The sequence below is a fragment of the Pyrus communis genome, chromosome 9 (genome assembly GCF_041283825.1).
Source record: "Pyrus communis isolate YQ-2024b chromosome 9, ASM4128382v1, whole genome shotgun sequence".
Taxonomy (NCBI): domain Eukaryota; kingdom Viridiplantae; phylum Streptophyta; class Magnoliopsida; order Rosales; family Rosaceae; genus Pyrus; species Pyrus communis.
This window is the reverse complement of record NC_142573.1, coordinates 13,547,682-13,684,388: the sequence shown is the minus strand read 5'-3', so window position 1 is coordinate 13,684,388 and position 136,707 is coordinate 13,547,682. Positions and strand designations below refer to the sequence as shown.

At 36.4% G+C, this 136,707-nt stretch overlaps 9 protein-coding genes, 2 long non-coding RNA genes and 1 pseudogene across 23 annotated transcripts; 7 read left to right on the top strand and 5 right to left on the bottom strand.

Annotated features, from left to right (window-relative positions):
* The first annotated feature begins 20,755 nt into the window (after positions 1 to 20,755).
* Positions 20,756 to 23,307, top strand: LOC137739886 (small ribosomal subunit protein uS9m). The gene is made up of 4 exons (XM_068479620.2): positions 20,756 to 21,258; positions 21,669 to 22,109; positions 22,733 to 22,813; positions 22,937 to 23,307. Exons 1-4 carry the CDS (start codon positions 20,796 to 20,798, stop codon positions 23,026 to 23,028), a joined length of 1,077 nt encoding a protein of 358 aa, XP_068335721.2. The 5' UTR covers positions 20,756 to 20,795; the 3' UTR covers positions 23,029 to 23,307.
* A 160-nt stretch (positions 23,308 to 23,467) lies between these two features.
* On the bottom strand, positions 23,468 to 26,039 carry ABO5 (ABA Overly-Sensitive 5). Its single transcript, XM_068479619.2, has 2 exons — positions 25,184 to 26,039; positions 23,468 to 25,066 (listed from the first exon to the last, which is right to left on the bottom strand). Exons 1-2 carry the CDS (start codon positions 25,958 to 25,960, stop codon positions 23,861 to 23,863), a joined length of 1,983 nt encoding a protein of 660 aa, XP_068335720.2. The 5' UTR covers positions 25,961 to 26,039; the 3' UTR covers positions 23,468 to 23,860.
* Positions 26,040 to 35,032: 8,993 nt separating this feature from the next.
* LOC137739653 (mitochondrial-processing peptidase subunit alpha) lies at positions 35,033 to 39,352 on the bottom strand. Its single transcript, XM_068479304.2, has 13 exons — positions 39,175 to 39,352; positions 38,429 to 38,662; positions 38,027 to 38,323; positions 37,379 to 37,546; positions 37,008 to 37,175; positions 36,784 to 36,864; positions 36,573 to 36,639; positions 36,351 to 36,448; positions 35,869 to 35,941; positions 35,713 to 35,783; positions 35,537 to 35,586; positions 35,330 to 35,442; positions 35,033 to 35,233 (listed from the first exon to the last, which is right to left on the bottom strand). The coding sequence occupies exons 1-13, from the start codon at positions 39,208 to 39,210 to the stop codon at positions 35,181 to 35,183; spliced, it is 1,509 nt and encodes a 502-aa protein (XP_068335405.2). The 5' UTR covers positions 39,211 to 39,352; the 3' UTR covers positions 35,033 to 35,180.
* A 6,086-nt stretch (positions 39,353 to 45,438) lies between these two features.
* On the top strand, positions 45,439 to 50,802 carry LOC137739490 (ATP-dependent 6-phosphofructokinase 6). Of its 2 annotated transcripts, XM_068479077.2 has the most exons (13): positions 45,439 to 45,739; positions 46,723 to 46,769; positions 46,880 to 46,919; positions 47,030 to 47,092; positions 47,179 to 47,316; positions 47,581 to 47,739; positions 47,847 to 47,900; positions 48,068 to 48,136; positions 48,243 to 48,372; positions 48,639 to 48,895; positions 49,760 to 49,808; positions 49,943 to 50,097; positions 50,367 to 50,802. In XM_068479077.2, the coding sequence occupies exons 1-13, from the start codon at positions 45,479 to 45,481 to the stop codon at positions 50,553 to 50,555; spliced, it is 1,611 nt and encodes a 536-aa protein (XP_068335178.2). In that variant the 5' UTR covers positions 45,439 to 45,478; the 3' UTR covers positions 50,556 to 50,802. The 2 variants fall into 2 exon arrangements, 1 of the variants encoding a protein (XP_068335178.2); XR_015966350.1 differs by lacking the exon at positions 49,760 to 49,808 and having other exon boundaries at positions 45,454 to 45,739.
* Positions 50,803 to 58,318: 7,516 nt separating this feature from the next.
* AR791 (actin binding protein family) lies at positions 58,319 to 62,405 on the top strand. Its single transcript, XM_068479645.2, has 5 exons — positions 58,319 to 58,808; positions 59,295 to 59,527; positions 59,648 to 59,745; positions 60,478 to 61,248; positions 61,336 to 62,405. The coding sequence occupies exons 2-5, from the start codon at positions 59,374 to 59,376 to the stop codon at positions 62,209 to 62,211; spliced, it is 1,899 nt and encodes a 632-aa protein (XP_068335746.2). The 5' UTR covers positions 58,319 to 58,808; positions 59,295 to 59,373; the 3' UTR covers positions 62,212 to 62,405.
* A 681-nt stretch (positions 62,406 to 63,086) lies between these two features.
* LOC137739517 (polyadenylate-binding protein 6-like) lies at positions 63,087 to 66,618 on the top strand. Its single transcript, XM_088700218.1, has 8 exons — positions 63,087 to 63,457; positions 63,995 to 64,304; positions 64,685 to 64,944; positions 65,041 to 65,334; positions 65,428 to 65,669; positions 65,773 to 65,832; positions 65,944 to 66,174; positions 66,273 to 66,618. Exons 1-8 carry the CDS (start codon positions 63,181 to 63,183, stop codon positions 66,420 to 66,422), a joined length of 1,824 nt encoding a protein of 607 aa, XP_088556344.1. The 5' UTR covers positions 63,087 to 63,180; the 3' UTR covers positions 66,423 to 66,618.
* A 64-nt stretch (positions 66,619 to 66,682) lies between these two features.
* LOC137739518 (GDSL esterase/lipase APG) lies at positions 66,683 to 69,297 on the bottom strand. The gene is made up of 5 exons (XM_068479112.2): positions 68,766 to 69,297; positions 68,133 to 68,263; positions 67,715 to 67,948; positions 67,152 to 67,407; positions 66,683 to 67,044 (listed from the first exon to the last, which is right to left on the bottom strand). The coding sequence occupies exons 1-5, from the start codon at positions 69,022 to 69,024 to the stop codon at positions 66,848 to 66,850; spliced, it is 1,077 nt and encodes a 358-aa protein (XP_068335213.2). The 5' UTR covers positions 69,025 to 69,297; the 3' UTR covers positions 66,683 to 66,847.
* Positions 69,298 to 75,424: 6,127 nt separating this feature from the next.
* On the top strand, positions 75,425 to 79,277 carry LOC148694293 (uncharacterized). 5 transcript variants are annotated; one of them, XR_015966214.1, is made up of 4 exons: positions 75,425 to 75,748; positions 77,926 to 78,079; positions 78,156 to 78,203; positions 78,310 to 79,277. It is a non-coding gene; the product is annotated as an uncharacterized LOC148694293 (long non-coding RNA). The 5 variants fall into 5 exon arrangements; XR_015966216.1 differs by having other exon boundaries at positions 75,425 to 78,079; positions 78,310 to 78,390; positions 78,964 to 79,277; XR_015966213.1 differs by having other exon boundaries at positions 75,425 to 78,079.
* A 4,609-nt stretch (positions 79,278 to 83,886) lies between these two features.
* Positions 83,887 to 92,209, bottom strand: LOC148694292 (uncharacterized). Of its 5 annotated transcripts, XR_015966176.1 has the most exons (5): positions 91,737 to 92,209; positions 91,390 to 91,404; positions 90,576 to 90,681; positions 90,346 to 90,436; positions 83,887 to 84,092 (listed from the first exon to the last, which is right to left on the bottom strand). XR_015966176.1 is itself a non-coding variant. In XM_088699431.1 (3 exons), the coding sequence occupies exon 3, from the start codon at positions 88,572 to 88,574 to the stop codon at positions 87,543 to 87,545; it is 1,032 nt and encodes a 343-aa protein (XP_088555557.1). In that variant the 5' UTR covers positions 88,575 to 89,381; positions 90,346 to 90,436; positions 90,576 to 91,380; the 3' UTR covers positions 85,408 to 87,542. The 5 variants fall into 5 exon arrangements, 1 of the variants encoding a protein (XP_088555557.1); XR_015966177.1 differs by lacking the exon at positions 91,390 to 91,404 and having other exon boundaries at positions 91,737 to 92,207; XR_015966175.1 differs by lacking the exon at positions 91,737 to 92,209 and having other exon boundaries at positions 91,390 to 91,711.
* A 3,460-nt stretch (positions 92,210 to 95,669) lies between these two features.
* Positions 95,670 to 105,041, bottom strand: LOC137739723 (LRR receptor-like serine/threonine-protein kinase IOS1). 3 transcript variants are annotated; one of them, XM_088699981.1, is made up of 13 exons: positions 104,757 to 105,041; positions 103,368 to 103,806; positions 102,681 to 103,162; positions 102,432 to 102,570; positions 102,271 to 102,342; positions 102,038 to 102,109; positions 98,273 to 98,353; positions 97,558 to 97,730; positions 97,231 to 97,454; positions 97,006 to 97,132; positions 96,787 to 96,849; positions 96,379 to 96,568; positions 95,670 to 96,207 (listed from the first exon to the last, which is right to left on the bottom strand). In XM_088699981.1, exons 1-13 carry the CDS (start codon positions 104,890 to 104,892, stop codon positions 95,820 to 95,822), a joined length of 2,586 nt encoding a protein of 861 aa, XP_088556107.1. In that variant the 5' UTR covers positions 104,893 to 105,041; the 3' UTR covers positions 95,670 to 95,819. The 3 variants fall into 3 exon arrangements, with proteins under 3 accessions (XP_088556107.1, XP_088556108.1, XP_068335506.2); XM_088699982.1 differs by having other exon boundaries at positions 103,368 to 103,824; positions 104,757 to 105,000; XM_068479405.2 differs by having other exon boundaries at positions 103,368 to 103,884; positions 104,757 to 104,995.
* On the top strand, positions 99,230 to 101,281 carry LOC137720602 (uncharacterized). 2 transcript variants are annotated; one of them, XR_015966514.1, is made up of 4 exons: positions 99,230 to 99,366; positions 100,710 to 100,793; positions 100,940 to 101,003; positions 101,260 to 101,281. It is a non-coding gene; the product is annotated as an uncharacterized LOC137720602 (long non-coding RNA). The 2 variants fall into 2 exon arrangements; XR_015966513.1 differs by lacking the exon at positions 101,260 to 101,281 and having other exon boundaries at positions 100,940 to 101,071.
* A 15,863-nt stretch (positions 105,042 to 120,904) lies between the features above and the next one.
* LOC137738947 (putative disease resistance protein At5g63020 pseudogene) lies at positions 120,905 to 124,114 on the top strand (annotated as a pseudogene).
* The last annotated feature ends 12,593 nt before the right edge of the window (positions 124,115 to 136,707 follow it).

Here is a 136,707-nt window from a genome sequence, read left to right as displayed (position 1 = left end):
ACTGATTTGGCTTTCCTCAAATTAAAAGAAGGTATATCACAGCACAAGTCCCACATCGCATTTCTTCTATATTGAAGCTGCATATAAGTGTCTGGTGAAGCCGTGAAGGAAGGCTGCTGGAAGTAAGGAAATCGAACGGAAGTGAAAATTGAAATGGGGATCTAACCTAAAAACAAATGAACGGCACAGATTAAATCTAAAACAATGAACGGTTGAAATAATTCTCTTATAATGAAAAAATAATATATATATATATATATAATATTTATTTCAATTCGGTATGGGAATACCGAAAAAATGGAGATGCAATACCGAATCCCATACCGAAAATTTCGGTTTGGTTCGGGATGACATACCGAAAATTTCGGGAATTTTGGTTTGGGATTTTTTTGGTTTGGGATCGGGATTTTTTCGGTTTGGTTTGGGATTTTTGGGATTTTTTTCCAGCCCTATGTACAATACAGAGTCTTCTATGACTCCACTTGTACTTGTTCTCTTATCCTATCTTATCCAACTTTATCTTATCTTATCTCCAGCTGCAAGGAGGAATCCTAATCACAATTCAACACTCTCTACCTGATTCTTAGAGTCCTAAAATAATTCAAAACACCATAACATTTTCCTCCTTGGATTCAGCCATTCCCTCCCTCTATATATATATAATTCCTGCATTTTTTAGAGTGTGCCATGCCCTACCATTCATCCATTGAAGTTGCTGGAATTTTCAGAGTTATTTCTATCTTTGTTTTAAGTTTCAATATTTATTTTAGATTGTTTTCCAATTATGATGAACATGTGTAGCTAAGTTTCTTGTATGTTTATTAAGGATGCATACTTAGTTTGCATGCAAGGATTTGATGCTAGAATATAAGGGAATTTCACCTAATCGTTATGAACTTATATTTGTAAGTAGTAAAAGTCACTAGTCATGATTGAGTTAAATAAATTCTTAGTAGGAGTATCATGCTTTCAATAGTTACGAATGCTTTGCTTTGTCAATGCTTATGATTTTCACATAACTTAATGATCTTTGAGATGTATCTCTATCATGCTTTTCATAGTTAGGGAACTTGAGAAGAATAATTTGGTTGCGTCGCTGAGTCTAATTCAATGAACTTAGGAAAATCTGAGAATTAATTAGTTTTGTTCACAGTTAATTTGCGGCATTGTCATTCATGGTTTACAGGAAGAATAACTGGAAATCGATATGTATGCATATGTTTCATGTGTGGAGAAGAATCCTTTAGCTATCCTTTCATCCATATTTCGTTCACAACTTAATTTACTTGCTGCCATTTACTTTTGTTTTAATTAAATTCGTCCAAAATCTCCCCAGTCATTGTTTTGTTGTTACTTTAACTTAGTTTTCAGTTTTATAAGTTTAATTTATGTTGATTAGCATCCCTTCTAATCACCGAAATAGAACAATCCCTACTTACTTGTACTACGATTGCATAATTTATAGGGTTTAATTTGTGTGTTAGTTTTTACCACATCAGAGTTGGCAAGTGCAGCCGCCAAATGAGCTGCTCAATTGGAGGACCTTGCTATCCAAGTCCAAGTTACTAATGAAAAATGAGAAGCCAATCGTCGAATCTCAGCGATAATAGGGTAAAATCTCCATATTTTGGTGTGAGAAGGACAATTAATGGCTTCTATGACCACCATAGAATCATTCTCAATCATAACATGCTGGAAGTTTTTTTGTTAAAGCTAGTTTCATCCCTGTTAATACTGCTTCAGCTTCAAACTCTTCAACCGAAGCTCTCTTCAAGAAATTGGACTCACCGCAAATGAGTTCACTGCTAGAATTTCGAATAACAACTCCACTCCAGCTTCCATTGTGGAAGAGTTCCAAACCTTTACATTCGGGTCCACTAGAAGGATCCACCTATGAATAGAATTCTTGACTCACAATTGATGGGAGCCTGGTGTGTATATTTGTTATGTCATTGTACATACTGTTACATCTTGCTAAGACAGAGATGGGTTTGGGACCGACCTTTATGAAAACTGCATGACATTGTTCTTTCCATATCTCCCAACATATCACCCCAATATATAACCAGATAGTATCCCTTAAAGACGCAGATCCCATCGTAGCCATGCATAGAAGCCAGAGATCAAAAAAGGTAATTGCTTGATTATTGGGGTGATAACTTAAGCAAGAGCCGTACCACACATAGTGCACCCACGAGCACTTGAGAACAATATGTTCTAAGGTTTCATCCTCCGTACCACAAAATGAGCATCTAGGATCCATGCCAATTGTCAAGAGAAAAGGTTGTGTTTTGTAAGAATGGCATTTGAAATAGCTCTCCATAGAAAGTTGTTGATTTTTGGTATTGCCTTCATACTCCATATTAACTTCCATAGTTTCGGATCCACATGGTGGGATTGGTGAATATTAATACAAGGAGGGTCGCTAGCATGCTTGGACATTGCCCAATGATAACCACTTCAAACCGAATATTGCCCATTTCGATTCCAAGGCCATACCAACCTATCAGGTTCACTAATATTATGCAAGGGTATGGTCAAAATAAGTTCAATATCACGAGTTGATAGAATATGCACAATCTCCTTTCTCTTCTCTTTGTTAATCAACGACTCCATCATGGTTGGAATAGTCCAGGGACAATCATGGAGGGAGTAGGGCATGATTGCTCCAAACGAGTTAGCCAGTTGTCTTGCCATATTCTTATCTTAGTGCCATCACCTGTTGGAAATGTGCCCTAAAACCAATCATATGATGATACTTTACGGACATTTCAAACTAATGTAGTTTAAATGAAAAGGGCAAAGATTATTGTTTGAGCCGTCTCATATAAATGTTATATGCTTAAACGATAAGTCCAAGGAATATGTGATTGGAAGAATGCGATCTAAAGAAGTTAGATTCATGAGACCATTCTTTCGTTGACACATCCTAAACGTTCCTGATCATAGGATTGTCAATTGGGCATTGACAGTCCGTTAAGATCAGTACGTGCTATGTCTTCTCTCAGGGAGAGTGACTAGTCTCGAGTCATTGGTGTGTGTGACATCAAGACAAGTACGTAGGTGCTCAATAGAGAATGAGTTCACTGAACACGATCAACGAAGAGTTCTCATATTCATGTCACATGAGAACTCATGGTTGGGATAATGCAAATTAGTCTTTTGACCTGAGGCATCACAGTTGTCTTGTGGTTAGGTCCTTAATCTTTGATTATGGCAAAGTCACTCCATCAGGAGGGTGTCCACGGCATCGTTGGGGTTAAGCCACTTAGCCATGGAGACAAGTGAATGTGCAACAAGGGATCTCTAACCTTCAAACTGTTTGAGGGAGAATACTCTATGATATGATTTAGAATCTCTGGCCAGAGTATGAATGAGATTTAGGAATGTGTTCCAAATCACATTCAAGGTAATCATATAAGCACAAGACTCACATTGGATAGTAGACATGAATAAACTATCAAACCAAACAATGTGGTCAAGAGTATTGTATTAGAGAAAGACCGTATTGCATTTGTAATCCTAAAACTGAATAGGTTCTCCACCTCTTCTGATTAGCTTGGGTAACCATGACATGCTGCTAGGCGTCAACCATGGTTTGTGGAAACCCTAAAAGTGTATTATCACTAACGGGAGAATTGAAAGTAAGTTTCAATTCACAATCGATTTGAAAGAGTTTGAATCGCCCACTGCCTCGCTAAAAGGAACCTAATAGATCGTACACCGTGTAAGGTAGAGATTGAAGATTCAACGGAGATGAGTAAGAATAATTAAATGGTTTAATTATTTATGGCAAGGATTAATTAATATGATTATTAATCAAACGAATAAGTTCGTTAAAAGACCACGGGATAGTTTTGGACCTTAAGGCCCAATGGGCTTCGAACGTCAAGTCCATTGACTTAAGTTGTGTGACAACTTAATGAATAATGATTCACAAAGGCCCAAATAACCCAATAAATCTCATGTTAAATAAGGAGTGTTTTTGGACTTATTTACAAGTTTGCCACTCAAATGAATTAAGGAATAAGTATGACTTTATAGCCAAAATTCATTAAGGGTAATTTTTGGGGAAAGGATGAGAACACAAGCTCTCCTTTCTCTCTAAAATTTCAGCCACCTTGGAGGGATCATCTAGCAATCAAACTCCTCCAAGGTCACTCATTTCTTCTACAATATGCCTTGGTGTGGAGACTTAGAGGTTTTCAATTTTGGGAACTTGGAGAAACCTTTTCATCCATCCAAATCCATGGATCTAAGATGCAAGGAATGAAGGCCCTCTCTTTGGGTGATTAGCCTTTGCTTATGCAAAGAGGAATCTACAAAGGTATTGATTTCTCAACTCACCTTGTTTTGAGTTGAGTCTTGGTTCACCTATCTACTAGGCTTTGAAGTTCATGGGTTAAGTTTTGTTTTTGAGTGCATATAAACATGATTCCGCCTTTTAATTGTTAATTGCATGTTGTTGATGTTGCTCAAATGAACTTGTTTTTCACAAATCTTCCTTCATCACCCACCTGCCATTTGGAGCCACCATGCTATATCTCTCAACCATGTAACAAGCTGATACACGCCCATAAGGGTCGTGCTCCTCTAGTAGCCAAAAGAAAATCCCTATTAGGAAAATAATGGGCTTTCAAAACCCGAACCCATAAAGCATTAGGATTTTCCCACAACCTCCAGCATTGCTTGGCAAGAAGAGCATTGTTGAAATGTTCCAAGTCTCTAAAACCCATGCCCCTTTTATCCTTGGCCACACAAAGATCCTTCCAAGCTTTTCGATGCATTTTATTCCCTGTTTCGGATTCACCCCACCAAAAGTTGCTCAAAGCTCCATTCAAAAAGTTGCAAATGACCACAGGGAACTTAAAACATGACATAGGATACGTAGGAATCATTAGTGCTACAGATTTTAGTATGACTTATCTTTCTGCCATTGTTAAAGTCTTAGCTTTCCACCCTTGTATTTTGCTAAAGACCCTATCCTGGACATAGATTAGTGCACCGCGTTTAGACCTCCCCCATATTGATGGGATGCCAAGGTAACGCCCAGGGTCCTCGGAATAAGCAATTTTGAACAAAGAGCAGACCAATGAGGTAACTTCAGAAGAGCAATTTTGGCTGAGGAAGATGGAAGATTTTGTGTAATTAATTCTTTGCCCCGATGCATGACAATAATTCTCCAAAAAGTTCATAAGAATCCTGCAGTTCAGCTCATTTGCTCGGATGAAAAAGAAAGAGTCATCGGCAAACAATAAGTGGGAAATAATTGGTCCGCTACAACTAATCTTGACTCCCTGCAATAAACCACGATTAGTAGCACAAACAATGTTTTGGGACAATACTTCATTCATAAGGAGGAAAAGGTAGGGTGATAAAGGGTCTTCTTGCCTAAGACCTCTTGTAGGAACAAAATAATTCCCTGGTTTCCCATTGATCACCACCAAGAAAAAGATAGTAGTCACACAACCCATGATTAACCGAATCCACACCCCATTAAAACTCATCCTCACCATTGTTTCCTCCAAAAAATCCCGCTCCACCTAGTCATACGCTTTGTAGATATCAAGTTTAAGGCCCAGTTCATGCTTTCCTCCCTTCCTCTTTAACTTCAGGTAGTGAAAAACCTCATGGGCTATTAACAAATTATCTTGTATTTGACGCTTAAGGACAAAGGCATTTTGGTGATAAGACACAAGATCAAGGAGGATGGTTTTCAATCTATTTGAAAGTATCTTGGATAAAATCTTGTAAGAGTTATTGCAAATGCTAATGGGGCGATACTGGCTAGTATTTTTAGGATTAGGAACTTTGGGAATAAGGGCAATATGTGTTTTATTAATATGGTCCAGCATGATAGAACCCCTGGAGAAGTCAACCGCTATGCTAACAATGGTGTCATTAATAGTTTCCCAAAAACTATTAATATTAGTGCTTGAACTTTTCCACTTAATTGGTGTCATCTAAAAGGAATATTGCTTTAGATTGTGACAACTTTATAATTCAATACTTATAAATTTCTTGTTTTGGGATCAAACTCCAATTTGAATAAAATTCAGGAATCACAATGGTTAAGATGTAACATCCCACGTCACCCAGGGGAGTGGATCTTGTAAGCCTTATATGTATATTCCCATCTCTACCTAGCACGAGGCCTTTTGGGAACTCACTGGCTTCAGGTTCCATCAGAACTCCAAAGTTACGCGAGAAAGGGGCCAAAACATTCCCAGGATGGGTGACCCACTGGGAAGTTTTGCTTGCGTGAGTTCCCAGAAACAAAACCGTGAGGGTGTGGTCGAGGCCCAAAGCGGACAATATCATGCTACGGTGGAGTCGAGCCCGAGATGTGATGGGGGTTCGGGTGGGGATGTGACATAAGATGCACAAGACCGTAAGTTGTTTTTGAAATTAATTATAAGGATCGTTTTTTTTTTAATTATTTTTTTATGATGTAAAGATATATTTACACTAAAAGATGGGAGAATAAATTAGTATTAAACACGCTATTTATGAAATTTGAACTTAAATATTTTACTTACAAGTGAAGAGAATACTACTAATTGTATTATCTATGAAAGGGTTTTGATCACAAATGGTCCCTGAAATTGACCATCACCATCAAGATGGTCCCTGAAATTGAAAATCAATCAATGTAATACCTGAAAATAGGTGTGGCAAATCAATGTAGCCCTTCCGTTAAAATTCTATTAAAAAATTATGTTAAGTGCTGATGTGGCACATAAATGGGTCTCATATGTCCTATTTTCTCACAAATGATCCTTGAAATTGACCCGTAACAACAAAATGGTCCCTGAATTTGACCTATGACATCAAAGTGGTCCCTGAATTTGAAAATCAATCAATGTAGTCCCTCAAATAAGTGTCCCAAATCAATGTAGTCATTCCGTCACAATTCTGTCAAAAATTCTGTTATGTGCTGATGTGACACATAATTGGATCACACAAGCCTAATTAAATTTAAAAAAATTACAAATAGGTTTAATAATTTAATTGTTAATAAAAAATTGTAAGCCCAAAAGCCCAATCCTACAATCACCTCTAATCACAGTCCACATTCCTCTACCTCATTTGATGTCTATTCTCTAAAATAAAATCTCAATACATCTAACTTTACACACTTTACCACCCTCCACCGAATTGAACCTGGATAGAGATCAACTTTGGTGATGACTTGGCTGATTGGCAACAACTTCTTGGACATGACCGTTACCATTTAAGGGATCAACATCCTCACAACTTTAATCTTGGAGAGCTTATTCGGCACTTCCCTGTAGTTTGGTGACTCAAAGAACGGGGATTTTTGCATTGAGATAATGAGGTTATAACCGAGGTGCGTCTATTGTTGGTTGAAAACTTTTTCAAACCTCATCTTAGGCCTTGGTTAAGCCTTCTCTTCGGAGTAGGTCCTATTATAAAAAAAAATTCTATTGTGTAAAAAGTATTTAGACAACTTTTTTAATTACTTGTTATACGCATCAGCACATAACAAAAATTTTACAGAATTGTGGTGGAAGGATCATATTGATTTGCAACACTTACTTTCAAGGACTACATTCGTCAATTTCAATTTTAGGGACCATCTTGATGGTGTGGGTCAATTCCAGGGACCATCTTGATGGTGTGAGTCAATTTTAGGAACCATTTGTGATAAAACCCATAAATCTTATAGGACCCGTTTATAGGCCATATCAACACTTAACGAATTTTTTAACAGAATTGTGACAAAAGGACCACATTGATTTGCAACACTTGTTTTCAGAGACTTTATTGATTGATTTTCAATTTCAGGGACCATCTTAATAGTGAGGGTCAATTACAGGGACCATTTGTGATAAAAACCCATCTATGAAATATGAATACTACATCAAGGGGTAGATCTTGATATAATATTAATGATGATATGGGGGCTTTGGGTTGAGCATAATAGGTTGGTTTGGGAGGGGAAATTTGATGAGCTTTTGGAGGTACCTCTGCCAAGTTCCTCTTTCTAGGAGGATTTTATCAAAAAAATGTCATAAGTTGCTTTTGAGTTCGATTTTCATTATTATGAATCTTTTTTGTTCGATTCTGTCTCTGCTCCCTCACTCACAGAATCACAACCGAATTCTAACTCCTTGCTTCCCATTCTCTTGGCTACGACACAACCGGCACTGCGTTAGCTTCAGGAGTTCTAGGAGGCTAACTGCAGCCCTAGCCATGTTAAGGAGCTACAACCACATAGGTGGATGACACTTAGTGAAGGGTGGTTTAAATTAAATGTAGATGGTGTGGCAAAGTTAGAGGTCAAGGATGGTGGCATAGGAGAAGTACTTCGTGGTGATGGAGGCTTGTTTTGAGCAACGGTTGTGTGGAGGTTCCAAGGGATATGCTTTGTGAAATAGGTGGAGCTATTGGCGATAAGAGCTAGGTTGCAGTTTTCTATTCACGCTAGATGTAGTTTGGTCCAGTTTGAAACGAACTCGGTGAAAGTAGTTGAAGCTTGCAAATGAGGAACTGTAGATTACTCAAGTCTTGGTTTTATTACTTTTGATATTAGGGAGTTGATGACTAAGTTTGTTAAGTGCTCAATAGCGTATATTCCTCGTCATGGTAATTGTGTGGCACACTACCTTGCCAATTGACGGAATTTTGTTATAATTACCATAAACTTAAAATGTGCGGGTGATGTGCTCTTTTTTTTTAATATTTTTCAAATGTGCTCGTGGTCATGGACGCTGGCCTTTATAGGCGCACGTGGTCCTAGGGAGTTGGGCCCTATGTTTTTCAAATTTGTGAAGATAAATGCTAATGAGCTAGTTGTCACATAGTACTATGGTCTAGTGGTATTCCTCTTCACTTGTAAGTGAGAGATCTTAGATTCGATTCTCACCAAAGGTGAATTTGAACTACATTGTTGCCAGCCCATTATGAGGCTAAGCCCACCTCCTATCCCCCTTAATGTAGATAATATTGTTTGTTAAAAAAGTGCCAATGAGCCTTTTCAAAAGTAGGACTCTCTATGAACTATTTGCTATCTGATGTTTTTTGCACAATGTTTTATAACGTTCACACGATATTTGATGGTAAATTATGAGGTGACAGAGAGTCATAGAGAGTCTCATTTTGAAAGAGTCTTCTTAGAATTTATCTTTTGTTAGTCTTTTTTTCATTCCCATTGCCACATTTCACATTTTTCACATCAATGTTAGAACATTATCGGCGTTTTTTGTTTGCCACTTAGTACAACGGTTTAGTGGTATTCCTCTTCACTTGTAAGTGAGAGGTCTTAAGTTTGATTTTCGCCAAAGACGAGTTTGAACCACATTATTGTTAGCCCATTATGAAACTAAGCTCATCTCTTCGCTCTTAATGTAGATAATATTATTTGTTAAAATAAATACAGTTTTATGTTTTATTTGACCTACTCGTGCAAGAAAAGTTGAAATCAACCAAACAGAAAACTCCAAAAGGCCAATGGACTTATAAGTATATGTTGTTGTTTACTTACCCAAGAAAGATATCACTGTCGGTTGGCATATGCTTTTTGGAAAATAATAATTGGTTGGCATATGCTTTTTTGAAAATAATAATTCGTAAATTATTTAATTCCCCAAATGCCATTACATTTTTGCTATCACCCCAAACTTTAGTGTATGCTTATCATACGTCTAATTATTTGTTAATTGTTCTTTCATTTAACCTTAGTAAATTTTTTTAAAAACTTTTAAAAGTAACATTTAATGTGAAAACTATAAAGAGGTAAAATATCACATGATAAATTATTAGATGTATAGTGATCATACACTATAGTTATAGTGATGAGCAAAAATGCTCCCAAAAAAAGTGGCAAGAGTTGCATGGTTGTAAAAGATTTAGTAGAAAATTAATAAAAATATTGCATATATTTTCAGAATACAAAGAAAGAATTGGCATACAATAAGATACATCATCACAAAGAAAAACTAAAGTAAAATAAAAATGAAGAGGGAATTACTTCCAAATAAATATAGATGTAGGAATTTACTAATTTCAATTCTTTTCATTGTAATAGAAAGATTGGAAGTTGAATATTCTTAACACAACTATGGTGGCTATGATCTTTCTCTTCAATCCATTGCATTTCATGTTCAAAATCTTCCCCTCCTCGTAGTATAAATTAGTGTAAACTATCATTTGTATTTATATAGATCACATCAATACCCTCTCCCACTTCTCATAAAAAGTTATGTATTACATAATTGAAAGGTAATGATAAGAGCTTATTAAAGCCTAAAATTAAAGCATCTTTTATATCACAGAATGAAGGGTATCGATGCACAACAATAGAATTCCATCACACAATGAAGGTAATTTTCACACCTTTTTTTTTAGGTTCTCACATACACTTTTTTATTGATGATCATCAAATTGTATAAGTCAAACGAAATCAATAGTCTAAATTAAACAAAGTTGTGTGGAAGGCTAAACAAGTGTTTAAAAAGTATTTCCCCTATTAAAAAGCTTAAAATGGAAGGGAGAGACGTCAAAAGAGATGATATTATCTGCATAATTATATAACATGCATGCATAACAAGCCGCATATAAAAAGATAAGGTTCTCTATCTGTATATATTATATATACACGACACGCCTATCACGTTCCCATATTTAGTCTTACATTAATCCTTTTTCTTTGTCGAATTTAGTTTTATATTAATCGAGTTGAATATATTTCTAGTAATTGGTATCTCTCTTAATTCTTAATTCTTTCAAGGATTAACATTAAGCATATCTTTTGCTAATTCATAGATATTTACGATCGCTTGAACAGTTGAACCTGTAATCATCATTCAAACGTGCCCGTAATATTTAATGATTGCATGAAAAATAAAGGAATTCCCACATTGAATTGAACTAATTATGCAGCAAACATTGGATGCCTGTGGACAAAGGGTATTTGGATTTATCCATTTGCCGACATTTTTCCCCAAAAAAATTCATTTCAAGGATCTCCCATACGTGGCTGGGAATTGTTACATTGTATTCGGTCTTTTTCTGATTTGTTTTAGCATTATTGTACGTCAGAGAAACTTTTATAGATACTGAAAACATAAATCACATGATAAATTATTCTATGTGGTATAAGTTATAATAAGGATCAATTATCAACATAGTTGATGATAGATTTCAATTTAAAACATATATATGAATAAAAGCAAATTGTGTTTCAGAAATTTTTAAAATTTGTTTTATCCTTGTTTTATTTTTCGTATCCTGCCTAATGCACCATGCAGATAAAGAGATTTTTCAATGTGACCAGTACACGGAGTAGTACATCACGTGTCATTAAAATAAAACAAAAACAAAACAAAAAAAAATGCAAGAACGCACAAAAACAAAACAAAAATATGAGGACATCTTTAACAAGAAGAGATTATAATTAAATAAGCGCGATCCTATCTACAATCTCATTTTATCCCGCACACTTTTTTTTGTTAATTTTATTTTATTTATTTCATTCGATCAGATTGTCAGGTATGTAATAAATAAAAATGAGTGTTTAAATAGCATCATCCTTAAAAAAATGGAGTTTTAATGAAACTAATACTTTCGGTACGATTCATTTTAACAAAAAAACCATATTTTTACTCTAAAAGGTCAATCTTCATGTTATTCACTTATAACACATTTTTATCATTTTCCTTAAAACTCAAAATTTTCAAGTTTTTTTCATTAGTTTTTCTTGAAAACAACCTTAAGAGACTTCTTAATTAACACAAGTCAATTATTGGATCATGCAACAAGACACAGTGATTTTCAACAACCACACACAGTAGTAGCAATCTACATCGACAATTTTAACCACGTTTTTCTTGATATATTATTTTTGTTGTTTTTGGAATGAGAATATGATATGGACATATTCAAATTGTAGCCTCACACACTAAGTTTGTAATTATACATGCATAAGTAACAGGTATATATGAGGTTGATATATTATGAAACACAAAATATGACAATCAAATAAGTACAACTATTAATAAAAAAAACATAACAATTCATCCACTCCAGTGTTTTACTTCAATTTCATTTTATTCAACGCACTGTATCCCGATCGGGTTCAAACCTTATTATTAATGTAAATTAGTATAAAATATTGTTTGTAATTATTTATAAATAAATAAAAAAAAATATAAAAAATAAATAAAAAATAAAAAAACCACTATTGGAATAGAAAGGGAGTGTATATATATGGTACTGTTAGCTAGATCTGGCATTTGTGTCATGTTTTTCGTGTTCATGTCATTTCGTGACATAGCCAATATAGGTCATGTCGTGTAACACCCATTAAAGTAAACGGGTAATATGATCCGACCTGAAATCTACCCCGATAATATTATCAGGTAATATTAACCGTTATCCGTTAAAGAAAATATATTTTAAATCAATAAAAATAATAAAATTTGAAAAAATAAAATTTGATGAATAGAATAAAGCATAAATAACAATCGATGGTTAAATTTAAATCTAAGGTTTATGGAGGGTTTTAAAAATCTAAACGACCATGGAACTATTGTCTAAGCATAGAGGATATGCAATCATAAACGTTTATATATGTTTTCACTTTTTTCAAACTTGTGCATTAATGATTATGAATTTTATTTATTTTGAACTCCTTTAAAATATTATTCATGAGGGTTTGTATGGTTTTAGAAATTCAAACAACGATGTATGCATCCTCAAAGCATAGAGGATGCAATCACGAGCATTTGCATATTTTTTTCACACTTGTAAATTAATTATTATAATTTTTTAATGTGTTTGGTATTTTTAAGTTATTGATATTTTTGTTTTTAACGTGATTTTGTTGCAGTCCTATTAGATTAGGAATGTGATTGTGTAAATCCTAACATATCTAAGATATCTTTATGGGATTCTACCATATCTCTTAGATTGGATATTATCATATTAGAGTTGTAATCCTATTAGAGTAAGGAATTAACCTTCCTTACTACTATAAATAAAGGCATAATGAGGTGGAATAGAACAACACCTCACAATTACACAACTCTCTCTTTCTCTCTACTATTTCCGCATCCCCTCTCTCTTTCTCTCTACTATTGCCGCACCCCTCTCTCTGTCATTTATACGATTCAGTAAATTAGGCCTACAACATGTTATTAGCACACTCTTGACGCTGTGTTAAAGAGAGTTTGTTCTTCGATCATGTGAGTATTACACTTTAATCATTCTTTTATGATTAATTTATTATTTTTAATTAATCTACATACTATCGATTCAATTTAATTTTTGTTTTTTGTTGAATGTGATACAACACATTGGATATGCAATTCAGGCTTTCCGATAAGGATCTTCTACAAATTCAAAGGCTTACTTGTTTTCTATCAATCAGGTTCTTTTAAAATAAATTGAGATATTTGAAACAACCATGAAGCATGAAAAATTTCCCCTTGATGCATGAACCCCCTACATTTATATTTTCCTTCCGATGTATATTGTATATGTTCACATATTTGTCAATATATGCATTTGTTCATGCATAATGCAATTATAAATTCGTTATGTGAAATTTACGAGTCAAAGAATCTAAATAAAATAGAAGCATGATTTTTTAATTATTTTTTGGGGTTTTGAAAACCCTAAATAATAAAAATCTGGAAAAAGAAAAAAAAGGGAAAAGTATTGTTGAGCAGCGGCCTGAAGCAGCGCCATTTGTACCAAGCCGCAGGGCGAAGCCTGCAGTGCTTAGCAACAAGCCTCAAGAACGAAGACTACAAAATTGGGCCGCCGTCTGCAAAGCCCAAAGTCCAATCACACCACTATCTGCACCGTTTTGCAGACCATCGACGGCCTGCAGCCGTCATCTTCGGTGATGTCAGTCGCCTTCGACGACAAAATCTCGAGATTCCAGTTGTGAACTCGTTGGAAATTTTGAAGATTCAATTTGAATCTTCGAGTTCTTGGACACCCTTAGCGCTATCGCTATGACCTTTGCTGCTAGCTGTCTTCCTCTGCGACACCGGCCTCCACTGACAGCTGTCATAGCCATATCTACCATGTTTTCCGGCTAAATCCCCTAGCCTTGTCGGGGATTGTTTTCAGAACAGGCCTACATGAGTTGGGCCCTATCACAGGCCAACCAGCCGACCTTTTCTTTTTCTCTTTTGGGCCTAATGTTCGTTCGGTCCACATCCAGCTACGGCTGGGATGTTTTTTTGCTTTTTTTTTTTCACAGACCAAACGCACTAAGGCTTCCTTTTGTTTTGGCCCGCATACCAGCCCGCCATGGGTTACACAGCCAGCAGCCTAATGTTGCTAGGCTACTCATTTTCTCGACCCGTAACATTACAGCTAGCATGGAGCTTGCTTTGCATATTATTGGGCTGCTAATTATAGCCTACCCGAGCCCAATTTAGGCCTGACTTCTTGTGTGGCCTGCAGCCAACATTAAATAATAAATGAGCCTAGAAAAATATTATTTTTGCTTCTATGATCGAGCCTGTATGGTCAAATCTATTGAGTTAATTAAAGTGACTAGCAGTCCATTAATCTGACAAGACATCCAAAATTATTGGCCTGAAGTCCACTTTTGGACATTTTTATTTCTTTTCTTTGAACCACTGACTCCCTTTCGTAGTCCCGAAGCACTCACACTTGAGTTCCTGAAGCAACCCAAATCCACCACACTTAGTTTTATATATCGTAAATTGTGTTCTTACAGGTACCTCATTTTATGAACCGGAAGTTCATAACTAAACTCAAACCTGTAGTTTCGAATTTAGTGCCTTTGAAACCCGAAGTTTTCATAAAACAATACATCTATGAAAAACCGATTTTTTCATGTAAACCATGTCTTAGAACCTGAATGTTCTAACTTTGATGCTTATGGATATTTTATTTTCTATAGCACCAATCATATTCTTGTTCCCTCTATTTAGTGGATTGTTGAAGCGTAACAAGTTCGATTTCACTGATTTGGACGTTTCTTGACCGAAACCACTTTACGTAGGTACAAGACGTGAATCTCCACTTGACTATCAAGAAGCTGAGTAATCATTGAAGACAACAATGGCATGGAATAGCTGAATAAGCCTCCGTCATGATCTTCATTCGAATACTTATACTCGAAGCATTACGAACGGAAATACCTCTTAAATGAGGATTCAATGGCTCTTTAGCTCGCTCCAACGGACCATCTAATCATGAAAAATATTGCTTGAAGTACACCATGATTATGTCCATGAATGAGTACAATTCTGAAGTTTATAAATCCTATCAAATTTTGACTGGAGAATACTTTTCCCGTCCTTCCATGTTTCAAACTCGCTCCTGAGGCAGCAGTGTAGAGAGTGGAAGTTTACCAAATTCTCGGATCAGATTACTATCACAAACGAGAGAGAAATGTATAAAGCCAGCTTCGGCTGGAGTTTACCAAATGGTATAGACCTAGTTTAGCTGCATTCTACTAAATGGCACAACCCAGTTCGGTTAAAGCCTATCGAACGGTGATTCCCTGCTTTGGTAGAGATGCATCGAAAAACATGCTCTACTTCGGCAAAGATGCACTGAACGGTATTGTTCTACTTCGGCAAAGGCCTACCGAACAGGCCTCTCCAGTTTCGGCTAGAACCTACCAAACCTAATTCTGGGTATGTCTTTCTCACAATCCAATTTCGAGTTTATTTTTACAACATATGCTAGAATCAGGGCCTACCAAGGTACGGCATTATGCCTGATGCCATATGTGTTCATAAAGAAATCACATTCCGGATTTGTGATCGTTATAGTTTATGTCGACGACATGAACCTCATCGGATCTCCCGCAAAGCTTGAGGAAATTGATGTTCACTTGAAATTGGAATTTGAGATGAAAGATCTTGGGAAAACTCGATATTGTCTCAGCCTGAACATCGAGCATTGTTCAGATGGAATCCTAGTACATCAATCGAACTACACCCAAAAGGTGTTGCGACGTTTTAATGGGGATCCTATGGCCATTCAGACTCTAGATGTTATACGAGATCCCTTCTGTTCTAAGGAAGATGAGGAAGAGATTTTGGAGCTTGAAGTTCCATACCTAAGTGTAATTGGTGCTTTATTGTACTTGGCTCATTGCACTAAACCTAACATATCCTTCGTTGTTAAACTTTTGGCCAGATACAGCAATGCATCCACACGCAAACACTGGAATGATGTTAAAGACATTTTTCGATACCTCAAGGGTACGACGGATTTGGGCTTGTTCTACACCCACGAATCCTCGAGGGGAGTTGCCGCCCCCTTTGGTTCTCAAGTTGATTCCCGCATTGTTGGTTACGCAGATGCTAGATATATTTCTGACCCACATAGGGCATGTTCTCAAACGTGCAATGTATTTACCGTTAGAGACACTGCTATATCTTGGAGGTCTACCAAGCAAACGCTAGTTGCGACTTCTTCAAACCATGCTAAGATCTTCGCCTTGCATGAAACATCGTGTGAATGCTTTTGGTTGAGAGCATTCATGAAACATATTCGAAGCACTAGTGGTCTTACTACCGTCTTTGACCTTCCTACGACAATCTTTGACGAAAATGCAACATGTATCGAGCAATTAAAGAAAGAATACATCAAAGGAAACAACACCAAGCACATAGCCGAAATTTTTTATTCTCACCAGCAACAATAGCATTAGAGCATTAAAGTCAAGCAAATCCGTTCCCAGGACAACCTGGTCAACCTCTTTACCAAGTCATTGCCTAGAAGCTTGTCCAAGGAATTGGTATGCCTAAATTGTTTGAGTTGAATTGCTTATAGTTCTCTTATTTGGAAGTTATGTCTAACTCAGGGGGGAGTATCTTGAAGCATAATCGAGCAGTTAAAGAAGACATCAAAGGAAACAACACCAATCACATAGCGTTGAAATTCTTTTATTCTCACCAACAACAACAACATCAGAACATTGAAGTCAAGCAAATCCGTTCCCAGGACAACCTGGCCGATCTCTTTACCAAGTCATTGCCCAAGTCTACTTTTTAGAAGCTCGTCCAAGGAATCGGTATGCCTAAATTATTTAAGTTGAATTGCTTATAGTTGTCTTATTTGGAAGTTATGTCTAACTCAACAGGGAGTATCCTGAAGCATACTCCTTTGATCTTAATGTACTCTTTTTGATGAGGCACCCATCCTGGGATGATCATACTCTGTTAAGTTCACTATTTTCATCCAATTTGATATTTGTTTCAGACATTATGCATACGTCTCATTTTTCTCCTTAGTCTATGGGTTTTCACTTACCTTAGGTTTTACTATAGCGAAGTTTTGTGAGTTTTACTACCAGTGCATACTTTCTTTAAATTTGAGACTCGCATTCGCCCGTTGTGCCACTGACTTCATTAACTGTTCTACCTTATCTGCTGAAGATCTGGTTCGATGTTTTGTTTGAGTATTTACACACTTAAGGGGGAATGTTGCAGTCACATTTAGAGTAGGAATGTGATTGTGTAAATCCTAGTATATCTAGGGATATCTTTGAATATTATCTTTAGTAGTTGATATCCTATTAGAGTTGTAATTCTAAAAGAGTAAGGATTTAACCTATCTTATTACTATAAATAATGGGATGATACAACACACATCTCACAATTAAATCTCTCTCTTCTCTCTCTTGTTGCCGGCCTTTTTCCCTCTCTAGTCCTAAATACAGTTCTATCAAACAAGCCTACAATAGAATCCATATATTAAATCTTTTTTGTGCCTATATTTTTTAAACTTTTATTTGTATTTGTACCCATTTTTTATTTTGCTAACTGTACCCATGCTAATTATATGTATTTATTTTATGTTTTAAAATATATCCATAGTTATTTTTTCAAATATGTTAATAATTATGTGGGTACATTATTATTTTTTCTATAATTTTTGTGAAGAACAATGTTTCTCTAAATTTGATTTTTAAGTATTTATTATATTTTAAAAATATTATTTGAATTTTTTAAATTTCATAATTTGTGGAACATTAAATGCATAAATGCATGAGTGATATCTCTTAATTGATGCTAAGAATCTCGATCAAAATATTTAAACAAACAAGATTTCAGTCTAATAATTAGGTTGATTAGGGACTGGAACCAAAATGACCCATAAATAAAACCTTAATAATTTATGAGTTCGAAAGAAGGAGCTTGAACACAAGACCTCAAGTGCATAGTTAATCCTTCTTTTTACCATATATCTGTTTTTTATTCATATAGACGGAATGTTATATATTTGATTTTTAAATTTTAAAAGGATAAAATATATATATATATATATATATATATATATATATATATATTTTACAAGCTATATTACTACTCTAAGTTATATTAAGAAGAAGAAGAAGAAGAATGCTTGAACATGAGACGCAATGAGTTGAGGACAAAAGTGTTATCCAATAGGGCGGTTCACCAGTTGTAGAATGGCAAAGTTGGTATTTAAGGAAAAAATATTTAGCTCAGTCAATTTCAGCCATTAGATGTAGTAATAAAAGGAAAGTTATTTTCACACACCATTTTCTCCTAAAAATTAAATTGAACAAACCAATAATAAGAATTTAATGTTGAATGCACAAATCAAATCAAACTAATGAATTTACATAGGCTTTTCTCCTAACCTTAGCTAAGAGATTAGTTCTCTATAAAAGGAAAGTTATTTTCACATACCATTTTCTCCTAAAAATTTAATTGAACAAACCAATAATAAGAATTTAATGTTGAACGCACAAATCGAATCAAACTAATGAATTTACATAGGCTTTTCTCGTAACCTTAGCTAAGAGATTAGTTCTCTATAAAAGAATAAATAAATAAAGCCTTAATAATATACTAGTCTTTCTGCATACGCCTTGCTCGTGTGAAAGGCTTTTTTTTTTTTTACATCACGGCGCGTTACGCGCGACATACAAAGATTCTTTTAGCTCTTCTACATTTGTGCTTGCATAAAGACATCTATACTACAAAAAACATTTCGTACGTGTTTTAATCCATATTTTGTGAAAGATAACATGAGAAAAAAAAATTAATATGACAGTTAAAGTAACACATGAAAATGATCTTAATACTGAAATTCGTGTCAAATACGAATTATACATTTTCCCTCAACATATGTTTTGGAGAAACTGACAGAACTAACCCTTTGTTCTATATGTGCCAAAAAATGTAGTCTTTTTCTTTTCGAAAGCCGCATTGATAGTTACATGCACAGCTTCTGTAATTGAACCACCTTTTGGGAAAAGAAAAATAAAGAGCAAAAACAAAATTTTTAAGAAGCTACCGAATACTATCACCACAAAATTTGCAAGCTTGAAATGATATTCGTATATCTGCAAAGAAACAAAGAGTACCTGTAAAGCAATAATGGAAGTCATTCAAGAAGTCAACAATTTGCAGAGGAGTTGTTGAAAGAAAAAACATACCTGTAAAGAATGGAGATTAGACAAGTTATTAAAAGAAAAGGTAAAGAAACCCAACTAGATACAAGAAAGAATGAAGCTCTGAAAAATTGATTACCAAAAAAACCCAAATTAGACAATTGAAAAGGGGGAAATCCCAATCAACTCTCCAGTGCTTAGGAGCGTTATCAAATTCATCTTTGAAAATAACTTGTTGTACCAAAAGTCCGAATGTTTGAAGGCATTGTTTTTTGACATAAAGATCAGTAGAAGATGAACCACAAAGAGTAATCTCACTAACTCTAATTATAGATAGTAAACTGAAAACATCCTGCACTCGTCTCCACTCGTCGTCCAGATCTACTCGTAGTGAGTGATCGAGGGCCCGATGAACCTTTAGAAAACGGAAGAAGGTGAAAACGAAAAGGAAATTGATGAACTTTTTTTTCTTCCAAACCTATCTAAGTAGAAGGAACAGCAAAGAAAGATTTCCCTACTTCTCATAATCTTCAGTGTTCAACGTGGAGTTGTGGTTCATGGCAGTTTTCTTTTCCATCAGTTCGTGCTTTTCTCTAGAGTCCCACGACATCAAAGTTTTGCACGTTTCTTTTTTCTTCTTTTCCTTTTTTTTTTAATCTTTTATTTGTTATGCTTTTCTTACAAAATTACCCATGCTGTGTTTGATGTGTTAATTTGGATTAGTTTTGGATTTTTCTGTTTTAGGGGTGTTTTTGTCCTAAAATTTGTGGTGAAGCTTAAGACATCAAAATTGACTGCTAACTTTCTAATATTAGAGATTAGAGATTAGTTCAAAAGAACGAGCTTGAACACAAGACCTCAAGTGCAGAGTTAATCCTTTTTTTTTTACAATCGATATTACTACTCTACGTTGGATTAAAAAGAAGGAGTAGATTTGAATATGAGACGCAGTGAGTTGAAGATGACAGTCTTATCCAATAGGGCAATTTACTAATAGTAGAACGGTAAAGTTGGTAATTTGGGGAAATAATTTAGTTGAGTCAATTTCAGTTGATAGATGTAGTATTAAAAGTAAAGTTACTTTCACACCATTTTCTCCTGCTATACACTCATGTCTATTTCTGTTTTTCGGATTGAAAAATCAAAATAAAATAATGTACGGAAATCACTTCTTGTATTAAAATCAACCTATCCACAAGACAAAAAATATAAATAAATAAATAAATAAATAATACTGAAGAAAAAAAATGTACTTGTCGTGGCTTGATCAGCCCATAACTGATCGGGCTTAACCCAAAAGGAAAAACAAACAGGAAAAGAAATTTGGCCCAAATAATATATATCAACTTGTTCTGATTATATATCAAAATTCTAAAATACGTTTTCAAGCCTCTGCTTCGTCACCATGCTCTCTCGGCTTCTACCCAAACCCTCACATTTCTCTCGCCTAACCCTAATCTCCCCAAAGTTCCATCCCTTCCCCCAACCCCAAAACCCCCTTTTCACTACTTTCACTCCAAGGTTCTTCTCCGGTGACGATGGTCAGGGTCCCTCCCAATCAGATGTTTGGAGGCTTTCTCAGGAAACCCATGGAAAGTTCGACCCTTTATTCGGCGAGAGCTCCGGGGACGTTTCCGGGATTGCAGAAGTTGAGTCCAGCGAGGCCGATTCCGATTGGTTGAAGGGGAGAGCAGGCGAGGAGCTGTGGGGCTTGGGAGAGGAGGAGAAGAGTGACTTGTTCGATATTGGAGAGGGTGTACAAACTGTTACCGCCATTGACAGTGAGACAAGTAGAGAGGAGATTGAGAAGGCTGAACAGGCTAAGAGGCTTGAGAAAGAGGAGCGGGAGCTTACTGCTGTTCTCAAAGGTTACTTCGTTTTCGTAAATTTCTGGATAACATTGATATGCGTGAAAGTGTATAGCTTAGTGGAACAACTTGTACTGTACTAAATCCTTTTGGGTTGATTTGGGCACCAACCAATTGTATGTTTCGTTGTTGGGAGGTCTGCAAGTTAATTAAAATATTGGCGTGTCTATTGTTCTGCTTTTGATTTTGGGAACTACACTACTACTTATTGATTAATGGGAGGAGGAGTTAAAATTATGAGATATCTTGTTAGGTTTAGCTGCAAGCACTCTACATGGGATAAGATTATTTCTTCGGCTGTCTCGAAGTTTTATAGTTCAAATAGTACTTTGTTTTGAATGCAGTTGCTGATTCATTTATCGGCTAGGTGACTCTTTAGGTGTTATACTGATTCAGTATGGTAACTGCAGGTCCGAATCGTGCCTTTGGTGACCTTATTGCTGCATCTGGAATCACAGATGAAATGCTTGACACTTTGATTGCATTGAAGGATTTTCAAGGGATAAAGGGATTGCCCCCTCTATCAGAGATTGAAGACATTCGTTATGAGAAAAATACCAGAAAATCCTCGAGAGCTGAAATAGAGCGCCAGAAACAGGAGGAAGTTGCCAAAGCAAGAGTGAGAACAGTAGACGACAAGGGGAGAGCCTATGGAACAGGAAGAAGGAAATGCAGTGTAGCACGTGTCTGGATTCAACCTGGTCATGGTAAATTCACAATTAATGATAAACAATTTGACGCCTATTTTCCAATGCTTGATCATCGTGCTGCTCTCCTCCGACCTTTCTCTGAGACAAAAACATTGGGCCTTTGGGACATCGCTTGTACTGTTCAAGGAGGCGGCACCACAGGTAAGCCTAAGTTTGTTGCTACGCACTTTATTTTGATTCATATGTTAACTGTTTTCCTTGATATTGACTTGTTTGAGATTCAATTCAACTGCTGTTTCCCTCCGTTATCCTTGAACTTGCAATTCTATAGCTTTATATGCCAGAAAACCACAAAATTTGTCTCACTACTTACTACCTACACTGCCAAACTCTCATGGAAAACAAATTTCTGTCCAGTTCCATATGTTAGTAAAGCTTTTCTTCCCCTGCTCTCATGAAGTCAAATGAATGCGAGTGATTTCTTCCTAGGTTGTTAGGGTGAATTAATTGTTCTTAGATTTTCATTTCACATCAAATAATTAAACTGAAACAGAGCAGAGGAAAAGAGAAGACAATCGAAGCCAACATCTCGACAGAATTAAATACGAATTGATTGTAATTTCTAAAGATTGTTTCGTGCTTTTTGATGCTGGCTCTTCTTCCTATATAGTAGTTGGGTACAAAAATACTGTTTGTGCAAATTGTTACTCTTAACAGTAACTCCTTTTTAAAGAACAACGTTTTATATGTTTGGTACGTTGATTCTTTGCATAAACGTTTTTGTTTGTGTTAAATATGGAAAATTAAAAAGGTGTTTTTTCCAGGTCAAGTTGGAGCAATTCAATTAGGAGTGAGCAGGGCCTTGCAAAATTGGGAACCCGACTTGCGTCCTGCTCTCAAAGAATGTAAATATTTCTCTTCCCCTTTGTCCGCTGGTTATTTCTGGCTTATAAGGAGAAACAGATCTTAACCTTGCAATGTGTATCTGCCCCGTTCTCGCTAACCCAGCAACTTGTTTGTGTTTCCAGCTGGTTTCTTGACAAGGGACTCGCGTGTGGTGGAAAGGAAAAAACCCGGAAAAGCAAAAGCAAGGAAGAGCTTCCAGTGGGTCAAGCGTTGATCAAGTACGCCGAGCTTGGTTTTCTGCGCAGTTTTGTTTGGAACTTAAAAGTATGATTTACTGCAATAACTTATTGAGATCAACTCGTATGGCATTTCAAGTGTAGCTTGTGATAGACGATGAGTGGTAGAAGAATTTTGTAGATGTTGTGGTGTGAGAAAACATCCGGAGCTATTTGATTTGTTTCTGATCCTTCCTTGCTTCCAGTCGACATTTTGTACTAGTAACTTTTACTGGATTTATTTGCGAACTTAGGTAATATTTGAGTTGTCTTATGAAGTGATTACCGTCCAACTTAGTAACCCATTTCAGCACGTAAACGCGTTTAGTAGTACACGCTGTAGTTTTCTTCTTTGCATCCAAAGCATCGTTGAGACACGAGTTGAATTTCAGAGAGTTCATTTAAAATTGAGACGGCTTCTGAAATAAGAGGACTACGGAAGGCAACGATACAAGTTGATTGTTCACGTAAAGTTCAATTCTGAAAGACAGTGAGACATCAAATCTGAAATACAAGACATGCTTCCACATCATTATTGAGTTTTTCAACAACACTTGTAAATCTGTGACTAAATTTGTAATGTTCCACAAGTGAGAATCATTTTTCGTTGAAAACTCGAGTGAGGCAGTTTCTATCTCACAGGAATGAGCATGAATTTTCATGCCCAAGTAACTCATTCCGCGAACGAAACGGGTCCTGGTCGTGATGGCTCCGTGGTAAGCAAGTTTCTTGAGTAGTCGCAGCAGCAGCCGCATGCTTCGGCCTTGGGAGGAACTGGAAACTGGCTCCAAAGAAGCAATAATGCAAAATTTGGTATATCTACACCATTCATCACCTTAAAGGGCTCACAACCCAACCTGTGATCGGACTCTGCCTACGAACCCTAACTCTCCTATGTGAACCGCTCTGCAACCGTTCAAGCACTGCGTATGTAATCCAATCCGGTGACAACCCTTGCTGCTTAAGTTTCGCATATAGATCCACTGCCTCAGCAGTCCTCCCACACCTCTCAAGACAATCAAGCAAGATGTTGTATGTCACTATATTCGGATAGCAGCCTTGAGCAAGCATGTCGTCGAACAGCCTGCATGCCATTTCAACCCTATCCGTCTTGCCAAAGCACTCGATCAGAGTGCTGTAGGTGACAACATCAGGGCTAAAACCCTTCTCTTGCATCTCCTTAAACCTCATGTGGGCTTCATCCACATCACCATTTTTCCCAAGGCAATTGATCAACGAATTGTAAGAGATAATATCCGGTTTACAATCACTATTCTCGAGATGTTCGAATATCGTCACAGCCTCATGAACCTTCCCAGCTCTACCAAAGCTCGAAATCATAATGTTGTAGGTAAATATGTCCGGTTCAGGCCCATCAAGTTTCATCTTTTCGTACAGTTCGTGAAGATGGGGTATCTGCTTCAACTTTCCAAGAGCTGCCAAAACTGTGTTGTACATGATAGTATCAGTAGTTATCCCTTTCTCATGAATGTTACTTAGCATGTCAACCGCCTCTGCAGTTTTACCTGCACTGCACAAACTCTCCAACATTGAAGTATATGCATCCCGATCCCCCATGTCATGGAAGCTCCACATGTTGCAGAACAACCTGTGAGCTTCCCCGGCATGACCCAATTTACTCAATGTCCTCACAAGATATGCATATATCGACTTCGTCATGTACTTCTTCGACATCCCCACCACCTCATCAAACCTACCCAGCTGCCCTTCTGCAACCAAAAGATTCAAAACCACACTGTACGTAAATTCATTAGGCCGGCAATTGTTCTGTACCATTTTCGAGAACACAATGAGGGCCTCGTCAACCATCTTGCTCCGAGCAAGAGCCTGAATCATAGTATTATAAAACATCATATTCGGAGCGCAACCCTTGTTCACCATCTCCTGAAACAACCCGAGACACTCATCGCCCTTACCCAATTTCCCAACCATTCTGATCATAATCGTGTACGTAAACTCATCCGGCTCGCAATGCTTCTTCTTCATATCATCAAACACCTTGCGTGCATCCTCAACCTGCCAAATTTCTGCTGCACATCAGAAAATCAGAAACCCACAAAAACCCACATCGAATTCGCACATGTGAGCGCAACCACAATGTCACATTGCATTCAATTCAATCAAAATTCAAACCTTTTCGTCTTTCGCCAATGCATCCATCAGCATGTTGTAGGCAAAAATGTCGAGCTTGTAACCCCGCCGCCGCATGTCGATGTAAGTATCGAAAGCTTTGCCGGAATCGCGAGAGCGCAGGAAGGCCTGAAGCAAGCACTTGTAAGTGTAGCTGTTCATGTTGAGATTCCATTTCTTCACCAACCCAATACAGGTTTCCAAGTCTTCGGTGCTGCCGAACAGGCCGACAAGGATGTTGACGGTGGAGATGTTGCCACGTATGCTGGAGCGGTCCATGTCGCGGAGGATCGACCGGACTAGGTCGAACCGGGCGGGGGAGGTAGACTTGGAGAGGATGAGGAGGATTCGATTGCAGGTGAAGGCGTCGTGGTGGAAATTAGATGAGAGCGAGGGGCAAAATCGGAAGAATTTCACGGCGAGGTCGGGGCAGGTTACCGATTTCAGGATTTCGGAGGCTTCGGACGGGGTGATGTGGAGGGAGAGGGAGGTGAGGTAGTCGGAGAGGTCGGAGAAGGGGTCTGATAACATGGCGGATGGGGATTGGCGGCCGAGGAGGATTTGGGTGGCTTTACAGACGAGGTCGCGCCGCGGGAGAGCGTAGCCGCGGATGTCGGTGGGGAGGGGCGGCGGCGGGGTTACCTCGGCCGAGACCGAAAGGCCGGTTGGGGAGGTTGAGGTTATTTTGGCGGTGTACTTTGTGGCATAGTGGCGGCACGTGGTGGTTGAGGGCGTGGGTTTGGTGAGGCGGAGGAGTCTCAGGTGGTGGCGGGGTTTCATGGTGGCGGCAGTGGCGGGGGTGGTTAGTGTTAATTTGGTATTCGAATGTTATCGTTAGAAAGAGACCTGGACTGGGTTTGTACTGGTTAAACTGTGTTTTGTAAATAAGCAAACGACGTCGTACACAGAGAGGTTTTTCTGCATTCCACAGCATTGTTTTAATCAAGTTGTAGCGCAGATTCGTATAATATTTTTTTACGCTAAATTTACTTTTTATACCTTATTATTTTTAATTAAGCTATCAATATCTTTTTAAACCTAAATTTACAACTTAAGGATCTGTTTGGTATTATATTTGAAAATTTTTATCATTTCTCAAAACATTTCTTAAGAACATTTCTTGAAAACAATTTTCTTTAAGACTCAAAAACTTGATTGGTTTGCAATTTAAAATTTTTAAATCTTAAACTAGACAAAAAAATCTAAAAAAAAGGGGTTGCAGGAGAGGGAGAAAGAAGAGAGGATGAAAGAAATTAAGAGATGATTGAAAGAAAGAGAGAGAAGAGAGATAGGTAGAGATGAAGAAGAGTGAGAGAAAGAACTTATAGAGTGAAAAGAGAGGATTGGAGAAGAGATGGAAAAAGGTGAAAAAAAAAAAAAAAGAGGAGAGAGAAAGAAGAAAAGAGAGATAGATTTGGAGTGAGAGGGGAGGAGGGAGAGAAAAGAAAGGAGTAAGTTTAAGTTTAAAAACTCATTTTTTATGTTTTTAGAGAATAAACTATATTTTTTTAGTTAGTCTTGAGTTCAGTTTTTTAAAATAGTCCTATCAAACAAGTTTTTAAGGCCTACAACTTGAAATTTTTTCTTGAGTTTAAAAAGTTGAATTCAAGTAGAGTACCAAACAGGCCATTAAGATTGTGGCCCCTATGTGGAAACTCAAAATTGTTTTTGAGTTTTAACAGAGCTAGCTATAAATTACTCTTGGAGACCCAATTCAATATATAAATCTATTTTTACACCCATTCAAAAGTAAAAACTCAAAATCAATGTTCTACAACTCATTCAAGGTGTAAAGAGAGCAATATGTCTCACATATTTGTCTCATGCTTAATGGAGTTCAAATCTTTTGCACTCATAAGGATTGTGGCCCCTCTGTGGCTTTTCTAATGTTGTAACACAACTTAACATTGTTAAGTCTTCTGATATCTTCTACTTGCAATAACAATCTTAATTGCAAAATGAGTAACTTAATAACTATCAAACTCATTGTATCCTATTGCAAAAACAATCTTAATTGTAGAAAGAGTACACTGCAATTACCTCATAGCCACACCCAAAAATCACCACCTGCAAAAGAAACCCAAATAAGAATTAAAACCCAATAATCAAAGTGATCCTAAGACACATTGTTTATACAAAATCAATTCTAACCTTAATCCCAATTTTGTTGAATCGATAATTAACCTCAGAATCAGATGCTTGAATCAAAAGGAAACATGAATTTCCTCATGTTCTTCGGTCTTTCCCATCGAAATCCAATCTATGATCCATTTGTACTCATTGGATATGATGCAGTACTCGTCACTCTGATATACAATTGAGTCGAGTTTAAATATTTGTGTTGCTAATATTCGATACTTGCTCCTGCATTTGTCAAGTTCAAGCTTAATTTTAATTAGAGCTAGCTATAAATTGCCCAACTCCTTATTAGAGGATTATTGTTGAGATTATATCGATTCATCTTTTAATTGGAGGACTCAAAACTTTAAAATCACCACCATCGTTCAAAAAGAGATTGTTTTACTCTATGAAAGCGTGTTAGTATTTTAGCTAGAATGAATGTAGGATAAAGACTGTGTGATGGAAGTTTGATATGATGATGGGGTTTGATTATTAAGTGGGTTGACTGATAAATTTCAATTTTATTGTTAATTTTATTTTGTACTTGATGGTAATTATGCAATAAGGTAAAAAAGATAATTTACTTTAAATTTGAAATTGGGTGTAGAGAGAGGTTATGTGGGTTCAAATAAAATTTCCTTATCGGTATAATGAAAAATCACTTTATTGTGTTTTTTTTTTTTTTTTTTGGTTCAGCACTTTATTGTTATAATAAAGATAAATGAGAGAGAAATAACCTTTGTTAGAGATAGAAGTGGAACGGATGCAATGTATCACACTGTTTATTTTCGTAACTGTATGTATCACAAAAATGATATAGGCAAAAAGAGGGGAGGAATATAAATATTAGTATTCTTACTTTTGCTCATGATCTTGTAGGATGCAGGTAAAGAAAGAGGAGGGATACTGGTATTATTACTTTCACTTTTGATCTTGTGTATTGTTATGAGGTTACAAACATCTCCCTATATATAGACGTTTTGATCCAACACAGCTTTACATGCATGAAGAAAAATCTTCTCTCCCTAAGACTTTTAAAGATTGCCACCAAAGTCTAATTTGGTTTGCTTCCTCATATAATTACACATATGGCATTCACACTAAATTTCACAACATTTATCTCTATCTTAGGTCTACCTTAAATTCTATGAACCAATTCCTTTCGATCATAAACACCAAACAAAAAGCCCAAATTAAATAACTCATAAAAAACATAACATGTTTACATATTTGAAATGGATGCAGCAAGAAGCTCGATTTAAGTATCATGAAAAAAAACACATCCCTGTTATAAATAGGCAAAAATTAGAGAGGTAACCTTTGCTAGGAACAGGAGCAAAGCGGGTGCAATTTATCACACTGTTTAGTTTCATAACTGTAGCACAAAAGGATTGCAAGTAAAGAGAGGAAGAGAAGGATACTGATATTATTGTTTTCACTTCTTTTCTTTTTGCTGTGTGTTGTGATCACACACGAAGTGCTCTTTAAATAGAGCCACACCTGTGAAAACTTACAAAGGTGAAATGAGTGCTCTTTGAAAAACCTCATACAACAACAACATGGTCACTATTCTAAAGTCTTCCTCATCTTTAGCTAAAAACATGAGGGCATTCACTCCCACAACGTTTACAACACTCCCCATTGGATGCCACATATCAACATCAGTTGCCTCGTTAAAACCTTACTCTGAAAAACCCAGTGGGAAAAAAAATCGTAGCGAAGGAAAAATAGTACAACTTTGGTTAGATTGTTGATGTAATATTAAGTATGTTTATGTCGCCTCGTTGAAACCTTGATAGGAAAACCCCAGTGGGAAAAATCCTAATCGAAGGAAAAAGAGTACAACATACATATATCATGGATGCCCCCTTAATTCTGCATTCTTCAAATTTAACTGATTGGTAAGCTGACGTAATCCAATACCAGCACTAGCTTCTAAAACGTGCACTTTGGTAGAGATTTGGTGAATAAGTCTGCCATATTTTCATTAGAGCGGATTTGTATGACTTCAATAACCTTAGCCTTTTGAAACTCATGTCCATTGAAAAACATTGGAGATATGTGTTTAGTCTTATTGTCCTTGATGAATCATTCCTTCATTTGGGCAACACATGCATCTTCATGAATGAAGGTTTGAGTGTCTGTCTTTGAAGGTAGATCACATGAATTCCGGATGTGGTGGATCACTGATCTTAACTAAGAACATTCACGACTTGCTTCATGTAGAGAAAGTATTTCCGAGTGATTGGACGATGTAGCAACTAATGTTTGCTTCGTTGAGCACCATGAAATTGATGTATTCCCATAATTAACACATATTCAGTTTATGAGCGGGCCTTATGCGGATCAGAGAGGAAACCAGCATCTACATATCCAACAAGACTCTGGTCATTTGTGGATTTCTCGGAGCAGAAGAGACTCATGTATGTTGTCCCACGAAGGTATCGTAAAACATCTTTGGCTTCCTTCCAATGACGAATTGTTCGAGCAGAGTTATACCTTGCTAACAAGGTGACTGAAGGTCTAGTACATTGTGCTAAATACAATAAAGCACCTATTGCACTCAAATATGGTACTTCTGGACCAAAGACCATTTCATCATCTTCTTCTTGACGAAATTGATATTTCTTAATGTCTAGATAACGAACGACCATTGGTGTGCTAAATGGATAAGCCTTGTACATGCCAAATCGCTTTAAGATTTTTTCAATGTAAGCTGATTGATGGACCAAAATTTCATTAGCACAATGCTCAATCTGCAAGCCAAGGTAATATTTTTTTTCCCAAGGTCTTTCATTTCAAATTCGCTTTTCAGATATTCAACAGTTTTATTGAGCTCTTCAGCGGTTCCAACTAAGATCATATCATTGACATATATTGCCACTATAGCAAGTCTAGAATTTGATTTCTTAATGAACACACAAGGGCAAATGACATTGTTGATATATCCTTTTTTGATTAAATACTCACTAAGACTATTATACCACATTCGTCCATATTGTTTCAGCCCATATCGCCTTAATTTGATTGAGAACATACCTCATGGTTTGTTTGTCGTTTCAGGCAACTTAAGTCCTTTTGAAACCTTTATATTTGTCAATATCTAATTCTCCATATAGATACGCGGCGATGACATCCATAAGTCGCATGTCAATTTTTTATGAAACCACCAAACTTATTAAGTAACAGAACATAATTGTGTCCATTACAGGAGAGTATGTCTCCTCATAATCAATTTCATGTCTTTTGAAAAACCTTGTGCAACAAGTCGAGCTTTATATCTTGCAATCTCGTTTTTCTCATTTCGCTTTCTTGTGAATACCCATTTGTAACCCACGAGGTTTAAACCAGGCGGGGTTTAGACTACCGGTCCGGTCCAAAAACACTTCGCATTTCCAAGGAATTTAATTCTGCCTAGATTGCATCTTTCCACTTAGGCCAATCTTATCTCTATTTGCATTCATCAACAGAGCGAGGCTCAATATCATTGCCTAATATGATTTCAGTGGCTACTGCAAATGCAAACATGTCATCGATGATTATTTCATTTCGATACCACAATTCATTAGTACTTGTATAAGTTATTAAGATTTCTTTGCTTTCATGTACTTCTGTCTCTTCAGGGACATGTGTCTCATCAAGGACATTTATGTGTCTCATGAATTGTGGATTTGTCATTCATTTTCTTTTCCTGAATGATTTCATTTGGATTCAGTTGTGCCCTCATCTTTCTCTTTTGAGGGGCTGACTCTTTTGAAACTGGGGGTTTACCACGCTTCAGGCGTGTACAAGATGAATCATTTGTTGTCATATGTGATTTTATCACTTTTGTAGCATCATTAAATGCATCTAGTATTTGATTAGCAATACTTTGAAAATGAACGATCATTTTCACTTCATCTTCACATTGAATGCTTCGTGGATCAAAATGAGATAAGATGGGTACAACCCATATCAGTTCTTGTCGTTCTTCTAGAACAGTTTTTTCTCCCCCTAACGACGAGAAGACTGTCTCGTCAAAGTGACAATTCACAAAATGAGCTATAAAATATCATTTATCAAAGGTTCTAAATATCTAATGATAGATGGTGAATCAAAACCCACATAAATTTTCAATATGCGTTGAGGTCTCATTTTAGTGCGTTGTGGCAGTGCAATAGGCACATAAACAGAATAACCAAAAACTCGTAAATGTAAAATGTTTGGTTGATGCCTAAACATGAGTTATACTAAGAAGTATTGGTGGTTGGCTATAAGTCTTAATCGAACCAATGATGCAGTATGTAAGATGGCATGTCCCTGTGCAGAAATTGGCAATTTTGCTTTCATGAGCAGAGTGCAACCTATTAATTTGAGCCGCTTGATAAATGTTTTTGCTAAACCATTTTGAGTATGGACATGAGGAACAGGGTGTTCAACATCGATGCCTAGTGTCATGCAGTAATCATCAAAGGTTTGAGACATAAATTCACCAGCGTTATCAAGTCGGATTAACTTGATAGGGTAATCTGGGAACTGTGCTAGCAACTTAATTATCTGAGCAAGAAGTCTCGCAAAAGATACATTTCGGTAGACAAAGGGTAAACATGTGACCATGGGGTAGATGCATCAACCAAAACCATAAAATATCGAAATAGTCCACAAGGTGGTTTAATAGGCCCATAAATATCCCCTTGAATTCTTTGCAAGAATGATGGGGATTCAGCATCAATCTTTAATTTTGATGGTCTAATTACCAACTTTCCTTGAAAACAAGCCTTGTAAGGGTTATCATTCGATATAGCAATGTGTATGCTCAATAATAGATGCCCATTAGAGTGGTAATGATTCTACGCATCATGGTGGATCCTATATGACCCACATGGTCATGCCAAAGCATGTAAATTTTTTGGTCAATGAACTTTTAGTTCATGACAGTATGTGCTTCAATTGTCTGTATGTATGTATAATACAATCTACTTGGTAAACCATGCAACTTCTCCAATGTACGCTTTTGGGTATCATTGGAGGTAATGCATAGATATTCCACATTTTCTGAAGTTTTAGTTTTAATGTGGTATCCATTTAAACGTATGTCTTTAAAACTCAACAAATTTTGAGTAGATTGAGTAACGTACAAAACATTTTGTATGGACAATATTGTTCTATTTGGCAACATGATCTAGGGCTTTCCCGAACCTTCAATTACATCTGATTGGCTTGATATTGTTGTTACCTTTACTTTTGTAAGCATTAAGCTTGAGAAATATTTTCGATCTCGAAGTATTGTATGCATGGTTGTGCTATTTGCAAGACAAATATCTCCGCCATTACTCTTGTTTTGAGAATAATCATAGTTTTTATCCATGCTCTCTAAGTAAGGGAATCATAGTTAAAAACAATTTATTCATAATAAAAGGAAATTGAAATGTCACTTTTATTGCGAGCTTTAAACAACAAGTTCAGATAATAAGAGTACATCAAACAGAAATGATTCAATCGGACCGATACATTTCATTCCCTCTTTCCACGATGAAGTTTGAGACATCTAGGTGGATTATGTTTAATTGCACTAATAAATCGAACACTGGATCAGGTATATCTATTTGTTTAGCCTAGTCGAGGAAATTGGTTTCGACATCTTTCTCCTTAAGGAATGCTTAATACAGGTCCACCAGATGTTTTGGGGTACAACAGGTACGCACTCAGTGTCCATTGTCACCACACCTATGGCAAACTTCTTCAGAATTTCTAGGAGTGTTATTTCATACGAGCCTTACCCTTGTGGCGATTTACAATTTTGAAGTTCGGGCCTGAATTATGCTTGGACCCTGGTTGTAAGACTGGACACCATGATTCTTGCCTTTCCTATTCCACCGGCATCGCATGTGGTCACATCCTTGTTTGTAATTATTGCCACAAGAGGATGTGGTGTTCACTTCAAGGGAAACAACATTCACTTATGGGAATGGTGCCGATCCAGTAGGTCGAGATTGATGATTTTTCATCAAGAGCTCATTATTTTGTTCAGCCATAAGGAGCACCGATATCAGCTGGTTGTACTCAATAAAACCTCATTCTCTATACTGCTGCAGCAAGAGCACGGTGGAGGCATGAAAGGTGTTAAAAGTCTTTTCCAGCATATCTTTCTCAGTGATGGTCTCCCCACAAAGCTTCATCTGTAAGCTAATTTTGAACATTGCAGAGTTGTACTCAGCAACCGACTTGAAATTATGGATCCTTAGGTGTGTCCACTCATAACGAGCCATTGGAAGAATCACCATTTTCTGGTGATTGTATCTATTTATCAATGGCTTCCAGAGGGTTAATGGATCTTCAACCGTTAGGTACTCGTTTTTTTGTCCTTCGTCAAGGTGGCGAAGGATAATGATTATGGCCTTCGCCCGATCTTGAGAGGACGCATTGTTTCCCTCCTTGATGGTTTCTCCAAGTCTCCATGCCTCCAGATGGATTTTGGTATCCACCACCTAGGTAAGGTAGTTATTCCTAGTAATATCCAGGGCAACAAAATTAAGTTTTGCCAAGTTTGCCATTTTCTTTTTTTGAAAGAAAAATGAGATGTAAGAACTTGCAATAATATGTATTCTGGAGAAATGTATTGTTAGAACTTTTGGTTCTTACAAAATTTTCATTTTGATCTTCAGGCTAAAATGATAAGCACTCGAAGCTTCAAGCTTGAGATTTACATAATTAATGAGGAAGGTGATTGTACTGCACCACTCTCATTGAAACAATATAATGTAGGATAGGCACTTATACCGCACTACTCAAGCAGCAGGAAAATTAAACATGCAGAGTAAGGTGGGCGATTATACCGCACCATCTAAAATTGCAGTAAAATTAAATCTGTAGTTCAAGATGGGTGATTGTACCGCACCATCTTTGATCACAGTAAAATTAACCAAATAAACACTGGGTTAGTAATCAGGAGCTACACCAAACAAGAAATAAAAAAATATAAGTAATTGTTATATTTGGAACTAGGAGTAGACATGGTGCTAGTAGATCTTGGCAAAGGTACATCAAGCAATTGAGGCAGAGGAGGAAGAATAACAATAAGATCCTTGAAGGAAGCATTTTTCAACGAGGGGAATGAGAACTGGTTAGGGTTAGAGACTCATGTTGATAACGTGTTATGAATATGCAAAAGTTAGAGAAGTAACCCTTGCTAGGAACAGAAGCGAAGCGGGTGCAATTTATCACTGTTTAGTTTTGTAACTCTAACACAAAAGAATTGTAGGTAAAGAGAGGAAGATAAAAATACTGATATTATTGTTTTCACTTTTTGTTTTTTTATGTGTGTTGTGATCACACATGAAATGCTCTTTAAATAGAGCCACACCCATGAAAACCTACAAAAGAGAAATGAGTGCTCTTTGAAAAACCTCATACAACAACAACATGATCACTATTCTAAAGTCTTCCTCACCTTCAACTAAAAACATGTAGGCATTCACTCCCACAACTTTTACAACAGTCCCTTAAATTCCTTCCATTTTTGTGAGCGAAATGAAGTTCTGTTCTTGTTGTTAGATTGCTTTTTGGAGGGTGCAGAACCCCCTGTTCACCCAAAAGTTAACTCATGCGCAGTATCCAATGCAAATGTAACTTTTACGTTCAATCCCTTCCTGATGAGGCTTATTTGTCCCCCATAATTAAATGACTAAATGACTCCGGTACTCCTGTTGTGCACAAACTTACACCCCAAAACAGCTTAGAAAAGAAATAATATTTGCCAAAACAAATGCTGGTATATGTAATTTGGATCAAATTAATTGTTTCAAAATTTTATTTCGACAATTGCCAACAACGGCGAATAGCTCAGAAGCCGTGAGTAGTCATGCGATTCAAAAAATTACAGCCAGCTAGAGGCATCCTCTCATTTTGCTTGGAACCTGCTGCTAATTGAGTCGTAACCGGGTACATGTACAACTGCCACAAAAACACGAGGGCTTAATTTCTCACCCTTTAATCAATGTAACACCGGACGAGATATATGAGATCAATGTGTAAGCAATTGGAAATTACCATTGCCATATGTTGCCAGTGTTAGCGGTGAAGAAATAATCTTCTGCGCAATTGTAATAATATCTTTCAAGCTCACTTCTTCTACCGTCTTCAAGAAGTGCTCCACAGGTTTCCTGCAATGGTAATCAGTAACATACGTCTTAGCAAGTCGCAACAAATGCTGTAAAAGCCTACCAAATAGATAAAATGGAACAGATATTGAATTACCTCTCTCCGTATGTCAAAACCTGCCTTCCTATATCCTCTGATGCAATCATCTGCAAAATGGAAAACGAAAACCCATTAAGAATGACCAACCTCAACAACAAATACTAAAATAACGACAAACTAGTGCATTGGAGAACCACTGCACCATAATCATGTGTGTACGAGAGAGGTCATACTCTAGATTCTAGATTCATTAAAACTGCCGCCTTTGTGGACTCCTTGGCACGTTTAAGCTGTACATCCGTAACTGCGAGCAAAGAAGAAATAAAGGCACCATGAGAATCATAAGTCCTTCATTCAGAAACAAGAAGTGAGAAATACGAAGAGCAAACCTTGTCCAGGTGTTGCAATTGTAAGTAATTCTTGTGCTGCTATATCAACTGCTTTTGACGCAAATTCAGAGCCCTACATTCAAAAGTAGCGCCAAAAGAAATCATTTTTCAAATAATAAGATTCATACTTTAATTATTTACCAAACAGACTCATCAAGCCAACTGATGATTCATATTCAATAAAGGCATACACAAAAGCCATCCTGATATATGTGTTGTGCACTAGAGAGACCATCTTCATAAAACTAGTTCCAATTACCAAAATTGAAATTATAAACTCAAGTTAAATGCACAAGAAAACGGAACGCGTTGTTCCAACAGAAAATATAAATCGCCAGACTTCATATTAAAATATGAAATCAGGCAGAAGCCATATCAAGAAATCTATCTTCTGTCCTGGTCATACAAACCAACATGCAGAGATGCTCACCCCGGAAATCAACATTAACTACAATAATAGAAAACTCAAGGTTGAGCCTTACAGTGCTTGCATAAATACCAAACAACCCAGAATCATTAAAGATGCTGTTGAATGCAGAAAAAGATTGGATCTGTGGATACTGATTCAAGACGCGGAGATCTGTCGTCAAATGAACATAATGATTGTTATATAAAAAGTTTAAAAAAATATGTCCAACCAAACAAGAATAATGGTCAAGCACTCTAGTAATTAGCAACAAACTAGAAACCTAGGCAAAACTTACATAGCCTTGAGTGCATCCCCTTTCCAGGGCCCCCAGCGGAGAAAGATCCACCACCTCCCATAAGCAACTGCAAATACAGAATTGTTCTCGTCACTCATCTAAACATGACATTTTGAGTGTTTATTATGATGACCTACCAATAAGTAATACCTAGATGATTCTACAAATTTCTGTAATATTATGTTAAGCATTCCAAGAGTAAATGTGGAACCTGGAGAACTGTCAAAAGAATGGCTTGCTTCTCCTCACGCCAGCCACCAGGAACCTCAAAAGCAAGAGCTACATGTGTTTCCTGGACGATAAGGAGTATAGCAGATAGCATGTTAGTAACAAAATTAAATAATTTACGTGAAAATTTCCTACATTTTTGTATCAGACAATGAGGAGAATACGAAGGAAAGGAGAAACAACTTTTGAATGGACAAAACTACGAACCGGTGTATCAGCTTGATAACGGAACTCTCCTCCAACATATTTGGATAGTGGCTCCTCATAGCGAGGCACACTCGGTAGGTCAGAGAGAAGAGGTTCTGCAATGGATACAATCTCCTGATGATCAACCCCAGATGCTGCAAGAACTATACGAGGAGCAGTATAATTTTCCTGAAATTCCCATGTCACTACCAGTCAGTAGCCACACCAGACCAGACATTAATAGGAAATAAGGATAGAACAAGGTTAAAAGATAGTAAACAAAAAAACCAAGTTATTCATTTGAATAAATAACAACTACGCTGCATGCAGTATTGAATTTTAGGATAAGGGATAAGCATGAGTGCGCAGTATTTATAGGTTTATGATCTTACAGCAATGAACTGCTCCAAGATGCTGCCATTCAATCTGTTCAGTGATGATTCAGAAGCCAAAAGAGGATTAGCCAATGCACCAGAATAACCAGCAGAATGAATTGCCTCCAACAGTAAGCCCTGGGGATTCTTAGAGAGTTCTCCAATCTCTGCCCGCACTTTTTTGAGCTGTATAAAAATTAAGTGAACTGAAATAAGAACGACGGAACAATTACAGAAATTGACAACAAATCGCCATGTATGAATACCCAAACTACAAAACTTCTTTGATCGCATTTGCAGACATAAATAGACATGTAAAGACAATTACTTTTAAGAAGTTCATCAATAATTTCAATGTGAGCTGAAACTTTTCATCTGCAAAACCTCCCAAATTCAATCAAACTTATCTCTTTCAAGTGCACAAACTTATTCTCAGCAAAGACTATGTCAAAAAGTCCTGTTCTTTTTATTTTATTTTTACAAACTGGAAATACTAAATTAAACAGAAGACAACCTTCTACCACCCCAACTCCTCCCATCTTACCAAAGAGGGAGATTTATAACAAACTATAGAAAGGTATATGAATGCAACAGATTTTTTGCCCAAAGAATCCTAAATGGATGTCCAGTAACTTTGACAGAATATTTAAGAAACAGAAATTTTACCACTTCATTGACTTCCCATTCCAAGAAGGCAGGATTCCTCACAGAGTCAACAAGTAGTTCCACCATCTGGGGAACATAGGTCTTGATAGCATCAAAAGTATATCCCATTTGCTCCCTAGAGGCACTGGCTCCTATGTGACCACCGATTGCTTCCACTTCTCTCACAATGCGTAAGTGGCTCCGGTTGGTTGTACTCTTAAAAGCCAATCGTTCTAGCAAGTGTGAGGCACCACTGGATACTGGTGTCTCATATATGGAACCAGAATCCACATATATTCCAATGGACGCTGCAGGACTCTGAATACTCAACACAAAAAGAACCAAAATTAATCAACAAGACTGAGCGGTAAAATGAGAAGGCTGTACAAGAAAAGAAAAGTATAGCTACGCTGTATTACATACCGTTGAAGTTTCTGAAGCTATTTTAACACCATTAGAAAGAGTTGTAATCTGAGTTTTGCTTGGTTCAACATAATCAGGTACTGGAGGAGGGAGGTTAACACCTGGGAGCTGGGTTTCCAACGGAGGAAGAGCACTTGAGCTCTCCCCAGTCAGCCAGCTAAAGAGACCGCCTGAGGATGGCTTCGATACAGCTGCACTTGTTGCAAACCGGGTGGCCCCCAAATTTCCACGGCCCTACTCGGACATATTCACATCAGGGAACAGTCAACGACACTATCACTACGTATAAAAATTAAGAACAACGGCATTTCGCATCCAGCAACAACCATAAATTGCTCCTTACAAATTTTACTGAGAAAATCTAACTCTACGATATTTATCAATCAAATTAAAAATAGACAGTATCATATATGCCCAACAAAAACCAAATACTAGAAACTCAATTCCTCATTTTAATCAAGAAAAATACACATAAATCACGAGGACCATATTTTCCATTTTATTCCTCCAATTAAAAATAAAAATCCTCACTCGTAGTTACAAATCTAAATACACAAAAATGCTATAAATTCGCACCAATCAATAAAATAATACCCAAATTTCGTCATACAATCGATAAAAAATCCAGGAAACAAAAACCTAGAAAAGATAAACGCAGATCTCACAGCACAAATCCCATTTGGTTTACAATGCATAGGAAACGGAGCAGAACTTTAGGGTTTGGGAGGCGGCAGGTTGGGACTGACCTTGAGGGACCTGAGTCGAGAGGCAGCCTTGTACATGGCGATGGAGCTCAAGATTGAATGAAGCCCTAGAAAATAAATTGGGGATTTTTGCAGCCTCTGTTCCTCTTAAAGGTCTGAGTTTTTTCTGAGCGAACAACAAGAGAGAGAGAGAGAGAGTGGCTATTGAAATAAAACGGTTAAAAGAGATGTAGTTTCGGAGACTTGAACTTGTCTACAGTTAGTGTTGGGCTTCAGTTACTGGGCCTTTGAAGGCCCAAAAGTATTATGCGGTGACATAACTGTTTGGACCTTTCAAGTTCCAAACCCAAGTTGTGGGTCTTTTCAAAGTCAAAGACATAAGGCCCTCAAGTGGTTTTGGACCTTCAAGATAGGGCTAAAAGTGGTAATGAAAATAAAAAATAGGGTAAATCTCAGTTTATTATCTTCAAATTTTATGGTTTTCAATATTTGGTATATAAAGTTTTTTTCGTCCCAGAGTTATACCTAAAGTATTAATTTCGGGACAGTATCATACATCCGTTAGTCTGACTGTTAAGTCTCCCGTTAACTGATGATGTGGTGCTCATGTGGACAATGATTGGACACCACATGTCATTAAGGATTCAAGTGGAATTTACAAAAATTAAAAAAAAATTAAAAATTAAAAAAATAGAAAAAGGTGGGGATAATTGTTTCCTCTCCCCCGTCCCCTTTTTCTCTCTTCAGCAATTAGTTCTTCTACGGATCTGGGTGCGACTTTGGTGGTTCGGGCAGGTTGCAAAAGGTGGTTAGGCAGGTGCGAGCTTGCGACAAGTCGAGCATTAACAGGTGCGAGTCCTGGTGGTTCAGCCTGAAAAGAAACGGTTGGGATCTGGGCTGGTGAGTCTGGCGTGCCTTCGGCTTTGCCTAACTCTATTGCGGCTTGGATTAAGGAAGAAGAGATGAAAACCCAATGAGTGAGATTTGGGCATGGAGTGAAGAGATGAGCGGGATTTCTCTGGCCTTCACCTTCATTTCCAAATTTCTACAATTTTTTTGAAGGGCAAGGGAAAATGCACTATGGAAATTGGATTTGGAAAAAATTTAATGGGCAAACTCCATGGACAAAGAATTCTAATTCTTCGGAGCAAATTGGATAGATAGGGCTTATCATTGGGCATGCTTTATTTTCCCTTTCAATTCCTCCGTTGATGGTCAAATCAATCTCTACCCACCCATTGCCAGTGGCAGCAAGACGAAGGGCGATGGTTACGAGGTTCGAAAACTTCTGCTGAGGTTTACGAGGTCGCAAAGGAAAGGGTTGCTAGGGATCTAAGATTTAAGGGAGCGAAGGAAAAGAAAGATAGCAGCATACTGCATCATTACTCATTTTTTATTTTTTATTTTTTTAAAGTTTCTTAATTTTTTAATATTCACGTGGACCCCTTAATGACATGTGATGCCCAGTCATTGTCCACATGGGTGCCACGTCATCAGTTAACAAGAGACTTAACAGGCAGACTAACTGATATATGAGACTATCCCAAAATTAACATTTTAGGTATGACTCTATGTCACATCCCCGCCCGGGCCCCTACCACATCCTGGGCCCGAGTCTACCGTATCAGGATATTGTCCGCTTTGGGCCCCGACCACGCCCTCACGGTTTTGTTTATGGGAACTCACATGAGAACTTCCTAGTGGGTTGCCCATCCTAGGATTGCTCTCTCGCAAACTCGCTTAACTCCGAAGTTCCTACGGAACCCGAAGCCAGTGAACTCCCAAAAGGCCTTGTGCTAGGTAGAGATGGGAATATACATATAAGGCTTACAAGATCCACTCCCCTGGGTGATGTGGGATGTCACAATGTACCCCCTTTAGGGGCCTGATGTCCTCATCAGCACACATCCGCCAGGGATTGGCTCTGATACCAAATTGTCACATCCCCGCCCGGGCCCCCATCACATCCCGGGCCCGACTTCACCATAGTATGATATTGTCTACTTTGGGGCCCGACCACACCTTCACGGTTTTGTTTCTGGGTACTCACACGAGTACTTCATAGTGGGTCACCCATCCTGAGATTGCTCTCGCGCGAACTCGCTTAACTTTAGAGTTTCTACAAAACCCAAAGTCAGTGAGCTCCCAAAAGGCTTCGTGCTAGGTAGAGATGAGAATATACATATAAGGCTTACATGATCTACTACCCTGGGCGATGTGGGATGTCACACTCTGTAATGAAAAAAATTTTATGTACCAAATGTTGAAAACCACGAAACTTAAGGGTAATAAACTGAGATTTACCCTAATTTTGCCGTTTGATAGAAAAACTTAAAAAAGTTTATGAGTTGTAGAAGTGCTTTTTAAAGCATTGCCAACCGACATGAAACTACCAAGGCAATTGAGCAATTATTGCCAAAAAAGGGAAAATCTTACTCTAGCTCATAACAAAAATTTGAGCAATTGATGGGCCTATAGTTATCGAACGCCTCAACCAGGCAATCTTTGTGTGACCCTACGCTCGAGTGTGGTATAACGTCAACAATGTTAAATTTTTTTCTTTTTTGCAAGGGGATCATTATTGGAGAGATGAAGCAATCAGAAGGGGAGATGTCGATGACAGGAGGAGAGAATGAGGCGATGAGCTTGGGTGAAGTGAAGAACTTGACTTGTCTGACCTTAGGATTACTGACTGTGCGGGGAGTCCAGTGAGGGACAGTTGGTAATTTTGGGGTGTGCGTGTGAGTGTGGGGGGGGGGGGGGTGGGGGGGTTTGGGGTGCAGAGAGAAAGTTTGGGGGGTTTGAATCGTTAGATTTCATCAGTGAGGTGTGGGAGAAGACGGGAAGCAACAGAGAAAGGAGAAGGAGAAGGAGAAAAAGAAAGGGAGGGAGGAGGAGATAGAAATAATATTATTTTTTTATCAATTTTTTAATAGTAATTGTCTGGCAACTTATTTTACAAGATGAAGGTGTACTGGAGCAGTTACTATTCACTAACGCAATAATTGCCTATTGTCCAATTTCCTTGAGGGGTGAAAATGATCTTGGAGAAGCACTGGAACGTTTAGTAAAAAAAATTATACATGTTTATAATGAGCTAATTTTACCAAAATAAGTGCTTTTACGAGTGGAAAAGTGCATTATACACAAGTGTTCACAAACAAGGTTTTTTTTTTTTTTGGGCAAGGAGAATGCATTTCATTAACTCAATGGGCCCAAATACAAATAGCAAAAAGAAAGAACATGGGACCAAAACCTAAGTTGAAGCTCAAAATACATAAAACCCAAACATAAAACCTTACAGCTAAACAACCGTTATCGTTGCTGCAAAAAAACCACTATCGTAGAAACAAGTCAAAAGGCAAGGAAACGAGTGGTCATGCAAAAATGAGAACATTGTCACACATAAGCAATTGACCAAGTCGATACAATATCATCCTAAGTTCCGAACTAAAGTGCAAATGGTTAAAACAAGAGAACCAAAATCACTACCCAAAATAAAACTGCAAATATTTGTTTTCGAACAGTAGTAATTGGTTCGAACATTCAAATATTAAAAATATTAGGAGACTGAAAAAATAAGATAATACTTAACTTTGCATGGTTGATTGGATTGGAATATAAATATTTCTTTTTCCCTTGCTTGTTCTTCTAATAGCCTTCGTGCACGCACTCACCCACGTGCAAAAGACATTTTTTTAATCACTGCATTCTAAGCGTGACTTACCCATTTTAAATGTATATGCGTGAATTGACAAAAGGAAAGTCAGATATTTAAAGTAAATGAATAATATTAGATCATGTTAACAAAAACCTCTCACAAACCAATCAAAGTAGCTGAATTCACATAATAAAAATCAGTCTTTCAATTTCCATCTACATTATATTAAATTTACATTAAGAATAGAGAAAATAATATTTAATAAACAACTAATTAAATCACATTATTTCTAACCCATTGTGAGGCTAAGCTCACCCCCTCCCTCTTAGTGTAGATAATATCATTTGTTAAAAAAAACAATCATTTGATAAATAATTTAATCGCATTATTATGAGCGTGCGGAAGGCTTTTTTTATAATTGGCATTACAGTCTCTTAAGATGTTTTGAACGTGATTAAAAATAGAGAAAATAATATTTAATGAACAACGGATTAAATCACATTATTGCTAGCCTATTGTGAGGTACGAATTAAAAAAACTGTACAAAAAGAATTAATTATTAAAAAACACTATTAAAATGACAAAAATACCCCTGTATTATTTTGGGTTACTTTTGAATATTTTTTTTTGTTTTGGAAGCATTTTTGTTAAAAAAATTTTAATGAAGCTTGTGACTTCAAAAGAGTTGTTGGTTTTATAAAAATGGTGACATCTAAGGTCAACTTAAACCCATGCTCGCTCCAACAACGTCATACATCAATAATTTGCATCCCCGACTTCTTTAGTGACCTTCACTGGTTTGTTTATTTGATATAAAAAATCAAATTGAAAAGTCATTTAATATTATAATTTAATGGTAATTTTCGTCATTTTTAAATGAGAGATTTTAAATTTAATTATCGTAAAATATGAATTTGAACCACATAATTGCTCATCCATTTTCAAGCGTAAACTCATTTTTACATTCTTAATATAGATGATATCGTTTGTTCTTTAAAAAAAAAAAAAAAAAAATCCAAATCGAAAGGCGTGACTCATGAAGCGGCGGACGAACCCACAGCCATCAGGCATGCATCTCGACGTCACCAGTTAGCACTATATCAGCGTGAATAATGAATGAAGGCATCAAAACTGTTTAGAATTTGACATTATTGATTTTGATAAACAATGGATAAAATGCACTAAGGCCATGTTTACTTACATAAAGATACGAAGGAAGGAGGGATTTAAAAAAAGATAAATTATTTTTAAGGAAAACTAATGAAAATGATTTGAAAATTTTGAATTCTTAACTATAAAGACAAAATAAAGGGTAAAGTGAATAGTACTATGATTGACTTTTTAATGTAAAAATGTAGTTTTTCGTTAAAGTGAACAATACCGGGAGTTTTTCGTTAAAATTCTCTTATTTTTATACACTTTCTTTATATAAATATATCATAATTAAACATGACGTGTTTAAAACATCTCCAAATGAGATATTAGTTTATTTTTTTAAACTAAAAGCTACTCTTTTTTTTTTTCCTAAATTTGGTGTTCAGTTTTTTGTTTTCAGTTAAAATTGAAAACTAAAAGTAAGTATCAAACAAATTTTCAAGCATATGATGTTTTACCACAGTGTCGAAAAAAAATAATGTCTATGCACTCTAATGTCGATTTGATTCCATTGATCCTGCTTCCTCCTTATATTGGACAATTTAACCCAATAACGCTGTCGTTTACAAAAAAAATATGAATACTAAAACAAAAAAATTATTCTTCTAAAAAAAAAAAATAGTTATTAAATAGCCTATAAATATTTCAATCTGAAGAGCCAAAATTTCCACGGTTTATTACATGCCAAAAATGATAATTAGGCAGATGAGCTGCAACCACATGCATGTAATTTCGTAACCTCATAATCCAGAAAATTAATTTATTATTCAAACGTGAGTTATATATTGGCCAAGTGTTGTGTTAACTTCACCACCTTATTTTATTTTTCTGACATAATTGGCAATCTTATTCTTTCAAACTTAATAGTTTTAAAAAATAAGAGTCAATCATCATTCGATTTTAATTTAACGGTGAGATTATTATTATTATTATTATTATTTTCATCGTTGGATTAAGATCAACAGTGAGTGACGAAAATTTCTACTTTTCCTTTCACCGTTGGATTAATATCAATCAATGAGTGACGAAAATTTTTTAGATCATAGAGTTTAGCAGAATGGGACTCTTAGTATTAGTTCTTGAATTTCATTGTGTATGAATTGAATTTCAAGAACTATTTTATTGAAATTATCAGATAAAAACAATTTTAAGACTAACCGCAGTATAACCGAGTACATAAATAATTTCAATAAAAGATACTAAGAAAGAAAGTGGCTGACTTGGGTGGAACGCGTTTAACACCACCATGACGTATCAAAAAAATAACATAATTTTTAAATATAATACCGTCACCACAAAGATGTGAATTGACAAACCCATCCTTGTACGTATAAATAATTCAATACATTCTCAAAACATCTTTGAAACTGTTCTAAATTCTCGCCCAAGAAATTCACATTTAAAAAATGAAATCAGAAAAGTAAATTTTCCAAGTCAATACGTGGGAGCTGTCCGATTAATCGTCATCAACGGCTATAAATACGCGGTGCAGTATCTTGCCTTTTTAGTACTAGTCCCGAATCTCGAGATATGGCCAGCACCGCTTCCATTTCTAGGCCCAGGTTCCGCTGCTTCGACCCTACTAACTCTTACACTGCGACTCCCGATCACCCTCGCTACTTCTCGGCTTCCCCTCCCACCTCCAGCCCCTCCTCCACTCCCCGAGTGAACAGCCGCTCCAGTGGCAGCATGGCAATTTCCGACAACTCGGAGCCCAAAATCGCCACCGGCCCCGGTGGCTACGTCCTCGAAGATGTTCCTCACTTAGTTGATTATATCCCCGATCTCCCCGTAACTCTCTCTCTCTCTCTCTCTCTCTCTCTCTCTCTCTCCCCCCTACTTCTCTCTTTCCTAAGGCTTTGTTTGGCTGATCAGAAAAAAGTTAATCGGATTATCAGTGTCACATGCTACTTACTTGCAGACTTGGATTGCTATTTTTTTTTTTTTTTAATTCGAAAAAAAAAAATTTAATAATTGTAGCTGCTAAAAACATGCGATCTTCTTCTGGTTGGTGTTTCGCATGTTCGGTGTTGTAGTGGCGGTTGCTTTTAGGCGGTGAGTGAAACGCAGCGTTTTGGCATGACTGGATCGATGGCAAAAAAGCTTTCGATTTGTTCTTTTGTTGTTTCTGGGACTTGTTTAAGTTGCATTTTAAGTTATAAGTAATCTGATTTCCATATAATTAGGTTCTTGAGCTTTTAGTTGTTTCTTCAGTAACCAGAATTGTGGCGACTTTTCTTTTAATTTTTTAATTGTTTTTGGTATTTTGTGCCCGGTGGATATTGCTAAATTGTTATGACTAACATTATTTGTTTTAGATTTGATTCAATGAAAAAAAGTGATGACATTTAGGGCTTGTTTGGAGTGCCTCTGGAAGAGTTAGAAGCGGTTTCTGCCAATTAGAAGTGCTTCTGATTACGTATGGAGAAAAACTTTCAAGTGTTTATGGGTTGTAGAAATGCTTTTTGGAGAAGCGGCTTTTCGTCAAGCACTTCCAACTGCTATTTGAGGAAGCGCTTGGATCTGGAATGAATATTTCTGCGTGTTTTTAATAAAAGAAGATCAAGTAAAAGGGAGCAGAAGAGTCCTAAACAGGCCGTTAATTATCCACGGAAAACAAATTCTATAATTTTTGTGTTTCTAACATTTGTGCTTGCTAAGTGTTCTTTGAGGGGTGAATTAGTTCTCTGTATGAGAATTCTAACTGGATTGTTTTGCTGCAAGGGGAAACGAAATCTAACACGCAGTTTTATATGTTTTATGGCATCTCGCAGACATATCCCAATCCATTACAAGACAATCCGTCCTATTCGGTTGTTAAGTAAGTTTGACTCTTTCAGCTCCTTTGCTTTACATTCACTGCAATTGTGTTTCGTTCAACTCATTTTGTTGTGATCTTATAATTCACAAAAATGATCTTGCTTTGGCCAGGCAGTATTTCGTTAATGCAGATGATACCGTTGCTCAAAAGGTGCTCTACTAATAATGTATTTGTTTTTTGCTCAAATTCGTTCTGATATGAACATTTCTATATGTTACAACTTCAGGTTCTCTAATTCTATAATGTTTTGCTTTGTATAGATTGTTGTTCATAAGGATAGTCCAAGGGGGACACACTTTCGACGCTCTGGACCACGTCAGAAGGTTTTACATTCCTAATTTTTTCCCTGTATTTATCGTCCTTGTGTTATGTATTCCAGACAAATCACATGCAATTGGATATTTCTCAGGTGTATTTCGAGTCAAATGATGTGGATGCGTGCATTGTGACATGTGGTGGTCTATGTCCAGGACTGAATACAGTTATTAGGGAAATAGTATGCGGTCTGTACCACATGTATGGTGTCAAAAGAATTCTTGGAATAGAGGTAAGGCATATTTGACGTATACTCAAAGACATTTTAAATCTCCCATCTTCATATTGCAAAATAGGAGAATAAATTGTGTAAATGTGCATGAATAAAAAGTTAACCGAACCTTTTGGTTCCCTTGGTCTCATTCTACATGAGGTAAATATAACAGACTATAATTTTAGGCCTGTTGGTGGATAATTTGGCCTTCAATTCAATGATAATCTTTGATCATACGGTTGAACAATGTCATGAACTAAGGAAGTAATTTTCTCCATGAAGGGTGGATATAGAGGGTTTTATGCCAGAAATACAATCCCCTTAACACCGAAGGTTGTGAATGACATCCATAAACGAGGTGGCACCATCCTTGGAACCTCGCGAGGTGGGCATGTTACCTCAAAGATTGTGGACAGCATCCAGGACAGAGGAATTAATCAGGTTGATCTTGTCTTATGTTACTCTAGATTTTCAGATTTCATTTTATGCTGCCTTTTCTTTCTTCAAACAAATTCTGTGCATAGACTAACTATGTTTGTGCACGTCAGGTTTATGTAATTGGAGGAGATGGAACTCAGAAAGGAGCTTCGGTGATTTTTGAGGTAATTCCATTTGATATGGCCATACTAGCATTCATCTCCATTGCTACCCAGGCACGAAGAATTTGGAAGATTCAACAATCTTGAGAGTGTTGGGCAACAATATGGGATGAAATTATAAGTAAGTTGAGCCCAATAATTTGTTATTTACCTGCCATTATTCAATGCAGGAAATCAGGAGGCGTGGCCTCAAAGTAGTGGTGGCAGGAATTCCCAAAACCATCGATAATGACATTCCGGTACTCCCTTATTCCATGCATCACTTGTCTGATGTATTTGATCTAAATCTAGCATTCGGTCTTGGAAGCAGTCTTAATTTTGGGTTCCATAATTGCTTTTATTTAGGTTATAGACAGGTCTTTTGGTTTCGACACTGCTGTTGAGGAGGCTCAACGAGCCATTAATGCAGCCCATGTTGAAGCAGAAAGCGTTGAGAATGGTATTGGCTTCGTCAAGTTAATGGGCCGCTACAGTGGTAAAGTGTCATTCCTCTATAATCTTAGGAAGATAATGTGAAAATAGGCTTCTGATGTGATGTTATTATGTCACTTGATACTATCTTATTTCTCCAATTGATATGATTCTCCCTGACCATGTGTAATAATTGTGCCCTCTGCATATTGACTAGATATCCCTTAGTATATATTGGGTTGTTGACTATGTGCATCCATTGACGAGACTAACTGTGGGGTAACAGTCACTGTTATGTAGTTCTTATTCTGATACTCTCTTGTCACGCAGGATTCATAGCAATGTATGCTACTCTTGCTAGCCGAGACGTCGACTGTTGTCTGATTCCAGAATCGCCTTTTTATCTGGAAGGACCAGGTGGACTTTATGAATACATTGAAAGAAGACTGAAGGAGGATGGTCACCTGGTTATAGTAATGGCTGAAGGTGCAGGACAAGAACTTCTTGCTGAAAGCATGAACCAGCAGGATGCTTCCGGAAATAAGCTTCTCCAAGATGTTGGTCTGTGGTTATCGCAAAATATTAGGGTAAGATGCCAGCGTTATTTCTATGCCTGATGTTAGAAATGTTGTTAGCCCTGCCTCATCAGTGTGGTTGTCTTTTATACACTTTTTTGCTGGTGTAAGCATGTCCATTCTGGAATAAGGTAGGGATGCACAGTAGCCTTTTTTTCCTTTTGATATTCAAGGTTCTAAAAGACGGGCGGCGGGCAGCGGGCGGAGCGCGTAGGCAGACTTAAGTAAATCTGTTATATTTTGTGTAAGTAAGTGTCTATTTATACTTAAAATATAAATAATTACATCATAAATTACAAAATATAATGACATATATATATTATGAAGTATTGAAAATTTGAAACATAATGAAAACATGGGGACACAAGCATATAATGTGTGTTCATTTAAGTATTCAACAAGTCTCTTACAATTTATTAAAAAAGAATAATGCAAAATGATAGTTATCTATTTTCTATCTAAGTGAGTCGCAACCTAGGCGGATGTCTAGGTGAGTTTGTGCAGGCTAGGCGGTCTAGGCGGGTGCCTCAGCAGGTCTAGGCGTCATTTCTAAATTTTCAAATGCCTAGGCATTAATCGGGGCCGTGGCCAACCGCCTAGTGCCTTGGCAGGGCCTAGGCGGCACTAGGCAGGGATTTTTAGAAGACTGTTGATATTACCCCCCATTAGAAAACGGGGCGGGGGACTCAAGAAGACTTTGTTAAGCAGCCAAACGCTTTTAATCTTAAACAAACAATGTAGCCACAAGCAGTGTAGCCTACTTGTTTGATGACGTTGACATCATATGCTATTGTTTATCCCTAACATTTTTAAGTGACTTAACCGTGGGTATGCCACTTCTTACCATTTGTATTGGTTTTGATTATGTTCTTGTAGGACCACTTCTCGAAACAGAGAAATATCACTATAAATCTCAAATATATAGGTTTGTTACACTGAAACATTGCCTCTTTTCGGATTTTGAAGTATTACCCTTTTATTGTCTGATTCTACGGATGTTGTCGTAAAGTCTGGTGGAACAACTTACATAACCTAACAACTGTCATTCATTTCTTGCAGATCCTACTTACATGATCCGTGCAATTCCAAGCAATGCATCTGATAATGTATATTGCACCCTCCTTGCTCACAGTGCCATTCATGGTGCGATGGCTGGATACACGGGCTTCACTGTCGGCCCTGTTAACGGGAGGCATGCTTACATTCCGTTCCGTGTAAGTTGAAAGTTACTCTTGGTTTAATTAGCTATCTCAGTAAAAGAAGGGAAGCACATATGATTCAGAAGTGGGGAAACTCTAGCACGTTACATTCCCCTTCAAAAGCTAATAGGCAATATGATGAAGCGAGTGATACAAGAACATAGGCAAAAAATCGATTTTACATTATTCGGGATACAAGAGCACTCTCATTTTTGGATACTGCCATGAATTGTCATTCTTGTGATTGAGTTGTATGCTCAAGTTGATTGTTCTTTCATGCGCAGTGGGTGACCGAGAAGCAGAACAAGGTTGTGATCACTGACAGAATGTGGGCACGGTTACTGTCGTCAACCAATCAGCCAAGCTTCTTGGACCTCAAGGAGGTTGAAGCAATTAAGAAAGAGGAAAAGGAAGAGGAAACAAAAGCCCAACTGATAGTTGGGGAAAACCATACTGAAGTAACTTCAGCGTAGGAATAGGAAAGGGTTCAACTAGAAGCATGTTTCCGAAATCAAAGATTGTTGTGTTCATGGCGCTCTTATTCGTTTTCGCTCCATCTGTCTTCATGTGTGATGTAATTCTTTAGAAGAGCACCCTAAATCTGTCGCTGTTTTGTGTTTTCGTATCGATATCTTTAAAAGGAGTCATTGCATACTTATGAAACAAATGAGAAGTTATGAGTTGTGGGCAGATATGATTCCTCTCCACTCTTTTTCCCAACTAAGCTTTCCCTTCTCTTTTCAGAATGATTTATAATTAGAGGATTGGGCTCATTTATGCACTGTCCACCTGATAACTATGAACGAAATTTTGGATGCATTGTGGAGTAGTATGACGGTGGGAAGGTAATTGACTATCTATAAAAATTCAGGATGGTAGTTCGATGAAACAAAAGTTAAAGGTGGAAATGGAAATTGTTCACAAGTTCGGGGCATATATCGGAGAAACTACTTACAATAATCGCTTAGTAAAACTATGCATGCTAGTCAGAGTGCATGCTAGTGATGCCTTTGGCTACAGGGCTCTCGCCATCTAGGGTGCGGCACTCTATTGCTTCGCCTAGCAACACAACGTATATGTTGCTCTCCCACAATTCCGTTTTCACGGTTTAGGTTGCACCCATTTTGCTTGCCGCTACTACAGAAATCGCTTTTGCTTTCTTTTCCTTTGGCTACTAAGATGTTTCAATTTGCCAAGTTGTCTCTTGCCTGTTCATGGATTAAGCAGTAGTTCGAAAGGTTAACCTATTCAGGAATCTCCAAATCTACACTTATTTTCAACTCCTCGAAACATTTCGTCACTTACTTTTTTCCCGTCTCTGGTGCCTAGGTATCCACCGTAAGCCTTCCCCGTTTGAACCTCGCCTTTAACTTTATTTAAGGCCATGCCATCCCCTAAGGTGGTGCTAAATGTGCTTTCCTTGTTGTGGAATGAGAAACCTTCGTATCTTAATATATTAATTTATTTGGAGCTATTAGAGCAGGTTCCACTTTTTGGGGAATATGAGTCGAAGCAATAACAAGAATATTTCTAGTGAACATCTTTCCACAATCCCTAGAGAGATAGTTCACTAATAGGCTGAGGGATAAGTAATTCAACTCTTACAACTTTGTAGAGAACTGTGATTTTGGTAAACAGTCGCAAGGACCTGGTCACTGCGACCCCCTTTGTGAGGGGGCACCCCTTCACCTGAACTTACGGGGCTATTTTGCCAAGTTCCTTAGAGAGAGTTGTCTCACGCCCCTAGGTAATCTCTACTTACCACCTGTGTCAGTTTCGAGTACATGTACCCTTTTGTTGAAGGTCGTTCAAGCTTTTCCTAGGAGCATGGCATGGGTTACTTCAGCGCCGTGGCGCCTAATACTCAAAAATTGGCTCGAGGCATTTTTCCTACCCCTTCTTACCTTGAAAAATCAGAGGCACCCTGCGTCCTTGAACTAATAACCATCTTTTGACTAATCTAGCCTCCTCTGTCCCAAGTTTTAGCTTTTATGACCCAATGACCCCTGTCATTCTCCTTAGTTTCTAACCTAGCGCAATTGTGGGACATCAAAAATGGGAAGTTGATTATTAGTTTTTATTCCTCGCTAGTTGACTTGCCTGTGCTTTTTTCTTGAACTCTAAAATCGGAATTAAGGAATTTGCTTTAAAGCATCAAGTAATGGGAGATTTATTTGGACTTTGTTAAACATCTCCATGATTTCATTGTAACAAGTGCCTTTCTTGGGCACAACCAATCCTATACGGTTTATCATTTTATCATTTATTCCCTAGCAGGATGTGACATATTACTTTTTGATTTACCAGAAGCAGAAGAGGAGTTAGTATACTCGGGTATAAAATTTGGGTTATTTTATGTTTGCTTTCTATCTAAATTTATTGGTTTCTTCATTAATTGTAACAGTTCTTGGGAGGTTGGAATATATCTATCCTGGACATGTATGTTTATAAGCTATTTGAAATAAATGAAACGTGGAGTTTTGGAGCGATAATTGGTATCTTTATTACATTAGCTAAAACTTATTTGTTCTTGTTCATTCCTATCACAAGAAGATGGACTTTACCGAGGCTAAAAATGGACCTACTATTGAATTGATTATCGGGCAGTAAATATTGTAAAGGACATACTAGATGCTATTCTTATAATATGCTTGCCTCCAGGAGAGTTATTCTGCGGAAATGCTAGTGTAGGACGATCCACTTTGACTAGTTTTTATAGTTCACACACTTTTGTATTACCTCTTCTTAACACACTTTTGTGTTGCCTCTTCTTACCGCCATGTTTATCTTAATGCACTTTCCAATGATATGTAAGCAAGGTATTTTTGGTCCTTTATAAAGAATATATACAAGATTACATTCATTGTAAAAGAGAATTGTTGAACAAATACATGTGTTCTTATCGATATAGAGCTAAACCACTGAAGGTCTTCTATAATATGTTAAAAATACATATTAAAAACGTAAATTCTATATGCATTATTGAAAAATGTGTGAGAATAATGTGTATTAAACGTGAAAATTTTCACATTTAAAGTTAAGTTGGAGTTTTTAAAAAACGTGCAATTTAATGAATCGTTAAGAAGTGTATAAAAACATAGATATTTTAAAAAGTACGTACATACGTGTTTAATGTACAAATTATACAATAATTTAAGACGTGTACGAAAAACATAAGTATTTTAAAAAGTACATATGTACATGTTTCCTAAGCATATTGTACGCTAATTTAAGATGAGTACAGAAAACAAAAGTATTTTTTAAAAGTATGTATGTATGTATGTGTTTTAATATGCATATTATACGCGAATTTACTAACTATTGGAGATACCATACTTCTTAGACCATATTTTGTAAATTACATAATATAGTAATTGATAGTGGAATTCATTTCTTAAGGATTTAAATAAGGATTCCAATCATCAATCACCACACTATGTAGTCAATAAAATATCGTCTAAAAATGTGGTATCTCTAGCATCACTATATAAATAAAAGGCAAAATCATATTGGTTTTATTGTTTTTGAAAATACTTGGGAGATCACATTTTGTAAACCATACCTAAACCCTCTCTTTAATAGACGTAGGGTCCACAATATAAGTAAGTCTCACCTCTATTAGAGAGGTGATCTAGATGTGGTTTACAAAATATTGTCTCTCTTGAATCACCCTTTTTTTTTAAATAACGAATTTGAGTATATCTCCGATTTTCCTCCTTAACTTGCATTTACTGCCAATTCTCACGTTGAACTTTTATTTTGACAAATATTATTCATATTCTATCTAATTATCCATCTACAAAAGTCACATGGGTCATTAAGGATTATATTTAAAAAAATGTTAAGGAAATCATTTTAAAAGTAGAACTCTTTATGAATTTTCTGTCATCTCATATTTTTAACATAACATTTTATAATACTATTTTCCTTAACTTTGGATTACTCGACTACACCTAATTCTTTGTCTTTTCGTTTTTTGTAATCATTAAGCACACATGAGTTATGACTGCATTAAGTGCTAAATTTATATCGATGTCTACTGGTGGAACATAATTCAAAGATGGCAATTAGCTACTCAACGTGTTCAAGTTCAAGCCATGCACCATTTGATGATCGTGTTCAAGATTCTGAACACTCACGAGTGTCATTAGTACATGGCAAGATTGTTGTATTGAAAGGTCGCTAGAGAGAAATACGTGGTGGATTATCTTCATGGACAAGGATTTCGGTCTATTGTCTTGAATTTAAACTATTCATCTCTATGTAGTTTAAGATAATTAGTGTAAATGATTTTATCATCTCTTTAAAAAAAAAAATATAGTGATATATACACGTGCACGCGCGCACACACACACTAGCCTTTTTTCATACGCGTTGATTCTTTTGGTTTTTTATTTGAAGAAACAAAAAGCGGAAAACAAAATAATAATTTATTTTAAAAAATAATAAAATTAGTTAGTAATCACTTTGTGGGTTTTTTTGGTTTGTGATTTTCTTATTTTATTTGAAAATTTAATGAGAGAGGGCAATTTTGAAATTATGAATGTTTCACCATTTTTCGCATTCTCTCTTTATATATTGTAACTTTTCATTGCTCCTAAAGTGTAACATCCTATATCGTCCAGGGAAGTGGATCATGTAATCCTTATATGCATATTTCCATCTTTATATAGCACAAGACATTTTGGGAGCTCACTGGCTTCGGAGTTCAACGGAACTCCAAAGTTAAGCAAGTTTACGCAAGAGCAATCCCAGGATGGGTGACCTACTGGGAAGTTCTCGTGTGAGTTCCCAGAAACAAAAACATAAGGGTGTGGTCGGGGCCCAAAGCGGATAATATCGTGCTATGATGGAGTCGGACCCAGTATGTAATGGGGGCTTGGGCCGGAATATGACATAAAGGCTATAGCCTATTAATTGTTCATGACTCAAACTTTAAAAGGCAATTAGTTGGAATGATTACTTTTTGATATTTGGTTATAAAAATAATCAATTTTTACCATATCATTATTATCGTTGTGCATATGGTCGTTATGTCATAGTTGTGTTATTGATCGATATATAATCAATATATTGTTACTAAAAATTAATCATTTCTGAAACCAAATGTCCAAAAATGATAATTCCAAGTAATTGTCCAACTTCAAACAATTGCGTGTGTTGAATTAATAATTGTCTATTACATGCACGTCTTCAACATTCCATTTTGTAAAGCATATCCCATATATGATTCTTACTAATGTATCGCGACAAAAAAATTGACACACTTATTCACAATCATGCAAATTTCACACGAATAACCTGAATAATTAATAAAGCATAAAAAAGATAATCGTAAATTGTGACATGATGTCACATGAGCCTAACGAAAACCTAAACACGAAACCTAAAGAAGGAAAATTTTGAGTTGTAGAGATTTTCCTAGTTACAACAACGGGAGGAAAATGAACTAAGGAGGGGTAACATCAACATCAATCTTTAAGAAAGAAATTAGAGCAATTAGCAGAAATAATTACTTTTTGACATTATGCAGAGATGATTTGGTGTTATGTGATTGTTATGTCTTCTACGGTAATAAAAAAATGATACCAAATGTCAAAAAAGATTGTTCATGTTAATTGCCCAAGAAATTAATGATCTTAGTGAATGATTGTGACATCCCACATCGCCCAGGGAAGTGATCCTTAAATGTATATTCCATCCCTACCTAGCACGAGGCCTTTTGGGAGCTCACTGGCTTCGGGTTCATGGGAACTCCGAAGTTAAGCGAGTAGTGCGCGAGAACATTCCCAGGATGGGTGACCCATCGGGAAGTTCTCGTGTGAGTTCCCAAAAACAAAACCGTGAGGGTGCGCTGGGGGCCCAAAGCGGACAATATCGTGCTACGGTGGTGGAGCGGGCCCGGGAAGTGATCCGCCCCGGGCCGGAATGTGACAAATTGGTATCAGGGCCTATCCCTGGCCGGAAATGTGCCGACGAGGACGTCGGGCCCCTAAGGGGGGTGGATTGTGACATCCCACATCGCCCATGAGAGTGATCCTTAAATGTACATTCCATCCCTACCTAGCACGAGGCCTTTTGGGAGCTTACTGGCTTCGGGTTCCGTAGGAACTCCGAAGTTAAGCGAGAAGGGAGCTAGAGCAATCCCATGATGGGTGACCCACTGGGAAGTTGCTCGTGAGTTCCCAAAAACAAAACCGTGAGGGAATGATAAGCCCAAAGCGGACAATATCGTGCTACGGTGGTGGAGCAGGCCCGGGAAGTGGTCCCACCCGGGCCGGGATGTGACAATGATGCCTTAAAAAAAAGTTATATTAAAAAGTCAAAACATATGATGATTCGTGTTAAGTTTGAGATACAACTACCTTGACGCTCTTGTTGTGTATGTGTCTCTCAAAATTGGCTACAATAGAAGGTCATAGTTAATTATGTGCATATATGCATTTAACACAATTACCGTTAAAGAGTGCACATTCCTCAGTTTATTGTTCAAAACGCATATCTAGTCCATTTGATTGATGGATGATTTGGACTTGTTTTATTTATTTTATGGGTCAATGATGTTTTAGAATTTGGTTCGGTGGCATGCATGCGTTTCAGGCTTCCAATTAACATCACATATTAAAATTTAAGGAATTTTAACGAAAAACTTATAGTACTGTTTATTTTAACAAAAAAAAAAAATCATATTTTAAACTAAAAAGTCAATCTTGGTACTATTCACTTTACCTTTATTTTGTCATTATCGTTAAAACTCAAAATTTTCAAATTATTTACATTAATTTTTCTTAAAATTTATTCAATGAAGCAAGATATATATCGCTGGAAGTTTCCAATAATTTGTTCAAACTAATTATTAATTTAATTTTTTGACATTATAAAAGTATTAATTTATTTTCCATTCCCAGGCACATGGGAACTGAAATCTACAGTAGGTAAGGAATCAATGCAAACTTGCAAACTTGAGTCTCTTGTCAATTGTCTCTCTCCTCCATCTGCACGCAATACAAACGAGAAATTTCTTATTGTGATCAGAACATGAGTAGTATATTATATGTTTTTATATAAATAGTAAATTTTTTTATTTTTTAAGTTATTAAAATTTTAATATACAAATCCCACTATTTATATCGTGACACGTGATGTACTTCCCTGCAATCCGGTCACACTAAATTATCTCTCCAAGACAATTATAGGTGTTAACTAAGAAACTAATTCATCACCTTTTATCTAGCAATATATAGCAAGAAATATTTGTAACATTATATGGAAAATCATACATTTGTTTGAGAGACACTTGACCAGTAATTATGAATGATTTAAAGGAAGCTTCTTTTAGTTTACTGAAAGATGTAACAAGAGCTTATCCTTTTAATAAATTGATAGTTATCAGTACATTAAAAAGTAGTAGGATTCTCTTCCCTTTTTTTTCCTCTCCTTCCTTCCCATTTTTTTGAACCGTCACAGTTAAGCCACGTCAACATTTATATTAATTTTTTTATAGAAAGAGAAAGACAAAATAGAGAATATAAGATGTGGGGATGAAAGGAGATGGAAAGAAGATGGAAGATAATCGTAGTTCCTTTAAAAACCCATTTACACACCGCCCCTAGTTTCTCCTTCAATCTTTTACCAAGAAGGAATTTATGAAACTTTATGTTAATAACAATTATCTCCAAAAAATAATACAGAACATAAAAAAGAAATCTAATAACAGAAACCAATAATATTGAGGGCAAAAAAATAAAAATAAAATTGAGAGTCATGAATCTTAATAACAGTATTCATAGTGAAATCTTAATAATTAAAATCTAGAGATTTTATGAAGTAAATAATATGTTTGCTTTTTGAAACTCAATAATTTATTTTTCGGATATATGGACTGACTAGTTGGCTACTGTTTTATGCCTGCAAATTAAGTACTTTATGTATAAACTTTCAATAATTTCATCCACATATATTGATATTTAGTACTACCTAAGTACGTGTTGATCAATTGAAAACATGTTTGGTAATAATAATAAAAGTAAGAATTACGTTACATAACAATTAGCGATCATCTGTTACTGAATGGTTGTAGGTTCAAATTCTACTTAAGAAGATTGGATTCTTTCGGAACGAAAGGGTTCGCTTTGACCATTAAAAGTAAATAACCCCCATAATTAATACAATTCCAACTTTCCCCACCTTCTCACCCACCCAATATATAGTTTGCAAATGGAGGGAAAAGAAAAAAACTGCAAAAAGAACAGGAGAAAAACAGAGGCAGCTTAAATATAGCCCATCCACCACTTTCCATGTCCAAAACCTTCCTGAATTATTAGATTAACCCTCTAATTATCTTCTCCTTTTCCATTCAAAGGGCTCAAACCTCTTCACTTTCCCTTTTCGTTTGCCCACCTGGAACCAGAATCTCAATCCCCTCTCTCTCTCCTCTCCTTCTCTATCCCTCTCTAACCATTTTCTTGCACATCACATCGAACATGACATAGGACAAACATTAGTGGGAACATTTGTATTAAAAAAGTATTTCATGTAAGATTTTGTTTTATATTACTAACTGTTTCATCATCCCAGGAAAGACAGGAGAGAGAGGAGAGAGATACAATCACAAACAAACAAATCCTCAACTGCAACATAAATCAAAGACCAAATCAAAACTTTTATACCGTCCTCTTGATCCTTGCTGATTCGTTGCCTCCAAGAAAAAGCTCCATTAAATACTAGTAAGTTTCTCGCTTCATTTTTTTAATCAGCATAAATTCAAAAGGTGCTTGCTTGTTTTTGCTAATCTGAGTTTTTGTTGCTAATCTGACATGGGTTTTATGGAAGTTTCTCTTTCTGGGTTATGTATAAACTTATAAATTGAGCTGGGTTTTGCTTATCTTATTTTATTTTTATCATTTGTGGCTTTTTTCTGTAGTCATGTGATTCTTTCTGTTTTTTGGCATGAACTTTGATCAAATCAGACTTTTAGATTTAGCTGGGTTTTGCTTATTTTTTTCATTTTTTGTGACCCTTTTGGCTTAATCTGTAATGGGTTATGTGATTATTTCTTTTTCTGGGCCATAAAATTTGATCAAAATCATTTTTTTTCCTTCATTTTTTGATAACTAAGTTCATGTTTATTGTTTTGGGAAACGTTTAGTTGGTGTTTTAATTATTACCAATTTCTCCTGTGTGGATTAATCTGACATGGGGTGGTGATGTAGATGGAAGATGAAGCAGAAGTGGACCCATAAATATGTTTCTAAATTATGTGGGTTAATGATTCGCAATTAGGGTTTTTTAATGATGGTTGGGGGAAAGAACAGGGACATTAAGCCCCTTTTGTTGAAAGTTGGGGTGGCTTTTGCTCTCTCATTTGCTGGATTTCTCTTTTCTCGTCTCAAAACCAGAAAGATGAAGCCCTCCCTGCCTTCACCACGCTCTTCGTGCTCCTCGGGTTCGTCTTCTCACTTTAGATTGATCTCCTTCATTTGTGTTTTTTATTTTTTTTTTCATTTTGTTGTTGTCGTACTTAATTGTTGATTTCGTCATTGTTTTGATCATTTTATGTATGCAGATAAAGAAAGTGAAGTTGATTTGGCAGTGAGGCCTCGGCGGAAGGATGACCTTAATGCCGCAAGGAAATCACACAGTTCATGCAATTCGGAAAAATATGTATGTTTAGCTGGATCATAAAGTCTTAGTTATATGCTATGGAATCTCTGCTTGTGCTTTCGATTGATCTCAAAACTTTATAGCAAGTTAATTACAACAATGGTATTGCTGGATCATAAAGTCTTGGTTATATGAGCAGATGAATTTTACATGCCGACGTAGTTTCACTGTGAAAAATAAAGTAGGAAAAACCAGTTTGGAATGATTTATTCGCGTTTGTAGCATTTCATCCTAGTTATAATGGAAGAGAGCAGCACAGGAAACCTGTGTATTTTTGTTTATGATTATCCATATAATCCTCTCACTTGAATGATTAAGGATTACTTTTTCCAATTACGGAAACTAAAGACAGGATTATGGAATTTCTCAGTTCATTATTTCCCCTTATTTTCCCTTTTTATGTGCGGCAACTAAACATAGAAGGTTTACTGCTTGGACGGAACTTGATCATGCATTAATTTGTCAACTGTCCGCTTGTCTAGCGATTGCTCGTGTTCTGTGTTTTTCATTTTCCGGCCATGAAGGGGAATATATCTGTATTAAATTCTGGTCACCTTTTCTATGTCCAGATAACAATTAGTTACGAGCCGATATAGGAATTATCTGTTGCCAATATAGGAAGAGGCATTTGGTTATGAGGTTCCCATTAATTAAGACGAACCCAACGAGTGGCTTTGTTCTTGTTAAATTTTATTTCAGCGAAGTAAGCATGTTTCTGTATTTTTTTAACAGGACGAGATGCACATGCCAAAGGTCTGTAATGTTAATTGCACGTCCAGTGTTTCTCCATGCAGCAAACACGGTGGAGGCAAAGATGGGTTACTCTTACCAGTGTTCAATGAGCTTGTGGAGGAATTTGACTTTGGTGCTGCAAATTCTGGGTTTTCTCCAAGGAAGAATGTCGAAACTCCTAGGTCAGATGCAGACACTCCCAAAGCATATCGATCAGATATGGATGAATATGAGCAAGAAATCAGACACCTCAGAAACACAGTTAGATCGCTTCGAGAGAGGGAGCGGAGTCTTGAAGTCCAGTTGCTCGAGTACTATGGCCTTAAGGAGCAGGAGACTGCTGTTATGGAGCTCCAAAACCAGTTGAAGATAAACGGTATGGAGGCTAAGCTTTTCTCTCTCAAGATTCAGTCCTTAGAGGCAGATAACCGAAGACTGGAGTCACAAGTGGCCGATCATGCAAAAGTGGTGGCTGAGCTTGAGGCTACTAGGGCAAAAATTAAGATTCTAAAGAAGAAACTCAGATTTGAAGCTGAACAGAACAAAGAACAGATATTAGCTCTGAAGAAAAGAGTAGAGAAGTTTCACGATAGCGAAGCTGCTGATAGTAATTCAGATATTCAATTGAAGTTGAGAAGGATAAAAGATTTGGAGGATGAAGCTGAAGAGTTGAAAAAGTCTAATTTGAAATTGCAACTCGAAAATTCTGAATTGGCACGGAGCCTAGAGTCCACACAAATCCTTGCAAATTCTATCTTGGAAGATCCGGAGGTAACTAGCTGATCATAGTTTTCAATTGTTATCGTGTCTTCCCTTGATCATTATTCTTTAGAATTTACGTTTTACACTTTGTTGCAGGCAGAAGCATTGAAGGAAATGAGTAAGCGTTTAAGACAAGAAAATGACGACTTGACAAAGGAAATTCAGCAACTCCATGTTGATCGGTGTTCTGATGTTGAAGAATTAGTTTACCTCCGGTGGATAAATGCTTGCTTACGCTACGAACTGCGGAATTATCAGCCCCAATCTGGTAAAACAGTGGCAAGGGACTTAAGTAAATCATTAAGCCCAAGATCAGAGAAGAAAGCCAAGCAGCTAATAGTTGAATATGCAAACACTGAAGGATTCGGGGATAAGAGCATTGATTTTGATTCTGAACAATGGTCATCCTCCCAAGCTTCATTTTTCACAGATTCCCCTGAGTTTGATGACTTTTCTGTCGACAATTCATCTGCTACAAAAACCAACATGTCGAGTAAAACCAAATTGTTTAGCAAGCTTAGGAGACTCATACAGGGAAAAGACACTCCTTACCACAACCAGGCTGTGTCAACAGAGAAAACTGGATATGCAGAAGATAACGAGTCTCCATCTCCATTTTTCAGTTCAAGTAAATCACTAGCAGCTTATGGTGGACAAGAGGGTCAAAGTAACATATTTGCAACTTCGTTTCATAGTTCATCAAAAGCTTCTTTAGACCTTCCCAGATGGAGGAGTCCGAAGGAACAGGATCCCAAGGATGTACGCAGGGCTCAAAGGCATAGTGACGTGGGAACCCCCTCCGGGTATAAGACCTTCAGCAGGGAAGGTTCTGCGGATTTCCCGCTCAAAGATCGATCAGACCAAGGCTCAGACTCTACTGAGAAAGCCGAGTTGGTGAAGTATGCAGAAGCTTTGGTAAACTCTCGTGGCGCTACCCCGACTGTACACAGAAAATCAGCATCAGCATCGTAGATGATCAACCGGTTTATATACATACACATACATGTGAATCTTATAGTTAAGAAAATAGCAAAAGAGCCAGTTTTTACCATATTTTTACAGTTGAAGCTAGTTAAGAACTAATTGTGTAAAAATAGGAAAGAATTTCAATTGGTAAGAGGAGTGTGCTTTTGGTTTACATTTTATGAACGAATAATCCCTATCTACCTTTTTAATCTAATGTGAATAATTGATAATTAACGAGGGACATTCTGGTGGAAGTTTAAAATTGCTACATTTGGAAATGAATCGAATATTGTGTATGAGTGAATGATCTTGATTACTCGAGTGACAGAATATTGTGTATGGAATCTCTTCATTTTTTTATTCTTCGCATGAGGGTTGAATATGGCAATCTATCTTTTATATTGTCCAGTGATTGTTGACATGCGAAAAATACGAGTCTCTTTTTACGGAAAAATCTTGAACATACTAGTTGATAAACGACCAGTTACACGGTAGAATTTCCTACTTCGCACATTTTGGATAAGCTTTATTTTTCTTCCAATAATGTCTCTTATTACAATATATATCATTTATGTGCGTTAAATATAAAAAAAAGTGCATAATATCTGTGAGGTAAAAGAAACTAGTGAATTAGTGCACTAAGCCTTCCTCTTTTCTTGCATGGTTAAATGTAACCATTCAGTTAGGTTTATTGTTTTTTATAACTTGGGCAAGCACAATCACAACCGTCCAAATTAGATTAAATCAAACCTCTCAACGGCTGTGGATTGGATGCCAACTGTATCGTATACGAACTTAAAACGCCTCATCAAAACGATGTCGTACAGAAATTTCCCGCCTTCGCAATCGCTTTTTATACCCGTACAGTATCACACACCTCCCTCTCCGTTGTAACAAACAGACAAATCTCTCTCTCTCTCTCCCCCCTCAATTTCTCTCTCTTCTCTGAGCTGCAATTCTTGAACTGCAAGGAAAATGGCGGCAGAGCTCTCAGACCCCAAAACCCCAGTGCCCCCACCACCACCAGCCCCTCCACTACCGCCGACAGTAACAGTGCGACCGCAGGCGCCGGCCGATCCTGAGAATAATTTCTCGCTGTATGTTGGCGATCTGGACCCACACGTCACCGACGACGACATCCTCGCTACTTTTCGCTTCATCGGTCCCATCGCCTCCGTCCGTGTCTGCCGTGACTCTCACTCCGGCGAGTCCCTCCGCTACGGCTATGTCAACTTCTACTCACACTCTCACGGTAACCAAAAACCCCACCCTCTCTCATCTTTTCTTTCAACAATGGTGGCTCTGCTTCTCTGTACATCTCTCTGTTTCTCTCTCTGAAATTCTTTGTGTGAATATCTAAATCTTGGTTACGTTTTCGTTTTCTTGTTCATGGATGAACCTGTGAAATGGGTTTCTTTTAATAGGTTTTTTTCTTGGAGTTTTATTCTAGTTCTGATGCCCCTAGGGTTCGTTAATCTAGCTATTTGATTAGGGTTTTGGGGAATTCTTGCTAATGGAGAACCGAATTTCAATTTCCATAAATGGGTTTCCAATGGTTCTGTTTCTTGTGCTTAAAGAATGTCTTTCTTGAAATGGGTTCCCAAATTTTTTTTATTAGGGTTTAATTTTGGGATTTTCCTGTTCCATTTTTCTGAAATGGGTTTTCGGCGTCCTTAATTTCTTCTCCTCTGTTATCGTGTATGATTTTTTGGTTAATTTCTTCTCCTCTGTTATCGTGTATGATTTTTTGGTTAGATTTCTTGACAAGCTTTCGGTCTGTTTTGGTCAGCATCCAAGGCTATGGCTTGTCTGAACCACACTGAGCTGAAAGGGAAAACCATGAGAATAATGTGGTGTCAGAGGGATCCCGTTCCAAGGAAAACTGGTCTTGGAAATGTCTTTGTGAAGAACCTTGACCCTGAAATCACCAGCACCCACTTGCAGGACATGTTCGGGGAGTTTGGGACTATACACTCTTGCAAGGTAGCCGAAATAAATGGGAAGAGCAAGGGTTTTGGGTTTGTCCAGTTTGAAAAAGAGGAATCGGCTATGGCTGCTGTCAATGCTCTCAATGATACAATCATTAAGGGGAAGAAGTTGTAAGCCGTCTGTTTCCTTTTGTCTTGTCTATTCTTTCATTTTGTTTGTTTTTGTGATGTTTGATTGTTTATAGATGGTTTTGTCAAATGTGTTGAGATCCCTTTCATACATGGTATTGATAAATTGGTTAATGGTTACATGTTTATCGATAAATTAGTTTTGCATTTGTTGTTAATTATTGGTTAATGGTTACATGTTTATCGATAAGCTAGTTTTGCATTTGTTGTTAATTATAATTGATATAAAGAACTCTCTTGTTGTTTCTGCATTTACATGTGTTGTTTCTAGTTTCTGCATTTACATGTGTTGTTTATAGTTTCTGCATTTAGTGATATTATTATTTGTTCGTCAATAATTTTGTTCCCTCATTTTTCATTAGATACGTATCGAAATTTGTGAAGAAAAGTGAGAGGATACCAGCCCAGGATGAATCCAAATTTACGAATCTGTTTGTGAAAAATCTGGATGAACATGTAACTGAGGATCTGCTTCGAGAGATGTTCTCTCAGTACGGAAGTGTTCATAGTCTTGTCATCATGAAGGATGAGAAAGGGAAGTCAAAAGGTTTCGGGTTTGTTAACTTTGAGTCACCAGAAGAGGCTAAGAAGGCTGTTGAGGGAATGAATGGTGTACTGCTGGGTAAACCTGTAACTTAATCATGTTGTAGCGTTTTTTGTTGATAGTATAAATGTGTCTGCAACTTTCTCTAATAAACAAACTCAAAATGTGTATCAGGATCAAAACATTTGTTTGTAGGAAGGGCTCAAAAGAAAGCTGAGAGGGAAAAGCTTTTAAAATGTAAAAAGGAAATGCTGAACAGTCAGATTGAGAACCTTGAGTCTACGAATCTCTATGTTAAGAATCTAGCTGAATCTGTTGATGATAGCAAATTAGGAGAACATTTCAGTGCCCTTGGGAAGATTCTATCGGCGAAGGTGATGCGTGATGGCAACGGGATGAGCAGAGGTTTTGGTTTTGTTTGCTTCTCAACTCTTCAAGAAGCTGCAAAAGCTCTCAGTAATCTTAACGGTAAACAAGATCTTGTTGTGTCTTTTCCTGCTTTTGCATCTGTTAAGCCTATATTTGGTTTATGCCTGTCTGATTTGAGTTTGTTTTTCTCAGGAGCTATGTTTGAAGGAAGAAAACTTTATGTGTCTGTAGCTCAACGAAAGGAAGATCGCTGCAAGGCTTTGCAAGATTACTATACTCTTCAGCTGCCACAAAGATCTTTGCAATCTCCAAACTGGCCTGCCCTGCACCCGGTCCAGTACAGCGTTTCCCCAAGGCCTCCTACGGCTCCTCTACTATGCCCGCCAATCATGCATCAAAGTTTTGGTACTAATGTTGATGCGCATTACCCTTTTGTAAGTAATCCTTCTTATTTCCTAATCAGCCTCATCGTTTGTGTGTGTTTCTGCATGTGTGTATTTAGTGTTAGTTATTCTTACTTGATTCATGATGTCACAGGTTCTAAGCAGACAACCACAGTGGGGTAGCAGCACTAGGAATGAGAATTTCCAGAAGAATGTAGGTTCAGTTTTCGTTACTTGTACGACAAGGAAAGTGTCTCAAGTTATAATGCTGGCTTTTGTTGTGGCTTGAACTGATTGTTTTGTTACTTTCGCCTGTTTTTAACAGTCCAGGACATATGCTAACTCAAATGTTCATACCAACTCTTGGAATCATGGAGGTTATGAAGCTACAGGATACCAGAAGAAGGTTTACAAACAGAGTGGAGCCGCTGCAGGAAGTTCAAGATCAGCAACTACAGGAGGCAGAGCTCCTCTCACAGAAGCATCAATCACTGGGAGCTCCAACTTGAAGACAACTCTAAGGGATCGACGCCGCTTGTTTGTTGAGAACCTTGAGGTCTCTGAGTAATCATGTTTTTTCGATTCAGAGGATTTTTTTGTTTCATTGACAAGTGACTCTATAACATTGTTGTTATCTGCTGTGTCTCTCTCCAGCCTGGGCGTGCAGCACAGGTAACAGGAACATCGGGAATGCTGTGGGAGTTGAACAGTTCTGAGAAAGCAGCAGCTCAAGTTTTGAAGGTGGCAAATGGTACCAGGACCAGCAAAGATCGTCCATGTTCGCTAAGGGTGGCTGCTACTTGAGCTAAAAATCGGTGTCATTTTGCCTTTTGCCATACAGCTTTTTACTGCTACAGTTCCTATCAAAGCATTTGATGCTCTCTTTTGGTAAATTTGCAAATCACTGCAAAAGATTTGCTAAACGTTTAGCTTAAATCTGACTAATTGGATCTGTAAATCTCTTCAATAGTAATCAATTAGAACATGATGTTTAGCTAAATGTTGCTCTCTCTCTCTCTCTCTCTCTCTCTCTCTCTCTCTCTCTCTCTCTCTCTCTCTCACAATTAACAAAACAAGACAGTTTATAAACCATTTGATAACTTAACAAATTGCATACAACTTATTAAGCTTTTGAGTCGCCATCTTTGCAAACATTAGCAGTATCTAAAAGCAAGTAGTAGCAGTCTTTAAACATTTTTTTGAGATATAGAAAGATCCATATAATCCCCTTATCCAATGAGGGAGATGCCTTGGAGGATCAATGCATCGGCTAGAACTTGGTTAGCGGCTTCAGACGGATGGACGCTGTCCCAAAACACGTATTGAGTCGCATTAGAACAAGTTCCGATCGACTTGGGATTGCACAGCAGTGATGTTGTCTCTACAATTCCCGTTCCACAGCAACCTCTCCTCGCTTCGGTGAATCCTGTAAGATTACAAGAGAAAATAATAGGTTCTTATCCGTATGCATATATTGTTTCTCAAGTAGATATATTTTGTCGTTAGGCTACAGGTTGAGACGTAGTTCAGTACCGTAATTTGCTGGGGCTTTAATGGCATCATAGAGCGGCTTGTAAATGTCGAAGATGACGATTTTAAGACCGGAAAGTTGTTTTTGGAGATTTCCTGCTGCGGAGTTTATCTTCTTGTTAAACCCTTGGGCATCAGAGTTGATTCTAGCGACGCATCCTTGCTCATGGTTTCCAAATAAGGTGATTGCAGCCGGAAGGCAACCCAATGGAGGGAGTGAGGTCACACCGATCTTCCTGGCTCCCAAGTGATACAAATCCTAGTTTTCAAGGAAGCGTAGCAAAACCTTAGGATCCATTCGGACGAAATGTTTGAAAAAAAGGACTCGCGGATTTAATCACAAGGTAAATTAGTTTTGAATCAAACCATCTCCTCAAACGAGCCATTAGTTTCACAATCAGAAATCTAAAATAGAAATTTAACCAAAATTCCATTACTTAATTAACGTAGTCCGCGTGACAAGTGATATATTAATGTTAGTGAGATTCACTTAAATGAGGCAATAACTGAATTATCGTTTTATTACGATTAGAACTATTTAAGAGGAGCAGTGAGAAGATATACACCTTAACGAAGCCTTGGAAGACACCAACAAGGATGGAGCCATACTGGTCAGGAGTGTAGACTTTGTTAACAAAAGGGTTGACATAGTAATTCTGAAGAAAGTCACTGTTTCCGGCACTCAGTAAATAGAGAGCATCCTTGATGATCGATGCCGCTTTCTTGCTGCCTGCTACCTTGGCAAGCTTTTTCTGGTATTCCTTGTAATATTGCAGCTGCTGGGACAATGGGATTGCATGCTGCATTCCACACAAGTTCAATTGTATCAAAGTTACGACATTAACATATATATAACAGCATTTATCCTTGCACCTGAGATCCTGTATTCAAAAGCCCCTCCCCGGTATCATTTGTATATAAAAACATAATACATATATAAGTTCATAGCATAGATTACTGTTATAAATAAGATTGGAATTTTACGTTTAAGGTTGCTGCCTTTTCATCGTAACCGGATGCAGCTGAAGCGAAGTTGGCTCCGATCAGAAGGTTTTTCCCTGATGCTTGTGGGCTAAGATACGCCGGCGGATAAGTAGTGAACCCCAGAGTGTCAGCTGCATATATAAAGACAAAGATTAGATTTTTACCAGTCAGTTAAATTTCCTTATGATCACGAAGAATAATGCAAGAAAAATCGTATTCTCTAACCACATTAGAGACCTACGAGGCAGTTGATGCGCACTTATTACATCAAATCATGTGTCAATTACTACCGACAACTGTTAATTAACACATCAACTACCATATCATATCATCAGTTAGCATGCTCCCTCTAACAAATTTAATCGCAAATGCAGCTAAAGTGACCATATTATTAATCTAAAGCACTCAAAATTCTGAGCTGCAAAAGACAAAAAGAAGCAAAACAGTCGAACTGGCTCTGCAATCAAACAGTCATTAATTTCACTAACAATTTAAACTTTCAGTTCTGTTAACTAAAAATCTTATGCAGATCAACATTAAGTTGCCCATTATGCTAATTAAGAAGCAATTAATTACTGTTTAATATTGTTAATAACAAAAGAACTTTCGTTGGAAGCTAAATTTTCAACTTACCAGTGATGTCAGTTGCCAGTTTGCCATTACAAAACCTCCCAGTAGGCTGATGGCTCACAAAGTCCCTTCCATAAGGAGGGTAATTAGCCTTGAAAATGGTAGGGAGGTAGTCATTGTTGCCCACATCAACTGCAGAGTCTCCAAACGTCATGATTGCCGGAACAAGTGTGGTTGACTCTTGTGCATAATTTCCTCCAATCACAAACGAAAAAGCCAAAACCAAACCAAAAGCTGCTGCTCTCAAGAAAAGGCTTTCCATGTTGTGAAAAACAGAAGTGCTTTGTGTTGTGTAAATAGAACTTATAAAGTGATTTTGAAAATGGCCCTGTAGAAGTTTCCTCTTGCAGAGGGAAGGTGGAGTCTGTGTTTAGGCATTGAATGATAGATCAACTGGTTTTATGGATTTAATTACCCATGCACTAAAAATTAGGAAATGAGAATCACACAGGTTATGTCCGTTATATTGTTTGATTTATTCAATCTAATGCCCAAACTTAATAAATTACTGACCCTTTTGGTCTTGCTTTACTTTAAGTTCTTGTGATAATTTGAAGACAAAACGTAGTTTTTTTTTTTTTTGGGTATTAAATATGGAGTTGCATAGGGTGGTTGAGAGGATAGCAGGTAGAGGCATTATTAGTTAAAAGGCATATCAAAGCTGCATGTGATGGAGTTATTTTGGTTGTTCTGAAAAATCTTCTGGCCTAGCACAACTGGTTGGACAAATAAAGCATGGAAATAGGTGGCTTTACTAAGCCAACTAAAACTAATAAAATTAACATGTTGCAAATGCATTAGGTCAATTGGTTAAGGCATGGTGTCGTTCAAGTTCATTCACTTTTCCGCGTTAAAGATACATTGTTTAGAATATTTTAAAGGAAAAAAAAAATTGAATTGTGGGTTAGATTCAATTGTCAGAAATTGAAATAAAAACTTTGCACTTAAATGGGTTCCTGAGCATGGTATCACTCTAATAGACCTGGGCGGTAGAATTGGAAATGAAATGAGCGCGATTAGCCTATTTTGAAGTTTACACTAAATTCATACTGCTCTAACAACCTTGGTTAAGTTTATAACCGTAATTATAATTGCTTTGTTTTGATAAAACAATATAAATACATATAATTAATTTTGATTAACTAACCTTGAATTAATCTTAAACCTAACCCAAGGACGATCAAAATACACTAAAACGTGCATCGAGTCCTACGGACATTGTGAGTCACAAATGGATGAGGTCTCTTAATGTTTTAGAAATAATTGGTTGGAACCGTTCTTTATAATTATTGATGATTTCGGACCTGGCATTTGAAGTGAGGTCCCACATTTGCCACAATCTACGGTCAAGATCTGCAACAAATCAAAGTGGATACTCGTTGCCATCAAGCTTTGCCAGCTTCAACGTTGCGACGCGTTCTGTGCTTGTTTGATGTTTCTGGAAATTAAATGAGACTCAGACTTAAATCTTTTTCGAGAAGAAATATAGTAGTGACAACCTATATACATAAATGGCTTTGAAAAATTACATGTACTTGCTTGATCAAAATACTAGCAACCTCCAAACTTTGGTGGTTCGACCAAAACATATTATATGCAATAAAAAAGGCCTGCATGCGATCAACCATATATTATTATGTAATTATAATAGGTATAAGCGTAAACTACCAGCATAAAAATGCTATCCAAATTAATATTAACTCTTATCATGTGCACATTACGTGATTTCATTTGAGAATAAAAGCGTCAATTCGCTAGACTTTCAGACACAAAAACTATAGAATTATACATATTTGCATAGGTCGACATTTTACAAATCTAGGGTTTTTAATTATTTTAAAGAATGAAGCAACCAGACTACCTTACATGTTGTGCACATGCTTCCATTTAACATAAATTTGGATGGAATGAATGAAAAACTAACAGTAGGAGGAAATTGGTTGAGTTCTTAATTTTCCAACTAAAAAGTTCAGGGGGAAAATAAAAAATTAAGTGAAAGTTCAAGAGATAAATTAGCCGTTTACTCTACATATAATTTGGAATTTGGAAAACTGTTGGAATTCGAAGCAATCATCACCATTATTTAAATTTCATACTTGAATTCTATGAAAAATATTATATAAATTCTATAGTACTTCAACTCCATGTTTAGATCCCACTGCAAAATACAGTAAATACTTACATAATAGCACGATATATATATATATATATATATATATATATATATGCTTCTCCAAATTCCTATATGATTATAGGATTGATACACGATTTATAGCTATTTTTTATTAATATGTCCAAATTCGTGCCATAAGATCATTAAGAAATAATCTTGTTTAAAACAGAATAATTATACAACCTGATCATAATAAACAATTTACACTGATATAAACAGCATGGTGGTGTTGCCAAGCATATGCAATCACAACTTGGATTAAACATGCAGTTCATGTATATAATCCAACGTTAAACCTAATAGGTTTTAATCATATATATAATTAATGGCTCTAATACCAACTGTTACTATATGGTTATACAATAAAACACAAATGAAAGAGCTGACTTGCCTGATCATGAAGCGGTAGCCATTAAAGACCAAATAGAGAGGGTCACTACTACAGTATTAGCTTTAGGTGTCAGATGATGGTGGCGGTTTAATAAGCCATTATATCGGATAAAAGATATCTGACACATTATTCAGTTAGTGTCGGATAACAATGAAGTCCTGTCGGTTATATTCGACATAAATTCCTAGCAGATATTTAGTGGCGGATACAACTGCCATAAAAGTATTATAACTGCCAATATTTTTGAATTTTTTTTTATAAATATTTTTAACATATTCTGATGGTTTTGAAGTTAATGGTGGCGGTTATAACCGACAGAAATTGACTATATTATTATTTTAGTTTCTGGCGGTTATTATTTTAGTTTTCTGGCGGTTATAACTGACAGAAATTAACTATTTTATTATTTTTACACCAAAAGTTTTTCAATTTGTTGTTCATTCAGATTTCTTCCTCTTGCTCTTCGGATTTCTTCATCTTCAATCTTTTTCTTCTCTTCATCTTCAATCTTTATTTATTTAGAGATTTTAATTTAATTAGTAAGATAAATTAGGAATAATTGTGTTCCATTAGTTTATTTTATTCACTTAAATTGTTATGAAGAAATTCGATAAATATTATTTGTAAATATTTATGTTAAATTGACAATATTTAATATACCATAAATTGGTAATATTTAGTAATATAGGTATATATTATGTTAATTAATTAAATATTTCACTCTAATTGCTATGAGGATATACAAAACTTGAATTTAATAAATAATCAAGAGTGTAGATAAACATATTTTTGTTAACCTTTTATTGTTTTTTAATTTGTTTTACTATGATAGGTGTTGGAAATTAAATTGCAATTGTGATAGTTCGAGGTTGAAAGATAGGGATTGAAATTTCTAATAGTTATGTCTACATGATAGGGATTGAAAGATTGTAGACATCTTAATTTCAACGTAATATTTGCTCTCGTATTGGTTGACAATACCACGTAGTGTGTATAAACAAGTTTAATGGTCAAATCATTGAAAAAAGTTTCGTATAATGTGTATTGTGTCAAAATGGTAGATTAAATAAACACTTAAGAGTTAATGTTATACTTCCATTAAGTATTAAATAAGATTTCACTACAATATATCAGCTCATCGCGATAATTTTATCACAGGCTTTGTAAGCCCGTTATAAAAAGTACAAATTCACCACAGGCATAATAAGCATGTGATGAATAATGACTTTTTATCACAGGCAAATTTTAGTCCGCTATAAAATAATAGTAAATGACCACGGACAATACTGCACGTTGTAAATATAGCAAGTCACCATGAACAATACTCGTGATCAATATTGTTAATTTCCACATCATTTTTCTTACATCTACCACAGGTAATACTTGTGATCAATATTATTTATATCCACAACGCTTTTCTTTCGTCTACCACGGACATTATGTGTGAGAATCATTTATACTTGCTTGAAATTAAACATTTAGAGAAGGCGGCAAACCAAAATTTTGAACATCTTTAAAATTGAAATTTTCACACAACCACCGCACAGTTCCCAAAGTATAAAGGAAGTGAAACGGTTAATCTCATCAATCAAACACTCTTCTCTCCAGTTTGAAGAAGAATCGAGGTCGACCAGATTGTTGTCTCCCTCCTGTCCTTCTTAGTTTGAAGAAGAACCAAGGTCGAGCTTCACATTTCGGAGAACTCTCTCAACACTCTCTTTTTCTTTTAGATCTTACTTTTTAAAATCCTGCAGGTAAAGGTGAGCAAAAGATTGAGCGATTTCATCACTTTTGCAACAGAAAAAAGAGAGGAAAAGGTGATGATTTCAATCCTAAATACCCTCCTTATGTCACGTTGCTATCTTCAATTTATGTTTTTGTTTTCTTTGCGGTTGCATGTTGCTCTCTTCATAAAATATGCAGACATGAACACATCTAGAACATTGGTTGAACGAATTGGGATTTTTCATATTTCAAAATTTTGTTTTATGGAGAAAGGGATACAAGCCGGACATCCACATTCTTTCGGCGTACTCCATTATGGGTGTAATGGAGGCATGAACTCTCTTTCCAGAAGAGGGATTAGTAGTAAAAGTTTTCCCAAAAGATTAGGAAAATAAATAACTCCTGCCCAGGTTTGAATCTCTTTGTTGTTGTGGGTGCTTACTCATTTTCAATGCCAACAATTGTGTAATTTTACTTTTTTTTTTGTTTCAATTGTTCATAAGGTAACAAAACACGGTTAGAGTATTTCACTTCAAAGGACTTCGTTTGGATGTGTTCAAGAAAAAGTGAAGTCTTTCAGGTGATGATTTTCTTGTTATTAGTGGCCCATCTGATGCTTCATGTGTAGTGTAGTATTTTGTAGTATAATCAGTGGTGGTTTAAGCTTTGTACGTCTTGTAATACATTTTGAGTATATGATTATTCATGAAATATTGTATTATAGTAAATGTGCAAATTTGTTGATCTTTTATATATTTAAATTATTATTTTTTTAATTTTGAATTTTTTTTTATAACAGGCATTCACCGTGGTCAATTAGTAAACCACAACGGTCATAACGCGTGGTGTTAGATTTTGAGTTACCACGAGCTTGGTCCGTGATTAGTATCTAATTAACAACGCTCTTTGCCCGTGGTATAAATTAAGACTTTTCATCACGTCTTGATACCTAACGGGCGCAATCTCCGTGGTGGATTGCAATCTACCACGGGCATCCACCGTGATAGATGAACTGTTATCTTCTAGTGTCTAGTGTAAATATCTTAAATTGAAAATCGAATTCGCTCAATGCATTCTTATAGGGTCGAGGAGTGTAGCTATAAAAAGATCATTAAAATCGGAGCTAAAATAACCGTTAAATTGTGATTTTTCGTTTATAACCATCGAAAACTTTTGTTCAATTACCTAATCTCTGAATGTTTGTTTTTTGCGATTTTTTACGTATGCGATCTCAGAGTGTGTACAAACAAGTTTAACGGTTGGATCGTTGAAAAACGTTTCATAGAATGCGTATCACATCAAAACGGTAGATTAAACAAACACATAGAGTTAATGTTATACTTCCCCATCAAGTATAAAATAAGATTTTGTGGTATCCACTAGTGTAAATATTTGAAATTGAAGATCAAATTCATTCAATACATTCTTATAGGGTTGAGGAGTGTAGCTGTAAAAAAATCATCAAAATCAGAGCTAAAATAACTGTTAAATTGTGATTTTTCGTTTATAACCGTTGAAAACTTTTGTTCTGTTACCTAATCTCTGAATGTTTGTTTGTTGAGATTTTTTATGTATGCGATCTCGGAGTGTGTACAAACAAGTTTGACGGTTAGATCATTGAAAAAAGTTTCGTAGAATGTGTATCGTGTCAAAACAATAGATTAATTAAACACTTAAGAGTTAATGTTATACTTCTATTAAGTATAAAATAAGATTTTGTGGTATCCACTAGTGTAAATATTTTAAATAGAAGATCAAATTTATTCATTGCATTCTTATAGGGTAAAGGAGTGTAGCTATAAAAAAATCATTAAAATCGGAGCTAAAATAATTGTTAAATTGTGATTTTTCGTTTGTAACCGTAAAAAACTTTTGTTTCCGTTACCTAATCTCTTAATGTTTTGTTTTTTTGCGATTTTTTATGTATGCGATCTTGTATTATCTACAAACAAGTTTGACGGTTAGATCATGGAAACTAGTTTCGTAGAATGCATATCTTCGTTAAATTTGCCTAAATTTTGAAGTGGGAAAAGTAATTTGTGCTAAATTTTTATTTAGGTTTCTCAAGTATTGATTAGACAATATTTAGTTTGTGTGATGACATTTTCATTGTACAATTATCTTTTTGTTTCTTTATCGCATATTTTACATTAGTTATTATCTATTAAACCAAACAATTATTTATTTAATTTTTAAAACGTATTCTATTTAAATACATATTATTTAATTATTTATTAAACCAAAAAATTATTATTTTATTTTTTAAAATCGTAACAAATTTTTGGAGGGATTTTTGCCGCCATTTTCTTTTTTGTCGGTTTTTATTTAAAAAAAAAAATGTTTCTATTGGTTTTAATCGACAGTAATGAAAATTTTCCTTCCTTCCCCCTTTTCTCCTCTGCTCATTTCCTTCTCCTTTTTATATTTTTTGTTGAGCATACAACTCCAGAGTCGTCCAACCCACCGCATACAAACACCGTACACGCACATTTCTTCTTCCCTGTTACATGGTTTTTGGATTTTTGCTTTCTCTGTTTCTCTGTGCCATTGCTTCATCTGCTCTTTCTCCTCTCTTTTGCTCCTCAAAGTCCAATCGAAGCCCGTTACAGAGCACCGAAGAGAAAGACGAGCGAGCCTCTCTTTTTCTTCATTGCTTTTCTCGTTCTTCTATTAATGGTGGTCGTTTCCGTTGATTGTGTAAGTGTTTGATGTTTGAATGTTGTGTGTGATTTGGGATCTCCATTATTTTCTCTTCCACTCTCTCTCCTTCATTGAAGCACCTCCGTACCCATGTATCCTTATCTTCTCTCAGTAGTTATTTATTTATTTAATTATTTGAAAGTTTGAGCTTCTGTGTGAAATTTTTGAGCTTTCGATTTCCTGCAGATTTCAGTTTTGTACGATTTTAGGGTTTTTGGATAATTTCATGATTTAGCGATTTAGGGTTTAGTTGTTCTGTAAAAGGCGTTAAATATATATAAAGTTGTGGAATTTATTTCTTGTTGTTCTTGAAAACTCATATTTCAATTTGCAGCTTAAATCCTTTAACGCTGTATACTGTTTTCTATTTTCTTAATTGGAAAAGTGAAAGAGTGGTTATTTTTCAATCTCATTGGAATCTAGATTCGTCTTAGTGAAATTCAAACACCCAAAAATTGCGAATGTGTGATTACAGAACATCGAAATTAAGTAAATCAAGCATACAACATATGGTAATTTTGCTCATTGTGGATGGTTATATACGTGTCATCCTCTCTAGTATCACAATCGAGAAAGTTTTCGTGAATTATATGCATTATACTTGTGTTGAATCTTTCAGCACCACTATAGGCGTAATCACTAACGGTGTGATGTCATTTATGGTAGGGATTTGAGTAACGGGTGGTGGAAATTGGTGAGCTGTTGGTTTTTAAGTCTCTTTTGAAGTTTTCATTTGTATAAGATAATGGCTAGAAGATATAGTAGTGATTCGAGTGATGATGATGCAAGAGGTGAATATTGTCATCGTAGAAGTAGAACTAAGCGACATGATGAGCATCATAAAGATGTAGGGAAAAGTCCACTAAAAGGGATCCTAGAGGCAGAGAAAGTTCTGATGAAGAAGGGGAGTTGATAGAGAGAGACAGGGGCAGCCAGAGGAATGAAAGAAAGCTTGAGAATGGGTGTAGAGAACAGGAAAAAGGTAATTACCGGGATGAAAGGGATAAACCACATAGGCATGAGAATGAACATTAGAACGGAAAAATGATAAAAGGGAAGAGCTCAGAACATTAGAACGGAAAAATGATAAAAGAGATGACGAACTTTTTATATTTTTTTATTATTAATATATTTGCTATCGGTTTTATCCAACAGATAACACTCTTACTTATTATTAATATATTCCCTGTCGGTTGTAGCCGACACAAATTCTGTCAGTTTTATATATTTTCTGTTGGTTTTATCCGACACAAAATGTTTTTATTTATTCATTATTAATATATTCTCTATCGGTTATAGCCGACACAATTTCTGTCGGTTTTAGAGTATTTTCTTCGGAAAATTCATTTCCTGATGCAGACAATTATGTCGCTTATTATATCCGCCACTGCATCCATTTTCTGTCGAATTTTGCTTAATATCCGATAGTAATACACGTTTCTTGTTGGTTATCATAGCGACACTAATAAATGGTTTTGTAGTAGTGGGTGGAGGCTGTGATAACCAAGGTCTTCTTCAAATACCTAGCCGGATACAACTACTTTATGAGAAATATTATGTTATGTGTATCTAAGATTTGTAGGGACCTTAGTATTTGTTCAAGCTAAGAACTAGGGTTTCTGTCCATAAGGGAACCTAATCCCACTTTCTTAGCTACCAAGTGAGGTATCATAATCACAAGTAATTAAGGACTCCATCAATATAAGACACTTAATATAAGATTGATACCTTAAGAGTTCAAATCACAATCTACATTATTCTCCAATATTACATTCCTATTACATGTAGTAGACCACTTAAAGGTTGATTTATATTGGATAGGTTTACATGTCAAAATGGTCCTTGCGTTATAGTCATAGGGTCAATTTAGTCCCTGTATTTTCAATTTGGACAATTTGGTCCTCGTGTTTATCTTTGTTAGCCAATTAAGGACTTTCCATCTAATCTCTATTAAAAAATTCCGACCTCCTCCCTAACGTTTTCTACTCTCCCAATTTTCTTGCACCCCCACTCTTTTCTATGTCACAACCCTAAGAATTTTTTAGATTAGAAGTTTTATCTCTTATGTGTGTCATTTCTCATTGATTTGCATTTTCTTTATATTTAAATTTAAATAAAGAGAAAGGGAATATATGGCTCTCTTAATTGAGGTCTGTTTCTCATTACACGGTCAGAGGCAAGGTAGTCGGGGTTAATTTTCTTGTGACTACGAAGATGGAACTCGCGCGGTGACAAGTAGGGTCATGGTGGATCTAGAGACATGTTCATCAAGTTGCCTGCATGTGTGGCTAGGGTTGGGGTCGGGTCAAGGACAAGGTGGATGTCATGGTAAGTTTGTTTATTTATTTTTCATTTTGAAATTATATATTTTTCTATTTTAATTGAGAATATTTTTATATAATAGGTTGAGATGTTACATAGTTTTCAAAGCGCAATAGATATGGAAACTAATGTGAGTACTTGCATGTTTTGATTTTTGCATTTTCATATAGTTATGGCAATTGGAGAAGCTACTAATGTGATGCATAGTTTAACCTTGTTAATTTTTCTTCTCGAAGAATATCATTGTGGCAAGAAAGAGGAAGCGAATCCATTGTGACTTTTCAAGTGAGGCATCAATAGACAATCCACAAATTAAGGTTGTTACTGTTATAACTTCAAACAGTAGGGTTGCTGCTGTTATAACATCAGGTAGTACCCAAGGGCGTGCTAATGGTATGCCTTTTTATAAATCTCAAAAGGTGTTCTATTTTATAGCATGAAAATGTTCCCCTTTTCTTTTAGGTTGTTATTGGTGTTTTCAATTGGTTCTTTTTTTCTTGGTCCTCGTCCTGCATGCTTTCTTGTTAACAAATTTGGTTAAGCTTTCATGGATTATTGTAATACTATGGCGTTATTGCAGCTCTTACCCATTTTCTAATTTTTCACTGTTGTGTCAAAGTGTCTTCTTGAATGTATCTTCGTCACGATGTAGCGTGAATTGGTGCATGATTTGATTATTTCGATAATATTTCATTGAGTTTGTTGGCTATGAGTATTATATCTAACAAAAGACATGGATGCTTTGGATATCTAAGTTGTAGCCTTAATGTCAATGGAAGTTGTAGCCTTAACAACTTAAGACATGGATGATTAATTTAGTTGAGTGACTGTCACTTTAGATATTTCTTGTTTTTCTATCACTTACTAAGTTATATATTTTGGTCCTACAGATTTGAGAATTAGCCCAGCACATAAAAAGAAATTGCTTTGTTTTTTGTTGGTATGGTGCTCTTTTGTGATCAAATTGGATGATCTATGGGCAGTGGACATGGAGGATGAGCTTGGGAGATTGCCTTTTTTTTTTTTTTTTTTTTTTATTTGGGGGTGATGCTGCTTTGTAGTCATGATTTGTTTCCTCTGTCAACTTTAGGTGCATCAGTTGTAAAGAGGAACAAAACATTTTTTTGTTTGTGTCAAAACCTTCAATTGTATTGTAATTGACAATTTCTACTAATTAATTTAAGTATTTGGAGTCTAATGTGTTTGTGGTGATTGTTGTTATCTTTCTTTTGTGTTCCTTACAATATTAATTTAGATGTTATGAAGTTAGGTTTGTTTAAGATGAATTGGTAAAAAAAAAAATAAAAAAAAAAAAAAAATAAAAATAAATGTAAACTACAGCTGCAATATTAGTAGTAATTGTTGATGGTAGTCTTTTTTTACGACGTACAACATGTGCCATAATTGCTTTCACAGTATTATGACATTCAACAGGCGTTGTATCAAATATAAATTACGGCACACATGTATGCCGTAATTGTTTTCGTAGTATTACGACACTTTATTAATGCTATATTTAATACCAATTAAGGCGCGCAAGGCACTCCTTAAAGAGCATTTACGACACGTTTTGCTTAAATTATTCACGGCTACTAGAGAATGTCATATGTGACAAAACATCTTTTACAACTGGGGCTTTTATTGCTTGGGGGCTCACGCCGTAAATAACCGTTTACGGTGCTTTTTGTGCGCCACAAAAGACCAATTTTGTTGTAGTGAATATTGTTAAATTTTTAACAAAGATTGGGCGGAATGTTCTTAATTGGTTAGCGGAGATAAACACGAGGACTAAATTGGCCAAACTAGAAACATGGAGACTAAATTGGCCAAACTAGAAACATGGAGACTAAATTGGCCAAAGGACTATAACACAAGGACCATTTTGACATTTAAGCCTATTAGATAAATCCAACATTTATATCAAAAACACTGCACTAAAACTAAAAGAGGAAAAAGATAATTTCGATGGTCACAAATTCGCCGAGCTGGCCTCTGGGCTCAGAACATGCTAGTCTCTATTGGACTTAGACATAGGGTCAGGCTTGTGACACAAAAGTGGGCTAGCTCGGGCAATAAAATGGAGAATATCTAAAGTAATGGTCTTTCAACTAAAATCCGTGATCATGGGTCATTTAACTCATCAAAATGTGCAATTATAGTCCTTTTGTCAAAATGAGTCATGGTGGAAGGACCATTGCTACATGGGTTAAAATTAAGGGACCAGAGCTCCAATTAGGTTAAAGTTGAGAGACCATTTCTCCAATTGGATTAAAGTTGAAGGACCATTGCTACTTTCTCATTTGGGTTTCTATATTTGTCCCTTTAATTCAGCCTCACGTGTGTGGCATGTGACTCATTTTGATGAAAGTTCTGATAGAGTGAATGAAAAGCACCATAGTTGCATGTTTTGATGAGTTAAGGGACAAATAATCACGAATTTTAGTTAAGGGATCATTACTCCAATCGGATTAAAGTTGAAGGACAATTGCTACAATTTCCTCTTTTATCAAGACAGGTCTACTTGTACTATCTAATTGAGGGAATTTCCAATTCCATAGAGATTGATTTCATCTTAGACATCATCTCAATGGAACTTCCTATTCAGTTTCATTGCCACTCTACTTTGCTCGAGCAAGTTTTGTTGCCAAACACTCCTTTATTCCCACCACTATTTCACAAATGGTAGGCCTTTTGGTGGCATTTGCAGATACACATGCCATTGCTATTTCCAAAGCTTTCCAGCCAAAGCTAACATTGAAGTTCTTGTCAAATCTCGAATCAAAGATCCCGTTAATGTCCCCTTTTCAAGCAAGAAAGCAACCCAAGCACTAATGTGATCATGTGTTTTTGATAAAAACATGTTTACTAGTGATAATCTTCAACAGCACAACCCCAAAGCTATAGATATTGCTTTTCTCATTTAACCTGTTTGATAAGTAGTACTGCAATATAGACCATGCAACTCAAGTCATTATCTTATGAATGTTTATGTGTAGCCATATATAATGATAGGTGAAAAAAACTAGGATTAAGTACTAAAGTCCCCCAACCTTTTAGTATAATTCCAAATTGGTTTCAACCTTTTAAAACTTTCCAAACAAGTACCCAACTTATTGAAATTGTCACATCCGTTAAGTTCCAGTTAAAAATCTGTTAAATTAACTAGACTTACTTTGTCTCCAAAATCAATAGAAGGTCATGGAAGCATAGTCTCCACCCAACTAATGGTTACCACAACCCTCATCATGCCATCACCTGTAAACCTATCGTAAAACCATCATCTTCACCCTACTACTCAAGCCACCAACTTCGAGACGAAGGTTATGGAGGTTGCATCATGGCATGGGCTGCCATGATGCAACACCACCATCTTCACCGCCCACAAAGAAAAACTAGAAGCTTTACGAGCCAGGAATCGGCGAAAGAGGAAACCATATGAATATAAACAAACTCCTTGAAACCCTATATGAATTCTTAACCCTCTTCTTTATTAAGAGATTGCCCTCCTAATGTAATTTTGATTTGGGTCCATTTCTGATTCAATTCAATACCGGTTTGATCATTGGGTTCCATATTATATAATCTATGATTGAAATTTAGATTTTGGGGCAACTAATATTAATATTGTCCATGATATACCAAAGTGGTGGTTGAATAGAATCTATTTTTGAAAAATTAACTAGGGCTTGACGGATGTGGTATTTTTAATAAGTTAGGTATTTGCTTGGAATGTTTAAAAAGATTGAGATCAATTTGGAATGACACCAAAAAGCTATATATAGATATAGACTAGAAGTAGTGCCCGCGCGTTGCTACGGGATTACAAAAATGTGAGTATAATATAGACAGATATGTAAAGGATGATGAAGTTTGAATCAAATGTGTATAAGGGCTTGTGAAAATGATGGTATTCAAATGAAAGTCTGTATAAAAGTGAAGGAATAGAAAAGGAAAAATATGACACATACAATTTTTTTGACTTGAAAATTTGGTCTCATTGTTTAGGTATTTTGGTGCAAATGGCAAAATTAAATCAAACATGTTGAAAAGTGAAATGATGTGTAAAAAGATGGATCAGATATATCTAGTTTGGTATCTCTTTGCAATACAGAGACACAGTTTGTTGATGTATTTTAGTTCAATCATCACTTCTATCTTTTCTCTTCAGAGGAATTGGTGCTACCTATTTATACACAATCACTTTCTTCTTTTGACCTATTGTGAACACATGGTTAACCGGTTGTTTGTCCAATGAAAGGTTTAAGCTGGACATATATAAGTATAAATGCAGGTACTCTGATTGAAGATATACTTTATACATATGTACAACTCAAGTTATCAATGGTCAAGCAAGGAATAAGGCTTGTATTTAGATTAGGTAAAAAGAAGACAGTCGGTATATACATTGGTAGTAGCCAATTCCCCTAAAGAGAAAGGTTAGTAAATATTGAATTTAAATGAAAACTCAGCAAGAAAGAATATTAGGAAAACATACCATTAAATCGTTGTATTGTGATTGAGGATTTAGACGATACCTATAAGAGGTTTTCTGTAAGCTTAACCATACAACGAAGAAGATGAATAGAAATTAGTTTTTTAAGCTGGTTTTTTTGTTTATATTTTTATTTTTTATGCATGAGCAAGAAAAGGGTACTGTATCATAATATTAGTGGGTTAGAGAGTATAATAAGAAAAAGAAACATAACCTTTGTGGAGACTGATGTAGTCTGTGGTATACCTGCACCAAGGTTGTGTAATCAAATTTAGTTGCGAACATTGGGAAATGTAACGTAGCATAGTTAATGGTTGTTGTAGTAGTTGTATAGAGAAAATTGTGCTGCTTCAAGAGTCGATAAGTATTAAAAAGATGCAATTTTTTTGTTATAGTTGGGTAGAAAACATATACTTTAAACTTCTCAATGTGTTCTTTAGGAGTGCATTAAGGATTCAACTGAATTTTACTTCTTCTTTTTCAATCTTGCTCTCAGTTGTGCACTCATCTGCCTTCCAATCGTTACCATTTGTTCATTATTTGTATAAATGAAAACTAAAAAGGTATAATACTGTTAAATGAAATCCCAAAATAGTTGGGTAAAAGCATTTTAGATCATTTCAATTAAATCTTAAATTGAAAAGAACACTTCAATCTAACTAAAAGTACACAAGCAAAAAACAAAGACAAAAAAAATGTTTAAACTAATCTAGAAGCCAAAATGATCGCCCAACCTCAGTAAATTAATAATAAAATTGTAAACCCATTTAAATTCACAGGAAAATCAAAAACTTGAAATCGGTAAACATTGTACCTTGAAAGGGGTATATGCACAAAGCTCTTCGAGACTGATCCGAATTTTGACATTGGAGATTAAAGTAGAGTCTGATTATCAAGGTTTTACAGTAAGGATCGTAAAATACATTAGGATAAAACACTTAAAACGGAATTTATATGTTTAGACAAAACGCTATGAAATCAAGGCTTGAAGAAATTTGCCCCTCCTCCGAAGATGGAGGGAGGGCGCAAATAAAATCCAAAGTTATTTTGTTGCGCAGCATTGATTGAAACCAATAATGAAGACAACTGGAAAAAAAATAAGTGGAAAGCAGACTGAGTTTGTCTTTTTAAAAAACGATTAAAATCTGAAACAATTATATACACCAATCACAACAACTGAAGTTTCCTTTGTTAAACAACGATTAAGATGTAAAGCAACCACAAATACGAATTCGAAGCAACGCGAAAGAACAACAACAACTCAACCTGTATCAAATTATGTTTCAAACATGTACAATTGAGGGAAAAAAAAATTACTCACATGGAAAACCAATTTATTTGAACCATCATAAACACAACAGATAAAACCAACTTGGCAAGGCTTATTTCAAATAAACACAAAGTAAGAATCGAAAATTATACATAGTTGTTGTAAACATACCTAAGCTCAATGTGACTGTTTTATCAATAATCTGAAGAGGTAGCATATGAGCAGGCTCCAAATTTAACAAAAAAACTTGTCGCAACCTGCAGATTTGCAAAAAAATAGAAACAAAGATTTGACATTTTACTTCAAAGGTGAAAAATGCAAAAGAAAGGATACAATGAAACAAAAGAAATTATAGATGATAAAAGTTTGAATTCCGAATGGAGAAAAATGCTAAATTAAGATAGAATGCATTGAGCAATATCTAGTCTCTGTTACTAAGGTATTTTATACTGATGAAAAGCTTAAACTGGAATAATGGCTTGGTTTCTCATATTTTTTGTTATTTTTGTTTTTGTTCACCAATGTTAATATACAGCTACTTTAATCATGTTGCATAAAAAATATAAGCATTTATATACATCTCGCTTAAATAAACAATTTGATCACAAATTTTGCAAGACATCTTTAAAAACTATGTTTGTAGTATAGTTGTTTGCAATTTTTCTCCATTTGGAATCAAAATTTTGAGACCTTCTTTTGATGTAACTCTAGATAATGCTACATATAATTGTCCATGGGTGAAAACAGGTTCTGGAAGATATAAACCAACTTGTTTCAAAGATTGCCCTTGGCTCTTATTAATAGTCATTGCAAAACACGGTCTAATTGGGAATTGACGTCTTTTAAAAATAAAAGGCCACTTATTCTCTATTGCTGTAAGAGTGATTCTCGGAATGAATACTTTGTGACCAATATTGTTTCCAGTAAGTATTTTAGCCTCTACAATTCTGCTAAATAATTGAGTCACAATTAATCTGGTTCCATTACACAAACCTAAAGACTGATTTAAATTACGTAATAGCATAATTGGCATTCCTATCTTCAAAATTAGGTTATGTGTAGGTAAACCATTGAAATCCAATTTATTAAAAAATTCAACAGGATATAATGTTTCCAAATTTTCAATATTTCCATTTGAAGAACACAAAGAATCATAGCTTAGAAACACATGTTGTTCTCCAGGTAACAAATCTATTATATAATTATTTATATCTGTAACAGTTGTGTTTCGAGGTGTTATAATAGCACGTTCTCTCAAATAGGCAAAATTTTCAAAAGAATTTTCAAAATTGGGATAAGTTGCTAAAAAAATTGATAAAATTGGATTTCCAAAAGAATGAACTATCAAATCTTTAGGTATTTGAATCAAAAATGTGTCTTTATCATCTGAACTATTTTCACCAATTTTTCCATCACCTATTTGTAAAATCCAATTTGTGAAATCACTGATTTTTTTTTCTTTTCATCAATGCTTAATCCATTTTTTGATAATCTCATGTTTTCTGTTAAATAAAAAATTTTAAAATGTAACCACAAATAAGAACTATTCAAAGAAGCATTTATTATATCTTCTTTGCTTCCTCCAGGTATAACAGGTAATATTTGGCGAAAGTCACCACCTAATAAAAGAGTTTTACCACCAAAAGGAATATTATTTTGTAATCCATTTAAGTGGGACATAATGTCAGAAAGAGATTTATCTAATTCTTCAAAACAATGTTTGTGATTCATAGGTGCTTCATCCCATATAATTAGATCCGTTTTTTCGATTAATGTAGCAAGGTGAGTTTTCTTTTTTGTTGCACAAATTGAAGAATCAGTAAGGACCAATGGTATTTTAAATTTGGAATGTGCTGTTCTACCAGCTGGTAATAACAACGAAGCTATTCCTGATGATGCCACAGCTAAAACAATTTTTCTCTCAGATCTAAACTTACTTATAATAGCATCCCATAAGAAAGTTTTTCCAGTGCCTCCATGACCATAAACAAAAAATAGTCCACCTTTTTTCTTGTCTACAGCATCTATAACAGAATTATAAATAAGTTTTTGACCTTGATTAAGTTGCGATTTTAAAAGTGTGTGTTTTTTTGACAATTCTTCACAATCATAATTTAATTCTTCTCTTAAAAGTTTATTTTTAATTTCTAACATTTTTTTTGCATCAGGCATTGGTAAATGATATTTGGCCAAAGAACTTGATGCATTATTAAAAAGTAATTCTAACTCAAACAATACAGAATTTTTTAATTCATCCTGTGGTATGATCATATCAGGAATTGCAAAAGTTTTTCGCAAATTGTACAAAATGTCATCATACATGTTTTGCCAATGAGTATCAAAAAGAATTTGAGGATTTCCCACATCGCAGAACAAAATTATTGTAACAAATAATTGTCTCAATTGAGGAGAAGAAGCAACATTTACAGCACTTGATAAAGCCTCAATCCATTCTTTATCATCTCCTAATAATCCCAATGATTGACAGGCAGCATGATATGAAGGATGTATAATACCATTAACAGTTCTTATATCATCAAAGCTTAATGCACCTTTTTTCAAATTCAAAAGCATTCGCAAGTAATATAATTCACCAGATGCAGGATGCACATATGCTATTCTACCTATTGAACCTTTTTGTTTTCTTGGTTTCCAAATTTTTTTCCTTGTATCATAAAAAATTTTTGAAGGAATTTGTGCATAAGTGAGTGCGCGTGCTTCGTTATAAATTTTGTTAATTTCAAACCAACTTGTTAACATTGTATGATCAGAAGCATTTTGTTTAAGAATTGAATGGATTGATTAATCCCCACTGAAAACAATATTTTGTTCTAATGGTAAATGCACCGGTAATCGTTCCACAGAAGGTTCCCTATGATGTATAGAATATTGGAACAATCTCCAAACAGCTTCATAAGGTGATATGTATCGACAGTTTAGATACATTAATATTTCATCATTTGGATCCTGTTGAATGACTAACCGTGCTCTATCTGAACCTTTATTTACATATTTGAACAAATATTTTATAAGCATTGATTGACAGCAGGATTCAACGTTTATGTGTGCATTATATCTTAAAAGTAATTCACCGTTATAAGGAACCACAAAACCGTTATCAATTTTGATTCCATTTTTTATCACATATTTTGTATCATCATCACGACGCCTATAAGCAGGAAAACCATTGTCTTCAAAAATTGTGTCATTTTTATATGGCTTAGGAAAGTTTTTGGAACACTTATTTTCTCGCATGCAAGGAGAATTTTGATTAATATGTCCACATGGCCCATGAATCATAAATTGGTTAACAATTTCATAAAGCTGAGGATTGAAAAATTTGTTTGGTAATTCAGCAGAAATAATTGAATCTATATCTGATGCCATATAACATTTAAAATCCGATTTCAACCAGATTAACATATGAGAATGAGGCAAACCTGTTTTTTGAAATTCAATTGTACAAACATCTGTTTCCAAAAATAATTGAAACAAACAAAAACCCAAAAAAAAAAAAAAAAAAAAAAAAAAAGGGTTAGCCTGATGAAGCAAAAAAAAAAAGGAAAAAAAAATTCATATAAGGGAAAAAATAAGTTTTAAGAAACTTACTTGCCTCAACCTGTCCAAAGGGCTTTCCAGATTTAATGAAATCGAGCATATCATCAAGTTTCATTTTAAATATTCTAGAAATTATATCATGCCTATTCTCAGGCTTGTATCCTGTTTTTTTTTTCAAATTCTCTTATGATTTCTGGCCACTTTACATTGCATGTAAACGTTATGAACAAATCAGGATGACCATATTCTCTACAAATAGCCATAGCATCTTGATAATTATTAATCATATATCTAGGACTTCCTGTGTACGAAGCAGGTAACACAATTTTTTGGCCTAAATTGTTTGCATCATTGTCACCTCTTGACATTGCATCATAAATTCCTTTGTAAATTTCACTTCTTAAATTTTTCTGATTTTGTCTAATATAATCCAGCCTATCTTCTTCAAGTGTTGCAAAGGAATCTACCAAATATTGTTGAAAAAGTCTACCACCTTTTAACAGTGTAGTTAAGTATGGATCTCTTTCTTGAATCTGGTAAGCTATATAAGCTCTCATAGGTATTCTTTGTCTCTTTGTTTTTGGACCGTTATAATTTTCATTCCATTTTAAATCTGGTCTATACCCATCTTCACCATATGGAAAAAGAATAGGATACTGAAGAGCCATAAATTTTGGATTCAATTTTGTAACATGCTTTAATCCTTCACTTTTACAATCTACAATAATATCTCTATTAGAATCAGATAAACCTATATCACCAACTATTAAACCACCTATTTCATCACTTGTTGGTTGATCATATTGCTTGCTATTATTTGGTTGTCTCCCTAGCAACGTAAGTTTTAAATTGGTCAGACTATCAGTTTCATATTTGTCTCTTGCTGTTCGAAAAAGTTTGACCAACTCATTTGATTCATCAAACATTTTAATCAAGTTTTCCACAATTTTTGAATCAAGTTTTTTATTTGTTCCATCACAATCAAAAGCTCTAAGACGATTTTGTATTTCATTATATGTATCATAAACATATAACTGAGCAAATTTTGGAGACTCATTATCAACAGGTAAAAGAGAACCCATCAAATGACAAACTTGACCACTAATTTTAAAAATGTAAGGACTTGATCCGTCATTAATTGAGTGATCAACTTTTGCTCCCATTGAAGTAAATGAAAACATAGAGTTGTAAGCTCTAATATTTTCTCGAAATGATAAACTTTTTTGACTTCCATTTGGATCAAGCAATGAATCTAAAAAAGATGGTGTTGGCTTTGGACTTGAAAATTTAATTTTTCCTTGTTGACAACAGAGAGTGAAAATTGGTTGATTTTTTGTCCAGCTTTGTTTAAGAGACTCTTTTAACCAAAAATATGCACCGCAATACACTCATTTATAACTTTTATCACCCAAATCCATATAATCTTTCACAACCCCTACAAAAAAAACATATATAAAAAAATGTAATCACTATATGGAAGTAACTTAATCCTAAAACTAAGCCTAAAGAAAACAATTATTGCAAAAAATTCAAAACATACCATTTCTATTTTTTTGGAAAAATGCCTGACCCTTCTTCATGGGACAACAATTATCAGCATCTACGATTTTTTGAATTCTGTTTTCAACATTGTTGAACAAACTCACAACGTTTTTCCCTTTTTTATCAGAGGTGTACATGGTTTTTTCAAGCGGGATGATATCCAACATTTCATCATCGTTAACAGGCTCAATCACACAGTGGTTAGTAGAAGATGTACTGGAGGAACATTGATATTCAATTGATGAATATTTGCAAATAAATGTGTCAGTTGCAGACATAATAACATCTTCAGAATTATGCATATAACTCGCTCTACACATTCTTTTTCGCTGATGACCATCGTCAACCAATGTATTAGATTCACTGTCACCAACGCTTTTGTTTCGTTTTATAGCATCATTTGTTTGATCATTTGTACATTTTTCAGACATGATGGAAACAAACAACTGCACAACAGATTAAAAAAAGAATGAAAAAAATCAATAAATATATAAGATATATATAAAAACAATAAAGATCACACAAAAATTAATGACATGTCAGAACAATTTCATTTCAATTTAACAAAATGCAAAAGAAAACTGCATTGTTAAAGTTTTAATAAATAATTTCAGAACTTTAAATAAGTTACCTTGAGGACAAAGCGCCTTGGAAGGTGAGAACAAATAGCTTTAAATCCAAAATACTCAAGATTTTTCAAATTTTGTTAAAAAAAAAAAAACACATCATCAGAAAACTCATCAAAACAAATAAACACTTATTTGTTCACATGAACTATCTATTGTAATATATGATGATAGTGCACAGTTGAGTGTTTAAGTTTATTAAATAACTGAAAGTTGGGGGTGGCTGGGTACATGTTTTCCTTTCGTTTTTTTTATTTTTATTTTTGGTGTTTATTTAATATCTCCAAGTGAACAGTAGTAGTTTCTAGGAAAACAAAAGTTGAGTTAATTATTAAAACAAAGAATATCATAGTTTACCAATGTGACAGAGATGCACTGTGTTTGCAAGATTAGAGATGAGCGCGGATGTACTTACGCTACCAAAAAATCCAAATAGAATTGATTACTGAATTTAACAATTAAAATCAAATACAAGTTTTCAAAAATAAATGCAAGGTGATGGGTACAGTTTGTCAATGAAACAATTTGAAGTCATATCTTTACAAGTAGGAGATAGCAAATATTTGCATTGCATATCTTAGTAGAATGAGTGGTTATGAAGGAGGATTAGATTTATTCAATTTCGATACAAAGAGAATTAATTAATGCAGGAACAACATTTGTGCACATTGAGAATGAAATTAACTAATTAACTTACTAACCCCTAGTGTAAATTTCACACCTATACTCAAAACAGATTTTGTAACCAATATCCCAAAAAAGAGGCAAAAGGAAAGAAAAAAACCTTTGTATGGTATACTGCGGCGTTATTTGTGTAACCGAACTCAACCCAGCAACCTTCTTGTATACTTGGAAATTAGTTACAGATTTTATGGCTGCAGAAGAAAATCAAACAAAAAGTCTTAACTTTCCTAGAAAATTTTACTTCTTCCTAAAAAACAGAAATCTATTTTTAATCCAACAATTATCAGTGCATCCCCAAACTGGAAAAAAGCAGAAGGATAGAAAACGTACCCAAAATATAACAGTAGCGTCACAGGTGCTTCAAAATAGTCACACCTTACTTTCTGACTCATTCGTATACTTGACTTTCTTTTCCTTTTACCTCAGAGCAAATTGTCTATTAGTTAAAGACCACAAAATCAAAATACTGGAAAGCCACAATTTACAACCCAAGCATATAAGATTAAGAAAAAATCAGGCAAAAAATAGCTACACAAACCAAATGAAATCCACAAAACTAAGCCAAATGTAATCTGTAAAGATCTGGCACAACACAGAGACCAATTTCCCCTAATTTAATTTTGATAAATGCAAAATGATCACAAATAACTCACTCAAAAATAGGAAAGCAAAAAGACCTAAAAACAACAAAAAGAACATTAAAACTGGAAACCAAGTTGTGATACTTCACCATTTGACATAGAAATTTTATCTTGCCTACACACACTGAAATCATTTTTTGCATCTATACACTGATAATTTGACATTCAATACAGAAAAATTAATCATGACCATTCCTCACTTTTTAAATTTTCAGGGAAAAATTGAACCACAAACAATAAAAAAACCCAAATAAAAAATAAATTTAACATCAAAGAGAAATTATATACCTGACCCAAAAATGGCTTGCAAGCTCCAGAATAAAACCCCAAAAGACAACAAAATCTAATATATATATACATATATATATATATATATCTATATATCTATAATTCCCACATATTCGACTTTCACACTATAGAAAACACAACTTCACAATATTTAAAATAAAATAAAAAATTTGTTGCAGAAAATGCTATAAAAGGAAAAAACTGAAATTATTTACCTTGAGCATAAACGGCTTCGAAGTTGCACATAGAAGCCCCAAAAAACGAAGAGCAAAGTGTCATGAAACAAAAAAAGAGATGCAAATCATACAACCAAACGACAGTTCCAAGGATATAAACAAAACACCAAAAACTACAAAAACTAAATTCCAAAAAAACATAGAGCATCGGGTTCTGAAATGAAAAACACAAACAAATCATACACCCAGACATCAGATCTAACGATATAAAGAAAACACCCAGAATTAGAAGGAAAAAAAAATTCATACAAAAATCCCACTTGAACATGGAAAACTACAAAAATAAAAATTAAAACAGCAATACTTTAATGGTTAAAAAAACTCACCAGCAAACAGAGGTGGACCTTGGAGGTAACAAATCCACCCTGATAAAATCCAAAAACCAACAAAATCAGTACTAACCCAGGGATTTTAAACGGAGGATGCAACAACTATTTATTTTTCCAAAGGGTTTTAAACGCAAGAAATTTGTACAGATGATTTGGCAGAGAAAAATGAGAAAGATGAGAAGATCGGAAACCAAAGGTTGAGAAAAGGAAAGCAACTGGAAACTGAAGGAGATTTGGAGAGATGCAATTGAAGAGAACTTATCCACGATGATCGACGCGTGGCAACACAGTGGAGAACGCATGGGAAGGCAGTGCAAAGGAAGAAAAGCAACGGGCAAGCTGGCATCAAACAGGGCAAACATGTTCCAGATTTGTTTTTTTTAATTATATTTTGGTGGCAAGCCATGCATCATTGCTGCGAGATGTGATGGGGTAAGGTTTTTTAATTATTTTATGGTGGCAAGCCATGCATCATTGCTGTGAGATGTGATGGGGGTAAGGTTTTTTAATTATTTTTTTGTGGCAAGCCATGCATCATTGCTGCGAGATGTGATGGGGTAAGGTTTTTTAATTATTTTTTGGTGGAAAGGCATGTACCATTGCTGTCAGTGTGGATTAGGTAAGAATAAAATGCTGGAATCGAAGAGAGAGCCGGATGGTTACACAAAAAGTAAAATAGAAGAGGGAGTCAGAATGGAAAAATAAGATACTCAGGATGATCAACACGTGGCCAAAGAGTGAAAGAATCCCGGAGAAAAGAAGGATAACAATAAGGATCTCTCCAACGCACGAAGCAAGGGAGAGAAACGGAAGAAAGCAAAGAAGCGAAGGGCAGATCCGTCCGGACACTATTTCTGAACAGTGCCAGAAACCAACTGGGTTTTAGTAAATATAATATCCTTCTCTCTATATCTGGATCCTCTACCAGATTTTCTGTCTAGCAGACAATACAAGGCTGCTTTTAATCTTAACCGTTCACAATGATCTAATGTCTAGGAACTGTTTAAAGAAATTTTAAATATTTGCCAAACACTTAGAAGCGACTCCTAAACAAGCACTGAGAACAAGAATTACTTACTCGGGGGCAAGGTGCCCTGGAGTTCCAGCAACACGCGTCGATATATGAGAATCGTCCTCCGTAAGAAAATTTCTGGACATGTAGAAATAAGATATTTTGGCTTGGAAACTTTCATTGAGCAATATGTTTGATGATTTCACATCCCCATGGATTATAGGTGGCTTAAAACCATAGTGCAGATACTCCAATCCTGCATTTATAAATTAAGACATCACTTGCCAAAGATAATTGAGAAGATCATAGAGACGATATGCTAGCTAATTAAAAAAAGATTATGAAGTTGTAGACCTTGTGCAGCTTCTATTGCTACAAAAGTTCACAAGAAACGAAGTTAAGATGCCACGCATCTGAAAAGAAGAAAGCGGTACATATTTTGATTTATTCCGAAGTGCATGGTCTTTGTATTTAAGGGGACCAATTCCCTTTTGATGTTTAGCTAGGGGCATTCGTGGGACCATGATTTTCGAAGATCGGAGTAAGACGGATCGTAATACGCCTACCTCAGAAGTTCGGTCATGGAATCAACAGCCTCCATAGCGGAGCTGATTAAAAGGATGAACGATGCTACTATCGTCCTGCTTCAGAATCAGTGGGTGAGATCCATTGACTTCGTTGAGATAGACCATTCTTGTTCCACAAGATTTGTAAACCTAAGAGGATGCAATATCTACTTCCTAGATATCATCATAGGTTCTCCCGGTTTAATACATATTCTACTATCCTAAAAGGTCATCTCCTTGACTGTTACAAATACACCCTTCTAGGCTTCCTCTCTGTTAACACAATCACTACTCACTTATTATCTTACCTACTGCTTGAGTCTTAATATTTCTTACTAATTTGACCATCGGAGAGCCTTGAATTGGCACACCCTCGGTCCAGGGCTTACTCATGGTTGTGTGTTCCTTTACAGGTTATCAGATCTCGAAGTATATACAAAAAAACTTGTCAATTGGATCATGCAAACTAGTTTCGTAGAATGCGTTAATCATTGAAGGAATTTAATATGCCAACCCTATCACTCAATTTGCTCGATGGCTATACCACTTATGAGATGAAACAAAATCCTAAATCCCAAAACCTAATTAAACCTTTGTGCGATGGATCCTTTTATGATTCATCGGGGAAGATTTCACACACTACGCACCATTTTTTCCCTTGGCGCCAAATGTGTGCCCGACAAAAACTCTCTTGCCCAACCGACTCACTTTGCCACGGAAAGTCTCTAACAAAACCTAAATGATGACCAGTTTTTGCGGACCAAAATTTTGTCGGGTAAAATTCATTTACTTGACAAATTTTGGTTTGTAGGGCAAATAGTAATTTTTGGTAGTTTTTGCTAACCTAACGAGGTTTTAATGAGGCACCTACATTGGAATGGTCATACCCTTGTTTGCATTCAGGGGAGAGTTAGGTTGACAAGTAGAAACATTTGTACGTGAAGAATTGAAAGACTGTGGGTTTAGGGGAGCACTGAAACAAAGGGGGAGACTTAGGTTGACAGGTAAAAACATTTGTACTTGAAGACTTGGACCGTGGGTTTAGGGGAGTACTGAAACGAAGGGCAAGAGTTAGGTTGACAAAGTTGCATGTGCCACAAACTTATGGACTGGCACTTGAGCTCTAGGAAATCTTTAAATCACATTCAGACTGTCAAGTCACGAAAGTAAAAATATTTAACTGTTTATGTGGAAAGTTTTGAAGAAAGTATTAGGCTCTAAGTGTTTGGATTTCTCTTGCAAACTAACATAAGAAGCTTCAATGCAAAATTAGTAACCTGTTGCGTTTTTTCATATGCTGGAGAAGTTTAATAGTTTCATGAACTTCTATGTACTCCATGTTCGAATTTCAAATCATTGGACGAAGATCTTAACAACCGTTGGGCTGTGGATCTGATATTTATAAGTATTTATAGTAGCTACTTAGTAATGATTACCTAACTCGTGTGAACTTATTGATATTGTGTTAAGATAAGGCTTCATGTCCCCTTTGTAGGAGTTTGAGACCCTCTTGTCTCACATTGGTCAATAGTATGTTTTTACTAGCTTTTATATAGGCTTATTCCTTCTTCTTAGTAATTAGAACTTGGACTATTTGGAAATGGATTGAAGGCTTGGGTTTTATGGTTGTGTGGATTAGGCTTGGGGCCTTGGAATTTAAAATTAATCATTAATTTATTAATTAAAAAAAAACGTTTTGATTAAAAGACACAGCTATTAGAAAGAGTTGTGTACTTTCAAAGAGTTGTGTACTTTCAAATACACTGAACATGTATTTGAAAGGGTGTAAAACAACCTATATATTTGCAATAACAGTATCCAAGTGAGATCATCTTTTCTTCCTATTTTGGGTTGTAGAATTAGATAGTTGAATCCTGGTCGAGCAGACGTTGTAGAACCACAAGCATACGAGTGGGACGAAAATACTGTTTGAAGGACATAACTTTTACGCTAGCCTTTACCTTATGTGATCAAGTTAGTATCATTGATATTCTTATATTAGTTTATGTATTGATTGTATAATTTCATTCTGCACATCAAATATTTTTGGTTAATAAAATATTAGAATTTCAAGTTTTGTTTATTTATGTTATTTTTTTGTTTATTTCTGAATTGTTCTCTAACACCCCTAAGTTATTGTATCTACAATTTTTGTATCAATGTATTCACAACGTTATCTTTTCATAATAGCAATGCTCAAGTGGATTTGACATTATTGTTTAATTAGAAAAATGAACATCTAAATAAACTCTCTTGATACCAATCATTAACTAGTTGAAGTTGATTTAAACTTAATCCTTAATCGCTAGGACCTTCAATGGCAAACAACATAATAATTGTTTAGATCACATCTTCATTTTCGCCTTTCTCACGAAAAGACGCACGTCATGTGATTATAAAATAGTTGCAGTCCATAAAAAAAACTACGGTATTTATTACAAAGAGGAAAATAATGCATCCCAAACTCTCTCTTTATATATTTGGTTGAGATATTTAGTACTACTACCTAAGTGAGGGTTGTAGCATAGCAATGGAATTTTTTATTTCAGTTTCATGCCTCGGGTTTGCTCGAGCGAGTTCTGTTGCCAAGCACTCCTTTAGATCCACCACTACCTGACTCATGCTTAGCCTTTCGATGGCAATTGGAGATACGCATGCATTTGCTATTTCCACAGCTTTCCAGACTGAGTTAATATTGAATTTTCCTTCTAACCTCGGATCAACAAGACTGTAAATGTCTCCTTTTTGAAGTATGAAACTGAACCATTCACTGATGTAACTCCGCTCATGCGTTCTAGAAAAAACAGGTCGACTTGTGATAATCTCCAACAGTACAATCCCAAAGCTATAAACATCACTTTCTTTATTCAATCTGTTTGATGCGTAATACCTGCAAGCCAAACCATATACCTCAAATCGTATCATCCAATATAAAATATTTTCCAAAATGATTTATAGTTTCTTTCTTCATTCTTCTTGTTGATTATATAATTTAAGTTTGTTTGCATATATAGTAAGGACATAAAGACGATGCCTCAAAAAAAATTAAAAAAACTCTTACTCAGGGTCAAGGTACCCGGGAGTGCCAGCGACAGTTGTTGTTATATGCGTTCCATCCTCTGTAGGGAAACTTCTGGATATGCCAAAATCAGAGAGTTTGGCTTCGAATTTTTCATTCAGCAAGATGTTTGTTGATTTCACATCCCTGTGGATTATAGGCGGACTGCAGCCATAGTGCAGATACTCCAGTCCTGTTTTCAAAATCCAGACACAACTTCTCAAAAAGTAGATCCCATTTCGTTATCAATAATGATTGGTATTTAAGCTCCTAAAACTCAAGAGTCTCAAAGATTTGCTAACATACTCTCTAATAAAGTTCAGCCCTACGTACCACTGTATGTGGGACGCACCTATATTAGGTGTATCATTTTTGTGTGCCTAAATAATATGATTGGTTAGTTATACAGACCTTGTGCAGCTTCTATTGCTATTTGAACTCTATCTCCCCAACTCAAGATATTTGATCTGCTACCTGCGTCCATAAAAAAATATAACTATCTTATTTTATAAAGTCGGTGATCCAGGAAAATAGAATTATCAAATTAAGGACTACCAAAAAATTTAAAAGTACTAGTTAATTAAGAAATGAATGGCAAATTTAGTACTGAGTAATTTCATTTGCATCAACCTGAAAGATGTTCTCGCAGGTTTCCATTGGCCATGTACTCGTAGATCAGGCCTATGTTGGTTTCATCATTGCAATATCCAACAAGACTTGTCAAATTTCTATGATGAACTCTCATAAGAAGATCAACCTGTAATTTAGTAGTTCAGAAGCGCTACATGTAATTTAATAAGATTAATATTGATCCTAAAAACTGTGGGATTAGTTTATTTAATATGACAAACATGCCTCTGTGAGAAATTGCTGAAACCCTTGCACTGATGACGGTGAAAGCATCTTGACAGCTACCTGAGTGTCGTCTATGTGGCCGTGATAAACTGTTCCAAAGCCGCCTTTTCCAAGAACCCTCTTGAATTCCTCTGTAATCTGTACTATCTCAGAGTACGTAAACTGTCTCCCTTTTCGCTCAAATGACCCATGCTGAATGGCTACATTTGCATCTGTGCTATTTCCTGCAATCATAACATTTTTCATAAGCATCTTATACAATCAAAACCTTCTGTCTGTGATTATTTATTGCAGAAGAAGATGACGTTAACAAATATGGAATCTTACCAAGTCGCCTTTTCCTTTTAGAAGCAGCCCGACACCAGATAGCTGCTGCACTTAGTAAGAGGACTGACAGTGCAACAACCGAAACAATCATCATCGGAACAAAAAAATTGTACTTCCTGTTGTTCTTCTTGTCGCAAGAAACATTTCCGGATAGGTTTGGATTTTCGCACAAACTGACATACGAAAATAATATTGTATTGTTTAAGCAATTATGGTAAAAAATAATATAATTCCCAAATAAAAATTGTAACACATTTTCTTATATCTTTAAGTTTCTGCAGAATGGCACATCATTTTAAATTTCTAGGATGGAAGAAGTTAAAAAATGAAAAAAGACTGGTGGATTATATTTTGGGATGTGCTATCCACACACCTATTTTTACTTTTCACACACCCTTTGTTAATTTATGTTCGTTGATATTCTTCAATTCATCTGATCCAATGGCCGAAAACTAAAAAAATGTGGGATAAGTAAAAAGAGGTATGTAAATATCACATCCCTATATTTTAATCTATTGAGCTCTTTTTTTTTTTTTTCTTTTTTTTTTTTTTTTTTTTTGCTCTCTCTCTCCCCAATTAAGCTATCAAAGTACTTTTGTTCAAAAAAAAAAAAAAAAACTTTACAGCTGGGTATTTATTTTTTCTATTTTAATATATAGTATTCTCTATTTTCTTCAACAAATATCCTCGTTCCGCAGAAAAAAGGGTGGCGCACCTTATTGATATGAAACCATACTTCCCTCTGTCAATGAGTACCGCCGGAATTGAGCCTGTGAGGTTGTTACTCTCCAAATTTCTGCAAAGGTAGATTAAGCAGTACATATATAGTTACCACGCTTTCTAAATCAGGACATATATATAAAAAGATATAGGATTAACGGAAAAATTAACTGGGATTTAAATGTAACATTTTCAATAGGTTGAATTCAGTTTTGCCACATGTACATTTAATAGAAAAATTAACTGGGACTTAATAAATATGACATTTTTAATAGATTGGGTACTTGTTTGAAAAATTAAAAAGAGTTTTGGGTACTTAATAGAAAATAAAAGGTCATCATTAGGTACTTTTAACAAATTTGTATTTAAAATAGAAAATAAAAATTGCTCGATGTCGGTGGTGTCTCTCCGAGTACGGCGCCCTTTCACAAAAGGTCATCACTATTTTGAAACACATCCGGGAATTTTAGTTTTTTTTTTTTCAAATAGCATCCACATTACTTTACTTAGTTTAAAGTAGGGGGACGGCACTGTGCAATTTTTGGTGCATTTCACTTTATTTACGAGCTTGCCACCGGGCTGATTTCAGCCCAAATTTCTCTTTATTTACAAAATTGCCACCCCCTGTTCATTCTTCGTTCGGTGATGGTTTCGGGGATGGGAGGCCATGCCACTCTGGAATCGAGATAGAGACAGAGGGAGAGGGAGAGGGAGACAGAGCGACAGAGAGAGAGGGAAAGGGAGGAGTGGGGATCCTCGATTTCATGAGTGGGAGAGGGTGTACAGTCAGAGAAGCATGGGGGCCGTCGGGATTTGAGGGGTAGGCTGATTTCCAGGGATTTCTCAAACCCTCCTTGCCTCTTCCGTCTCGCAGACCCCGCGAGAACGACGGTCTCGCCTCCATCCTACCCTCATCTGGCCGCCGTCTCCCTTCTCTCGCCTCCGTCGCCTTACTCCTCCTTTCTCTGTCTCTAGAATCGATCGATAATGTTTTAGTTTGAATATTCATTAGACATGCTTTCAATTTTTTCTGCAGAATCGCCGGCGGAGTCCTTTGTGGAGAACAAGAACATTGCTGGGTTCGATAATGTAAGCTTTTTCTTTTACATTATTGTTTTACCTTTATTTTTTGGACGAAAGTTGGAATCTTATGGTTTTTAATTTAAAGATTAGGAATTTGAATGGTGTAGTGGAGGTTGAAGTTGTTTCCCACAATTTTGTTATGAATTCTCAATGTTTGATGAATTCGGGAAATCAATTTTGTTATCTCTTACTGATCGTATGAGTTGGAATTTGGATTTTCACACACACATGTAAACTGAAAAAAGAAAATAGATTTTCGTAATTCGAAGTTAGCCGACCCCATATGGTGGGAGAAAGGCTTAAGAAGAAGAAGTTGGCTCTAAAACTATAGAAGCATGGAAGTTTACGTGGACCTTAGATTGTTTTGAAAAATAATTGATTGATTTAAGAAAGCAAAGAGCTTGGAACCTTAGGGCTGTTTGTTACTCTACTTGAATCCAACTTTTTAAACTCAAAATCAATTTTCAAGTTTTAGACCTTAAAAATTTATTTGGTAGGACTATTTTCAAAAATTAAAGTCAAGACCAACTCAAAAATAGTCTGTTCTATGAAAACATAAAATCTCATTTTTTAGAGTTTTTAAACTTAAACTCACTTCTTTCTTTTTTCTTCCTCTTCTCCTCACTCCAAATATATCTCTATTTTCTTCTTTCTCTCTCCTCTTTTATTTATTTATTTATTTTTTTTACCTTTTTCGTCTCTCCTTCAATCACTCTCTTCATTCTCGGTTCTTTCTTTCACTCTTCCTCTCTATCTCGTCCGATCCTTCCTTCTTTCTCTTTCCTTCAATCATCGCTTACTTTCTTTCCTCCTTTCTCCTCGTTCTCCCTCTCCTGCGACCCTCTCCTTTTAGATCTTTTTGTCTAGTTTAAGTTGTAAGATTTAAAATTTTTAAATCGCAAACCAATCAAGTTTTTGAGTTTTAAAAAAAATTGTTTGCAATAAATGTTCTTAAGAAATGTTTTGAGAAATGATAAAATTTTTCAAATCGAATACCAAACAGGCCCTTAACTGTCTCATGTAATCCTTCACCAAGTTCTGGTAATTTATGTTCTATTTATTCTGTCATCTGAAACTGAATTGCATTTGGGTGTTTGTGTTCGATGCTATTTTTTGGATGTAGTTAACTAGATTCTTACTCTCTGGGAATTGTATTCATTTGTTCAATCTCAATATTTTACCAATATTCTCACGCTGTCCTTTGTTTTTAATCTATAATTTCTTTTGTCCAATTCATGAAATTTCCTGTTTTTTTGTTTTTTTTTGACGATTTAAAATAAATAGGAGCAATTTAATTATCCGGTTTGGAGGGTTTTGATCTAATTGCAGTATTTATCTGTTATATGTAGGTTTGTGAAGGTCTGTGAATAACAGTTGAAGAAAAAGTTGCAGTTTCGGAAATGACTGTCATCAATCAAGACGTGAAAAAGAAGGTTCCTATTTCTTATTTTTGTTTCCAAATTCTTCTTCTTTTCTATTTTGTGGATAAAAAAAAAAGGATCTTTCGGCAAACAGAATGGTGTTTTTTTTATCAGATTTTGTTAATTAATTGGATTTTGTGTTTACCCTTTTGTTTCAGTATTTTATTCATAAAATCTTCACCACAAAGGAGAAAGAAGGAAGCAGCTCTTCGGATTTCTCAGGTGAGTCTCTAATGTGTTTCTTTCTGGTTTCAATTCAATCACTTATCACCATTGTTTTCCATTGGAGAGAGAGAGAGAGAGAGAGAGAGAGAGAGAGGATATTCCTTGCAATCGGAGACTCATATTATAGTTGATGTTATCTTTCTTTTTGGATAGACTGCAGAATAGAATCCCATCTGCTTTTTGAAGGATGTGATTTACTTTTCTTTTCTTTTCTTGAATGGATTTGTTCTTCTTTAACTGTTTGGAATGATAGGGACATTGGTCCAACCATATAAGACATTTTGGGGTCTAAAAATGGCATTTTTGGTAAGAAGGATATCGATGGCTACAGAGAGAGGGAGATCACCATGGAAATGTAATAAAACCACCAAGTCGTTGTTCGGTTTTATGGCTCAAAATTAGGATGATGGAAAAAATTAGGTTTGTGTTACCTATTTGGTTTTGGTGTCCTATTTGGGTTTGGATTTTGACTTCTTAGTTGGTTTCCTTGGTGGAGAGATTTTGTTAATTGCCTATTTGATTAGGATTTGTATTTACTTCCTATTAGGATTCTTATTGTAACCTAAGTCCTATGCACTATAAATAGGACCTTAGGGTTAGTGTATTTTGTGTGCCTCACCATGGCTTAGAGAGTTTTCTCTAATTGGGTTTTGGGTTGGACGTCACCGTTTGGAATCATGAGTGCGTGGCAAAAGCATGGCTCATTCATGTGGCAATTTGGTGAGAGTTAATTTGTGAGTTTGTGAGTTTGTGAGTTAGAGAGCAATTTGGGAGAATCTTCTCCGTCTGTTTGGGGTTCTCTACTCGTTTGTCTGGGTCCTATTTGTGTCATGTCACCAATTTTAACGGATTTTCTAATGGACTTTGACGGCATATGGTAAAGTGAAAAACAAGTTGAGTTTTAGGAAGTTAAGTGACACAATTTAAGTTACATGGTGCAAGACTCATATTGAGTTTCAAATGCGTAAATAAGCCTATAAGACAATAACAAAACACACACACACACACACACATATAACAAAATAACTTACAAGATATTTAATGTCGGCATTTGTGACAAAAATTCTGGAATTGATCCTCTTAAGTTGTTGTTTGATAAATCCCTGCAATGAGCAGCTCAACTCGTTTAACACAACTGGTTATGATGACTGAAATTCTTCCACTATGATTGGTGTCATTTCTTTTTGGGTATAATTGATCATTTGCCGTATTATTACCGAGATATGTTTTCACACAAATTTACAGATTATTTAGATACACTTACAATGTCTGTATCATTGTTAGATTTGACAGCGAAGGAGAAATCTCCCCTTCTAATCCACTGGAAGACAAGTTCCTGATTGCAAAATCCATAACATCAATAAAATTATAAGCACTGAAAATTAATCTGCAATTTGGTGTGAAGATATGTATACTTATACTTACAAGGATATAATTCTTGGGGGATCGTTTCCAAGATAGCTGCAGTTTAGACCATCCCATGAGTAAACTTGAGGGTTACAAGGATCTCCTTGCCAGTTCTTTTCAATATTATAGGTTGACTTGATGTTTGTGATAGCCTCAACTAATATTTTCACAAGCAAATAGAGGATCTTAATAAAACTCACATATTAGGCGAGGCAATAAACCAATAGCAAGGAATTTAAGCTTGTTTAAGGAATCAATATGACTCACCATCTTCTTGGTTGGTATCTGATATTAAGAATTTTTTCACTTTATAAATCTCGTAGGCATTGAGGATGGGTGGAAGGGTAGAGTTTCCAGTCTTAATAATTGAGAAGTTATTTTGTACTCCTGATCCACCCAAGGATTCAGCGGTACAGAATATTGTCGTTGTGGACAAATAATCAGGAGCAAGTGTCCCATGACACAGCTGTCCGTTTGTAGTAATGCTGAACTGTCTAGACTGGTTGGGTTGGAGCTTTTCAACTTCTGCAAAGTGCAAGTAAACATGATGTACTTCAGTGACATCGGAAGACCCCCAGAAAATATTAAACGCATCATTTGAACTCTTGGGCGTTGCAGCTGTGCGCATCACGACAGATGGTGGTTGATACTCGAATTCTGAATTGATGGTGGATGAGGTATTTAAGTTTGTCCGAGAGCCCTCGTCGTCCATGTATCTCCAGATTCGATCATGGATATCATATGGATACCTTTACAAATAAAGGTATTGCGTTAATACATGCATACAATGTTGATGAATGTTATATTTCCTACCTCGAAGACTAGACAGAATATAAATTGCTACTTATAAATGATTCTACAACTGTTAAACACTGTCATTTCGTGAAAAAATGAAGATCCTGCCAGACTGTATGTGGTTAAATTGGGGACAATAGTTACGTGTAAATCACTCACCTGTACTGCCCAGGGTCAGCTGTTAGACCAGTGTCAAGCCGACCGATAAGTGATAAGGACCCTTTTACTGTTTTGTACGAGGCATCGGTTAAAGGCCTGAGATCTATAACTGATATAAATGGAACCCCGGAGCCTGTCTTCACCAGACAAACATGTACATAGTTCTGCAGAGGGACATGTATGAGCTCGATAACTGTTGCTTCCCCCTTCACTGTATCCCACAAGTTTGGTCCAAGGTGTATCTCAAATTCGGGTACTTCATTTTGTCCATCATAATTCCCATAAAAGAAACCTGCTCTGATCAAATACTTGGTTTTACTTGTAACGTTTATTTTGTAGCAGTTTCGGATTCCTTCAGGGAAGCTTCTAAGAGAGTTGTATGAATGGGAATACTTGTCTTTGTATTCATTCAGTTTACCAGTGGCTACGAAGTTTTCATCTGAAATATAGTTAATGCCTGTCCCACTTGCATTATACCTGGAATCTTTCCCTAGGCCACAATCTATGCTAATGAAGCCTGGCACGGATATATTACAAATATAAGAAAATAGTTCTTAATTGTTTATTAACTTTTTGGATTTTTATCACAAATGATCATGAAATTGATCAAGATAGTTCATGAAATTGAAAATCGATCAATGTAGTCCTTGAAAATAGCTGTCACATATCAATGTGATCATTCTATCATAATTTCGTAAAAAATTATGTCATGTGCTGATGCGGCGCATGATTGGATCCCACAAATCAATTAAATATTGACATGTGAATTGAAAATATTTAAATAATAAAAAACAATTTTTATTTGTATAATTAAAAAAAAAAAAAAAAAATATTGAACACTACTGTTCATCTTCTACTTCCCCACCATTAATTTGTTTTTTCAACTTTTTTTGGGATTTTTGTGGGGTTAATCAAGGGGTAGGTCCCATGGGTCTTTGTCATGCGCTTTTCATGGCTAATGAGAGCGCATGGGACCTGAATTTTGTTTCACAGCCACCTCTTCTTCAGATTTGAGGCCCATAAACAAACTAAAACCAAGAACTCAAAAATATTCAATCTTGGGAAAAATGGTCGACGGAGCCAACAGAGCTGCATTCTTGGAGATTCAAGGCCGCATGATTGCGCTCACTGCGAAATTGAAGCATGTACAGACGCACATGCAGAACAAGGAAGGAGAAAAGAAGCGTGCTTTTCTAATCATGAAGCTGCGAGCTTCATCTGATAATTCAAATACTTACAAATCTATTGGGAGAACGTTTGCGTTGGAGCATATCGATGGTGGAGAAGAGGGACGGGTCATAGACCATTTTGATGGGATGGGTCAATTTTAAGGATCATTTGTGATAAAAACCCTTAACTTTATTATAATACTGTATTTAGAATTCATACCTGATTGATCTTGGGCATGAACTAGGAGCAAAAGATTGAGAGCAAAACCACCAAGCTGCGCTGCAAAGAGGAAGAGTTGCTTCATTGTCCGTGACATCTTTGGGATACAAGACACCGAATATTGGTTCCGTAGCATCTCATTTTATATAAGAACAAGGCTGCACAACACGCGGATTGGTTCCAAAGTATGTCATCATTCTCCTTTCGATACGCTAAATATGTTATGAGTTATCTGAATGTGACATGTGTGGTCGATTAGAAAATGTGATAGGTTATGAGTTATCTGAATGTGACATGTGTGGTCGATTAGAAAATGTGATAGGTTATGAGTTATCTGAATGTGACATGTGTGGTCGATTAGAAAATGTGATAGGCTCTGTATCCAATTAAAACTATTCTGGAAAGTTGACTTCATAAGAATAGTTCAGGGAAGTCGTCTCGCATATGATGTTCCAAAGTATATCATCACTTTCCTTACTATATGCTCATACACATTATTATTTGTCACGTGTCTTTTCACTTAATCTAGATTAATTTTTTTTAAAAATTAAAAAAAAAAAAACATTTAATGTGAAAACTAATCAGAATTAGATGAAAAAACATGTAACAAATAATGAGGTATATGATGAGCAATGAGCATACACTATATAGTTTAGGCTTTTTAGTCAAAATGGTCATTGAGTTTTGCATAACACATAACTTTGGTCTCTGAGATTGAAAATCAATAGAAGTGGTCCATGAGATTGTTCACCATCTAGTATGTTGGTGATTCCGTTAAAAAACTCCGTTAAGTTGAGGGTATAACACATAACTTTGGTCCCTGAGATTTACATAATACATAATTTTGGTTCCTGAGATTTGCATAACACATAACTTTGGTATTTGTGATTGTCCACCATCCATCATTGTGGTCATTCTGTTAAAAAGCTTAGGGACCGCTTGTCCCCCCCAAACCCCCCCCCCCCCAAAAAAAAAATTCCATCTCTGTTTCCTTTTTTTTTTGCCTTTGCCAATTAGAGAGCAGCGTGGTGCTACTCTGCCCCCAAATTTCCAGCACCTTGAAACGGAACGGAATAGGAGCAAAGGTGTTTTTCCCAGCCAGTGTAGTGCAGCCACGACAGCAACCAACCACTCTAGCCAGCCACTCTTTGGCCGACATATATATATTTAGGTAAATTTTTTAATTCCTAAATCTATAATCCCTAAACCTAATTAATTATTTAAGACGATTTTTTGTTTAATTAGTATAGAATCATATGGTAATGCACTAATATGGTTATTGGTTATTGATTGTTGATATGAATTCTATGATTATTGATGAATGAAATTATGAAATTATTGTTTAGGGTAAAAATTATGAAATTATGATTAGTTGAATTATGAAATAATGAATTCATATATGATTGTTTGGGCTCGAAATAATATTGTTGGGCCGAGCATAGGGTTGTGCTCGGCCCAAAGCTGTGTCAAATACTATGGGCTGCCTGATGGATTCCGAGCCATTTAGTAGGGTCGGTCGAGTCCTATCATAAGAATGAGTAGTCCAGATAAATAAAGAGGGTCGAGGAAGTCCTGGTGCAACTAGGATTCTCGGCTAGCGAGGAATAAAGCCTTGAAGTGGGGTAAGTTCAAAGTCCTAATGGGAGTAGGGTTGTTCGAAGTAAAGTTGGAACGGGGCAAGGACTCCTAATCCAGATAGGGGTTTGATTCGGTCTCAAGGAGTGGGTGCTATAAATACAAGAAATCATGCAACAATGAAGGACCTTCAATTCAACATACAATTGCCCTGCGCAAAACCTCTCAAACACCTTGAGATTTTTCCTTTTCTTTTTCAGCCAACACACCTTCAGTTTGGATAAACAACACTGTGAAGGCGATCGGCGAACATCTTCAGTTTGGATAAACAGCACTCTCGCCGTAGAATCAGTCAACCGAGGAGCATCTTCAGTTTGGATAAACAGCACTGCGTCGAGGCCGACTGGTTACCTATCTAAGTCTCGACCGAGGGGGGTTTTCGAATCCTTACTGGCAGGGGTCATCTTATCAGCCTTCTCAGTGAAGTAAGGTGTCACGAGTTACGACATTCGGCGTATCGGACGCCGAGTGGTTTTATGATTGGGTATTCACAAGTAAGTTTCAGAGTTCGACATTCTGACGGCCGAACCACGTTCACCATCAAGACATACATCACCTTTGAATATTTGTGTCCGTATAGTCTTGTGTCGATTTGACGTGCTTATATTCTTACGAACATAATCACGGTGACCGAATCAGGCATTGACGATTTGTGAACTTCATAGAACTGGCAGCCTTGTCTTCAGGCTCTAGAACCCAAAGACCGAAAGTGTTCCTTCCTCGGTCGCAGTCGCAAGATTAAGAAGTCAGCAACGCGCTCAACACGACAACAACGAATTTTACTCATCGGCCGAGCTCGGCCGACGAGTTGGCACGCCCCGCATTCAACCGAAGGACTTAGTTAGCCTATTATTTACTCGGCCTGCGCGCCACGTAGGCTTTGTAATTTTTAGGGACAACATTTTGGCACGCCCAGTGGGACCATTGTGCTAGACCTTCGGAGTTCATGACCATTGAGACACGGTCCGTAAAAAAGAAAACAATCATGGGAAAGTCAACAGCTGACTTACCAGTGCAAGGCTTTGGGCAGGATTTGCATCTGGCGAAAAATCCGATCATTGTTGCGTCGCCCGAGTTTATAGATAGCCAATTTCCCCTCCTAGCATTAGATTTTAAGTTTTCATCCAATTTTTCATTCTTTTTGCCCCCATATAGTTGCAATGTGTTGTCCATGTGAACAAAATGGGTAAAAAATTGGTCGAGAATTTTTAAAATCTAGTGTCATAGGGAATTTAGCTAATTATAAAAGTTCAGGGAGGGTAATTGGCTAAAATTAAAGTTAATAGGAAAATTGATAGCTCTATACAAGTACAAGAGACAAATCGACAAATATACCTTCTACAAAACCATATTGGTATTTTAGTTTATTCAAATTTAGAAGGAATGGAAATTTTGAATTCAGCGTAAGAAGTAAACACTTGACTTATATCTGCACTGCACTGAAATTGACTGTTAACTAAAAAATACAGAGTCATTGTTATCTTTGTCGAATTTTCCAAGCACTAAAGTTTACATGTTAATTGTCCAAGTTCAATGTTTTAATTCATGATTTGCTAAGCAAAGGTCAAAAGCAAGCGCACAATCAAGCATTCTGATGAAATTTAATTCCTTTTCTGGACCATTTGGCGGCCACAGTTCATTTTGCAGTCGCGCGTTGTCACGTTAATTGAGAGGTGTGGCTCGCAGTTTTGACGATGGTGCATCTCCTTCTATTAGATTATACAATATACGATGTTGCTCACTGAAATTAAAAACATTGTTGCATTAAACAAAATAAAGTATTGACCTAAACCAAATTTGCTATCTTATATGATATGTTAAGTCCATAAACAGCGTTGTAAGCCCTGATCTAAGCACTTCTGAAACCTAGAGGTGAGTTGATACTTCTCAAGTGTAGCTGTTTGGACTCGTTTTTGTATTGTCAGTTTAAGTGTTTTAGGCCGTTGGGTGAACAAAGATCTTAAGTTAATGTTCAATGTATTTTCTCAGTGTTCTTATGATTATCATAGTAATTATCTTAAAAATATCTTTGGGGCTTGGAGATCAAAGCAAAGTCTAGAAAAAGGTTATCCAACAAGAAAAATGAAGAGTTGTGTGCTTTGGAAGTAACCACTTGGACTTGTGGCATATTGTTGGCTTAAGAGCACTTCCAGTGTTGGAAGGCCCTCAAGGGCCACTGCCTATTGAATCCACCTCCCAATGAATAGTAACTATCTTTAATGAACAGTAATTGCCTTTTGCATCTCTACCTCTAACACAGGTCCTCCCCCTTAGCCCAATCATCCGCATGGATTGAAGGAAGGAAGGGAATTGGGTTGAATCGGTCCCCTATCCGCACGGCTATCAGCTCCCGTGGAGCTGCTCAAAATGAAAGCGGATTGCATTTTGGTGGCAACATGTGCAGCGTGAACAAGGAGAATTTTGTACGAATGTTACTTACCACGCAACATTTGAACTCTATCCAGCACGTGGTCTCCAATTGAATGCAGGGGTTGTTTGTATCAATTGAATTATCAGACATGCATGTAGTCCAATATCCTAATGAATAAGGTGTTAGGTTTTCACTCATGCATTTCGAATTTGAAACTCCACCTAAATTATTATAATAATTTCAAATCTTGTCCTCCTCTTAATAAAAATATTCTTTTTTTTTTTTGAAAAAAGAAAATGAATCATCAAACATGCCAAGATAATGTCAAATAATGAGGACAATTTTCTCACAAGCCGTATCTCGTATTCATCATGGTCACTGAGCATACTCGCCTTGTAAATAGAAGACTTCATGCAACATGAGGAGGACCTCTCATCAACAAATCAATGCTCTATGAGAAAACTCTCACACCTTTTGAGAAAACTATTTTGTTCCCCTAACCATTAGCACAGATTCCAACCGGATAGACAAGTACCACGGGATACTGTGTATTTCTTAGAGAATCCTTATTCTCCTGGAAGAGCAAGAAACTAAACACCGTGTCACGTTCCAGTGTAGAGGCTGAGTATCATTCAATGGCTGCAACTTGTTGTGAAGTCACTTGGCTGAAATATGTTTTAGAAGACTTTATCAAACATAAACATCCAGTCAAGTTGTATTGCAATAATCAAGCGGCACTTCATATCACTTCAAAGCCGATCTTTCACGAAAGAACCAACCGCATAAAAATTGACTGCCACATCATACAAGAGAAGGTTCAAAGTGGAATGATCAGGACATCTCACATTTCAACCATGGAATAGCCAGGCGACATCTTCACAAAGTCATTGAGCTTATACCAATTCACGACTTTGCTTTGCAAGTTAGCAATAATCAACATCCATTCCAACTTGAGGGGGAGTGTTGAGTAAAGCAAAGTTTGTCAGTCCCTTGATTTAAGGAGTCCGTCTCCTTGGTTAGTGTACAGTCTTCTCAAATTGGTTTTCATTCACATAGTATCTAAGTAATAACTTGTACAGGCCTTAATTTCATGAACTTGATTTATCCATGTATCTAAGTAAGTTTCTTGTACCTGTTTCTCTTTTATCTTATTCAAAACCATTCGCACAGAATAGAAGGTTTTACAGCTTCACTGAAATTTACACAAATTAAAAGCCGCTGAAACAAGGGGAAATAAGACATGCTGAGACGTACGACCTTTCGTATTTTTATATGCAGAAAATTTTCAGCATTGCACACCTACCATTCTTATATGCATGTCGTCTTTGCACATACTGCTGTGATGAGCGGAGAAGAAAAAAAATGTAGTGATTGGATCACGATTGAACTTGCCAGTCCCTTCAACCAAGTCCGCGTGCCTTAATTCGGCTTTTGCAAAAAAAAGTCAGTATACATCTTGAAAGAAAACTTCGGTTTTATATGAACCCAAACTCTATTACTTTGTAACATCCCTTTCATTGTTAATTCTTTGACTCGTGTTTTAAGAGTACGAAATATATAAGGTTCATTAGAGTCCGGAGATTGTAATGTTCTACTTCGGATTATATGTTGTTGTATCTTAGGAGCCACCCACCAATAATTCTGTCTTTAAGACATTGTATTCATACAAGCCTCAATCTCAAAATTTGTCAGCTTTTTTATAACTTTACTCAATAATTCGGTCTTGTTCTATATAATTTTGTCATTATAACATATGCAATGCTATAATACATGATTGTTTGATATAACGTATACAATTTATTTCAAGTACTGTTATAACAAACATCTGGAGTATTGTTATTCTCCTTCCGTCTGTAGATCTTATAAATTCCGTATACTCTGAAATTGCTCCTACAAATAGAATTTTCATCTTTAAACTTTCCGATGTAATGTAAAGAATAAAAAAATCAACATATATGTACTAGCAAACTGCTTGGAGGCTTGTGCTAATTAGAGCTTATCTTTGGGGTTTAATTTTCTGATATTATTCTTCTCATCAAGGAGGGAAATATATTGTACAAGATTGATTTACAAGGAAAGAAACACCAAATAATATCTATCCTAATTACATCCTGATTACAAGGATCCAAACCGGTAATTAAGCTAATTACAAAGGTCAACTCTCCAACACTCCCCTTCAAGTTGGTACATAAATGTCGTTCATGCCCAACTTGACGAGAGAGTTGTAGAACGCTTGACTGGCAACAGCGTTAGTTAAGATGTCTGCTAATTGATCCTCTAACTTTACGAACGGGAATTGAATAATATTCCCATCCAACTTCTCCTTAATGAAGTGTCTGTCAACTTCCACATGTTTCGTACGATCATTCTAGATTGGGTTGTGTGAGATATCAATCGCTGCTTTATTATCACAAAACAAATTCGAAGCCGATATTGAAGGACACTCAAGTTCTTCGAGTAACCTCCAAAGCCATAATAATTCATATACTCCTTTTGCCATACCTCTATATTCTGCCTCTGCACTTGATAAAGCAACCACTTTCTATTTCTTACTCCGCCAAGTCACTAAATTTCCCCCCCCACAACTGTAAAGTAACCTAATGTGGACAGTTGATCAGTAATATTCCCCGCCCAATCTGCATCGGTAAAACCTTCTATCCAGCAATGACCATTCTTAGAAAACATGATGCCTCTACCTAGGGCGGACTTTAGGTATTGTAGAATGCATTCAACCGCACCTATATGCGTATCACTCGGGGAATGCATAAATTGACTAACAACACTTACTAAATATGCAATATCAGGCCTGATATGAGATAAATAAATTAACCTCCCAACTAACCTTTGATAACAATCTTGGTTAGTGGGAACTTGATCAGGGTGCACGGCAAGATGGTGATTTTGGACTATAGGGGTGTCAACCGGTTTACAATGAAGCATTCCGGTTTCGGCTAGCAAGTCAAGAACATATTTTCTTTGAGATAGAAATATACCTTGTTTAGATCGAGCAACTTCTATACCCAACAAATATTTCAATCCACCAAGATCTTTGATCTTGAAATCAGTTGCTAAGTAATCTTTCAGGCTTGAGATTTCCTCTTTATCATCACCCGTAACAATCATATCATCCACATAAATAATAAGTGCCGTCAATTTACCCATTCGACGTTTCAAGAAAAGTGCATGATCGGAATTGCTCTGCCTGAACCCATACTTCCTCATAGCCGTCCGGAACCTACCAAACCATGCCCGAGGTGATTGTTTCAATCCATACAATGCCTTATTCAACTTACACACCATTCCGGGTTGTGAAACCGATGCATAACCATGTGGAATATCCATTTACACTTCTTCTTTAAGATTACCATGTAATAAAGCAATTTTCACATCAAATTGCTGTAATGGCCAATCCAAGTTAGCCGCTAACGAAAGTAACACTCTTATCGTATTAATCTTTCCTACTGGAGTAAATGTTTCTGTATAATCAACACCATACATCTGAGTGTATCCCTTGGCCACCAATCTTGCTCTGTATCGTTCAATCGACCCATCAGCTTTATACTTGATGGTGTACACCCATCGACATCCCACTCTCTTCTTTCCTCGTGGTAACAGAACTAAATCCCATGTTTGATTTTTAAGTGCATCCATTTCTTCCTCCATTGCCTTGGTCCATTGATCATCAGATAGTGTCTCCTTCAATGAACCTGGTATGCTATCATTGGATATTTGTTGTACAAAAGCTTGGTCGGGTTCTAATAATTTATATGATGACATATAGTTGGCAATGGGTCATTTAGAACCTTTTGTTGTTTCTGGTGAATATCGATTGGGTGGCTTTCCCTGGTTGTGTCTGAAAGGTAACTGATAATTCGGAACATCAGATACATCAATAGGGATAGTAGATCTTACCTCAGGAATATTCTCTGGAGGCGGTACTATATTTTGAGACGAGGGCGAGTAGTATTAGTAGAAGTCTCAAGATCGACAAGTGGCAGCACTGTTGCTGTGCCTGCTGTTAGTTCTATGGGCAGCGATGATGCTTCTATTGGCTAGGCTGGCACCGTAGCCACTGCGAGCTCGGCTAATAGTGGCAGCGGAAGATCAGTGGTAGCAGCCATGGTCCAAACCTGCTCGTCATGCAATGTCTGCCCCTGAAGAGGACGGTTGGAAGAAGCCGGAGAGTAATACATCTCAGACTCAGAAAAAGTAACATCCATGGTAGTATACATCTGACGCGAAGGAGAGTGGTAGCAACGGTACCCTTTCTGATGTAGTCCATACCCTATGAAAACACAATGGATAACATATGGGTCAAGTTTTGTTCGTTGATTTTTATGGAGATGAACAAAGGCAACACATCCAAAACTCGCGGTGGGAGCACCAAAACAGACGGTAAAGGCACGAATATAGCAAGAACTTGCAAAGGTGTAAAAAAATTCATTACTTTGGATGGCATGCGGTTGATAAGTTAAGTGGCAGTCTGAAGGGCAACATCCCAAGAGGAGTGGGGAACATCCGCCCCAATTAATAATGATCAAGTTGTTTCTAATAGATGGCGATTTTTGCACTTAGCCACCCTATTCTGTTGAGGAGTCTGAGGACAAGTAGTCTCGTGGACTATTTCGTGATTAGTTAAATAATGTGTAAAATCATTATTAACATATTCACCACCATTATCAGAATGCAAAATCAGGATTTTAGTAGAAAACTGTGTCTGAACCATGGTGTGGAATGTCTTAAACGCCAGAAAAACATCACTGTTATGCTTAAGAAGGTATAACCATGTCATCCGTGTGCAATCATCTATGAACGTTACAAACCACCTAATACCAGATGAAGTAGTAATTGGAGATGACCCCCAAACATCCGAATGAACAAGACCAAAAGGAATATCACTTTTATTAGAATTCAACGAATAAGAAACACGGTGACTCTTGGTAGGTACGCAAGTGTCACATTTAAAGTTTTAAACCGAACAACCAACAAATAAATCTGAAAACATATGCTGTAAATAACTGAAAGACGGATGACCCAAACGGCGATGCCATAACCATATCTGACGCCGTTTGTGATCAACGGCTCCTTGGGCGAGATTGACCCGTCCTGTACTGACATCGTCCACAAAATAGAGATCCCCCCTTTTAGTACCACGACCAATTATCTCCTTCATGAGAATATCTTGAATAAGACAAAACTTCAGATACAATAATACACAACAGTTCAATTGCTCAGTATCTTGGCCAAGAGACATCAATTTATGCTTTAGTGAAGGTACAAGTAGTGCATGCAGCAAAGAGAAGATAAGCGTGAGGTGTACAGTGCCAGCGCTAGTTACCTGTGAGGTGACACAGTTAGCATTAGTAATATTTCGTCGAAGTGGAACAGTATCACAAGCTAAATTAATGGGGTCATAGGTCATATGATTTGTGGCACCGGAGTCAATGATCCAATCGGACTGAGAATCACAATTATTCATATTAAAAGCATAACCACAATTACCTGAGGACTCCGGAGGCATGTCGAAAGAACTCAAAACAGGAGGATTCATGGTAGGGTCAGTTATGGTAGTAGTGTTTAGGGTTGTAGTGTTTAGTATAGGGGTAGGATCGATTAGGATGAAATTGTTTCCATCGTGGAGTAGTGGTAGGTTCTCCATGGGAGGGCCGAGTTTACTTGAGGGGGAACAGGCAAAGCAGAAATCCTAGGATCTCTGCTCTGATACCATGCTAATTAGAGCTTATCTTTTAGGCTTAATTTTCTGATATTATTCTTCTTACCAAGGAGGGAAATATATATTGTACAAGATTGATTTACAAGGAAAGAAACACCAAATAATATCTATCCTAATTACATCATGATTAAAAGGACCCAAACAGGTAACTAAGCTAATTACAAAGGTCAACTCTCCAACAGCTAGGCCTTCTAATTGCCATGCAGTTCAAATAGTTCAAGGTACACAAAGGGTTAATACTGATTTGAGATACAGTAATTAATCCAAGTATCAACTTTAACAAAAGCATGGTTCAATGGAAGTCCTAGCCTGATTCTCCAACATATAGCTATGGCTGTTCAAAAGTGGCTTCCTCAACTTCCTCAACTTCTGTCAATAACCAAGTTGCAAGATAAATCGTCACCACAATTCACCGTTTGTTCATCTTTCTCACCGCAAAAACTTTGAATCTTAACAGATTTTAAGCAATGCCGCCAACATCTGATGTTCCTATCTACACAACACTTGGGATTTTCTTCCCTACAGATTAACTCCTCGTACACCAACTACAAGATTGCACAAAAGACATCGAAACAGATATATGTATATACGCGTAGTGCATTGATTAGTATAACTCAACTAAATTCTCTAAATTAAAAAGTAAAGATAATCTTATTAGCAGGGTGTTTGACTGATCGATACCGCCACTGAAAGCTAGCAATAACACAAGTACCATAATTGAGTGATGGAATATGTCCCACTGACAAATTTTGGACTTCTGTAGGCAGTGGAATTTTTGTTCTCTCAATTCATCCGGAGAAAATTTGATATCCATATGTTAGAAAAATAAGATAAGGTGACAGATATAATTACATGAACACAAACATCAGAAATAATATCATCTGCACTTCTGGACTAACTTTTCCTTCCACATTAGGTATCTCAAATGTTAAGGTGATTTCTTTGTGTGGCGTGAACTTTGCAAGGAATTGTCGCAAATTGAGAAACCATGAAGTGTCAAGATGCTTATAATTAAAGCATCTTAGTTCAAGTTTTACTACCCTTGGCTTCATAGAGTTAAAGGAAAAACAAATTTACTGGGAATGTTTCTTTATATGATCACTGTACGAGTAATAATGAAGACTTGGATCATCGATGCAGTTCTTCATATAACTACAATGTCTTTTTACTGTCTCGAGTTGGTGAAGCGAAATTTTAATCTCCGCTGGTTTCCAACAATCAACCGTCAGTTCCAAATCCACAACAGAGGGAAACTTCGAAATCAGTTTCTCAATATATTCGGAACTAATGTTAATACTTATGCGTATGCTCAACCTTTTTAAATCACTGCAGCAGACTGCTTCAAGCTTTAAAGGTGACCGTGATTCGTAAGTAAGAGTTTCAAGACTGGCTGCTTCAATCTTGAACCTATTTCTTATGTAACTGTACCACTTTAACAATTGTGAGCTTCAGAAATTCATCACAAAAGTTTAAGTTCTTGTGTTTTGACAGCGACACAAGGCAAAAGTCTCAAGCGCTAGCGAAGGGCTCTGGAACTAAGGACCCAAGATCCAAAGTAGGAATACGAAAATAATCATCTCTTATTCTAATATCCAGCAATTTGAGATAAGTGCTTGCTTACAAACTTGAAGCAGCGGTCGACAACATAGGCTAGACTTTTCTCTAAATAATCCTCCAATGACAGCGAAAATTAAATTATCCTCTTTTGATCTTCATGTTGATCGATTCTTCTCAAGGATTTTTGTTTTGTTCTCAAGAATTCTTAAACACAAGTTTTTATATTGGTTTTACCATAGCTTGGGCCTCAGCCTCACCATTTATCCCATTTACTGTGAATAAGCGGTAGGGGGAGCTCTAGCTCTACTAAGGTGTAACAACCCGTCCCGGGAATTACGGAATAAAGAGTATTTTTGTATTTTCACTAAGTTTGGGGGGATATTTTCCTTTTAAAAATGATTTTTGGGTCTTAAATGGTGTGCCCAAGGGGCCCACCCCCTGATATTGTCCCCCGAGCCTTTCGTCTCTCTCTTCTCTCAGTTTTCTCTTCTCTCTCATTTCCCTCACTCTCTCTTCCCTCACCCCTGGACCTCTCCTTCCCCGTGCACTCCCTCTATGATCTCTCCCTCTCTTCTCAATTTCATAACTCACACAAGCAACAGCAACCCCAAACCAACATCACTTGACGTAGGAACCTCGGGAAAACTCAAGCAAACCTTCATGAAACCCCAACAGTGATGGTGTTAATGTTCATCGTCTTCTCCAACGTGTTTCGTATTTTTCCGACATTGGTAAACTTCTAAAAGCCCTTGGCATGTGTTTTAGGGTTAGATTGAACCTTGTTTTAAGTTGTGTATACGTGTGAATCGCAGAAAATAGCTCGGAGTAGCTTTTCCAAATTTTCCGACGAGCACCGCCCCTTTCAAGGAAATTTCAGGCCAAACCATCGCGATTTTTCTGCGTGCAAGGTATCAATCTCTTTGTATCACTGAGTACTACAAATTTCCTTTTTGAATCATCCAATTTCGTTGAGTATCGAAGAAGTTAGTGGCGTTTGAAGTTTGCCCAGAAACTGGCCAAAACCTTGGCCTGAAAAGGGTCAACCTGACCCATTAACCCATAGTCCAACCCAATTACCCAAACTCGGAGCCCAAATGTCCAGAGGCCCAAGCCTCGTGAAGCCCAACCCAAATCCCTTTTTATTCAAACCCAAAACCCTTTTAGTTGGACCGGGCTTTCAAGCCCAATACCCTTTAAACCCAAAACCCTATTGGACCCAAACCCTTTAGGCCCAACCCGGATCCAACCCTAAGCCCAAACCCGGTTGACATTTGACCCGAGTTAACCAACCTGGACCCGTTGACTTTGATCCGGTCTGACCGTTGACTCGGTCACTGGCTAGCGTTGACTTTCCCTTTGACCGGTCAACGGTCGACGTTGACTTTAGGGTTGACTTTTTGGGTTTTCGTGCGGGACCCCTCCTAGGCTAATTTCGACGTCCTGGATCCACTTTTGATGTCCATTTTCCCAAATTCATTCGTTTAAAGAGGGTTTGACTAAATGTACCATTTATGTGCTTAAGGGCAATTAACTGTGGCGTTTCCATCTTTACTATTTGCGTGGCTCTTCGACAGCTAAGTACTGTGAATGGATCCCTTCTAAAAATGCATACATGAAAAGCGTGATTTGATGATTATATTTTATGAAACGTTTTATGAGATAACATGCTTACTGAGGCTAGTTTGAATTATTACTATTTTTCCTATAACTCATGTTCTTATAGAATATCTGATGGATGACAATATGATATTTAGAACATGTTTAGAGCACCTCTTTATAGTATAGATGATGGATGACTTTATACTATGAAGTTGCTTTTCAATATAAGTATGTTCACTAGTTTTGTACTTACTTAGTGGTCCTTTCTGCTACGGGATGTAGGGATAGATTCCGGTCCGTCCCAGGCAATGGTTTGGTGTTGGCATAGGGCCTGAACTGTGTTTCCTCTGGCTATTTAGCACAGGAACGGGGAGTCGGCATAGGGCCTGGAGTGTATTTTCCTCTGACTATCTGCTCAGAGACAAGGAGCTGGCATGGGGCCTAGGGGTTATTGGACATTCACTAGTGATTATTATATATACAAATTATGATTTGAGACATTGGACGACATGCTAGGTTTCGGAAAACCTATGTTTATCATTATATATGTGTTTTCATAAAACTTGGGGGTTAGTATGTTGATAACTGTTTTATTATATATATATCAACTTGGTCTACTCATGTTTGTTTTGCACCCCTTCAGGACTTAGAATCAAGGCATACAATTCCGGCGTCAAGGCACTTCCGCATCGGCATCTTCAAGTCCTCTCGTCGTAGGACCCATTCTTTTATTTATTCAATTTTATATTATTTGTTTTAGTGTTCTAGTTAGTTGTATGCTCTGAACACGTTCCCTAAATGCATATTCATTATTCTTTTATATTTATAAGTCTTATCTATCCCTTGTTTTCAGTATTTGCACTCAATAAATGGCTTTCGTCACCCTCGGGTGTCGGCCAGCACATGCCTATCCTGGTATCCGGGGAATATTTGGGTCGGGACGTGTCATAAGGGATCCCTCACCCCTCATCATAGAGGAAAACCTCTAGCGTCTCTACTCTCTCAAAGACAACAAGCTTCTATGTACAATGTAACTCTCATTCTACGTAATGAAATTGAATCTACACCAACGTGAACATACGTCCAACTTAAGGTTAACCATGATATATTTTATGTTCTTGTGCATTTGTGTAATTACAATCGAATCTAAGTCGAGCCAAGATCAACACGATTTTGGACATCAACAGTATTCTTTCTTGGGTCATAAGAAACATGAACAGGAAGATGAGATATTGGTACTGAGTGACATGCCCTGGACAAGGAACTCATACGGGCTGCATCATCTTTAGGCAATAAGAAAGGATTTCCAGCATAAGGGGTTCCGGCAATTGTGACATTCGATCCATATTATGGGTGATCATGGCCACGACTCAGTAGTGTTGCTGAAGTTTATGCCCATCTTATTAATTTACACTGTTATATATATCTTTCAAACCCTAGCTTTCTAGCTCTTAAACGCGTATATGACGACTAATAAACGCATATGTTCTAATTATGGTTAGAATTTTAAACACTTCCTTCCAAATTTTTCTTCAGTCGAATCTTGAGATCTTCCTAAACCCACAGAAAACATCATAACACATAAACACCATAACCAATATTCTCACTAGTAAACTGCCGTTTTACCTCCGAACATTCACTCTGGTTGAAATTGACCATGTATACTATTGTTTTGGTGAATCTAGCAAATGAGTAATTTACTGGAAAAATTATTTGGCATGTGTACTCAAATGAATTAATTTCATGTAATTAACTGGAAACAGAAATTAAACTAAATGAAAACAACTACAAATGCCCTTCCAAATTTAAAAGGTCAAATTCACTCATAAATATAGAAGCAAAGACAGAATAATACTTACATCCCACCACGAGGGGAATGCATATATTCAGCTATTTGCTAATAGCATATCTCCACTATGTAATTTCATAATCGGAACTGTTCAATTTCATAATCTTCATTTAAGATCATTCACACAAAAATTCATTCGAATCAGAGATCGTTTATACATCCAAAATAAATCAACGGTCTGAGTACCAAGCAATATATTCATGATCAAGCATCAATTTATTTGATACATTTGGAGGACTAAATGATCTTCATTTCAAATGATTTTTTTGTAGGTATGATCTTCAAATGGAGATTAAGAAATTAAATGGTTTCAATTATGAAAATTATAAGGTGAAAATATATTATTTGCAAATAGTAGAATATATGGATTTAGTATGATCTTCAAATGAAGATTAAGAAATTGAACGGTTTTGATTATATATGAAAATTATAAGGTAAAGATACGTTATTTGCAAATAGTAGAATATGTGGATTCAATATGATTTTCAACTGAAGATTAAGAAATTAAACGGTTTTGATTATGAAAATATAAGGAAAAGATATGTTATTCGCAAATGGTAGAATATGTGGATTTCCCATGAGCAGGGGAATGCAAGTAAACGAATACTTTTCTCACGCTTTTCAATCTTTACATACTCACAATATCACAACACCCAAGCTCTCCTTTTCAACTCCTCGATCGTGTCCTCCTTACTCACTTGCACTGGCAGATCAGCATGTAGATACGTACAGACGACTTCTGTCATTAAGGGAACAACAAAGAAGACTCCCTTCTGTCATTAAGGGAACAACAAAGAAGACTCTTGAAACTTCGGCTTGTTTGATAATCATTTAATTTTTAGTTTCTAATTTTCACGAGTTATAGTGCCCTCGAGTTGGATTCCCTTTTTGTTCCATTCTTCCTATTGACTGAGTAGTTTAAAGTGTAAATTGCAAACAAAATAGCTAACAAGTCAGTGTAAGAAAGAGAGTGAACAGTGGGATAATCAATAATAAATATCCATTCATTCGGACTCCTAGTAAGAAAACGTATGCTTAAGATATGTTTGGATGGGTGAAGAAGGCTGGGAAATAGAATGAAACAAGAGATAGAAAGCGAAAACAACTTAATATAGTCATGGATTGTGATTTTCCTTGTAATCTTTTTCTTCATCCCTTCTTTTCCCCATTTATTTCTCATCTACGGCTAATTAACTAAAAAATGTAAAATCCAAAACCAAAAACGTTATCATACAGACTTCACTTGTGTTCGGTGAACTATAAATTCACAAGATCCACCACCAAAATTTTAATTGGGTAGATGTATTATATACCCGTTTCATATCCCCTCTTTCTATTTATCTCCTCATGTATGTTGGTGCATGCAAGTGTTTATACGCGTTACAAGTCAATACGATATGAGAGTGCAGGAAGACGAGCACTAGTAGTCAAGCATTACTAGTCTCCTCTTAGCAACACAACTGAATAAACAAACGGTGAATCAACGAACAAAAACAAGCCAGAGAGTGCAGGAAGACAAGAGTGAAAATGATTTCCCATTCATATATGGAAGCTGACAGAGTCAAGCACTACTAGTCTCCTCTCAGATAGATTGGTCCTTCAACTCCCACAACATTTTAGTATCTGGTACTGGCCATAGTCGTAAGATTTGACATTTCCATCTTGGATTCATAAACGCCATCTCTGATCAACTACAATAATATCCTCGATCTGCCTAAATTTGCCCTTTCCTTCTATGCTAGAAATCTAAGATCTGAGTGAATTAATAATGGGCAACATCTTTTCAATGTCCATATCATGTGATGGCTTACTTTCTCGCTGCTGGGCTTCCACGGTTGGACAAGTAGCATACCCTTGTATGTTCAAGTCCCACCTTTGTGATCTGCAGACTGCTTTAGAAGAATTAACGGATCTAAAGAACGATTTGAAGACAAGGGTTGACAGTGCCGAGCAGCAGCAACATTTGAAACGCTTAGACCAGTACAGAGATGGATAACAAGGGTGGAAGCCATGGAAGCTCAAGCCAATAACTTGGTGAACGGGAAAGATATCAGTAGTCAAAAAGTTGAGAAATTACGTGATTCTGGAGGTGGGTTGTTATGTAATTGCAAAACTCACTACAAGTTTGGGAAAAAAATTGGCTAAGATGTTGATGGAAGTCAGTGCTTTACAGAGCAGGGGAGCTTTTGAAGTTGTGGCTGAACGGGTACCTGCAGCTATGGTGTATAAAAGAAGTATTGAAACAACTGTGGGCATGGAGTCAACATTTGGCAAGGTCTGGGGTTGCATTGAAGATGAGCAAGTGGGGATTATTGGCTTGTATGAGATGGGAGGTGTAGGTAAGACCACCCTTTTGACCAAGATCAACAACAACTTCCTTCATACCCCCAATGATTTTGATCTTGTGATTTGGATAGAGGTCTCTAAGGATCTAAAGCTTGAAAATATTCAAGACAGCATTGGGGAAAAGATAGGGAGCAGTGATGGCTCGTGGAAGGATAAAGATCACCTTAGAAAAGCTGAAGACATCTTTGCGGTTTTAAAATCGAAGAGATTTGTATTATTGTTGGATGATATATGGGAGAGGGTTGATGTAGCCAAAATCGGGGTTCCGATTCCTGACAGACAGAATAAGTCTAAGCTTGTATTCACAACTCGCTCCGAGGAGGTTTGTAACCGTATGGGTGCTCACAAAAAGATCAAGGTGGAATGTTTGGCATGGGACAGAGCATGGACTTTGTTTAAGAGAAGGTGGGTGAAGAAACACTTTATATTCATCCAGATATCCCTACACTAGCAGAGATGGTTGCCAAAGAATGTGACGGTTTGCCACTGGCTCTAATTACAGTTGGACGGGCCATGGCTAGCAAGAAGACACCCCAAGAATGGAATCATGCAATTCAAGTTTTAAAACGATCTGCCTCGGAATTTTCAGGTATGGGAGATGAGGTATTCCCTCTTTTGAAATTCAGTTATGATAATCTACATAGCGAGAAAGCTAGATCTTGTTTCTCGTATTGTGCATTATTTCCGGAAGATTTTCTCATTCACAAAAGAAGATTAATATATTGTTGGGTTGGTGAGGGAATACTGGATGAGTATGATGACATGACTGGAGCTCAAAACCAAGGTTATGATATTATAGGTACTCTTGTTAATGCATGTTTATTGGAAGGTAGGGAAGATTATGTGAAAATGCACGATGTTCTTCGTGACATGGCATTGTGGTTGGCATGTGAATGCGGGAAGGCCAAAGATAATTTCGTAGTTCGTACTGGCGCTCATTTGGTTAAAGCACCAGATTTTGAAAAATGGAAGGGTGTGAAAAGGATGTCACTAATGGCTAATCAGATTGAGAATCTGGTGGAAAGATCCATATGCCCCAGTTTATCTACCTTGTTTCTAACTGATAATCGTTTGAAGATAATTGGTGAAGGCTTCTTTCAGCATATGCCCAGTTTAAGAGTTTTGGACCTGTCGGAAAACAAGGGTATAACGCATTTGCCATCGGGGATATCAAGATTGAAGTCACTACAATATCTCAATCTATCACAGACAGGTATAAGAGGGTTGCCTGTTGAGTTAAAGGCCTTAGACTAGCTAAAATATTTGAACCTGGAGTTTACCAGTAAGATGGATATGGTTCCGAAGAATATAATTTCAAGTTTTCTGATGCTCAGAGTTTTGAGAATGTATGATTGTGGTTCATCTGACGATATTCTGTTTGGCGGAGAAGAAGCCTTAGTAGAGGAATTGGTGTTCTTGAAACATTTGGATGTGATGACTATGACCATGAGGTGTGTCTCCGCTTTCGAAGGATTCTGTACCTCCCTCAACTTACTAGCATGTACTCAAGTTCTATGCCTTGAGTCCTTCACCTCTGTGATCTCCCTTGATATATCAGCATTGGCAAATATGAAACACCTTGATATCCTTAATATTTGCGACTGTGAAAACTTAGAAGATTTGAAAACTGATTTGTTATGGAATGGAGGGGCTGTACAAGTACCTAATAATCCTTGCAACTCGATCATCACGATCAAAAGTTTCTTCCACAGCATTCAGCGGGTAAGCGTGTATGAATGCCCCAAACTAAAGGACTTAACATGGCTTATTTTTGCTCCAAATCTTGTGACCATAGACATACACGACTGCCCTGAAATGGAGCAGATAATCAATAGTAGGCAGTTGAGTAAAATCGAGGAGGTCGTGGATGGTTTTAATTCATTTGCAAAACTTAACAATTTGATACTGCTTAATCTCTCGAAACTGAAGAACATATATGCAAATGCATTGCCCTCACCGTACCTGAAGACAATTGTTGTGTTTAACTGTCCACAACTCAAGCAGCTCCCACTGGATTCCAGTGTGAACATACGGAATATTGTCATCGAAGGAGAGGAAGAATGGTGGAATGGGTTGGAATGGGAGGATGAAGCTACTCGAAATGATTTGATTTCCTGCTTTAGAAATTTAAATATTTGACGTACCTGATGTTGTTCTGTCATTGCCAGTTTTCCTTTCATATAAATTGATAAATATTCTTCCTTTCTGTACAAGTTTCTATTACAGTCTGTAACTTACCCTAATCAAAGAACCACAGGTTATGCCGAAACCCGAAACTTTAATGAAATTTACCATCACGGAGATTAGCTTATATTCGAGAATTTGAATTGCGGTCATGAGTTTGACTTATTTGGTTAAGAACTGATTGTTTTTTTTCATTTAAATAATCAGTTTTGACATGAAGAGCTACCAAGAAAAACAAAGACCAAACTACAGGCTGGTTTTAGTTTCTAAGCGCAGAAGAGAGAATTTGTAATCGTAAAGATCGCGAATTCTCTACTTCTTAGAGGTTGTACTTTCATATGATTGTTTATGAGTTGAAGGTGCCGACATTACTGAGGACGCGCTTCCTGCTAAAAATGCTGCCAATCTTACAGCATGGAAGCACGTCCAGGCATCATAGACGCTTCAGGAAAAACCACTAAATAGTCCTCTTAAAGTGCTTCTGAACATTTTTCCCCCAAAAGAAATTTAAAAGCAGAAGTGAGAAGTGCTTTTAGTTAGACCAAAAGCAAGCGTAGCATTGTTACTGTCCCAATAGATGTATAAGAAGTCATGATGCATAAAAAAAACAGAGCGGCTAACGCTATTGGATAACAATTGGTTTTCCTTAATAAAACTAGACACCCTTCTACTGATACGCTTTAGTAAATGCGGAACATAACTTCATCATCTTTGATAACTACTTAAATTCATTTGCTTTGGCGATACAGATACACTAATTCTCCAACAACCAATTTAGCTCAAATTTAGCTGCTTTAACTTCTTCAAGATCGGTTGGTAACACAGATAAAATCTTTGGCATAGAATTTCCGTCCATTTTTTGTACCATTAAGTCTCTTAATCTTAACAGACTTTAACTGCTCCTTGCAAACAATCATTGTGGTTGTCACTCAAGTAATCGGCATTTTGATCTTCTTTAGACATTAATGCTTGTATATAACCTGAAATCCGCAGAATCAAACAATGAATAAGCAGGGTAGATATCATAAACATACAACATAAGGCTCGAATAAATTTCCAAATAAAATTACAGAACTCTTCTTCGATGTATATATAGCTTGCTGATAGAGCTAATGTATGCGTTGCTGAGGAGATAGGGACACAGCTGTTTAATTCCTACGTTCACACGGTTTCTATATAAGGCTTACGGAAGGGCTAACTGACACAACTAAAGGGCTTCCGACTACATTTGGTAGAAAAATCTAAAAACACTTACGGGTCATAGAAATGCTTTATGAAAAAGCACATGCTAATGCACTTGAATTTATGAAGAAGCACATGCTAAGTCATATTAGTCCAAAAAAAATTCCTTACAGTATGATAGATACTGGGAATCATACAACTACGTACCTTTTTCATGTAATTTATATCAGGTGGATAGGAAGCAGTCGCAGATAGGGCGAGTGGATGACAGCACAGCGAGCAAAACTTCAACAAGAGCTGTATAATCTGCCATCACTGATGGATTGTCTACCATCCTCAAATGCGTGATTTTTGCTAATGACGATGAAGGAACTCTTTGAGCTTCACGTATATCTCCTGGAAGGAAACCCATATGCAAATTTCAGAAAAATAATGTAAGATGAAAATTAATACAAGCAGATTTTTATTAGCAGCTTCCTTGGCACAATTTACACATGAACATAAGCTGGTATCAGGAATAAAGTTGTGTTATGAACTTACTTCTGACTGAGGTTTAACTCCTAAATTCAATTCTTCAACTGGTGTGAAATTCCCAAGATATTCCCGCAATTTAAGAAACCATGATAGACCAAGAAGCATACCACAGCTAAAATTTAACTCAAGATTAGCTACTTTTAGCTGTGTAGAATTCAATGAAATCGTGGATGGCATATTGTTAGCTGTGCAACTGTACGAGTAAACGAGAAGATTTGGAGTATTTATGTTGACCTCCTTCACATAATTATTCCCATGTAATGTTATTGAGAATTTCCTAAGTAGATGGCTAGAAACTTTTAGGATCTTTGCGGAATCAAAAGAGGCGGACAAGGTCAGCTCCTCGAGATATAGAAACATAGAAATAAGTGTCTCAATAATTTTGTTGGTAATGAAAGTGTGATAGAGCATAAACTCAACTCCTTTAGATTGCTGCAGGAGACTGCTCCGTTGAGAATTGGCATTTCAAAAAGTTGAGAAATTTCATACAAATGAAGAGTTTGGAGAGTGGTCGCATCAATATAGTACGTATAAGCTTCAGTCTGGAATTCAAGAACAACATTCTTGAGCTTGAAGTTGGAACTAATTTGAGATGTTTTATGTTCCTGCATAACTTGATGTCTAAAGTCCGAAGGGAAGGGCATATCGAAAGGAGGTGTCCGGCTAGCCCGTTCAAATCCACATTTGACAACCTCAGCACCTGGAGGCAGCTAAGCCTCTTGCTCGCTGGGATTTCTAAAACACAATTACACAAATTTAACACAACCAATGTCCCATCAAGAGTAGTAGGAGGAAAGTGGTATCATGACAGCGAATAGATCTTACTTCGGCGATTAACTCTATTCGATCATCAAAGACTTGGTCTTGCTCTTAGTTGCCATGCACGGTCTGCTGAGCCGCTCGTTTGTATCTATGAAATCTTGACAAGATCGCTCTCAGCCTAAAGCATTCGATGATACTTTTTTTGTGATCGCCATGTTCATGGCATAGTACTCCCATTGATTTGTCAACCCATGTTGTAAGATGATTGCGTATCCCCTCGGCCTTTTTACGTTTACAACCGTATGGATCCATTAGACAACAAAGCACGGAAGGAATTTCGGTGTCAACATCGAAATCAGAGTCTTGTACTGAGTTCAAAACACTCTTCCATGTCTTAGACACGACGCTCATGTGGACTTTATCTTCTAGAGGCATGCAAAACAGGATTTGATGCATAATACCTTCTAGCAACTGAGATATTCGATCTACACCGTCTGTTAACATCATCTCCGCCATGTCGCGATTCTCAAAACATTGTCTGCGGAAGCTCTACCCCTTTGTATTCCTCATTCTAATTTTCTAAACCCTAGCCGGTTAGCTTTTATATATATATATATATATAGAGAGAGAGAGAGAGAGAGTGAGAGAGAGAGAGAGAGAGAATTCTCATTCCTTCTTGTTTATGGAATATTAATTATAATCGGACTATCTCTCAACAATCCTTTCCTGTGGCTTATACAATCATTTCCTCAGATGGATTAGACCCAAGTTTTCGGCTGGCAGCTGTCAAATACTTGTGACGTTTGAAAGGTTGTTTTGTTTGAGCGCTGTTAGGCCCACGCCATTGTTCTATTGTCTCACTTCACATTAGAGCATATCTAATGGGAGCATTGTGACCTAGGCAAATTGATAATCTTGTCTCAAAATGAAAAAAAATAATATATTCTAATGCAACAAAATTTGCCTAGCCAAATTGAAGCTAGGCACCTTGCGAGGCCAATTTGCCCAGCCCAAGCCTTGGGCAAAGTGGGACCCACTTGCCCTTTGGAATCCTAGCCTCGTGCCTTTCACAACTAAAACCACAAAAATAATTTGTAGGCAATATCATCACTTTGAGAGGCTAGATTTTGCTTCTAGGCTCCGGGCCTTGCCAACACAATAGATATGTTCTTACAATCTCTCCCCCATGAAAAGTTAAAAAATTAAATATTATTTCTCTATCTACTATTATTACTAAAATAACTTCTATACAGTGGCCTATTTTTGAGGTAGAGAAAGGGCGCGGTAGTAATAGAGAAAGAATAAATTGAGTATCATTGTTATTCCATGTAAAAAACTAGTAAGCTTCCAGAGACAAACTACATACATATACTAGGGAAGAAATAAATTAGACTTTTATATATCCTATTAATATTGTTGTGGAATGTGATTGTGTAAATCTAGAAGTAAAATTCAATAGGATTTGGGAGATCAAATCCCTTTATGACTTATTACTTATAGGGCAAGTAAAACCTACCACAGTGCATGTAATACATGCACCATAGCATTTATAGCAGGATATAGGACAACAGATGTTGTTAGCTCCACATGTCGCCGCCGTGCATGTAATACACGCGAAATATACAAAAAAAAAAAAAAAAAAAGTGAACGTGGCTGACGTCATGCTAACACCAGCCAAGCTAGCGGGTGCAAAATCAGGCAAAACTTGATGGGCTTTTAGACGGGCTTCGTGGGTCCATCATTGGCCCTCCAAATATTGAGTAAATTATAGCAGTGGTCCCTCAACTTTCATCAAAATGTGTAGCTATAGTCCTTTTCGTCAACTTCGTCAAAATTTTGTCAAAATAAGTTATGTTGGAATGACCATTGCTACAATTGGGGTCCCTCCACTCATCAAAACATGTAGCTATGGTCATTTTTGTCAACTTCGTCAAAATTTTGTCAAAATGAGTTATGTTGGAATGACCATTGCTACAATTGGGTTAAAGTTGAGGGACCATTGCTCCAATTGGGTTAAAGTTGATGGACCATCTCTCCAATTGGATTAAAGTTGAAGGACGAGTGGTAATGGATTTTTAGTTGAGGGACCATAGCTGCATGTTGTGATGAGTTGAGGGACCAATTTGGTAATAGATTTTTAGTTGAGGGATCATTGCTCCAATTGAATTAAAGTTAAGGGACCATTGCTACAATTTACACCCAAATATTAGACCCCTAGAGCAGGTTTTGTGAGTACTGGGCAATTATATTGCCCTTGCCCAACCCCAATAGATGTAATTGCTCTAAAATGAATTCCTTGAAAGAATTGGTTGAAAGATTGATGCCAAACATCTCAAATAACATTCATCCAAAATTTGGTTTAAAAAATTTGATCTCCTAAGCACTACCCATTTTTAAAAACCTACAAACCCTCGTGAATAGTGTTTTAGGGGGTGGGGGTTTAAAATAAATAAAAATTCATAATAAATGTGAAAATTGTTAAATGAATACACAAACACTTGTGATTGCATCCTCTATGCTTAGAATATGGTTACATCGTCGTTTAGATTTTTAAAACCCTCCAAACCCTTATGAATAATATTTTTTGTTTGAGGGCAAAATTAATAAGAACTCACAATAATTAACGTACAAGTGTAAAAAAATGTCAAAAAAAAAAAATGTACAATCGCTCATAATGACAAACTTTACAACTTCCTTGAAGGGGTCAACTTTGAGTCTTTGATATCAATAACAAATCCAAAAAAAATGAAATGTTCAAATCTTTGATATCAGGTTCTAATGTTTATGGTTAACCGAAATATGAGTCAATGTTATATAGTTTCTAGAGACTTTAGAAACTCCGAGTAATATTTTCATTAATCATAAAAATCTGAATGCAATGTCAACGATCCGAACCATCTTGCATATCCTTGAAATTTTGATATTTTGCAATAATGTAGTAATGTTTTTTCATTAGGCTTTTATTTTGAAGTATGTAATACTTGAAAGACAAATGTGTTCTTATATTTTGGAATAATATTTATGTTATAATGTGGTTTGTAGATACTAATTTAGTATTACATTTTTCATTTGATTATTATTGAAGTAAATAATATTTTTTTAACGAGTAATAGGTCAGGTCCTACCAATATTAATGGGTCAAGTTCGGATCGGGTCATATTACCCATTCATTTTAACATCAGTTACAAGACACTACCCGTTAGGGTATCAGGTATATCACAAAAAAGACACGAACACAAAAAACACGACACAAACATCAAGTCTAATTAATACTTAATTAGTGAGGTGTACAAAATTAAAGGACTTTGATGAAAATTTGAAAACTAGTAAGTTTTTTATTTTTTATTTTTTATTTTTTGAACAAATGATATGATCTACACTAAAGTAAGGGAGAGCGGGTTAAGCCTCACAATAGGCTAGCAATAATGTGGTTTAAATTTTCCTTTATTGAGAATCGAACTTAAGACCCCTCACTTACAAGTGAAGAGGAATACCACTAGACCGTAGTACTAAGTGGCAAAATTAATAAGGTTTAAGTTAAATAGTACTAGTGGCTATATATTGCATCCAAAGTCTCTCTATTGGTAATTATTATTTTGTGCAAACAAATTTCTTAACGGGACCCAGAAAAAAAGTGGTAGGGTCCAGAAAAAAAGCTGGTGAGTCTGCTTGGCCACGAGCAAAGTGAAATTCCTCATAGCCTTTTTGGGCCCAAAAAGGGTGGATGACAATTGTCCTCCTTTTTAGAGGAAAAAAAAATTTATAACTTATTATTATGTGCAATTTATTCATATAAAAAACTGGCCAAGTTGAATCCGAAACTTAATTTATCACTAAATGAAAATTATTCCTATATAGAGTATCACTATAAAGAGGATATAATCAACAGATGTTATAAACTTTGTATTTAAGTGTAATTGTGTAAATCCTAGATTAAATTTGATACTAGTTATTCTTCCTTATTAGGACTTGTATTCCTTGGAGGAGAAGGATTCTTCCCTCCTTTATTACTATAAATAAAGGCTCTCCATAGAGGGAATAACACGTCCTCTACAAAACCGTACAAACACATTTTTTTCCCTACTCTCTCTCTCTCTCTCTCTCTCTCTCTCTCTCTCTGTCATGTGTCATTCTCTCCATGTCAGATAAAATAAGCCACAACACATTATCAACACGCTCCTATTGCTGCGATTAGGAATTTGACGTTGAAGTTTTCTACATCAAACCAGTTCATCAATATCATAACACAATCAGGTTCTTCCAAAACAACGGTTTTTATCTCGATGTTTTTGCAGCCTTGATAGCATGAACATTCACCATAATGCATAACCCAACTTTACGTTTTTCGAATTTTAGATTCTACATAAATTGTGTATGCATTATATCCATAACAGTTGAATTATGTGAATTGATATTGCCATGAATTGCATCAAATATATGTCCCTGCATTAAATTATTTGTTAAATATGCATTGAATTAAATTGGAAATTGAAAAGTTTTAAAACAAAATTCTAGATTTCTTCGAACTTAGACCCGAGCCCCAGCTGGAGCCCGAAGCTCCAAGCCTTTGGAACCCAGCCCAAAAACCACGACACCATTCACGACATCACACCCATGGATTATAGCCATGCCCATCCACCACAGTTGCCATCCCCGATGACCTGCAGTCATCCCTAACCCTGTTTTTGGCCGAGATTCGTATTAATCTCAACATATTTCGAAACCCCAAAATCAAATCCTAGGGTTTTTCTAGGTTTTTGGACTTCGAGATCTTTTCTATCACACCATTTAGTTCCATGTCAAAAATCATGAATCTTTCCAAGATTTTTTGACCAAAACACGGCCGCCTGAAGCAACGGTGCCAACGTTCGTCCCCGATGACCACACCCAGCGAAGTTAGGGTGTTCTTTAGCTGAAACCCGAGCCTAGTGGGGCCTTGGTTTCCTCTTGGCTTGAGAATTTTTTTTTCTCTTTTGGGCTCACTTGCAACGGCCCAAGTAGTTGGCTCGACCCAAATGTGACACCAGCCTATAAGGTTATGGTGTCTTCGTGCATGAAGAAGCACACGAGCATAGCCCTACATAGCTTTGGTGCTCCCCTACACCGCGTTACACTGGATCCCAACCCTGCGTTGGTGTATCTGTGTCCGTATAGCACTAGATCAGAGCCATTTTTGGGCCTCTGTCTTTGGACTTGCACTTGCAGCCCATTTTTCTGTGATGTTGGGCCTGCCTGCATGTTAGGCCCATGACTACCCTAGCCCAATTTTGGGCTTGAACCTCACAACATATATTTGCTCAGCCCACTCATGGGCTATGGTCCATGTTTTTGGGCCCCGAGCTTTATTATTTTTTTTAGACAACTTGGGTTTTATAATTTTTCACCCACACTTTAATTTTGGCCCAAATCCAAATAATTAATTCAATTATAATAATAGACCCTAAAGATCTATTTGCATATTTTCTTGTTGCATATTTTTGTACATATATTTGTGTTTGTCTGCAGGAATATATGACCTTGAAGTTTATAATTCTTACAAAACCTAAAGTTTCTAGAAACATGCCTTGTTTGAAAACCCGAAGTTTTCCTTAAAAACGTCACCCATGAAACCCCGAAGTTTTTTCATGTAACTTTAAACTAATACATGTCTATTAAAACCTGAATGTTCTACCCCTATGTGAATGGATTGATTTTTTCTCCATTATGCTAACCACATTCTTGTCCATTTATTTTGTGATAGAGACATGTCGAATTTGAACAAGCTCAACTTCACCGCTTTAGAGGTTTCTGGAAGAAACTATCTTAAGTGGGTCCAAGATGTGAAGCTCAACCTCACCGCAAAGAATTTGCGTCCCGCCATTGAAGATGAGACGGATAACCCGATTGGCGAAGTTGAGAAAGCCACTACCATGATCTTCATTCGAAAACATATACATGATGCACTGCAAACCGAGTACTTTGTTGAGGAAGATCTATGAGCACTTTGCGTCGCTTTGGCTGATCGTGTAGATCACCAAAAAGGCATCCTCTTGCCCAAAGCAAGACATGACTGGTATCATCTGTGCTTCCAAGACTTTGAGTCTATGAATGAATATAATTTTGAAGTTTGTCGAATCCGATCACTTCTCAAGTTCTATAATAAGAACTTAACCGAAGAGGATCTCCTGGAAAAGACTTATTGACCTTCTCTGGTACCAATATTATCATGCAGCAATAATATAGGGCTTAGAAGTTCACTAAGTTTTCAGATTTGGTCTCTGTTTTACTTTTCACTAAAAAGCAGGATCAGCTGTTGAAAAAAAATCATCAAGCTCGACCTACTAGGGCGACTATTGTGCGTGAAGCACACTATAGCACTAACCAATGCCCAAAACGCCAACATAAGCATGATAAGGGCGGCCAGAAGCTACCTCGTCAAGGTCAACAAAGCCAAGGCGTATCTGAGGGAGGAAATCAAGCCTAGAAGCGCCATAACATTGCTCCCAAGGCCCCGAACTTTAAGATTAAGGGCAAAGTACCTGAAACCATGGATGCAGACATGTACTACCACTGTGGTTCAAAGGACCATTGGTCCCGTGTTTGTCATGCTCCCCACAAAGTTGTAGCTGAATATCATTTTCGTTGTAAGAAGTTTGAATCAAGCCATTACCCCTATGGAAGATTAGAATCTTGGACATAAACTATTTTTAGTTGAATTTAGAATAATGGGGCTGAATTCCACCTAGTGGCTGAACCCCCATTTTTTTTTTTTTTAAGTTTGAACAATTTTTCCTTTATGCTTGGATTATTTGTTTGTGATTTACTTTTGGATATTAAGTTTTTAGAACTTTTATGCATGTGATCAATTCAAATTAATTTTTATTTCTAGGTATGGCTAGTGGGAAAGTTAGTTGTCTGGTAGATAGTGCAACCTCGCACACTGTTTTATGTGAACGCATCTATTTCACTAACTTCATACCTAAGAATGCACCTCTGACAACCCTTTCAAGCCCATCGCACTTAATAGAAGGATACAATAGGTCACGTATAATGTTGTTTAATGGTACAATCTTGACAATTGAAGAGGCACTTTATTCTCTACGTTCTGGAAAAACGTTGTTAAGTTTCAAGGACATTAAACATAATAATTACCATGCTAAAACTTATGTAGAAAACAAAGTTGAATTTCTATGCATTACTTCTTACGAATATGGCCAGAAACGTATTATATAGAAGATGAAGCGTATCCCGAGTGGTCTGTATACTACAACCATATGCCCTATAGAGAGCCACTATGTGGTTGGCCCTACCTCTAGGGCCGTACGAAATGGCATGATCGTTTGGCACAACCTGGATAAACAGCGATGCGCCGTATTCTCAAATCTTCACACGGGCATCCACCAACCCGAAATTTATGTTCAATTCAAGGAATTGCATGTCAAACTTATTCTATGGGAAAGCTTGTTATTAATCCTTCTTATGACAAGATTTGCTCGAATCCTCCTATTTTTTCTACAAAGGATTTAGGGGGACATTTGTGGACTGATTCACCCTCCATGTAGACCATTTAGATATTTTATGGTTTTGGTTGACGCTTCCACACATTGATCATATGTGTGCTTGTTATCCATAAGGAACACTTTATTTTCCAAACTGTTGGCTCAGGTTATCAAGTTCACAGCTCACCACCCTGATTATTCGATCAAATTTATTCGAATGGATAATGCTGGAGAATTCACATTTAAAACTTTTGATGACTATTGCATGTCAGTTGGGGTTGAAGTTGAACATTTAATACCCCATGTTCACACCCAAAACGGCCTGGCAGAGGCATTCATTAAACGCTTACAAATGATTAATCGATTGTTGGTCATACATACCAAGCTCTTGATCGTTGCTTGGGGCCATGCAATATTGCACGCAACCAGCGACCTAACCATATAACGTCCTTCAATTGGTTACCAAATACAAACCTGACTTATCACATCTACGCGTTTTTGGTTGTGTGGTCTATGTGCCGATTTTGCCGCCCTTTACGTACAAAAATAAGACCTCAACGAAGGATGAGAATCTATGTCGGATATGATTCTCCTTCAATTATTCATTACTTAGAACCTTTAATAGACAATCTGTTTGTCATTCGTTTCACAGATTGTCACTTCTATAAGACAGTCTTTCCGTCGTTAGGGGGAGTGAAGAACGTCAACGTTTCCAAAGAACAACATGGACGACTCCTACTTTATCTCATTTAGATCCTTGCACCACTTAGTTTGAAACTGTAGTGCAGCGTATATTAGATCTTGAGAGCATAAATCAGAGCATGCCATATGCTTTCACGGATTTAGTGCGAGTGACATGATCACATATTCTAGCTGGGAATGCCTGCAAAGATAAATGTACCAAATGTATGATGGACTTTCCTCCTAAAGGCCCGAGATGCCACTTTGGCCGATCCACGGACATTAGTGGCTAGCTAATCCTCTACCCCTACACAAAAGCATGGCAGACCACTTGGTTCAAAGGATTTACACCCCGGAAGAGGAAACCCACGGCTCGCCGACTCATTATATCCAACTCATAAGGAACTTCTAGATTACGGAAGCGTCCTTGAAGAGACTAATCCACCTCCCGAGAATCATGAGATTTCGGTCAATTATGCTAGCTTGGATGATGTTTGGTTTAGAAATGAGATGATTATCGACGATGCATTAGCATATGCAATAGCTACTGAGATCATGTTAAGCAATGAAATTGAACCCCGTTCCGTTAATGAATGTCGACATAGAACTGATTGGTCAAACTAGAAACAAGAAATCTAAATTAAACTCGATTCGCTTGCAAAATGTAAGGTGTTTGGACTTATGGCTCATACTCCTTCACATGTGAAGCCTGTTGGCTAAATGTGGGTTTTCATTCGGAAGCATAACGAGAATAACAAAATCATGCGTTACAAAGCTCGTCTTGTTGCTCAAGGCTTCTCACAACACCCTTAGATTGACTATGACAAAACTTATTCACCCGTTATGGATGTGATTACTTTTCGTTACCTTATCAGTTTAGTAGTTTCCAAAAAACTTAGTATGCAGCTGATGGACGTAGTAACTGCGTCTCTCCATAAGGATCTTGATACGAAAATTTATATAAAAGTTCCCGAAGGACTAACATTGACTGGATCAAATATTTCCAAACCTCGGAACACGCTCTCAATTCGGCTAAGGCGTTCACTCTATGGTTTGAAGCAATCCGGAAGAATGTGGTATAACTGTCTGAGTGAGTATTTGACTAGTTAAGGATATGTGAACAATGAACTATGCCCTTGCATGTTCATTAAGAAGTCACGTTCTGGTTTTGCGATTATTGCATTTTATGTCAACGACATAAACCTCATCGAAACTCTTGAAAAGTTAAACTGCTGCGCACTTGAAGTCAAAATTTGAGATGAAAGATCTAAGAAAGACTCGATATTATCTCGATATCGAGATAGAGCACTGTTTGGATGAAATCTTAGTACATTAATCGAACTATACGTAGAAGGTGTTGTGCTGCTTTAATGAAGATAAAGTGAAGCCGTCGAGTACTCCTATGGTCGTTCAATCACTAGATGCAAAACGAGATCCCTTCCGTCCAAATGAGGATGATGAAGAGATTTTGGAACCTGAAGTTCCTTATCTAAGTGCAATAGGTGCTTTATTGTACTTAGCTCAATGCATTAAACCCGACATCTCCTTTGTTGTTAATCTTTGGTAAGATACAGTAATGCACCAACATGTAGACATTAGATTGGTGTTAAAGACATCTTCCGTTACCTTAAGGGTACTATAGATTTGGGCTTGTTCTATCCCTACGGATCCTGAGTAATGTTGCACCCCTTATCTCGAGTCGATTCTCGCCTTGTTGGTTATGCCGACGCATGATATTTATCTGATCAACATAAGGCGTGTTCTCAAACAGGTTATGTCTTTACTGTTGGAGGCATCACAATCTCTTGAAGGTCAACTAAACAGACCTTAGTTGCCACTTCGTCTAACCATGTTGAAATTCTCGCCTTACATGAAGCTACTCAGGAAGGTTTTTGGCTGAGAGCATTTGTGGGCCATATTTAAAGCTCCTGCGATCCTTACCCCATCGTTGAGTCCCGATGACGATCTATGAAGACAACGCAGCATGCATCAAATAACTCAAGAAGGATTACATCAAATGAGACAAGACCAAGCACATT

Bases quoted from the DNA above. Each gene is read 5' to 3' on its own strand.
- LOC137739886 (XM_068479620.2), top strand. From the start codon at position 20,796: ATGCTCTCTCGGCTTCTACCCAAACCCTCACATTTCTCTCGCCTAACC. The intron at 21,259-21,668 runs GTTACTTCGTTT...TGGTAACTGCAG, and splicing joins GCTTACTGCTGTTCTCAAAG to GTCCGAATCGTGCCTTTGGT. The intron at 22,110-22,732 runs GTAAGCCTAAGT...TGTTTTTTCCAG, and splicing joins TCAAGGAGGCGGCACCACAG to GTCAAGTTGGAGCAATTCAA.
- ABO5 (XM_068479619.2), bottom strand. From the start codon at position 25,960: ATGAAACCCCGCCACCACCTGAGACTCCTCCGCCTCACCAAACCCACG. The intron at 25,067-25,183 runs GTTTGAATTTTG...GAAATTTGGCAG, and splicing joins CATTGGCGAAAGACGAAAAG to GTTGAGGATGCACGCAAGGT.
- LOC137739653 (XM_068479304.2), bottom strand. From the start codon at position 39,210: ATGTACAAGGCTGCCTCTCGACTCAGGTCCCTCAAG. The intron at 37,176-37,378 runs GTAAGATCATAA...TGGGAATTTCAG, and splicing joins TCTTGGAGCAGTTCATTGCT to GAAAATTATACTGCTCCTCG. The intron at 35,784-35,868 runs GTTTGCTCTTCG...CTTTGCTCGCAG, and splicing joins AATTGCAACACCTGGACAAG to TTACGGATGTACAGCTTAAA.
- LOC137739490 (XM_068479077.2), top strand. From the start codon at position 45,479: ATGGCCAGCACCGCTTCCATTTCTAGGCCCAGGTTCCGCTGCTTCGAC. The intron at 49,809-49,942 runs GTTTGTTACACT...CATTTCTTGCAG, and splicing joins TATAAATCTCAAATATATAG to ATCCTACTTACATGATCCGT. The intron at 50,098-50,366 runs GTAAGTTGAAAG...TTTCATGCGCAG, and splicing joins ATGCTTACATTCCGTTCCGT to TGGGTGACCGAGAAGCAGAA.
- AR791 (XM_068479645.2), top strand. From the start codon at position 59,374: ATGATGGTTGGGGGAAAGAACAGGGACATTAAGCCCCTTTTGTTGAAA. The intron at 59,528-59,647 runs GTTCGTCTTCTC...TTATGTATGCAG, and splicing joins ACGCTCTTCGTGCTCCTCGG to ATAAAGAAAGTGAAGTTGAT. The intron at 61,249-61,335 runs GTAACTAGCTGA...ACTTTGTTGCAG, and splicing joins CTATCTTGGAAGATCCGGAG to GCAGAAGCATTGAAGGAAAT.
- LOC137739517 (XM_088700218.1), top strand. From the start codon at position 63,181: ATGGCGGCAGAGCTCTCAGACCCCAAAACCCCAGTGCCCCCACCACCA. The intron at 63,458-63,994 runs GTAACCAAAAAC...TGTTTTGGTCAG, and splicing joins CTTCTACTCACACTCTCACG to CATCCAAGGCTATGGCTTGT. The intron at 64,305-64,684 runs GTAAGCCGTCTG...ATTTTTCATTAG, and splicing joins ATCATTAAGGGGAAGAAGTT to ATACGTATCGAAATTTGTGA.
- LOC137739518 (XM_068479112.2), bottom strand. From the start codon at position 69,024: ATGGAAAGCCTTTTCTTGAGAGCAGCAGCTTTTGGTTTGGTTTTGGCT. The intron at 68,264-68,765 runs GTAAGTTGAAAA...TTATATATGCAG, and splicing joins ACTGGCAACTGACATCACTG to CTGACACTCTGGGGTTCACT. The intron at 67,949-68,132 runs GTAAAATTCCAA...TGTGGAATGCAG, and splicing joins AAAAGGCAGCAACCTTAAAC to CATGCAATCCCATTGTCCCA.
- LOC148694292 (XM_088699431.1), bottom strand. From the start codon at position 88,574: ATGTTTTCATTTACTTCAATGGGAGCAAAAGTTGATCACTCAATTAAT.
- LOC137739723 (XM_068479405.2), bottom strand. From the start codon at position 104,892: ATGCTACGGAACCAATATTCGGTGTCTTGTATCCCAAAGATGTCACGG. The intron at 103,163-103,367 runs GTGAGTGATTTA...TTATTTGTAAAG, and splicing joins GCTGACCCTGGGCAGTACAG to GTATCCATATGATATCCATG. The intron at 97,133-97,230 runs GCATGTTTGTCA...ACTAAATTACAG, and splicing joins TTCAGCAATTTCTCACAGAG to GTTGATCTTCTTATGAGAGT.